The sequence below is a fragment of the Carassius carassius genome, chromosome 36 (genome assembly GCF_963082965.1).
Source record: "Carassius carassius chromosome 36, fCarCar2.1, whole genome shotgun sequence".
Classification (NCBI taxonomy): Eukaryota; Metazoa; Chordata; class Actinopteri; order Cypriniformes; family Cyprinidae; genus Carassius; species Carassius carassius.
Window position 1 is genome coordinate 11,071,144 of NC_081790.1, and position 121,896 is coordinate 11,193,039.

Genomic DNA, 121,896 nt, shown 5'->3' on the forward strand with positions numbered 1-121,896 from the left:
TTGCGAAAAGGCCCTCGGAGGAATCAGCTGTCAGGACTGTTCGGACAGCTCTGCGCTCCTCACCTACAGCGTTCCCCTTCCATTACTCGTTTCTCCCCTCCACCTTCTCAGAGTCCCATCACATATGCTCCCATCTCCCGTCCAGAGGTCGATGGGGTTCTTGTGTTCGTACCTTGCTTTTAAGCCATCAGACACCCCCATGGGGCGCATGAGGAAGATATATCTCTGTCACCGTCGATGAAAGAACGTGAGTGCACCCATCAGTTCGGCACAAACCATGTCCTTCCATCTCTTTTGGGGAACTATCGAGGTAGAGAAACCAATTAGAGAGTGTATTTGCCATTAAAGGACACATCTGTGACAAACCCGGCCATGGGGTCGCAGGTTTATTATGTCATCACCCTGTGCGGCGGCCATTATTATAAATAAGTGTCAGTGTCTGGAGGTCACGGATGGAAATGGGATCTAGTTTTTGTCCGATTATGCCAATGGCTCTCTAAGTGCTTCATTACGATCAATCCTCTCAGATTCATATTTAATTCCAACCTGGAGTTTATCCGTTTAATGGAAAGCATTAAATGTGACCTGCAAAGATCACCGAGAGAGGGAGAGAACATGAAAAGGTTACGGCCAACCCGACTCACGCTGCTCGGAAAGTCTTTACACATGTTTTCCTCGGTCCCGGAAGACGTCGACTGGAGTTTGATCTGACAGACAAACCCTTGCTCTCAATAGGCTCGTCATTGTTCCCTTTGAAAAAGCGGCTCCCCACATGCAACTGTCAAACGACTTTTTAAAAGGTAATTAAACAGCAGGTCTCCTCCACCGAGGGGCCGATGAGTTTCACTTCATTAGCATCACTGTCTAAATTAACTCTTTGTGCTGCACAATTATGGAATTATGGACTGCCATATATGAAGGTCTCTAGCTGCTCTGTGGAGGAAATGAAGATTTTAGGGGGAGAATGGTCATCTGTGAATCACCTCGATTATTTGTTATTCATAGCTTGATTAATGTTTTTTTTTAAATACAACAATAATGTCCTTGAGCCACTGAAAATAAATACATGTGTTTGATATGAAAATAACACCTTTGGAGCAGTACAGAGAAATTATTGTGAAAACAATTTTCAAATGATGCATGCCAGTCGTTGCAGTTGAGGGTGGTTTAATCTGAAAGGGTATACAGTGAACCCTAAAAAGTATTTTGGACACTAAAGCCACAGGTAAATATTTATACACGAGGGTTTAAAAGTTTGGAGTTGGTAAGATTGTTTGTTTTTATTTTTTAAGAAGCTTCTTATTCTGACCAAGGCTGCATTTATTTGATCAAAATACCTGAGAAAAATATTGTGAAGTTTTTTATTATTTAAAAAAATTAAATTTAAAATATTTGTTTAAATATGTTTTAAAATGTAATTTATGCCTGTGATGGCAAGGTTAAATTTTCAGCAGCCATTACTCCAGTCTTTAGTGTCTCATGATCCTTCAGAAATCATATGTTATTTTTTTTTTTACAAACATAATTTCTTATTGTTATCTATGCTGAAACCAATTGTGCTGCTGACTATTTTTCTTTTCGAAATTCTTAAATTAAAAGATATATAAAAACATAGCATTTATTATTAATAATATTATTAAATATTTGCTACTTTTTTGTATAAATTGGCAACACGCAAGTATAGGGTAACTATTTATTATAGCATATGGACCAATTCAAACTATTAACAAGTTGCTTATTAGCATGCCTATTATTAACATATTAGCTGTTTATTAGCACTTTTAAAGTACATTCTCTTTGACCATATTCTACATCCATAATCCTACCCAGTACCTAAACTTAACAACCAACTTACTATACTAACTTGCTAACTAATAAGCAGCAAATTAGGAGTTTATTAAGGCAAAAGTTAGTTAAGACTTTGTTAATAGTGATAATTGGACCTTTAAAATAAAGTGTGACTGATTCATTTAATGAGTCCTTGGTGACTAGATGTTCCTCAAAAACTGAACTGTAGTGTCTGTGTATGTATGTGTATATGTCTTTAAATAATTTACAAATTAAAAACTCTGTTAGAACATCTCAAGTTATGGCATTGCCCCTTAACAAATAGACATTATAGCAATTTAAAGTAGCTCCAAAGCATATTTGAAAGCTGATTTCTGTGCATGTCTTATATGTGTTTTATGCCATGCCCTGTATTAGTATGTACCATGTGTCCAGGAGAGTGTATAGGCTGGCTGACCCCAGTGCCGATCTACATACAGCTTAGAAAGCAAAGCAGCTCCCTCCATCAGCATGCAGTGACAGCCTCCACTGTTTAATGCACTCCCTCAGTTTATAAATGCCCAAAGTGTGATAAACATTTCTGCCGGGCTGATGCACAGGTCAGGTGCTCAAACGTATAGGTGGTGTAGCCTCTAGATATCTATTGGAAAGAAATGTGCAGCCATCTGGCTTTAGATAATTGTACAGTTGTACCACTTTAAGGAAGTACACTTTGCATTTTGCACGTAATGCATTGACATCCTATAGCTATTGTGCAACCGTTTCCCAGTGTTCCAGACCTACTGAAAAAAGAATATGCAGAAAAAGCCGAAATGGCTTGAGGAAATTGTAAGAAGAGTGATGCATTATGGGACATCTACATTGTAAAGATCTTGACAGTTGACAGATGAGCTTTCATTTGAGAAAAACCAACCATGGAGGCCAAGACGTCAGCTCCCTGGAAACTAAAGGATCGTCTACAGACGTCATCATAGCAACTATGATGGTTCACTTGTTGATTACTTTCAAATTCAGCTTGATTGATGTTTCTAATGAATCTTTATGGATTAAATATGTCCATGTCAAGCTCCCATGCTGTGTTCTAGTGGTTTTGGGGAAGGCTGTAGTGTAGAACATCTAGATGACTTAATTAATTTAAAAAAAATGTATGCCAGTTTAAAAAGATAAAACAAAGATGAATGGATACCAGTGATATTATACAACCTTGATGAGCATGAAGCGACTTCATTATTTTCTCATTGGAAGTTTTGCTTTATTCATCACACAGCTGAAGAATTAACTTATGGTCTTATTCTGACTTTGGTTTAATAATATGGTGAGATATAGACAGTTTAAATGTTCTGACTATTTGCTTTTAATATAAAGTAATTTTTTTATGACTGTATTTGCTCTAAGATTAATAGAGTTGTGGATGTCTGGCTTTCAAAGCCTGTAGTACTGAGGAGGGATCCTGGATCAGCCAAAGCAAAGAGACAATCTCATTAATATATGATTAATAGTAGCTGGCAAGGTGATTAATTAGTGTTTGTGACAGTAAACGTTTACCAGGCCTTTATGTTTTCCCCCAAAATGTCAATTTGTCTCTTCTTAACGTGTTTCCCCTCCCAGCAACTCTTGTGAAAGAGCACACAACTTTGCATATTCTAGTCTTGTTTCATTTCATTCTTCCCCTGCCCAGAACAGCAGCCCGGGAATTAAACACCTCAAACATGATTGATTACTTTTCTTTTTTATTTGCAAGCTGAAAATCCAAAGTAGTTGTTTTCTTTCCTTTTTTTTTGTTTCTTTTTTCTTCAGTCCACCTCTTGTTTTTCTTTCTCTCTCGTTGGTTGTACTTGTTTGTCCTGGTCTTTTTGGGGTCCCATGCAGGCTCATTGATACAGGAATGTCTACCGGCTCTTGCTTTTTTGCGGTAGGATTGATTTGAGCCACTGCAGGAAGAAGTTTGTGTGTTTTTCCCACAGGGGCCCTTGTCCTGACTTTGCCCTAGACTCTCAAATACATGTGTTTGTGTGTGTGAGGGTTTACTTAGCAAAAATTTGTAGCCATAAGTGAGTAAAAGAGGACAAAACCTTGCTTTGGGGACATTCAGGGACATCCTTGATTGGAACAGTTAGTCTGTTCATATCAAGAGAAAAGCTGACAAGAAAAATGAAACACATTTGACCCCATAAACATCTGAATGGTAGAAAAACAGTGAAGGGCTTTAATAATGTGTTCTAATTCAGTGCTGCCACTGATGGTGTTTGAGTCATTTAATGTTTTATAAGAATATTTTTTCCATTTTGGAAACATAAAGATTTGTTGAATGCTATTATAATGCGTCTATAATTACACTCTATTATATAGGCCTAGAAAAACAACTACTAAAATGTACTAATGTAAGTCACAAATCTAAAGTATATATTAATTTTAATTTTGAATTGCATGCAGTTTATGTGCTCTGTACCAAGATGATATCTGATGAAAATGAATATGGATGCACACAAAGGAATAATTCGGAATGGCATACATACAACTGCTGCACAGTTTTATTTATGTATTTATTTATTTTGACCATTCTGTTCCAATCTGGAGCACTAAGGTATTATAATTAGCTCATGGAATATAAATATATAAAACAAAAATTCCTTCACGAGTACAAAGTTTATTTCTGGACAAATGCTTAAAAATATTGCTTTAAAAGGCATGACAAATTAAGAAGATATTTTAAACCATTTAGGTTATCACTAATTTTATTATATGGCATCCCTCCACATGAATTGTAGAAAGAACCAGAACAGCAATGAGCAGGGGACCTACTAAACATTTCATTGCCCTAAAGAGGCCTCAAATCATTATAAAACACACATTTGATACCAGCACAGTAAACCATTTAATACATTCACTTCAGTGAGCCATTTACCAATGCCATTAAACAGCTCTGTCACTCTGAGATGGCATTCTCTGTTTGGACATATGGCCATGAATAGTTACGGTTTTGAATTGTGACCGGGCACACAGATGGGCTTTGTGGTTTCACGATGCTCGCCACTTTCTCTGATCCAGCATTCTTCATAAAATGACTCTGAACTGCAGTTTTCTGTTGAACATTAAAGACAACAGCATAAATTGGTTTTGTTTATTGCTGTACATTGCAAATTAAGGCTCGCCATTAATTGAGAAAGTGGCATCTGTTCGCTTTATTCTGACAAAGCTAGCAGGTTCCTAAATCTTATTTTGTATAGTGTTTCATCTTTTACTCTGCTCCTCGACTGACACTGATTTGAAGCATGGCTGTGCATGACTGTCATTTTGCAGGCCACTTCTCACTCTTTTTGATATTGTACCATCTTTTTATGTCTTGATGCACTCAGAGCCTTTATTCCAGCGTCGCAAGCTCACGTCAACTATAAGAAAAAGACAAATTCATCAGAATATATAGCTTTTAATGTAAAAGCCAATCATCCCTCCTATCGTTTTTATTGAGTTTGCAGATCGGATTGACGCGGACCGGGATCAGGGGGCTAAGAGGATGGCCACCAGAACAGGACGTTTGGCTCCTGCCCACTTATACAATAAAAAGCCTTTTCTGGGAAATTGTTCAAAAAAACAGCAAGACTTTTCATCGTGGCTGCAGCACAGAGTAACTTTTCCTAGATTATTTTCATTGTTGATAATCTCTTTAACTATAGGGGTGAGTCGCTACACCTGAACCTCTTTATCCGGGGCTGCGGCAATGGCGTGGATGTTAATCCCATAATTCTTTGGAAGGGCAGTGCTACTTTCCCCCTTCGCATGCCTATGTATGTGTCTGCAAATAGAAAGCATAAGAAAAGTAGATTGAGAGTGGCTCCATTTCATTTCAGTAACCTGCATCTCACCCTCTCTACAGGATACAATAACATTTTACTGCAGAAGAATGAAAAAGTACTAGCAATTTTCTGCATGCATAAATTATTACAGTTTGCAGACATTTCCATTTAATCCTAAAACACAATTTAATCTGTAAATGGGAAATTTTTAGAAAATGTAAACTTCATGTAGTATCATATTCTCAATATAATTCATATTCGTATTGTTAAATAGTCTCATAGTTAACAGTCAGCAACTTGGTGCTTTGGTTTATTGTGTTAGGCAACAATTTAATTGAAAAGAATTAAATGAGTAGTTTTAAAATAACATTATAACTAATAAATAAACAGTCTAAATGTTATGACAGGTCAAAGAAACACTTAATAGTTCACTTAGAATTGAAAACTTGCTGAAAATTCACTCACCCTCAGGCCATCCAAGATGTAGATGAGTTTCTTTTTTCATTAGAACAGATTTGGAGAAATCGATGGAAACCAATGGATCTACTGCAGTGAATGGGTGCCGTTAGAATGTGATTCCAAACAGCTGATCAAAACATCACAATAATCCAAGTAGGATCACCAGAGTAAAACACATGACAATCAGTCACTTAACCTCTTGTAAAGTAAAAAGCTGCATGTTTGTAAGTAATAAAAATCCATCAATGCATTTTAATTTTAAACAGTTGCTTTTGGACAATATATGAGTCCATAATCCATAGTAACACTACCTCCAGTAAAAAAAAGTCCATCCCTTGGTGTCCTCTCATATCAAAATCAATGAACATATTTGATTAGAACTGTTTTTGCTGATCTGTGATCTGTGCATATTTTTCTCCTGATTCAGATGAAATGACTTTTTTGTTATAGATTATGGATAGAGGACTTGCATTTTAGCTGAACAGTTTAAAATGTTTGATTTTTTAAAACATTTTTTATTATTAATTATTATAAAATTGCGTCTTTTTAAGAGTTTTCAATTACTTGTGGATTGTTGTGATGTTTTTATCAGCAGTTTAGACTCTTGTTCTGACGGCACCCATTCACTGCAGAGGGTCGATTGGTGAGGAAATGATATAATGCTAAATTTCTCAAAATCTGTTCAATGAAGAAACAGACTAATTTACATCTTGGATAGCATGAGGGTGAGTACATTTTCAGTAAATCTTTTTGGGTGAGCTGTTCTTTTAAGAAACTTAGCTTTTTTTCACACCAAAACACACACACTATTTTTTTGTGATAGATTTCTTTTAAAAATGAAAAGAGAAAAAAAAGTTGTGCTTTTAATAACATACTTGACATCAGAGCAACATAATTCCAGTGAAAATTAAAGCTCTTCTGCCACTTGCTCACTTTTATTGGGTATCCTAAGATTGCTTTGTTCTTCGGCTGACATCATATTTGAGGCTTGGTTTATTTTTGTGTGGAATAGGGTTGTTCGTAAGAGTCCATGCAAATCAAAGCCTTGATTTATGCACCTTTCTAGTGGCGGCTGCACATTAAATTTAATTTTGCTGTTGCAGCCAGGTTCCACCTTGCGCAGGCTTTGACACGGTGAACTGGGCCCGCCGGAGCACAGGAATTCATTACTTCTTTCACAATATGCGAAAGCCACATTTGAATGAAACATTTGTCTCTTGTCAGAACAGTGTAAGATCTACTCTCTCTATACAGATATATTAAAAATAGGAGGGGAGGAAGGCCTCGCACTTGACTGTAACAAAGCTAGAAGTCTCATGGCCTTGGCACATTAGAATAAGGCTTGTTGGATGTGGGCTGGGAAACAATCTGTTTCTTGTCGTGATATTCTATTACTGTTTTGGAAAAATAGCACCAAGCAAAGTAATGAGATTTGTTTTCCTCTCCTTGTATAGTTTTGCATTTTAGAGCCCTGAAGGCAGATGAAATATACAAATATCTTTAAATAAATGCAAGACTTTAAGATTCAGTAGCTCAGTGTCTTTTATCTAATGATATTTGTATTTTATTTAACCAAATTACATCAACTTGGCAAAGAAATTATAATTATTATTATTTTATTTTTTTGTTAAAACTGTTTGTTTAGACAAAATAATGCAATGTTACCAAATGTTAAAATAATGTCAGTAATTAAAGAAATTATAAATGCACTTTTACAATAATTGTTTGTGACATTTTCAGTCGTTTTTGTAGCGGCATAAATGCAGTCCAATATATTTCAATAGATATGTGTTAAATAACAATGTAAAAAAAGTAAAAATAATTTATATATAAAATATGTAATTGTTTTATAAAATAAATTTGGTTTAAAATTTGTATCTTTATTTATCTTTCAAAAGTTTCACTATAAGTTGTATGTTTTTGATTCACTAGAATGAGATTCAAAGAACTGAACTGAAAAGAATCAATCATTCAGGAGTTGAACTACACTGGTTGTGCTGTTAACTTCTGATTTGATAAAAAGAACTGGTACATAAATCATCTGTTCATCAAACAAAATATACTTATTTTGTTTTATGTATATGATTTATAAAAAGAATCTGCTCATTTGTTCAGGAATTGGATTACAATGGAGTCATTGGTTTAGAGAATCAAAATGCACAGGTCACATTGTCTTTTTCTCACTGTATATTTATTAGCAGTGTTGCAGCACTGTTGAATAGTAATCCAGAAAACTCTGTCAGAGTATATTAGCGTTCTGTCCATTTCGGTGGAAAAAAGCACATGTGAGAACCGTTAACAGAACCGAATGCTGTTCTGCAGGGCTCTAGATTACATCTGTATGCTGTTGACTGGAAAGCAGCAAGGTTGATTACATGACCAGTGTAGTATGGCAAGGTGCCACCCTTTGATAAAGTGAATCCTTCATGCATGCACAGTGATGGCTGTTGACTTCAAGGGCATGTTGAATATTCCAATTGACTACCCACCCTCCACTAACCCTGACGATTGTTCCATATGACCCCGAATGGCAACAAACACCCTAAAAGCCCAGGTAATTCGGATTTAGGCCAAACATATGACTGATGGTGTTCTTAAACAATTGAACTATGCTGTTGTGGCCACGGTAGGCTACTTAAACCCACTTTAAGAGAGTGTTTATACACTTTCCGGATGAATTAAAGATTAATTTACAATAAGAAAATCTGTTGTAGAAAAGCTGTTGTAGTTTTGAGGAACATGGAAATGTAGCATCATTTTCTTTTGAATGGTTTGCAGAGATAAGCATTGAAACTTCCAAAAGAGCAATATCATCTGCTTTTTGAAATGGATAATCCTGTTCTTTTAAGAGTCATTGGGAATCATTGCGGCTGGTCTATCTCCTCCACCTCACCTGCTGTAGCTTTCCGATGACTCTGGATCCCCTGGGCCCTTTCAGAGCCAAAGTGTGCAGCCGATGTAAGGATGCAAATGACTTTCCAAGGTCCTTGTGATTGCTCATTAACTTTCAGCAGGCATAAGTCCTTACTTTATTATTGACTGCACAGAATACACAATACTCTGACCTCTGCCACACGCAACTAAATCTCTTCCTGCCAATCCATTGCACTGATTTCTGCAACCGACCAGAAAACTGCAGCCAGCAGTTTATTCACCTTTAGTGTTGACGTGGCTACCTCCCAGGCCCTTCTACACAATCTCGGCACACTTCTATTTTCTTATCAATTTTATTCAAATTTACAAGGTTTTGCAAGACATAAATTACTTAAAAAAAAAAAAAAAAAAAAAAAAAAAGATTTAATCTTTCTGCCAGATGAATGGAAATGTTCATGGAAAGATTTTTCCAGATATCATAATGAATGAAAATGAACAAATAAACCACATTTCTCCACTAATCCTCAATGTTCTTCCACTAGACCAAGAGAAAAAATGCTTTCAATTCTTCTGCTGCTTGGCCAACTCTACCTACTACCTCAAATATTTACCCGAAAGCTAGGGGAATTTCAGCAAAGCATATAAATCTCCCGGCTCTGCAGTGTTCTGGGTCCCCAGCCGCAAGCACTGCGCTGATGCAGATGAGAGGCGGTGAATCAACATATTAAAAGCACCTGACATTTGTCCTGATATATTGAATCGTTAGCGCGACAGAATCACTTAAGCTGGATCTACTAACATCAAGTTTCCTCTGGTTATTGACCTCTGCACAGCAGCCCTGACAAGTGGAGCTGCAGCAAAGTTCATTAATAATGTGAAATAAATCAATTGTGCAGGATATAGAGGAATCCCTATAGCGGGCTCATTTTGTCCCATCTTTCGACCATGTGTATTGGTGCGCTATGACATCTTACCGCTTGCGTTAAATATTTCGATATGCAAAGTATTCATAATGACATTTATGGGACATGAGTGTGCAGATTACGTTCAGGTCCCTTTCACTTCTGAACCATGTGCATGTCAGGTAAAATTCTCCCAGAGTGTCACAAAAGTAATATATTTCTTGGAATATGAATAAAAAGTGTGGGTTATTAACTCAAAAGCATTGCCGGGCTTAAAACAAGTTTGTCCAATCCATCACACAGGTCATTCCTGGGTTTTTAAACCTAATTCTGAAATGGCTTAAAGTGAGTAAGTTTTGCAGAGGTACATCAAGAACGTCTGTGAAATAGATAGATGCTGAGGGTAATATTCTGCATTCGCTTAGAGTTACTGGCATTCAACCGCAGAACTGGTTTTCTAAGGGACAGAATATGAACAAAAACTCCCGCAAGATGAAGATGAATATAGGTGCCCTGGTGAGAGGCCAGAAAACAACCAAAACCTCTGTTCATTCATCAGTCATTTTGCAACTGCATCACAGGATAATTGAAGTAATGATTGTCAGCATGGACTTTCAGAATGAACGGTCATGTTGTATGAATTGTAGCACCACTCAAATAATCCAGAAATCCAAACAGTGCAGTAAACATTAAAATGCCATATTTACTGCGCTAGTTGAGATGGATATGATCCTATTATCCTCCATTAAGCGAATGCAATATCTAATGACTAATGCCTCAATTGTGATGCTCAACAAAGTCTGTTGTGTTTGTGCTTATACAGTGGACAGAATAAGACCGTTTATCATGAGGAAAACTAAATTTTGAGTTCAAACGATTGTGCCAAAGCAGTCATATTAAAAAATTAGTGTCCCTTTCCATATATATTTATTATTTTCTACATTTAGAAGAAAAATATTACATTTGTTCTCTAAATCCTAAATGCATTTTTGACATTTATTCAGCATTTCAGTTCACTGCACAGTTGAATTTATCTTGTATGTCCTTATATTCGTTTGGATATTTTTATAGCGACTCTAAATAGAAAGCTCATTTTGAAATGTATGACTGTCTTCCTTTCTGCCTAATTAGTAGGTTTTGTCACTGCAAAAGTGCCACACTCATTTTTGCAGCTTGTCTGTCTCCCACTTTTATTTCTTCATCATTCTTCACTCCATCGATTCCTTTTCTTCATCAAGTGCCTGCATGGTAGTGTGAGCTCTCTTGGCAGCAGGCAGCCCAGGAGCAGATGGAACTGCAGTGTCAGCTAGTCGAGGCGTCCTTCAGCACTCCCTGTCACCGGAGGAATGAAGGACGAAGCCGCTGACAGAAAAAGTACATGGTGTGGGGGAAAGGAAAGGGAAAGGGAAAGGATCACTTAATTTGTCATTCCCACTTAAAAAAAAAAAAAAAAAAAAACAGAGCGGAAACATTAGCTAATACCTCTGTGGTCAGTGACTGAGATTATGATTCAGATTCAATTGTTTTTTATAGTGATGTTTTTTTATATATATATCAACATCAACAGAAACTGAGACATTGTGTTTTGTTTTAACATGATGAATGATTTTGGGGCATCTTAGGGTGAGCTATAGAGCTATATTGTTGGAACTGAATATATTGTTTCTGGTCAAACAGAAATATTACATTTTCATGAATGGCATTTGAATATGAGAAACTGGAAAACTGAAAATGAATAAAAAATGAATAAAAACTAGACAGACATATTAACAACAACAACAAACAAAAAAGAATAAAAACGATTTTTTTATATTAAATGAAAATGAAAACAGAACATATAAAAACCAAAACTAATTCAAATATGAATAAAAACAATAATGGTATCTTGATACTAAAATAACTATCATATAAAATAAGAAATCATAAAAAATGTAAATATAGAATTTAAGTTTTGTAGATATATATATATGTATGTGTGTGTGTATTTTATGACAACTATGTATTATATAATAGTAAATTATTATTTGCTATGCTAGGGTATTCTAGGATAGGGCTGTAAGATAATAATAATTGTATTTATTTACATATTTATTTATATATTATTCTTAATGCTTAATGCCTTACATGTTTTTTCAAGGCATTTTTACAATGATTTTTGTGATGATGATTATTAGTGATTTGATTGTTCCAGAGGAGGAGGGCATGGATAATGGCTATATATCTTTGTGAATTGCTGACTCTGCCTTTTCTCGATTCTCGGTCCATTTTGTTTTGATTGACCATGGCTAAGCAACATATTTTGCTCCATTTAGATGATTTATTTAATGGCAGAAAACTTACTAACATTGTTTTCATGAGTTTGATCCCCCATTTTCTGTGCTGCAATTTTAAAAGTGCAATCCATTGTAGTACAATGGAAAATAATGGACTGTAATATATATATATATATATATATATATATATATATATATATATATATATATATATATATATATATATATATATAAAAGATACAACAGAGACAGTAGATGGCTTTACACTGCTACTTCCAGATCAGTGACTATAACCTTTTACCTAGGAATTCAACTAACATATCAGCACTCATTTGCTGTTATCTAGTAAACCTGAAATATCCAGTGTCAGTTGTTTAAGAAGAAGAACAATAACAAGCAACCATCCAGAACAGTGCTGAATTAAAGCCGCCAGGCTGAATAGTTTATTTTAGGGCTAAGATGGCGGTGTCAATCTGGCAGCACTGCCAGGTAGGCATCAGTGCAGTGTCCTAACAATTCATAGAGACAAACACCATGATAGCTCTGAAAGAGAGGCTCGGCCTGTTCCCTCCAGAGAGATTCCACACCATCTCACCTGACTGTCCTCGGATGGCGCGTGAGAGCTTGACTTGATTAGGAAAAAGGGATCTTAATCCCCCAAAAATAGTGGAGCCACAAGTATTCTTGGTGCCTATGTACTCAAAGCAGATTGTGAGGTGAGCATTAAAGGGAAAAGACAGAAGCATTCAGACAGACCCCAATATTCTACTAGCATGCTTTGAGCAGCGAGCTGAATTACAAGACAAAGAGCTGAGGAAAATATGTTGATTATATGTTCAGACAACTAAATTCATTAGAGTGGAAATCCAGAGAAGTCTTTGTAATTAATACTTCACAGTTTTCTGTTGCTATAGATGTTTACCCACTACATCTGTGCACAATACAGCAGCATTAATTAATCCTGATTATTGCTGCAGAGGTGGTCATTGTGTCTGATTGAATAGTAGCATTTACGGTCAATTTAGCAGCATCCATATCAGTGAGTATTGGCCTCATTTGTAAAGGCCTAATTAGCTGTGAAATACATGACAAGTCAATTGTGGTAAAGAAAGACACAGAATAAAGCAGTGATCAGGCAGATGTCTGCATGCAGGAGATACACTATTGTTGCCAGATGTACCATCAAAAACAACACTAATGTAGAGAGATAAGGTCATGTATTGCTTACCTCACCTATATATGTTATACAGTGACCCCAAAAATTTATTTGGATGACATTTGTTAAGAAATAAATCTAACATTATTCGCAAATGTCGTTTTTAGTATCGAAATACTTTTTTGCAGTACAAGTACTTTTTATTTCACAGTAAAATGAGTTAAAAGTAACCTACAAATAAAATAATTTTGTCTTGTAGTTTTGAGCAATATTTATTTTATTTTTTTTGTTCGTAATTTTGCTTAAAACATGTTTCTTTCTAAATAAAGTTCACTGTTTTGCTATTTAATCCACTATATATATAATTTTATGAAATCCTTTTAACAACTGACCAACAAACTACCGGTCAAAAGTTTTAAATTATTAAGATCATTATAACTGTTTCCTATTTGAATATATTTTAAAATATAATTTATTCCTGTGATGGCAAAGCTGAGTTTCCAGCAGTTATTATTTCTGTCAATTGACTGAAAATAGAATTACTTCATATATCATTCTAATATGCTGATTTGATTCTCAATTATTATTGGTGCTTAGTTAAAACAGTTTTTGCTACTTAATGTTTTTGTGGAAACCGCAATACATTTTTTATCAAGAGTCATTGATGAATGGAAAGGTCAAAAGAACAGCCTTTAAAAAAAAAACTTTTAAAAGACAATAGAATCAATCAAAATCAACAAAAGAGCAATGATACGCAATAAATAAAAAAAGAAAACAGAAGAGAACTTTTTTTTTTTGCTTTTGTTAATTGTATAATAGATCAAAAGAAAAGAAATAGATAGAATACTAAATGAATAGAGAAGTTAGTGTTTTTTTTAAAGAATAGAATAAGAATAGAGAGTGCTGGAATTAGAGGGTCAAATACAGATAGAAGAGATGTGTTTTTAGCTGATTCTTGAAGATGGCTAAGGAGTAAGCTACTCGGATTGAGTAGGGCAGGTAATTTAACCAGGAGGGAACATTTAATTTAAAAGTCTGTGAAACTGATTTTGTGCCCTTTTTGGATGGCACAATAAAGCGTTGTTCACTTGCAGAACGCAATCGTCTATAGGGCACATAAGTCTGAAGTAATGAATTTAGGTGAAGGGGTGCAGAGTTTTGTAGGCAAACATCAATCTCTTGATTTTTATGTGATCAGCTATTGGTAGCCAGTGCAAATTGATAAACAGAGGTGAGACATGTATTCTTTTCAGCTCATTAAAAATTAACCTTGCTGTCACATTCTGGATTCATTGTAAAGGTTTGATAGAACTGGTTGGAAGACCTGCCAAGAGGGCATTGCTATAGTCCAGCCTGGACAGAACAAGAGCTTGAACAAGGAGTTGTGAAGCATGTTCTGAAAGAAAGGGCCTGATCTTCTTGATGTTGAATAAAGCAAATCTGCAGGACCAGACAGTTTTAGCAATGTGGTCTGAGAAAGTCAGCTGATCATCAATCACAACTCTAAGGCTTCTGGCTGTATTTGAATGAGGTATTGTTGATGTGCCTAATTGGATTGTGAAATTGTGATGAAACAATGGGTTTGCTGGAACCACAAGCAGTCCTGTCTTAGCAAGATTGAGTTGAAGGTGATGGTTAGAGCTGAGTGTCATCAGCATAGCAGTGATATGAAAAGCCATGTTTCTGAATGACAGAGTCTAGTGATGCCGACAGAGAAGAGAAGTGGTCCAAGAACTGAGCCCTGAGTCACCCCAGTAGTTAGATGTTGCGACTTGGACACCTCACCTCTCCAAGATACCTTGAAGGACCTATCTGAGAGGTAAGACTCAAACCACTGGAGTGCATATATTCACATAATAAATATTTTCACATGATAAAAGCCTTTACTATCATTTTTGAATCACTTTTTTCACTTTATTGCATCTGTGTTGAATAAAAGTATTCAACTTTTTAAAAAACATTTAAAAAAAATCATAATTATTCCAAACTTTTGACCGGTCTGTCACTGCTTGGATGCAGTGAGGTGTCTATGGAATGAAAACAGGCGAGCCCTAGGCTTCAGCTGGCCTCTGTTTACTCAAGCAGGTGCTACGAAATGCTCTGTGCTCGGCCTGACATCTGTTTGCCATATAAAACTCCAGGACTCAATCAACCATTTATGTACATAAATGACATCGGAATACAAACATTCAAATTTCACCTTGAACTGCAGCTATTTTAAGCATTACGACTTAATTGCTGTTTATAGCAGCTAGGGAAAAGAATGTGGTTTTGGGAGCAGTAGAATAGAGTGGAAATATGGGAATCCAGTGAAAACAATATTTAGTGAACATAAAAAGCAGTGTTATGCTGAAGGATCCACTGTCATAAACAGTTTTATTTTAGGTATAGAAAATGGCACTCATGGAAAAGATAGGGTATGAATTAGTTACACTCACTGTGCTGAAACGGGCATAATTTGGATAGACGGTTTAAACTGTTGCTTTTGGCGGGCCCACTCTGTGCCCCTGGCAATAAAGCATGGATAGCTGTAATTCTCCTCAGATTTGGTGGTAAACAGAAATTTATGAGGCATCTGATCCATCTTTCTGACTCACCCATCTGCCCAGTACAATCTATTGGCAACTATTCCAGAATGGCACAGCTTGCAAATATGCCACAGAACAAGACATTTTAACAAGAGTTCAGCATTTTTTTTTTCAGCAGCAGAATGGAGTTTTCCATGAAATCAAGTTTGATTTGTTTTTGACATAGGCCTACATCTTACTAGGAAGTTAATTAAAGATAAAAAAACTTGTATTGAAAATAACATGATCAAATTATTAAGACTGGAAATGGGCATAATTTTTCTACTTAATTTTTTTTTTTTTTTTTTTTTTTACTATACAAGAATAATGCACCAATATTAAAATTCTGGATAGTAAACAATTGTTTTTTTTCACATTTTGGCTTATATATATATATATATATATATATATATATATATATATATATATATATATATATATATATATATATATATAAAGTGGGAAAAATATGTATTTGATCCCCTGCTGATTTTGCCCACTTACAAAGAAATAAAGGGTCTTTTATGGTAGGTTTATTTTAATGTATAGAGACAGAATATCAACCAAATAAATCCAGGAAAAACACATTATATATAAGTTAGAAATTGATTTGCATTTCAGTGAGTGAAGTAAGTATTTAATCCTCTACCAACCAGCAAGAATTCTGGCTTCCACAGACTGGTTATGTGCCCATGTGGAACACAGATTACTCCTGCACCTCTAAGAAGTTACTCCTAATGTCAGCTCGCCAGGTGTAAGACACCTGTCCACACAATCTGTATCTTCCATTCCAACCTCTCCCACCACCATTGGCAAGACCAAAGAGAACTCAAAGGATGTCAGAGACAAGATTGTAGATCTGCACTAGGGTTGAATGGGCTTCAAGACAAACAGCAAGAAGCTTGGTGAAAAGGAGACAAAAAAAAAAAACAGCCATCAATTGGCCTTGGTCTAGAGCTCTCTGCAGGATCTTGCCTCATGGGCAAAGATGACCATGAGAAATGTGAGGGATCAGCCCGGAACTACATAGGAGGAGGTTGTTAATGATCTTAAGGCAGTGGGGACCACAGTCACCAAGCAAACCATTGGTAACACACTACGCCCCAATAGACTGAAATCCTGCAGCGCCCGCAAGGCCCCCCTGCTCAAGAAGGCACATCTACAGGCTTGTTTAAAGTCTGCCATTGAATGTCTAAATGATTCACATAAGGCTTGGGAGAAAGTGCTGTGGTCAGATGAGACCAAAATTGAGCTCTTTGGCATTAACTCGACTCGCCGTGTTTGGAGGGAGAGAAATGCTGACTATGACCACAAGAACACCATCCCTACAATCAAGCACAGCGGTGGAAACGTTATGCTTTGGGGCTGTTTTTCTGCTAAGTGTACAGGATGACTTTACAATATTGAAGGGCAAATGGACAGGGCCATGTGCTGTAAAATCTTGGATAATAAACTCATTTCCTTCAGCCAGAATACTGAAGATGGGTCGTGGATGGGTCTTCCAGCATGATAGTGACCCAAAACACAGGCAATAGATTCAAAACATAGACATTCACAAACCAGTGTTCACTGTTATTTTTAACAGAAAAGAAGGCAACATGCTCATAATCACAACATCACAGTGCAGTGCATCGTTTTGTTAACTTTGTGGTTTATTACTTTGAGTCAGTTGGGACACGGTAACACATGGCCCTCTCTCACAATATATTGCTTTACAGATCTATCACTCTTGCTGCAGAAATATTCATGCAATCATGCTGCACATATCATAAATTATGTGCTCCGGCGCTGCAAGCTCATATTCACTGATCCATATGTAACTGAACGGTGCTCTGGCCTACCTCTTCCAGCCGAGCCAGGGTTCTGACACAGTCTGTAAGTATGTTTTCATATTAAAAAATTTGCCACTTATGATTTTTGAGCAATGTACAGTAGTTGTTGTTTATCATTTCTCCAATCCCAAGTGCAGACATGGTTTTATTTTTACACTGCATTATTTAATGTGTTACATGTCCGTCTCACGCTTGAGGTATTTGGCCAAATTCATTACACCAAATACACCAAATAATGTTCTTTTTTTCTGTCATACGACCCCTTTAATGTTATAAGAAATATTTTAACTGCTACTATGTAAAAGGAATACTATTGTAAAAAAATGTAAATGTATTATTGAATTGTGTGCATAATTCAATTAATCACAATTAATCGAAGACAATCAGACAATTAATTGTGATTAAAAATTGTAATCATTGCCCAGCACTAATATATATATATATATTTATACACACACCCACCCACACAAAGACATACAATTATATACAATGTATGTGTGTGTGTGTAGTCTAAGTAAAAATAAAATGAATGCTGAAATATTTTTTTACTTTAATTTACATTTATTTAGACACCAAATCATTAGAATGTACAGTGCGAACATTTGATATTCATTTAAAGATTTGCAAAAGATTACAATTTAACAGATTAACTTTACATTAGTTTTAGATGATAGCAAAAATTTTATAAAAGGGAAAAAGTGTACACTGTACATTTAAAAAAATTTTTTGAATATAAACCAATGACTGATTTGGTACTATATATTTGACATGTTATAGACACATTCTACATTCTTTAGGACTGAAAATCATTGGTGATTTGCTGCTTTTTGACAGAATCAAAATGTCGAAGAGCAAATTAAATTTACTCTCATCAAAGAACAGCAAGGCAAACATGACTAATGCTTTGGACACTTTGAAGGAAAGAGAAACAGGGAGTGGGCTTGAATATCTGGCTGGCTTGGCCCTGCGTGGGACGTCCTGCTGGGTACCCTGTTTTCTTTCTATACAAATGGCACTGCAGTGCATCCCTCAGCAGAGGCAGCCTGACCCCGGCTCACTATGCTGGGTTTATTTGAGCTGCATCGTGTGCGGCATGCAGGAATCTAACATGGCCACCCCTGCCCCTGCTCACGGTCGGCCCCGAGATGCTCTGTTTAAGCTCTGCCGTGGGATCTTTTCATTCTGAGCATGCCTACTGAGTGTTTGTTTGACGTTTGTCATGTGTTTGTGCATTTATGTACATAGAGGACGTTAGGGGATTGGATTACGGTGGCCCTGAAAAGATTGTGTGTGATAAGGATAACACCCCAGAAATTAACATTACAAGTAAAATACACTATACTGTTCAAAAGTTGGGATTTTTTTTTATAAATTAATTTTATTCAGCAAGGATACATTAAATTTATAAAAAAAAAAAAAAAGTGACAGTAAATTGCAACAAAAAAAGTTTAAACTTTCACGTTTTTTTTTCATGCTGTTGTTTTGAACCTTTTGAGAATCTTGAAAAAATGTATCATGGTTTTCACAAAAATATTAACTGTTTTCAACATTGATAATATACTTAACGATAAATAATGCTTAATTGCATGCAAGTAACTCTAACCCAAACCCTAATCCTAACCCTAACCATATAGTAAGTACATGTAGTTAATTAATATAACTCAGTACTTAAATGTATAATTACTCTGTAACAAAGACACCTTAAAATAAATTGTAACCCAAATATTTCTTGAGCACTAAATCAGAATCTAGAATGATTTCTGCAGGATCATGTGACACTGAAGACTGACGTAATGGCTGCTACAAAATTCAGCTTTGCCATCACAGGAATAAATTCAATTTTAAAATATTTTAAAATAGAACTCAGTTTATTACATTTGTTATAATATTTCACAATATATACTGCATTTTTAACAAATAAATAAAGCTGTAAAGTCTGCATAAGAGACTTCAAGCAAAAAAGCATCATTTCTATCTGCAAAAAAAAAGAAAATAATGTTTAGCAGAAAAGCTGTGGGATGTTGTTGTTTATCTGTCCAGGATGCATACAATTTCTGCTGCGATAACTGTAAAAACCAAAGCATTTGAGTTTTATGTTATCTAGAAGTATCATACAGTAAATCCCATCCAAGTACGTAGCTACTTTGCCAGAGTTTGGAGTTCAGAGATCATAGGGCCATTATCATGGTCTACTTTGTTTAATTAAGCAAAAATGAAAAGTAAGGCCCGTGGCAGCATCCTGAATCATCTCAGCCAACTGCCCTGGCAAATGTTCAAAGTTCTGCTATGGAAATGCTCAATATTTAATACATCGATTAGCATTAACAGCTCGAGCAGAACTGTCTCAATAGTTCCATTATTATTTGATATCTCTCCGCAGAGCAATGAGAAGTGGCATAATGAAAGGTGGATCTCTATTTCAACCTTGAAGGGGTTGGGCGCCCTGCCAGTAATGAAGACGTATTAAACCTTAATGTAACTTAATGTAGCAGGTGTCTTATTTATAATGTACAGTAGCTCTTTCTAAAGCATTATATTCATCCCTACTACCTTAAAAGCCACTAAATCTTGTGGGCTAAGTTCGTCTGGCTATGATTTCCCTTCATTAATCGATAGAAAAATTGTTAACACACCTTAACTGGGATCCATTAGTCGGTCCCCAGACAATAAATGTGCCAATGTAGCCCAGCGGGGAGTGCAAACTGCCTGGTGCACTCAGGTTAATGGCGAAAGTTGACCACTTAATCTGCAAGGACGTCATATTCAGCAGCCGTTCTGCTCTCTGTGGGATGTCCAGGATTGAGAAGCGTCAAGAGAGGACGCTGATACTGTCATACTTGCACTTCCGTGCCTCACCAGGGTCTAAAACAAGCATCAGCTTATTTTCAAGAAATATATTAGCGGTGAAATGTAAATTATCTTAATAAATATATTGATGTGTGGCTTGTGTCCAAATGGCCTGCACATATGTAAATGAAATAATGAATGAAATAAAATGAAACTGAATACTGAAACTTTTCTATAACCCCTTCACATCAAAATCAGAATATCTTAAATTTATGATCTGTGCCATATTTTTTTTTTCTCCAGATGCAAAAAAGAAACCCACTGACCTGAATACTGCCACAAGCCTTTCTTTTATGTTCACTTACATCAGACGTTAAGTAACAGTTTTATCTTGCTGAAATGTTTTCAAACAGTCTTAACATTTAATGCTGAGTGTGAATGTACACAGCACTCTTCACCGTCTGTGGCCTGACAGAGGCGAGCTGCTATGATGCATGATTTCAATACTCTTTCTCATCTAAAGGTGACCACTGGAGGACAAATGACACCTGTTTGTAACAACATCAGTCTCCCATTTACAAAACTTTGAATTTGCTCTCGCAGATATTTTATTTATGCAGTCTTTATCTCTGAAATATTTTAAATGCTTATCTTTCGCTGTAAAAAAAGACAAAAATACAAATATGTAAATATAGATAAAATTATACACCACCATTGAAAAATCTGTGCTCAGTGAGATTTAAAAAAAAATATATATATAAATTAGTACTTTTATTCAGCAAGGATGCATTATATTGATTAAAAGTGACAGTAAAGACTTTATAAACAATATCTTATAGATTATTTTGAAAAAAGTTTCCCCTAAATTCTTTTGAATGTCTATTTATATACTTAAAGAATGTTTTTAACATTGAGAATAATAATGATAAAAAAAAACTTATTTGAGCTGTAAATCAGAATATTATAATTATTTCTAAAGGATCATGTGAGAATAAAGACTGGAATAATGATGCTTATAATTCCGCTTTCACATTTGAACTTCACCTTATCTCTTTCAGCTATGTCTCCTCTATCTGTAACTTTAGAAGTGTTGTGATGGTGTGTCTGTAACACTGAGGGAACACAGAACAGCTGCTGTATGTCTGATCAGCCCGGCCTGTGTGAGTGAGAGTATCCACATAATTGAATTTGGTCAACCAGTTTAGCTCCCCCTCTCTCACTGCTGAAGCCACTTAGCGGGCTAATTATTATTGGGATGAGTCAGCTCCAATATATTGCATCCCCAAAAAATCCATGGAGAATATCAGTGGATATCCAGAGCAGTGGCTGTGTGAAAATTAGATCAATGAGAGAATATATGTGACAAAGGGGTAATTAAGTGGTGTCATGCTGCCAAACCTGACAGGGACGAGAGAAATGTGTGAGGTAATTCCATTTACTTCATCTTGGATTGTGCCCCATCATAACTGCTAATTCAATTGTACATTCATTCTGCCAACTCCTCGCCATTAAGCGTGCATTTAATTGCTTTTATAAAGCTTTCAATATGCAGTGCACAAAACAGAGACATGACATCCGCGCTGCAGAGCACAGCTGCCCTGCCATCATTACGATAACATTGGATAGATGTGAGAGGAGGGGTCTGGAGTCAAATATATCTATGTTACACAAACATCTGAGGCCATTTCACGTCCATAATTCATCTTGGGCATGTATATATATTGTCCGCGCACAGAAACAGTTGTAACGGCCCATGCTTTTGTTGTCTCCTGCCAGCAAAAAGTGCCTTATCTTGTTGCTAGACAAGAGCTTAGGGCCGCCACAGCGCACCGGCCTTCTGATAAAGGGAAGGGAGGAAACATCAGACACAGAGGGAGGAGGAGAAGAGATAAAAATTCATGTTCAGGCATCGGTCTCCGCCTGACAAACAGGCCACACATTAAAGCCGAACAAAGGCGACAGACCATCAATTCAACGATATGTACACAATCATTACAGCGAGAAAACAAAGGCTGGTGTCAATTGCGCTGGCGTTATGCACAGTCTCTCAAATTAAAACCTTGTAGCGAAGCGCATCTGATGGCAGGAGCTATTTAGCGGCAATATTTTACAGGGCAGCCAATGAAAAGCAATAACTGTTTTATTTAATGTATCTGCTCCTGGCAGCTGCTCAGGGAAGGACGCTTAATAGAAGCTGTCGATCAATGTCAGTGCCGGTGCAATAAGAGCCCCTCACTGCAATAAACATGAAGAGAAGATAACACTGGTCCTAGCTGATCAGTGCCTTGTTAACTTCCAGTCTAGCAGGCCCCGTTTGTCATTTTATTTTGTAACACTCATAACGTCATGCTAGATGGCCATCGAAGAGCTCACACTTTTTTTTTTGGCTTTCTTCTAATTTCTTCTGAAGAGAGGAGAGGTGAAAAATAGCACAGGAGGAGAACAGCCACTTGTAAATAATGTACATCATCCTGACATCTATGGCTGGATCAATGTGTGTATACTGTGAGGGGATTTGCGTATGAGCGATCGGAGGATGCCTGGGACAGATAGAGACATCTGTTGATTCTGGAGATACAGGATGTTTACACCTAGGACAGAGAAATCGCTTGTTTCTTCAGTTAATATTGGGAAGAACATATTGGCCATTGCTCAAAACAGATAAGTGAGTGTTTGTCCTGACATGGGGTCACTTTGGTCTTCAAACTTTACTTTGTGTCGGTGTGTTTTGATTGGTTTTCTTTCTTTGGTTACAGAAGAAAAAAAAAAGATAGGTGGGAGTTATGGCCAGGTGATGCCAAAATAAAAGTCATCCGTAAGTAACTTCAATATGGACCTTTGTAAGATTTATAATGAATATCGGTCTCAATTAACGTCTTAACTAAACACTTTTATATATTCTTATTTATTTGTACAGTTTAAGTTTTTATATAAAATTATTACTTTGTTTTTATAGATGTTATTGAATGTTTTTTTTAATTATTGTTTTTCCATAACATTTTATAACATATATTTTTTTAAATATGTAAAACTATCTTTCTCAATATTTCAACTTCCTGTTTAATTGTTTTATCTATTTTTAATGTTGTGTTTTTTTACTTGCTGTGATAAAAATGATTTAATTTATATAAATTTTTATAAAATTATTATTTGTTAAATATTTATTAAAATGTAAATCAACATCTTACTATGAAAGATAGCCATGAAAGATAGAAAGATGGTTAGTAGATTTGTCTTTTTTCAGATTTTGTCAGGAGCTCTTAATATTTTGGCACACTTTCTAATTATTATTTTTTTATTATTATTAATGCTTTTGCTATTATTTATTATTTGAATAATATATAATATTTTAAATAATATTAAAATATCATTATTTAAATAATATTTTGTTCTATGAATTTTTTATAACAATGTAAATATATGAATGATTAATAATAATAAAATTTAAATGATTGATTTAAAATGATTTATTTTAACATTTAACATTACAGTTTTATACAATATTATATAATATATCTATATATTATATAATATAAAGGTATATTACATTATATGATCTATCTCAAGAACATCCTGGTTCTTTTTCTGGATTTAGTCATAGTATGTCTTAACATATTTACACACTTCTGTCATGTTCCCAGCACATCCAGTGTGGTGTTTACACAGGTAGCCTAAACTAAAGTAACCATAGACTAGGAGACACTGCTTTAATCTTTATAAAAACCTTCACCCAAAGTCCTCCATCCCAACGGAACGGAGATTAAATGCTTCTTCACATTAGTAATGTCAGCACAAAATGATTATCTTCTCTGAATAATTTATCCCCTTGCACAGAGTAATTTCCTTATCTTTCCTTTTTTTGCCTCTTTTACTGCAGAGGAAACAGTAAATGGCTGTTAGTCTTCAGAAAACCAATAGATCGTCTTTTCCATCAATCAATTAAAAAACACTTACCTCACACTCAACATGATTTATATCTTGTTAATAGAATTTTCTCACTATATCCCTGTATTATTATACCTCTAAATTCCCTTAGCTATTTGCTTAATGCTCAATTTAAGGCTGACCTCTAAGGGGAGAGAGATAGCCACATTAGTCTAATAATAGTCATTGTACACTGAACCTCTTTCTGGGAATGCTGTAGGTCAGGGCAGTGAGAGGTCTCTGGATACGCTGAATAAAGCGTCCATCGCAGTGACCTCTCTATCAGAGTACACAAACTCCCTGTGCTTTAAAAGAGCATCAGTGCACCGCCATCACACCGAGAGATTGATTTCTCACCTTATGGAATCGGAATTGGAATGCAGCACAGCAAACACGGAGGCACAGCCGAACATGATGTGATATTCTTGAGAACCCACGTTGGGAAATTGTTTAATTTCTGAGACTTATCATTTATTTTCTCTCACTAAAGAAACATGGATATATTAACAATTTAATGTATTTCCATGACGTTTTTGTGAAGATGCATGTGAATTGCCATAACATTGTAGATCTAAATACAACACCGTGTATCTATTCTTATAATTTTGAATTAGATTTGCTTGTTATTTAGCATGCAAACAAAGGCTTTCTCACAGAGTGACTCGAACAGAGAGTGATTGTGCTGTATTCACCTCTAATGGTTCCATGAGTGGCTCTAAAACTGTATTCCACTGAGTGCCCTTGACACAGTTGCATGTAAGATAGATTTTAATAATTAATTACAGCAGGCCATAAAGACCCATCTTCATCCTGTTACCCCAGGGACGAGGCAGCACTGCTGCACAGGGAGAAGTTAAAAAACTACTGGAGAGCCTCATCCAATAAACAATCACGGAACTAGTCCATGATTGCAACATTTTTTTTTTTTTTTTACGTTACATAATCTTTCAATACATTAAGCCAGAATTAACTAAGGATAACACATCAAAGCATCTTGCTTCATAAAGGTTTGAATCTTAACTGAAAACATCATTCATTCATTCGTTCGTTCATTTATTCATAATTTAAGGTAAATTTGAAAAAAAAAAAAGGATTAAAAAAACTTTGTTTGTTGACTTCTTAAAAGGTTTTAATTGCACATACATTTAGTTATAAAATATTTTGTGATTTTATGGAAGTATATTTCCGCCACATGGTAAAAAATAAAAAAAGGTAATTGCAACATTTTATCTCACAATTCTTATTTTTATTCTCTGGTGGGGGAAAAAAACTGAATTGTCATTGTAAACTTGCAATTGTGAGAAAAAAGTCTGAATTTTAAGTTTATGTATCACAAATCTGATTTTTTTTGTCATACTTGTAACATTAACATTCTGCATAAGAGCATGCAGAATTCATTTATAGATGTAGGTGGGTATTATTTGTGAATGATTACAATTATTTACATTCTAGTAATTATCTAACATTTTATCCTTGAATGTGCATATATACAGGAAAAGACTTGGCACCAAAAGATTCTTTTGGTGCTGCACACCTACTGAATAACAATTTCCTTTATTTTAGTTCACATTTTGTCTTGAATCTCCGCCAAGAGAAACACTCTAATGTATATTTCTATAGGGAAAGCACTGTCAGAATCTCACCGAGCCTTCTTTTGCATTCCATCTGCCCCCAAACAAGGTATTTGTTTAATTTCTGAGACTTATCATTTATTTTCTCTCACTAAAGAAACACGCATATATTCAAGTAAGGTAAACTACAAAAATATGTATGACGCACACACACACACACACACACACACACACACACACACACTCTTCCAGCCCCATTCAGTGGATCCTGCTTTTCCCAGCACTGCCTAATGGAACATACTGATAGCAAATAAATATTCCACTGAGGCCGTTTCATGTAGAGAGGGGTTTTGAATATCAAATCTGGGTTTTGATCTAGTCAGATGATCCGTACAGTAATAACAGGGCAGAGACAACAGCTCCCCATGGATAAAACACAGAGCTTGTAGACTTTAGCCAAACGCTGACCACAGTTATTAGATTAGTGTAAATCTTCATGGCATGATCAATAGCAACGTGTTTATTTTTATGCACCAAGTTATTTATTAGAAATTCAAACAGCCTTAAAGAGGCTCATTAGGATCTGATTTGCTGGGGCTCACAGAGACTTATTGGCCCATTGTGGAGAAAGAGAAAATGCCACCGGAGACAGCGAGGGGTAGATCCTCACAATGGACAATTGGTTCACATGGCTCAGCTATAAAAATAGGAGGAATGAAACTTAACTTGTCTGTGTGTGCGCAAACAAATATAGTATGGTATGTAACTTTCTGTGACGTAATCCTCAGGTCTTTTATTTTTAAATACATTTTTAGGGGTGGGAATTGTAAAGCATTCCTAATGAATTTCAGATCCCTAATGGATCCATTAAGGATTCTTTTAGTACTTCTGAGGAATAACTTCAATTTTATGACATCACTTCAAATTATAAGTATTTTAAAACTTAATTTTAGTTGTAAATGTAAGGTGTAAGGTGAATGTGTTTTTGATTTAAAGTCATTCGTTAGGGAATCAGACTATACTGGTTGAGCTTTTTATATGTTTCATTAAAATGAACTGACTCGTTAGAGTCATTTGCTCAGGATTTAGACTCCACTGGCTGTCCTGAATGTTGTTGTTATGCTAGAAAGAAAAATTTTAATCATTAGAATTGTTTGTTTGGGATTCAGACCAACATTATTGTGCTGTATGCGTTTGATTCGTTAAAAACAACTGTATGTACCTATTCTCTATTCCAAATCCTAATATCCAGTACCATCCTGTATTTTTTATTCATGCAACCAGCTCTGAACGATTAAACCTGATTATCAGAGAGAATAAGTTAATATTTATGAGATTTATTTAAAAAACAACAGGGCTTTAGCAATGCATGCTTTTGTAATTACTGATAAATGCGGCTCGTTTTGAAAGGCAGGTCTTAAAAGCTATTTTGTCATTATCACATTATTGCATTACCATTACTCTGTGTACAGTAGCCAGTTCAGATAATTCAATTGAATTGCATTAGGGAGCTCAGATCCCATTTGACTGGGGAAATGGAACATTAATTGGCATTTGTTCAAGCCAAACAAAGGACACCAAGGGAATATTACCAAATTAAAAGACTTTCAAACGGAGAGAATAAATCTTCAAGGACTAGCACAGCCTCGAAAAATGACCAAACACACTAGAAAATGTTTTTAAAATAAGTGGTTCGTGAAAGTGCACGCAGCGAGGATTACATTTCAAATTTGCAGGGCCCGACCCTCACTAAACTCATGCGCAACAGCATTTAATGGTGTGTTTTTGCTCAAAAACTGACAATTAAACAACAGTTAGTGGTTTTTCTTCATGTTTTCCGAACACTGTCTTTTATAGCAGACTGTGCGACTTGTGGGAGGGGAAGGGGGATTTTTTTCCCCACCCCTTTTTTCCCCTTCCATCTCGGTCCTCCTCAGTGAATTGATGGAATGACCTGGACTTGATCTTTGAGGTCAACATGCCTGATGGTTCCTGCAGATTGATAAATTGATTCAAAACTATTACCATGGTAAAAAAGCAATAAGGTCATAAAACTTGCATTGGTCCAGCTGAGTAAATCCAGGACATTTTGCCGAAGGAGTGGCACAGGAGGATGGGAGCATGCGTTGGAATGAGCAAGCGAGAAATGACTTTGAAGAGCTCATCATCTCCAATCTATTTTCCTGCCTGTGCTTCATGCCGCCGCATAGAGGCACTTCATTACAGGGGAATAACTGTACACAGCCCAGGCCGCCCGCCTGCTTCCTGCTCCTCGCGGCTCCCCTGAGGGGCTTCAGGTGCTTAATACCTCATCACTGGCTTCATTGAACGCTTTAATCTGCACTCCTGTGATCAATAGAATCCCGCTGTAAATTAAAAGGGCCATTCCGTGTAATCAAACCTGTTAATGCTCATTCTGAAAACCATTATTTGTGGAAGGCATTTAGGGGGAATTGCCACACTGACAAGCCCCCTTGCTCACAGAGATTATCGGAGGACAAGGATTTGGACAAAGACAGAGAAAAGGATGAGAGAAGGGGGATCCAGTCTGTCCCTCGCAGGCATAACGTGCCCTGCAGACAGAGAGAGGGATTGAGGGAGGGCGAACGCGAGAAAAACACAGGCGGTGCAACTCAGTCTAGCGCAGAAAATAATGGGAGGATGGGCGAGAGGGGGGATAAGTTTAGAGAGAGAGGCCGCCTGTCTGCTCGGGCCTCTCCGACACTCATACGCGCAGAAAATGAAATTTTCGAGCCTGCCATTTCTGCAGCAAATTCAATTACGCCAGCTGCTTGTACAAAGAGCTGTAGCTTCCTTGGGCCTGAAATTGAAAAAAGACGAGTGCTGATGAGATGGTGAATAACTGGCTTGGCTTTGATAGCAGACAGGTGAGAGAGTCTCCGACGAGTCCCAAAACTTAAAGTATCATACTGAATATCGCCGCAGTCTTTGGAAATACTAAATGTTGACAAACCCACTCACTTATACGAACACGATACGGTATGTGCTGCAAAAATATAATTTTGAGGTAAATAATGTGCTGTCGTAGCATCTCCTTTTTGATTTTCCACATGAGCACGTCTTACACCGCTCTACCATACCAGATCTGCGCGGCAAGCCGGTGTAAAATTAGAGGCCTTTTTTGTAATCCTAATTGCCTTCCGTGTTTGTACGATTCGTCGTTTTTCTCACAGTGCACTGACATTCAAAGGCTGAAAATAAAGCATTTCTGATTCTAGTTTGAGAGAAAATCCTGCAGGGACTTCATAAGAAAACTGCCATTTAAGGCCGACAAGGCGAGAGGAGAGGAAAGCTATTACGGCTGTATCTTAAAAGGTCAATTACATTCTGTATAATGACTTTGACTGTTTAATCCAAATGTATGGGTCTCTTGCTAAGCCTTCTTCTGACATTGATAGACTTGAGTGGCAGAGAAGGATCTTCTCCTGTCAAGGCGTCAGCGACTTGGAGATAATGAGAAATGGCACTTGAAAATTTTCCTTGCTTGACGGTAAATTCTGTTCTCTTTCTTTCCTGAACAGCTTAAATGTTTGACTTGGTGTGATCAAGTGCCGGTTTTGTTTGCTGCAGGGCTAAAATGGTCTGTGGCGTGACCCTAACAACACTTCTGCCAGATATCATCTCTACCCATCCTGTATTTTTAATACGATGTTTGCTCTTGCAACGACCCCCGATTGAAGCTCCACCATCTCATCTGCAATGTAAGACAATTTCCGCACCTAAAAAGAAACTGTCTCAAGTCAATAGACAATAAATTGCTCTTGGAAATTGTGTGATCTTAAATAAAGGCTATTTGTTCAAAGGTCTGACGCGAACCCCCGCCTTTTTTAATCATTTTTATGTTTAGCTGTTTGGTCAATTTACTTTGCCTCTGTGATGTTTCATGGTTAAAGGCCATCAATCACATTCATGGTGAGAAAAATCTCCCGCCACAATATTACAGGTTATTAAAAGGATGATGGGAATGCAGCCACACGAGCAGGCAAATGCCCTTTTTCTCATCTTCTGAGAACGTGGCCCTGAGATAATCTAGTGATTCATCTTCGCCCTGCCTATCAACAAGTGGCAGTGGGCTCAAGTCCCCAATAATGAGCTACTCTGTCCATTTCACCTTCTAAACACAAACATTAACCACATCACATTCTCAGTCTACTTACTACACAGGGATACTGTAACCGCTCCAGCAACTGCTTACGCATTTAAATTGAGCCGCTTCATGAAGGTTATAACTAGACGTGATGAAATTCAATCTGTGACAAGCTATATAGCAAATATTCTCTCTGCACACAAATAATAAGACTTTTGAAAGCACGCTCTATCTTGTAAGGTCTCTCCTCTTGTCAGATGGTTCTTGTCTCAAGATGATTTAGACCTTGGCTCGATCAAAGCTTTGATCTGAGTGTCAGTTTACAAGCTGTCCTTTTCTGCTAAAGTGACTCTTATCAGGACATATCCAGATGAGAAGGATTTTTACAAGGCATTGCACAAGAAATGGGGAGAAAAAGTGAGATTTCACGAGTGACTGTTTAACACTGGGAGGAGACACAAAACATGCATTTAACTGAACTGAATTTCTACTTTGATATGCCACAATGCAATTAAATCTTCCTGGTTGGTGGTGAATAATTACCATCTAAATATGGGTCATAATCCAAAAGGGAATGAATTAAAATGTTAAATCACCTTATAAAGATTTTTTTTTCTTTTTTTTAGAAGATTGATGACATTTTTCCTAGTTTTGATTAAGGTTTTACAAAATTGCTGTGATTATTTAACACTTAGAAAAGTCTAGAAAATTAATCATTTTATGAAGTGATATCATTTGAAATTTAAATAAGACAAATGATAAAAGTCATCTCACTGTCTTTAAATAGGACTTACAAGCTAATATTACAAGCTTTTATCACTATACAGGATATTAATAGAATTATGAATTCTCATACAGTCAATCATTTGAAAGCCGAATACATTCAAAGCAGTCAAGCACATTTGATGAGCTGAATGTGTAGTGACAATATCATATAATTGTGGTTAATTCTGTTCACTTTACTAATTTTACTTCTATTTATTTACTCTGTGTGGCTTACTCTGTGTAATGACATAATGTCTTATGGAAAATCAGCCAGTTCGGAGCCGAGTGGTGGTGCATCACTACTGCTCTTCTCTTCGAGTGATTGCAGAAAGTGAGTATGGGCATTACGGCCAACAGCAGTGGTGGTCATGGTCTCACTGGAATCATCCGGCATGCAGACAGCCACACCGGGAGTGTGAGGTGGCCAGCTCCCCTGCGTGCTTCAGCACTAAAAGAGCAATCCCTAAAAGAGCAACACGGGTGATCGCGTCTTTATAAAGATGTCTTATCATCCGTGTGGTTCTGGATGTGGTCGTTACCTGGCGCCTCAGGATGGTGATGATCATTGCCTCACATGTCTGGGCATTAAACATGCTGAGGAAGCGTTCGTTGATAGTGCATGCTCTCTTTGTGGGGACATGACCATCTTGGAGTTGCATAAAAGACTCCGCTATGTCAAACGTGATCCCTCTGCCTCTTCCACGATCCAGCATTAGATCCGGCAACCAAGGTGTCGCTGCTTCCGGTGGAGTTAGAGGTGATTTGAGGATTAGGTGACGACTTCTCCAAAGGAAGTTCCTCACCCCTCAAGCGCTCAAACTTCAGAAAAAGAGAAGTTTCCTCAGTCTCTGGGTCCAAAGAGGAGGAGAGTGTTGGACTGTGCATCACAGGATCACTTCCAGCGGTCAGCAGTGGGTTGCCCAAGAGCACTCTGTCTGCCCATTCGTGGAACCAGGTAGGTGCTGTGACACTCAAGACCCCACTTCATGCCGTCACATGCCAGACTTTTACAAGCCTCAAGCTTGTTACACTTCACACCCAGACCCCACCCTCTGCCTTCAAAGACGTGGCCATCACAGGCCCCGGGCCAGGTCCCTGTGCTCCACTGCACCGCCCCATCATGGGTAAGTCGGTGGCTCTGTTGGTTCCACTGACACAGACTCTCAGAGGCTGGTTGGCTACGCAATTAAATTCACCCGACGTCCCCCAAGTTCAGGGGCATCCAGTTCACATCAGTAAAGGCTGTCGATGCCACTATCTTGCATGTGGAAATCACAGTCCTGTTGGTGAAGGACGCAATAAAGCTGATATGAGTATAGGGGTTTTACAGGCATTACTTCATTATGCCTTAGAAGAGCAGTGGGTTATGACCAATCCCGGACCTGCTAGTTTCGACTAGCTAGTTTCCTGAAGGACACGAACTTTCATGTCTCGATCCTCCCCCGTTCCTTTGTTTTGCCTTCGAGGGTCGGGCATATCAATACAAGATCCTGCCCTTCGGGCTGTCCCTTTTGCCCACTGTCTTCACCAAAGTCGTGGAGGCAGCCCTGGTTCCCTTGAAAGAACAGGGTGTTCACATCCTCAATAACTCAATGTCTAGCGATCAGTTGTGCGCACATGGAGTTGGCACCTCAGCGAAAACATAAATGCGGTCCACCTGCTGCCTCTTATGCAAGATGCAAATTCGGCATGCCAATGTCCATTGACTCGTTTAGTTACACTCGAAGTAGATTGATCTCTCTGGTGAGATTCATAATTCATCGGTCACCAATGTGATGTCTCCATTCCCTCCTTCAGGGAACGAGGGTTACACATGTAACCAAGATGTTCATTTTGTTATGGACATCACTGAAAATAATGACATCTTGCAGTTAAGTAAGTGAACCACATGTTGATTCAGTAACCGCATTGATGGATTCAGTTTAGTGAGGGATTCATAAAATCAAAAAGCATATAATATATATATAGATATATAATTTTTTTTTTTTTACATGCACATTGCGAAGACAGCTCAATAAAAAATATTTTTTACCATTATTTAGTGATGCACAGCCTTTTTATCACATTGCATTCAATGCATTCTGCAGACTCACAATCACAGCAAGGTAAAATCTGATTTTGTTTGCTGTGGCACTGAAGATTCAGCAGCAGGGGATCGTATGCAGGAAAATATCCACTGTCAAACAGATGACACACTTTCATATATAAATACATATTTTATTTTATTTTTAGCTATTCCTTTTAATAGCACGTTACAGTAAATGACTCATTCCTTTTAAATTACTATATTCAGCAGGTCTATTCTATCTGTACATGAAAGGAGTAGAAATAGATAATCTAATTTTCTGCTGAGCGATTTGTCTCCAGAAGGAATGTTTGTAACACAATTTGTTATAAAAATCCTTGGGCTTTGATAAATTTATAACAAAAGAGCAAAAAGGACGGTGCCACTATCGCTCCCCTGACCCCATAAATCACATCTTTAGTGACCACATATTAAGTGCTTTTCTCATTTCCCGCCCATTAAAAGTAAATAATCTGCAGAGAATGAGGCATTTGCTAAGGAGGCATCCTATTTTTCAGTTATCTGAGTGAAGGTGTGCAGGTGGGACAGGAGGTGGAGCGGAATGATGATGTCAGATTAGGGACGGCGGACGCAGCCCACGTGTATTTATTGAGGAAGGAGAATTTATTGGTGGCTGGTTGCTGGTGATACAGTCTGGCAGATCTTGGATCATCATTTAACACTGATGATGCGTAGAATGGTTCGGTGTTCCCCTGTACAGATGTACATCGCAAATATCTTGCTAAATGTGTTCTGGCTTCCTGTTCATACATCTTGGGTCACCATAAAATTGTAGTAAGTCACGTACATCTGGATTTAATAATTCCATAAATTTATAAAATGAAGTTTCGCCCCAGCAAGTGAAATGAGATGCAAACTGCATTGGTGGAGACGAGTAATTAAGTTCATTAAGTTAATAATTTTTTCCTCCTGAGCAAAAAGGAGAAGGAAATAGCAACCAATCGCTAATTAAGTCAATCCCCCCACCCCATCATATTGGGAAAAAAATTAACATTATGCGGCTACATCGGTTTCATGTTGTTGCATATTCATAGCGTTAAATTAATTTAATACCTCTCATATAAATCATGTAAATTTATGAAGTGAAGGTTTCATTTTATTGCAACATATTAAGTCATGTTCGATGCACAAGGTGGCTGTGAAGTGAGACATTACTCAAGGTTAGTCCGTGTTATTTATGACATATCTGTCAGTTAATACTCAACTGGCTTTTATTGCACTTTAATGTGCAAGGAAGTAATATGAAGCACAGTTATAAGAGTGATGATGGCACAGATGTGGTGGACAGCAGGGCAGGGCCAATGATATCTGAGACTGATCAGTGTTAGTGATGTGCATTACATAGCATAAGACACACTTTTTTTAACCTTCAAGGTTTGTTGGGAGTCTCAAAGAATTAAACCATTTTCTTTTGTGGGATTTATTTTATTTTTTATTATTACTATAATGATAGAGAGTGATCATTTTATTTGATTTTAACAGTATTATTTTAAATGTGATGATACCACTTGCAGTCGAATTTAGCACTGAGCAGTACTGTTGTTTTAGTGTCATCGAGATAATAATTAGTTTTTATTAATATTTTAAGAAACTTTTTGGGGGGTTTTAGTTATCTATAATCTGCTGTGTGTAACATGTACAATACATAATGTCCTGTTACACGTCATAAATATATTTCCCATTAAATGAATAATTTCACCCTTATTTGAAAATTTTTTGTGGCAGTCTTATATAGAGTCCAGTTTCACTTTCTAGTGGTTTGTTTTGGCTTGCATTTTGTTTGAAGACAGACAGAAAATGTCATTATTATGAAATATTTGAGTTAGTTTTTCCAGCCTTTATTATGCAAGGTGAAATAAAATCCCTGCAATCCTCAGGGGATCTGCCATCTTTCCAGGTTAAACATTTGCCAGATCACATCCTCTCACCGCTGTTCTTTTGACTCAGGAACCTCAAAAGCCTCGTTTGAATAACTGGCTCCATAAGTGGAACATTTGGCACATGACCAGGCCGAGCGCGCCGATTGTCCGTACTTGGAAAAATGAAAAGCTACTTCATAAGACCCCTGGTTTGGGTCATAACACCATGATTGTTCCTAACTAGTGCGAGTGAGAGAATCCAGCTGGGTCATATCTCCCTCATTAATGAGTCATTGGGGGACCCTGTACCATTACTATGATCCGGATTGTGCACTTGCTGCAATTTGCCACGATTAATGGAGGAGGGTCAACCTGGGTCATTTTCAATTTCCACCCAGAGGGGCGAGAAATGGAAACAACTCATTTGCACAGATTTGAATAATTTGCCCCCTCAAAAAAAGGAAATATGGGGCGAGGAGAAAGAAAGAGGCGATAAAGGAATCGGGTAGAGGGCTCGAGCGCTGTTGCACTTTGCACAATAATAAGCTGCGCTGTCGTCGGCGGCTGGCACAAAGGCAATAATGAATTTGATGGAGGATATGAATCCAGATGTGGGAATAAAGCTCGCTTTTCTCGTGCAGTCTCACTTGGGAGCGCCTGCTGCGTCTAGTGAGCTTTTAAACTTATCATAAATGTATTAAGATTGCACCGGGCCATGAAACAGCTGTACACAATTAATCTTCTGCAAATCTTATCTGAAGAATTGCTTTCAGCAAAGTAACATCTGCTGTGAGAGGCGCTTATTCATGGGCGACGCGCGCCTGCCACACTTTTATGCGTAGGGCACGATCATTGCCAATGAAGTAAAAATTCATCGTTTTCCCTGTTCGGTAAAAATAACATTCAGCAGCATTAAAACATCATCCATCAACATTGTCTTGGGGGCTCCAAACCCGTCGCAGCCCGACAAATTAAAGAGAATATTCATTTCTGTGTGAACTTGCAGTGTGCGGCTTCACTGAGCTGATATTTTCTGCCTCTGTTTTCAATTTTTTTTCTCTCTTTGGAGAAGATGAAATTGAAGCAGTGCATTTCAATATCAGCAGCGCTCTGGCAGTTGGGCCTGGTGCAGGAAGTATATAGTGTGACTGCCATCATTGTCTCTCTGTGACCCTACAAGAGCCTTTGGGTTTGCCTGTGATGTGGGGGAAAAACACATTATTGCAGTGTTAATACATTTCAAAATGAAATGTTTATCCTAGTTACCTCTAAATATAAATACAATTATTTTTATAAGCTTCTGGGTTCAGAAGTGTGGGGTCAGTAAGATTTTTCTTTATTTCTTTATTAAGTAAGAAATTTTAATCTAAAATCTATTCAGCAGAGACACATTAAACTGATGAAAAGTCCCAGTAAAGACATTTACAATGTTACAAAAGATTTCTATTTCCAAAAATGCAGTTCTTTTTAAATTTCTGTTGATTTAAAGAATCCTGAAAAAAATAAATTATGGTTTCCATTTCAACATTGATAATACGAAGTCATAAGTACCACGTGTTTATTTGTAGCAATAGCCAACAATACATTGTAAGGGGTCAAAATTATCGATTTTTCTTTTATGCCAAAAATCATTAGTATATTAAGTAAGGATCATGTTCCATGAAGATATTTAGTAAATTTCCTACCATAAATTTATCAAAACTTTATTTTTGATTAGTAATATACATTGCTAAGACTTCATTTGGACAAATTTAAAGGCGATTTTCTCAATATTTAGATTTTTTTGCACCCTCAGATTCCAGATATTCACATCTTGGCCAAATATTGTCCTATCATAACAAACCATACACCAACGGAAAGCTTTAAGACTGATGAGTTTGCACTTTTTAATGCCAAGTATATATTTCCCTATTGAAGAGTTGTTTAAAGTTTGAGAATCTCTCTTGATTGGTCACATGGCGGGTGGGTAATCACCCAGACAAGAAGAGGAACTTTTACGCACGCTTTACATCTTTTATCTTCTCAACATTAATTACAATCATGTAATTTCTTAATCCCCAACTGTCGGCACCTCACAGATGGCAATATTATTTACAATACACAATGTTGTTTGGAGCCCAGCCAGATGCTGTCTTAATATGGATTTGATCATCTGTAACTTTGGCAATTTGTCAATTAGTCAATTTTTTGCAATGTGAAGAAAAAAAAATCCCCAGTCTTTTCGTTTTCTATTTTCTTTTGCCTGTCCCAACTTTCCCAGTCAGATTTAGTGAATGAGACAAAGGGTAATCAAAACAGATAAGCATAATCTAAAAAGTTTGAAATAGAGGTTATTCATATCATAACGGTCAGAATCAAAAAGTTATAGTTGAAGAAAACGTTTTTCTTTTCACTTTTACACGTATACTGTAATCTAATCACGAAACTAATTATGGCCATTTCAGTTGATCATCAACCACCCACAACTTCTTCCAACATCGATTTCCATTGACATTTAGATTTTTTTATACAGAGTAAATAATATTTTCTACCCCCAACCGTAAATGTAACCTTTAAACACCACTTTTGCATTTTTAGATAAGTTATTATTAATAATAATAAGTTATTATTTATGATTATTAAGTTGTTTTCTTTGTGTGGACTGATGGCTGCTCACATTGTAAGTGATTTCAGGATTTGTATTTGGCCCCCACAGTATTTTCAGAAAGATAATCACTTGATAATCTGTAGAAGTTGTATATATATATTAATATATCATTCATATTAAAATGCTCAACATCAGTCTTACCCTGTTGACTTCAAATTGGAAATTAAAGAGAATAACATCAATAACCAGAAAAAAAAATCATTAATTCTGTATGCTCTCCAGTAGAACTGTGATTCAGGATCCGTACCTGCTGCGGCCGTGTCTGCTTTCAAACCGGGTTTATGTTTAAAGCTCAATGTGTATTGTTCAATGTGACATGGTGAATTCATCATTAGTCTTGAGCGGAGAACGGATGAGTACACTTTCAATTTAGTTCACAGCCTTTCTTCATTCATCATGCCTCCTCATCATCCATCATTTCCTCTCTTTGATTTGTACAAAAAAACACACTTTCATAAGTTTAATGCAATTAATCATGAGGCAGGATAATTTTCTATTAATGGACCACAACCATTATTTCATTATTCATTTGATGAACTTGCACAGTGTGTTTCACGGAGGTGTGATTATAAGCACTGCTCACCAAGCATGAATGTGTGCCATTCCACATCTTTGTTGCTGTTTCTTAAATGCCTGCACTGCCGCCTGACTGTAGCTTTTGTCTTCATATAACAAGTCCTGATAAATTGGAAAAGTTGCAGGCATAGATGAGAGCTGACCCGAAAAACAAAAGCAATCACAGTAAAGGGTAAAACGCCTGGAACGGTGAACCGCGACAGCTCTCGCATTCAAGGTGAAATTCTGCCTCTCTCTCCATAAAAAGAGAAACATGCATACGCACAGAAAGCAACAATTTATGATCTTGTTACTTGAGCTGAATCATTTCAAACCGTCTGGATCGTTTGAAAGCCATAAAAGTAATTTTGCATTACTGACGCAGCCTGTAAATCTAAAATCTAAACAAAAATAAAAATATAGCTAATTTGACCCCTTCCTTTATGTGCAATTAATTTACATCAAAATCTTAAATCATGCTATTTAGTCTTTTTGCATATTTTGGCATGCATCTAGTTTTGACTCATTTAAGCCAGGTTTAATCAGTTTTAATTTAAGTAGCATTTAAGTACTATTATACTTTTTTACTGATATTTTGAATCTGATTTTATATTTGCCATTTTAATCTGATTTCAGTTCAAGTTTTAGTAATTTTGCTTTGTTTTAGAGTTTATTTCAGTATTTTTGATTGAAAACTTTTTTATGGCTTTTGTTTTAGTTGAAGTAGATAACTATAATAACCCCCATTTCTATGCCTTAGTTAGCAAACTTAATCACCTGAATTAAAAGATTCATCTCAAGCAATGATGCTGTATCAAACTTCCAGCTGATTATAAGAACATAATTATTTTTCAAACTGAATAGTCTTGAATCTCGCCACAGATCAATCAGCCCTCAGACTCAGAGAAGTTTAGACTCTATTTTAGCTCAATCAAAAAGGGGGGAAAAAATCTGTGGTCCAATTATAGCCTGTTTCATTAAGGTATGTTAATCAGAATTGCAAATGAGTTGGGCTTATAATTTCTCTTCTTGTATCCTGCCGATATACAGTACAGTGTTGATGAAACATTACGAGCATATTGACATCTGGTGGACTGATCAACAGCATAATTAACCCACCAGAAGAAAGTGTTACCTAAGTTAATGAAATCTATACATTACTATATTTTTTCCTTATATATATTGCATGAAATGTGTATAGATGCTGCTCTTTGCTGCATTTAAACACTTCTGTTCAGTTTGAGTATGAGACATGGCTGGATATACAGTGTACCATGTTAAAGCATCACCCACATCCTTTGGTTCCAGCTATGGTCCAGGAGAGGACATGTCTAAGGCCACGACAAAAGCCGAGCACACTTCTTTCATTGTATTATTTTTCCTCTCCTCAGACACCCCGCCAGCTCTTTGATTTGGACCGTAGGCTATATGTTTTCAGTAATCCAATTTTTTTTTTTTTTCAGTCAGGTCTTGCTGGAAACATGCAAAGAAGCATCAATTGTGCAATGCAAGGCTCACATAAAATATGACATGTAAACAACATCATTAAACCCATAATTTAAAGTAATTAGATTGTCTGAGGTAAATGGTTTAATTCAAATGCAAAGAATGAGCAGATGCTTTCCAATCATGTGTAATGCTTTATCCAGGTTGTATTTGAGCATATTCTAAAACACTAAACTCCTCGTGAGGTGCCGGGCTTCTCGAGAGTCTGCAGAACACTTCTTCCAGTATTCCTCTATTGATTTTTCCCTCAAAGACGTATTGTACCTCAAGATCTCATGCATTAGTGTAGAAGGGCCACTCGAGTCCCAGAAAAGATGGTAGAAGAATGTATTTAAAAAACATTCGGCTCTAACTAATGGCAGGTCCTCGGCAGAAGCGAGGTCATTTACCCTTCTGATTAGGTAAACCAGTCAGTTCCAGGCAAACTGTGATTTAAAATGATGTCCAGCTTGAACTACATTCTCCAGGAAAATGATCTAATTTAGTGATTTATTCATATTTACTGAGTGTACTGGCATTACATTTGTATAGATCACATCTGGGTAAAAACAGAAATCGGGAAAATCGAATCAAAATACAGAGACGTGGTCGCCTGTCGCTCGGAGTCTACATCCAAGGCTCTGCCGGGGTCACTTCCATGCTTTTTATGATGTCGCTTTGAAATCTATCCGAATCACATTAAATTGGATATAAAGATGTGCAGACACATACATCACAGTAAATGGTGTGCCAGAGCACTGCTCGTGGAGAATCCCACCTCAACAATCAGGTTATAAAATCGGCTTCAGATCCGATTAATAATTTACAATCCTGTTAGGGGAGAACAAACATTTCTGTTCAAGCAATTTAAGTTGCAGGACTGTTATTAAAGCCCGCTGCTGCCTTTCACGCGGGCTGGAGGATCGTCTGGGGATGAGGCGGAGAGAAAGAGAGGAAGCTAAGCCTGCTCCAGCCCTCTGTGCCAGAGAATAACTATGTTCTATTTCACACTCTATGCTTTCTTTATTAAACTTCCATCGCAGCAAGCACATACTGCTCACCGTCTCCTCTTTGAATTTACCGTGACTTCGCCCTCACCTTTTCTCCGTGCTGCGAAACTTTCTGTCCACTTTCCGAAGCGAAATCTTTGCGCCTAATAATGGCTGACGTTTCAGTGGAACTCTTTAAGTAAAATGCTCCTGCAATCAAGAGCTCAGTGGTGCTTTGTGCATCACCCATCACTAATTGACACCAGGGAGACAGATTTGCCTTTTCGCGGAGGGCTGAAAAGATTTAGATGTAATTGTTGTGTATTTACATTATACGCTGCTTTTGCCCACGTTGTGTACTTTGAGAACAGGTGCGGCTCTATTATAGGACTGATAAATATCATGTGAAATTAAACGATTGATGCTTGGGGAGATGAATATTTAATTTCAATATTTTATTAGGAAAGGCAATCGCGCTAGTGAGCTGTCTGTTGTCTTTCGTTTGGTAACAGTGACCTCTAGTGTCCACACAGGAACAGCCCACTGGACCTGAGAAATACAACATGAACATGCACAAAGTGGATATTTTAACATGCAGATCTATAAAGTGTATTGTGAAGGAATCTAGACAACGACTGAGGACAAAGTGAAAGTTTCAGCATGTCTTGTAACTTTATTTCATCACAAGTGTAAGATTTCTGTACATATTTGAAAACAAAGGACAAGTTCAGATCAAAAAAGAAAAAAAAAACATTTTCCAGTTTAAAAAAATATGGCTGAATCGTAAGGAGCATCACCGATGGATGCTGAATGACACTTTAAGGATGACACTTAAATGGATGTTTCACACTTTAAGATCAAGTTCATAAATAGTGTGAGATTAAATTTATCCGGGACCAACAGAGGCTTCAAAAAAGTCAGAGCCTACGATCATATTGCTGTACATCTTCTGCTGCTCCTCCTTTAATGACTCTTTTACCTTTTCCCTCTTCAGTCCTCCATCCCTGCCAAACAATGATACTTTATTAATATTATAAAAAAAAATTGATATACTCATATTAGCCAGGCCAATATTTGGTCATGTCGAGATTATATTGGCCATCATATTTGCCATCCACTAGTAAATAGACATTCTATAGGCATTCTACAGACATTTAAAAAAAAAAATAATAATAATGCATGTCTGCAGTCTACATTTAATCGTAATGTTTTCTTAAGAGTTGAAAATATTATAAAAAAATTCATTTTATATATATATGTTGTGCGGGGTTGTTTGTATTCTATTCTTACCAGGACAAATCCACCAGTCCTCCCTGATGTGCTATGGCTGATTTTACTCTGTTAGCAAACTGAACTGCATCCTCTCCATCCTAAAACACGTTCAGATACACAGATGCAATAAAAAGATAGGAAGCATGGCTCTCCCAGTCAAAAGTTTAGACATGTAAAATCCTCAACAAAACTAAGTTATAATGACAGAAATGGAAGTGGGGAAAAGTGTTAAACAAATCACACCTTTGTTACAATTAAGCTTCTTTAAAGAAGTTAGTAGTAACTCTATGCTTATACTAGAGCTCTGCAAGCTCTGGTGCATTCTGGGATGATTTTAAACAGGTTTGATTATGGTACCAATGTTTAAATAAACTAATAAGTTTATGTTCATGTTCCAGCTTAGGCTCCAGCCTCCCTATGACCTTACAAAGGACAAGCAGTTTGGAGAAAGGACAGATGGATGTTTCTGCTTACCTGTGGAGTCATAGGTGGGAGGTACCACACGTTGCACACAATGGCCCAGCTTGTCATCATCCTGAGGAGGTAGCTCACCATGTTGTACTTGGCACTGTTCCAGAAGGCATCTCCAAACTGAGGGTCATACTGAAAGAGAGAAGTACATTAGGTGTGTCCCTTTTAGAAGGTACCCGTAATACTGCTGTAGGAAAACACTGGGTCATTGGTACTCGATACCTTGATTGCTACTGGGTATATAGTTCCACCGATTTCAAAGCTTCCCTTCTTGAACATCATGACCGATGTATTATTAATGCAAGTTCCTACAACAGACACAAAGACGGACGGAAACAGGATAACAAATGACAATGAATATATTTAATATTTTAACCACAGAAAAAAAAATACATACCGTAATTTCCGGACTATAAGTTGCATTTTTTTTTCATAGTTTGGCTGGTCCTGCGACTTAATAGTCAGGTGCGACTTATTTATCAAAATTAATTTGACATGAACCAAGAGAAACGAACCAAGATAAAACATTACCGTCTACAGCCGCCAGAAGGCGCTCTATGCTGCTCAGTGCTCCTGTAGTCTACCACTGAGCAGCATAGAGCGCCCTCTCGCGGCTGTAGACGGTAATGTTTTCTCTTGGTTCTAAATGAATGCGACTTATAGGCCAGTGCGATTTATAGTCCGAAAAATACGGTATATATATTTTTCTCAAATTACAAGTTTAAAGCTTGCAATTCTGACTTCTTTGAAAACTTATGAGTTTAAATCTTGCAACATTAAATCTTTTTTTTTCTCCCATGGAATAAAGAATTAAAAAAGTAATTATGACTTAATTTTCATTTATAATTTTTTCTCATAACTACTAAGTTTAAATTGTTTTATTTTTTAATTCTATAGTAGAAACAGGCTTCCATATTTATACTTTTTTGTAGGAGACTGATACAGTATAATTACTGCATTTTGCATAATTACTGCATCTTGAATAAGGAAAAAATCACATGGCTATAACTTTTACCCTCTGGGAAGATCAGGATTGGCAGCTTATTTTTATCAGCAATATGGTCTTTTAACCTGCGGAAACAGCAAAATTTAGGTTTTATGTCCTAAGCGAGGGCATGTTTTACTCCACAAAACTGATCAACACACACTTTGTCACCTTTTGGCAACCGCATGGCGATCTTTCATCTCGGACCTCTCAAACCACACATGGGGACAGGACCGCACTATTGACCTCTGGATGACCCCCATGAGACCTCCATGAACTTGACCTACCTGAAGACAATGAAATTGCGTTTAAGACACCTGAGACCCTCTAAAGACACACAATGTCACTCTGCTGATGTAATCAGCGTGACTCACCATAGCATAACATCCATCATTCGCCAGAATGACAATGTCAATTGGGGAAGTGTGGTTGGCAACACAGATACCTCCTTTTTTAGGCCGATTCTCTCTGTTATGCATCCCATGAGACATATAAGAAACAATGGTCATTTGACTATATTAGGGAGTGTTAAAAAGAAAGAGGTGTGCGTGCATGGGCCGAGAATGACAATGAAACATAATTATTCTCCTTTCCCCATCTCAGTTTTACCAGATATATACAGTATATATAGACCCCGTTGCAGTAAACACAGAGAAGCAGAGGGAACCGTAAGACATTAAGATCAAAGTGGGAAGACTGGGATCAAAAAAGAAGCAGTGACTCACTTATTATGATAGTGGATGGTAGCAGACAGGCCTCTGGCACATATTCTGTAGCATGTAATATGAACCAAATCACTGAGCCAGTTCTTCACACTGTAAGAGACACAGACCCTTCCCATTAGGAAACGCTTCTTCAAACTTTAATATGAAATTAAATACCAGCATTCCATCCATATATAACAAACTTTGTTGATTTGGTTTAAAATATTTCTTATTCAATCAGTCCATAAATGAAATTCAAGAGGGGATGATATAATTAATTATTTCGTGCAGTATTAATTACTTGCTGCTAGGAAGCAATCCAATAAGAGTAGTTCCTATCACCAACCAACTCAATCCGATAACAGCCAGTGTGATCCTATGACAGAGCGATAACTTGATTAAATATATGGGTGAATCACATAAAAGACATCCAGGTCACATTTATGAGAAATGGGATGGGGAAATGTGCTTTAATGTAATAAATGCTGAAATACTATTATAATTTAAAATAAAGTTTTCTATCTTAATATATTTCAAAATGTAATTTATTCCTGTAATGACAAAGTTGATTTTCAGCATCATTACTCCAGTCTTCAGTGTCACATGACCCTTTAGACGTTCTAGAAATTCTAATATGGTGCTTTAGTGTTCAATCATTTTTTATTATTATTATGCTGAAAATAGTTTCTCTGCTTAATATTTTGTGGAAACCGTGATGCATTATTTTCCGTTTTCTATGATGATTAGTTTAAACGAATAACATTTGTAAAAAAATAAATGTAAAAAATGTCACTGTTGATCAATTTAATGCATCCTCGATAAATGAATGTCATCTGATGAATGAAATATCACTCCTGTCTCACCTCAGAGGCAACAAGATACAGTAACGTATAAAAACTCCCAGGCCCCATATGATGGTGAGCCGCAGACTGATGTAACAAAAGTTGTTGTTGGTTCGCGTGAGGAGGTTCCAAGAAGCCAGCTCCTCTGACGTGAAGCGCTGAGTCACCTGATCCTCAACAATGTTCTCAATGCCTTTCTTACAGAAATAGAAGGCATCACACAGTGTAAAGTCTCCCCCCGCCAGATTTTTAGGATGGGATCGTCGCAGCTCTCCGATCTCCTCCTCCATAGAGCCATCATCTTTCTCAATGATCCCTGAGAGCACATTTTTAATTTGAAATGAGAACAGACGGAGAAGAAGAAAACTGCACAATGTCTTTCCATTTACATTAATTAAATTATTTATTTATGTCTGGATATAATAATGTAAGCTTGATTTCATGTGTGTCCTGAGCTCCGGATCCAAGCAAAAAATACCTTGTCTGAAGCCGGGTAAAGTTCATAAATAAGATCAACTGAAATGATGAAATCTGCAACTTGCTGCAATACCAGTTACAGTAGACTGACCATGACTGACAGGCATCAGGCCAATAATAAAAGCATTTCCAACATTATTTTCTTACTGTATATAAAGAGTTGTGTCAACTAAAACAAAAAGCTTGTGATATCGGTTATCATATAAACTGACTGCATAAATGCTAGAAAGGAATACATTAATAAAACAACAAAGGCAGCAAACTAAAGCAAACCTTTTAATTATTGTCTAATAAGCAGTGTCAATAATTCCAAAGAGGAAACTGTGGCTTCACATGACATTATCTTGAGATCGAACACTTGTGTTTCGTGCACATGATGTTTTGCACAGACATCCTCGTTTCACTCACCGTTGGCTGTCTGCGATGGCAATGTTGGCTGTTCCTTCTGTCCTCTTTGGATCCTGAGAGTCGCCCACTGCCACAGATCACAAGTTTATTTTCAAGTAAACTTTAACACAGTGCTTCCTATAATTAGGGATCGCTTAAACTGTACTGTGCAAATCAAAGCTCAGTATGTCCTGTTCTTAAAACAAAACTCTTGATGATGAAATGTATTTTAGTTTTATGCCTTTTGACCCTCTTTTGCAAGTTTGTCTTGGCTTTTTCAACTTTTGTCAGGTCTAGGCACAGGAAAAAAAAGTTTGCATCAACAATTCACTTATATGTGATCAGATATGGAAAGCAGTTAATAGTCATACATCTTTTAAAATGAGATATGATTTTGTGCCTTTACCTCCAGTATCTTAACCAGCACCTTGATGTAGATATCTGTGAAGCCCAGGGACACACCAAACATGGCAGGTAACATGATAAGCCCCACTATTACGGACAGCCACACCTGGAAGAACACGAATGCAATTTCCCAAGCACCTTCCATCTCTCTGCTCTCCTTCCTGTCAGTCTATGGGACGGGGCTCTGGGCTCGGGCCATCTGCTCAAGCGGGTGAAGGTAAAAGCCAAAACAGAGGTGGTGTGTGTTTAAAATGTCGTAATCAGTGTGTAAGTACTGCCTCTGGGGAAATTTATTTATGTGGTTGGTGGCCTGTTTCTGTATTACTGTACAGCATCTGACCTGTTTATTGCTGAGTTCACCTTAAACAAATAAAGGCTGTAAACAATTTTATAACACTAAAATAAAAAACCTCAGGTGAATTGTTGGCTTATATTATGATTTGACTTAACAAACATATTATGTCAAATCAAACCGCTTCTAAGAACCTTTATGAATATCTTTGTCATTTGTGACTTTATACCACAAAACATAAGGGTCCATTTTTTTAATTGATACTTATACATCATCTGAAAGCTGACTAATTAAGATTTCCATTGGTGTGTGGGAAAGGACAATATTTGCCTGAGATCCAGTTATTTGAAAATCTGGAATCTGATTTTATAATCTCAATATTATATTGAGAAAATCGCCTTTAAAGTTGTCCAAATGAAGTTCTTAGCAATGTTTATTACTAATCAGAAATTAAGTTGTGATATATTTATGGTAGGAACTCTACAAGATATTGAAATGGAACATGATGTTTACTTAATATCGATAATTTTGACTCATAGGGTATATTGTTGGCTATTGCTCCTAATACACCCATGCTACTAATGACTGGTTTTGTGGTCCAGAGTCATATTTTATTTCATATAATTTTTTATAGTGAGAGCTAATAGATATATAAGTTTATTATTCTGTTGATAGCTGTAGTTATGCTAACTTTTTCTTTATTTTTTTTTAACGACGTTTGTACATAGTTGAAGTAAGTTAACTAATTTATAGTAAGCCTATTTTAGTTATTTGTGTCTAATATTTGTAGGAACTATGGCATTTTTTATGATATTTGTGGAAAGTAGAAGCATATAGACTTTGGGTTTTATATTTTATTTATTTTATATAACATTTGTGGATAGTTGTAGTAATTATTATGGTATGGTTGGATATTATATGATATGATATTTTTGGCTAATAGCTGTAACGTTAGTAAGTTAACGTTAGTTTATTTCGGCGGAAACTGTAAGGGTCTCCGTAATAATGCATTAACGTTAACCTCCCTAACTAGAAGACACGTCCTAAAAGCTTATCATAAATGCATATTATCTAAATACAAGTCTACAAAAAGGTATTAAGAAAACTATAATGGCACCTATAAAATAATTCTCGCAAACTTTTCTTTGTCTCGAGTTGTCCGTCTGCTTTCCGTTATCAGAAACCGCTGTGCCATAGGAGCTTAACACCAGGATCACATGAGCGGGAAAACAACAGCGAGACAGAACAAGGAATACAATTCAATACAGCACCTTCACAACTCCTCGATTACATTCATTTCTTCATTCCAGATGTCTGAAGACGATGCTATTATACTGTATTTCCCAAATCCCGAAACTATGTCCGAAGTTTTCGTGCAACTGGTTACAAAGTTCGGAAACATATGGTTAGAAATGATGCACTAGCGCCACCTTGCGTCACGTTAGGAAATGTGTTAACATACTCGTGTTTGTTTACAAACCTAAAAAACACGCTACATCTGATATATATATATATATATATATATATATATATATATACATATATATATATATATATATATATATACATATATATATATATATATATATATATATATATATATATATATATATATATATATATATATATATATATATATATATATATATACTTATATACATATATATATATATATATACTTATATATATATATATATATATACTTATATACATATATATATATATATATATATATATACTTATATACATATATATATATATATATATATATATACATATACATATATATATATATATATATATATATATATATATATATATATATATATATATATATATATATACATATACATATACATATACATATATATATATATATATATATATATATATATATATTTTTTTTTTTTTTTTTTTTTTTTTTTATATTCATTAAAATTATCATTGGCCCAGTGTTTATCCAAATCATACTTCTTGCTTACTGGGAAGTAGCCTATGACAGTGAAAATAAAATTCAAGCATAAAATCCCAGCCAAAATTCCCCTCAAAACAAAAATATATGCTTTAAAACCCCAAGTAGTTTCACGAAAACTTGATGTGATGTCAATGCTGGTTTCTAATGAAACTCACTCCGCTCCACATGGTGGCAGAATAAGACAGTGTTTAGCTGCAAACTGCTGTCTCTTATGCAGAGAATAACTAAACGAAACCTACGAGCGCAGAAAGTTTATACATGTATCGTGGTATCGTATAACTATGAGATTGCGGTAGTTAACACACGATTTAGTCTGAAAGCATGGAGGAATTTAACACAACTGTTCGTATATCGGGTTTCGTGTTGAGTTCACTGATGTTTCATCATTTGAACAATGATGCGGATGTGGTAAGATCTACAGTGTGATCCATGGTTCTGAATTAAATTGCAAAGTAAGGAGTCAAAGATGTCTGCTAAGCATTTTTTCAGACCCATAACTTCTGTTTATGTTTGTACTATGTTTAAAGGAAGGTCTTATTCTTGGAGAGAGTGTGGGAGAGGAGAACTGCAGGATCACCGATTCTCAAATTGATCACATACAGTTTGAGCACACTATAAGTAAATCGACTCGAATTATTTAATGTTGGCATAGAATAGTTACAACACGAAACCCAAAAACACTAGTGTCATGATGTTTTCTCTTTTTCAGATGTTCAGAAACACATCCCGTGTCATAAACTCCACAGGTAAGTCAATTGCTCAGTATTTTTCTCCATGAACCTTATTATATGAAGCAGTGGTTCTCAACTGGTTTTGCTTTATGGCCTGGATTTTATATTTGGACATCAAGTGGTGACCCAATATGGTACAAAATTGTTTATCGTACAAAAATGATCAAATGTGTACTAAAAAATCCAATGTTGCACGCAAAAACAAACAAATTATACAGTGTTGTACTATTCACATTTAGCACTTATGTATTCTTTTTTTAGCCACAACTCACCAATTGAAAACCACTGATATAGAGTTTTTAAAAACATTGACATTTAATTTACCATTGCCTTAATTCTCTTGAAAGCTTCTACAGTAATGTTGGTGATGTCAGTGAAGAGAAAATAAGACACATTTTGTCTGATTACCAAGAGGTATTTTCTAACTGATAAAACATTTGCTCATTTTCTAACAAAATGTGATTTGCATTGCAAAACCGTGTTGTTATTATTCCACATTTACTTGTGTCAAGGAGAATGTGATTGGTTGGTACAGACAACGAAGAAACACCAGGCAGCAAATGACTTTCATGGAACAAGTAGTTCATCAGAATATGAGAAAGATTTTGTCCGATCAGGAACTTGTTTTCATGCTGCTCACACCGTCTCAGGGAACAGCATCAGGTTCCACTCATCGACTTGAGTTCTCAGCTTTCATATGGCACAGCAGGTGAGATCTGAGGATTGGACACTCATCTCTGGCACACAAACATTCGGTAGACTTCTGAAGCTTAGAGAACTATTTATTTCCTCCGTGCAGCCAGTACATCAACATCCCCATCTTTGTGAGCAACCTGGGAAACCTTGAACAACAGGACTACTGGAGAGTGTCAGGCACATGTCCGTCTTTAGGACGGAGTGAAGCTGTTAATCAACACAGGTACATTCAGAAGGTTATTTCCAGTTAAAAGAATAGTTCAATCAAAACTGAATATTTGCTGGAAATGTAAATGCATTAGCAACTATCCTCTAAAACACATTTAGGAAACAACTGCATATTATTTCCCCCTCCACAAAATATACAAATCCAGACTTTTCCTTAGAAGTGATCGCTTTTTCTTGTCTCTCAGGACAAAATTCTTCTGCCCAGGGGATGATTTAAAAGAGGTCAGAAATATCAGCAGCATGAATGATGGCTTATTAGGAGAAATGCAGGTTAGTGACTACATTTCTTATTAGTTGCAAAATTGTATTCAGTGTGATTTGTGTATATTTTAATCATATGAACAATTCATATGCATCTTTTGTTATACAGAAAGTGTGTAAGGAAGTGGAGAAGAGTGAAAGAGCAGTAGAGAAGCTTCAAGAAGACATCAAACAGCTCAAGGAGGCAATCAAGGAACAGAAGAAACACTCGGAGGAAAAGGAAAGTAAGATCTCTATTGCACTTTATATGGGTCAATTACAAACTACAAACATTTTCATTACTGTTCATTCATTACTATTCATTTTTGAGTGTGCTTCCTTACATATCTTGTTGTAATGTAGCAGTTTTAACTCTACAAATAACTTTCTATTTCAGCCCAAAAACATGCCTCTCCAGATGAACTCAAAGAGAATGTACTTCTGTGCTCCGCTCTCAGAACGCTGTTCCCCGATGCGCCTTCATTACGGACACAAACCCTCACTGTTCAGGGTCTCCCTGTAATAGAACTGTGCTGTAATACTGACCATAACATTGATATTCCCACCAAGCTGCCTCTGATTCTGGAGAATCAGCGCCCCAGAAAGGAGGACACGGCCCCCCGACTCAGGAAAAAATGCCTTGCCTCTGGTTATCCTCAAAGACTTAAAAGGAAGAGGAAAACTAAAAACACCAGCGAGTCTGCATCTGACAGCGGGTCAGATACAGAGATTGAGATGAACGGACAGAGCAAAAGTATCTCTCCTACCTTTTAAAGAAGGAAACCGAGCCTGGTTTTATTGGTACTACAATCTAGCCACGACTGGAAAGCATTACAAATTTTAAACCTAGAGGTTGCCTTTAATCGTAATATGCGTTCTATTTTGTTAATTGTTTAGTATCATTTTCTTTTTTAAATTGAATTGTAAATGTTTATGAATTCCTTAAATTAAACACTGAATTCACACATGTGGTGTTTTTATTTAAATGAATTTTATTCATTTTCTGGCTCATCGGGTTATTGTAATCATGTCCCATTGTTTATTTTTCACCATTTTAGATATTTTACACAAGTCACAGATTTACAGAAACAAAAGGATGGTCTGCATTGTCTGTCTTTATACAGAACCTATTCAAAATGTTTGATACCACAAATATCAGGGTCTTTAATAAACTGTGGATCCTTCAGAGTGACTGACATGAAACCTGTGGACAGTACAAAGACCTTTGTTAGTCGAATATTTCATTCAGAAAAAAATATCAACTAATTAAAGCTATAAATTCTTTACCCATTGAACGAGCTTTCTTTATTGCCTTCGATACCTCTTTCTGCTTCCGACCACACAAGCCTGTGAGCAAGAGTTACGGTCTCAAATTATTAAATCACATTTATAAAAATATGAATGTGAACATTTGAACCCAGTCCTCTTACCTGTTATGTGTCTGCCGTATATTCTGCCTGTGTGTGGGGAAATAAACTGGGACAACAGCTATAGGAAAAAGAGCTTTTTGAATATTCTGCCAATACAAATATTTATAACTAATATACATTTTACCAACCTGAACGTTTTTGAAGTCTACAGTTATATTGCACAGGATGCAAGTTTTCGGAGGGGACTTGTACGGGTTTTCCATATTTGTAGGCTGGATAAGACACGATGTTTTAATATTAGTGCAAATATGTATTCAAACTGTTTTCAGAGAATTTCAACAATTAAAGTGTCAAGCTGAAACGTAAAAAAAGCTTACCGTATCATCTTTCTTTAGAGATTCTTGCTGAGATGTTGTCAGACTTCTGATGCATTGTGCTAGAATAGATTAAATATTCTTAAAACATATAATGTGTAACAAGCTATCAAACAATTACGTAGAACAGATTATATAAATTACATTTCTATTACTGATAAAAGCTGTGTGCTTCTCATAAGAGTGCTTACGAAAATGTACTGGTTACTGGGTAAGAGAATAACTAAACGTCCTGAAAAACAATTTGCATACTAAAAGATCGGGAAAATACTGTGGCGGAGATACCTGCAGCCCTAGGTGTGGCCGGTTTCTTGGGAAGAGCCTGTAATAACAGGCGACTAAGAGAAAGGGCAAACATTCCTCGGTGTGTTCAGGAGGCCACCATGACTCTGGCTGCTTCTTCTGCAGAGTCGTTCAGCGCGTTTGTAGCAGTCTACCGCCACCTACAAGATCGGAGCAAGCGGACTTCAAAATGGATATCCTGAAAAAAATTGGCCTTTACATACAAAAAGAAATGATAAATGTGCAAAGGTAAATTAAATTAAATTAAATTAAATTAAATTAAATTAAATTAAATTAAATTAAATTAAATTAAATTAAATTAAGAAAGTTCGTGTAAAAGGCTATAACGTTAGTAATTTTTTAATATAGATTTTGCTTTGCAAGACTCACAATCACCGAAATATTGGAAAGAGAACATTTGAAAAAACTTTTTTAGTTATTGATATATTTAAAGTTTTAGCTATTGGTATATAATAATTGACAATTGTTATAATATTTCACAGTTGAAGAATCATTAATCAAATAGAATAATAAAACTGTGTAAAAATTTGTATTAAAAGCTTTCGTGATTTTGTAGATTTTTGTGTATGGATCATTTTGGATTCTTGAAAGACTTTTAATCAGTTTTCGCACTCTTTTTTGGAAGGAGAATGTGTAAATACAAAACTATGAACGTTTTAGATAGTGACATTATATTGGCCTAATTAACAGAAACATTCACTGATGAAGAATCAATGGTATATAACTAAAATATAATAAAATACTAGAACAATTGAATAAAAAGCTTTTGTAGTTTTGCAAGTGTATGGACCATTTTGCATGTCTTTTGAACGTCGTTTCAATAATAAAAAACAATGATAAATAAAATAAAATATGACATTTATATAAAAGGATTTTGAAGTTGTATGGTTTTTAAGTAATATTTTTGCATTTACTGAAGGATTGAAGGGACTTTTGTTCTGCATTTTCCCGTTTTTATCAGTCACGTGGTCCAAATGCGAACTCCCATTGGTTAACTCCATCGATCATCTTTTCGAAAGTAATCCTGGATTTTGGTAAATATTGGCTTTTGTGTCGCCGCTCACTATTTAAGTGTTATTCTCTGGAATAATAAATAATTGGTTGTTTTGTTATGGTTTTGATGTAGTTACTAATGTCAGTTACTTAACTGTCATACAGACTTGGATGAATAAATAGCTTCGGCTCTTTGTTGTGGTTGTTGTCAGTTACTGAGCCTACAGAACGGCAGTGTAATCACGCAATGCTGTAATATCAGTTTCCAGTAGCTTTACACTAGTAGTGATGTATACTGACAACCACATGCATGAGATTGTGGTAAAGCGCAACACTTCGTCTTCAAGAAAGAGATCAAGGGATGGCATGAGAAGTCACATCACTCCAGCCAAGAAGCGGTCAGGTTTCACATCAGAAACATGCTCTACTGTTGAAGGACACACTCATACTCCAGACATGAGTGAGAATAAAGGCAAAGAGCTGGTAAGCAGACCCTTCTTACTTTCATTGAAAGATGTACGTTGATTTCAAGCATGCCAATAGTGTTTCTTTTCTTATCCAGTGCTGCAGTGACAATGAGGACTTATTTGAGGGTTATGACAGCATTGTGGGTGACAGCTCCTTTCTAGCTAAGCTTGAAGATGTGGAGCTCCAGATGAGGCAGTGTCAAGACCAGCAGACTCCAAATGCCTGTGGAGATGATCTTTCAGACTCAATCTTAGCCGAGGATTTCAGAGATTCACCACCTAGAGCTTTGCCGAGCTCTCAGCTTGAATTTCAAAAAGCTGTCACGACTCCACACAAAAGCCCTTGCAGGGGTGCACATAACACCTCTACCCCTGATCTGATGAATCCCAGGCCAGCTGTCAATCATGCAGATCTCACTGCCAACAAGCCACCCCCAAAGGCCAGAAGAAGCATGAAAGATCATCTTAAGAAAATACTGATAGACAATGCAGCAACATCCAGTACTGTCTCCAAGACGGTACAACAAAAGGAAGCAGTGATGACTGAAGAAATGAGTTTTGCCGTGCAGGCCATGGGGTCCTTATCAGCTGAGCAGGACCTAGGCCCTTTCTTTGGTCTCCCATCCAAAGTTAAAGACCTTATTTTGAAATTAAAGAGAATCCAGGACTTGTATGGTAAGTATTTCACATCCTTCCCATTCCAGTTTTGTCCTTATTGGCATCTGGTAAATAAGTGTTTTAATCCTCTTGGGTTTTTTTTCTTTTTCTATTCTCTTTTAATTTCAGAGTGGCAGAAGACGTGCTTGAGCCTGGATTCAGTGCAACAAAGGAGAAATCTCATTTATTCTTTACCAACAAGTGGAGGAAAGACTCTAGTGGCAGAGATTCTCATATTTAAAGAGCTCTTGTGTAGAAAGAAAGATGCACTGCTTATTTTGCCGTACATATCCTTGGTTCAGGAAAAGGTATAAATTTGCAAATTCTTGCATGATTTATGTATCATCTAAACAGTGGGGCAATTGTTAATCAAGCCGATTTAGATTATTACTGCATTGTTGATACACTTATATGCATTGATTTGCCTTTATGGGATGTCGTGGCCTAATGTTCAGAGAGTCAGACTCGTAATCCAAAGGTTGCGAGTTCGAGTCTCGGTCCGGCAGGAATTGTAGGTGGGGGGAGTGAATGTACAGCGCTCTCTCCACCCTCAATACCACGACTGAGGTGCCCTTGAGCAAGGCATCGAACCCCCAACTGCTCCCCGGGTGTGTGTTCACAGTGTGTGTGTGTGTGTGTTCACAGCTGAGTGTGTGCACTTTGGATGGGTTAAATGCAGAGCACGAATTCTGAGTTTGGGTCACCATACTTGGCTGAATGTCACGTCACTTTCTTTTCCTTTAGGTTAGAGGGTTATCTAGCTTTGGAATTGAGTTGGACTTCATGGTCGAGGAGTATGCTGGCAGTAAAGGGAGGTTTCCTCCAGTCAAGAGAAGAAATAAAAACTCTCTGTACATCACAACTATTGAGAAGGGTCACAGTCTTGTCAATTCACTGATTGAAAATGACCGTCTAGACAATACTGGTCTGGTTGTTGTGGATGAGGTATGCAACACAAACTACTATTATTATTAAAGTATATTTTTTGTTGTGTTTTTATTTTGATACACTACGTGAGAAGTCTGGGGTCAGTAAGATTTATTTGCATTTATTTACAAATTTTGTAAAATATTGTTTCAAATTAAAATAATTGTTTTAATACATTTTAAATAAAAAAATGAAAAGATTCTGTGATAGCAAAGCAGAATTTTCTGCAGCCATTACTCCAGTCTTCAGTATCACATGATCCTTCAGAAATCATTCTAATATGCTGATTTGGTGCTCAAAAAACAGCAGCTTAACATTTTTTTTCAGGATTTAGCACCATTAATTAGAAATACATTTTTTGTAACAATGTAAAAGTCTTTACTACCCATTGTGATCAATTAAATGCACCCTTGCTGAATCGAAACATTAATATCTTTAAAAAAAAGACCCCCAAAACTTTTGAACAGTAGTGTGTATAAGCTTTTCACATTAATTTTTTTTCAGCTTCATATGCTTGGTGATGGAAGCAGGGGGGCAATTCTTGAAATGACTTTGTCAAAGATTCTGTACATGAGCAGTGAGTATCATAAAACTCACACACGCTGTCCTCTGTCTGTGTGATGGTCACTCATTACAGATTCTGATAACTCCATTGTCATTTCTATCCAGAATCCACCCAAATTATTGGTATGAGTGCTACGCTAGGCAACGTCGGAGATCTTCAGACTTTCCTGAATGCTGAAAACTACACCAACGACTTCAGACCTGTGAGACTGTTACTTATTGTGATTTATTAAGGCTTTAAATTTGATCACCTCAATTCAAATAAATAACTGCTGATTCTGTAGGTTGAGCTGAAAGAGTATGTAAAAATAAAGGACAGCATATATGAAGTCGACCCAAGGGAAGAGACCTGCTTCAGTTTCTCACGACTCCTGGATTTTAAGGTATTGATGATCATTTGTGGCCAAAGCTCCACACATTTAAGCTTTTTTTTAACTCAATAAGATATTGATCTTGTAAACTCATTGAACCTTTGTGCAATGGACTTTCTCAGTATTCCAGTGGAATGCAGAAAATGGACCCTGACCACATCATAGCTCTGGCTACTGAAGTCATCCCTCAGCAGTCCTGCCTCATTTTCTGTGCCACCAAGAAGAACTGCGAGAATCTAGCTGGAATGATCTGCAAGTATTTAAATAAGTGCGTAGACCTTTAGAGTCCTTAAAAGGATAATCCACCCAAAAGTGAAAACTCTCCCTAGTGTCATTCCAAACCTGTGTGCATTTCTTTCTTCTGTAGAACACAAAAGAAGAAATTTTCAAGAATGTTGGTAACCAAACAATTTTGGGTCCCATTGACTTCCATTTTATGGCATGTTTGGTTGCCAACATTCTTTAAAATTATTTTTCAGAGTTTACATTTTTGGTGGACTATCCCTTTAAAAGTCACTGTCATTTTTACAGGGAGTTTTTGAAACATAAGAAGGCAGAGAAAGCCACTCTTCTTGGTGAACTGAAGAGCAGTGGGAATGGATCCTTGTGTCCTGTGCTGCAGAAGACTGTGCCCTTTGGCCTGGCCTACCACCACAGCGGCCTGACCAGTGATGAGAGGAAACTGGTGGAAGAGGCCTATTCCTCAGGGGTGCTTTGCCTTCTCACCTGCACCTCTACTCTCGCTGCTGGCATCAACCTTCCTGCACGCAGGTTCGTGTAGGCCTATGCATCAGAAAGCCTCAAATCTGTATTGAGGATATGCACTGACATAATTTTCCCGCCGGAACACGCCCCTTCAGCCGGACTGAGTGGCCAAAGAGCCTGCTGCATGACTGGATTTAATAGGGAAGCTGTGAAAATGGTTGTTTCTTTAAATTGCAGGGATCAATGTTTCTCTTTAATTTAGCTTTTGGAAGTCTGTAAAAATATTGCTTGGATATCTTGTCAAATCTCTTTGTACAGTCAAAAGCCCTTTCCTGTTTTAGATGTGTTTTGTGTATTCTGTCGCAGCATTCATGCTGGAAACCGATGCTACCATTCAGTCTTTTTGTCTCTCCAGCTGACGGTGATGCCATGTGCATGCTCTCTGTTGATGTGTGTTTCTTAATAATATGCATCTGCTACTTCTCAGGGTCATTCTGCGCTCCCCATTTGTAGCTACAGAGTTTTTAAAGAGAAGTCAGTACAAACAGATGGTAGGCAGAGCAGGAAGAGCAGGAATTGATGTCATGGGTGAGAGTATCCTGATCCTGCAGGACAAAGATATAGACATGGTAAAGAATCAGATTTGTTTTTAAATGCATGTATTATTATATTATATTAAATGCATGGATATGTTTACTGCAGGCCAAAAAACTGCTGTCTGCACCAATGGAGAAGTGTTACAGTAACCTTCTATATGATGGAGGGAGGGGCCTCAACAGTCTCGTCCTGTCACTCATTGGGCTGAAGGTTTGTGAAATGTTTTGATGTAGTGATAATTAAGAAATAATGTCTACTAGTTAAGAAATGCTAACACTAATGTGTTTCGTTTAATTTCAGATAACTACAACTGTAGAACAAGTGAGGGATTTCATGAAGGGCACACTGCTTAGTGTGCAGGAGGCTCAGGTCAGTCCAGAGAGGAGTTTGTGGGACCTTACAGTGGAGTCTATAGATACTCTGAAGCAGAAGAGCCTCATCGAAGTCTCTGCTGATGTAAATAATCATACCATTCTCCAGATCACCAGGCTTGGGAGAGCAACATTCAAAGGTAATACTAAACATGGCATGAGGATTGGAATAATTTCATGTTTTGATGAGTAAAGAATTATTCTAGATATTTACTCATTTACCACCTGATGGCGATACGATCCAGTTTAAAAATGATACATTAGCAGAGCCTCCTTTTTTTGTGTTTTCCATTTAAAACTTTACTTATTGTTTCAGGTTCAATAGACCTAAGCTACTGTGATCTGCTCTACCAAGACTTATCGAAAGGGCTGGAGGGTTTACTCCTCAATAGTTTTCTTCACTTAGTGTATCTGGTTACTCCATATGACATGGTAAATCAATGCAAACCAGATTGGATGATCTACTTCAGGCAGGTGGGATGATTTTGTGATTTTTATTTTGTCACATTACAAGTTTTTTATGTTTTTGAAAGAATCCTTTTATTTACATCAAGGCTGAATTTTTTTATTATCAAAAATATAGTAAAACAACCACAAACCTGGGACAGTACAGAATATCACCACCTCCATCTTTGTATTATTGTCATTAATGTACTTATCTTTAGTTTCAGTTGTGTATTCATACTTAATACAAATGTTTCATTGTACCAGTTTACGAATTTGTCAGCTGCTGAGCAGAAGATGGCCACTGCGGTCGGAGTGCCTGAAAGTTTTGTGGCTAGAAAGGCAGCGGGACAGAGCGTGAGGAAGGTTGGCAAAACAGCATTCTTCTCATACTTCAGAATCCCATACTAGCGAATCACAACCGTTTTTGTTGTGGGTTAAACAGCCTAGGTATAATAAGCCTGAAAATGCTGTAAACAGATATCATTAGCTGATGATATTTTAAAAAATTAAACATATCTGGAGTCTTACTTCAATCCTAATCCTTTTAAAGGATTTACAGAGTGTTAATGCTAAATTTACATTTAACCCTTCTTAAGTTTCTGAGGTGGAAAGTAATGATTTACTGTGACTTAAAGTGAAACATCATCAGACCTGGATTTCACAATGAATGTTTTTGTTCCTGTTTTCTCTTACCTGCATCTCAGTCTGTGGATGTTGTGGTAGTGAATAGGTTGTATCTGGCTTTGGTGCTGTACTCCCTTCTGAAGGAGACAAACCTTTGGGATGTGTCTGATCGATTTCAGCTGACCAGAGGCTTTGTACAGACTCTTCTCAGCTCAGCTTCCGCATTTGGCTCTTCCGTGCTGCACTTCACTGAGGTTAGGGCACATCCAGGCATCGTTTAATACATATCAGCTGAGTTGACAAATCTACATCTGTTCCTATCTTTAATGGATTAATGAGATTTGTCTGTCCATTTCAGGAGCTGGAGGAGTTTTGGGCCTACAAGGCTCTTCTCTCAGAGCTGACCCGTAGATTGACTTACTGTGTGCAGGCCGAGCTCATTCCACTCATGGAGGTGGCTGGAGTCATGGAGGTGTGTGTTGTTGCTGCTTATCTTGTCTCTCTGATATAACTATGACAAGAACATTTGCTTGAGAGCTGTGATTTAATTTTTTTCTTCTTTCATTCTCTTTTACTTCAGCATCGTGCTAAGCAGCTGTATAACGCTGGTTACAAGACACTGGCACATCTTGCCAATGCAGATCCACAAATTTTGGTCCAAACTATTGAGAACCTCTTCAAAAGACAAGCCAATCAAATTATTGCATCAGCAAAAGTAAGTACTATAGAGCAACATTATATTTTCAGCTTAGTCTTTTTCTTTAAAAGTTAATCCAAAATAAAAATTCTCATCATTTTTTCACCCTCAATTCAAACCTGCATGACTTCCTTACTTTAGAAATTATTTCAAATGTTGACATTTGGCCTCAAATCATTATAAAAGCATCATAAAGGTATTTTCTCAAATGATGATTGCTCACGAAGGCTTCTTTTATTATAGAAAGGAATCCAGTGCTCTTCTTTCATCCAAAAATTTGTTAAAAGCCTTTATTTACTTTATGGCCATTACAATAGAAACATTTAAAATGACCAAAACACTGCACACAGATGCGCCCTTCAGCCTTCCTCAGAGTGTGTCAAAGCTACTTTTATGATGATTTTGGTGACTCTGTATACTTTTTGTTACTATATATTGTCAATGCATGCAAAAAGACTGACCAGGACAATCAGGAAATCCTTCATTCCACATCAGAAAGAAAGTCATACATGAGGGTGTGAAAGATTTTTTGTTTATGGATGAACTATACTTTTACGATGTACATAAGAAAATCTTTAACTTTTTCATTTTCAGATGTTAATAAAAGAGAAAGCAGAAGCCTTGCAGGAGGAGGTGGATGACCTGCTTATGCTGCCATCTGACATCCCATTGTTGTAAATTTGTGTTTATTTTTTATTTATATGATGTAAATAGCATGTATATTATTTAATCTACCCGACATTATGTAAACTATTTTGTAACTACATGTCTGGCCGAAATAAAAATGGAAGTAACCTCGTTTTTAGTAGCATCTCTGTTACTCATTACCATGGTCATGTGTTATTTTGTGTCATAAAGACTTTATGACGTCTGCCACAAAGGGGAAACAACCACAAACAGCGTAATAAAGTTCCAGCGCTGCTCTTGTTGTGAGTACCAGCCAATCAAATAAGGCATGCAAATAAATGAATTAGCCTGAAGCCACGCCCAGAAAGCCACCAGTGTAAGATATTTTTTTTTAATTGTCATGAACTGGTCTAACAAGAAAGAAGGAAGTAGCTTTGACGGTGCCAAAAAATAAATAAATAGAATAATAATATTTCGCCTCTGTGTTTTGGATGATGCCCGCAAAGCCCGACATCGGTGGATTGAACAGATGAAGCCTGCGGACACAGTAGTTTCCACGATTGTAGCCCTTGCTTTGTTTGGCTCGTTGTGTGTCGGTGCCAAAACGGTGATATATGTTGATGATGTTCAGTCAATACACGTCGACCTGGATCTGTCCCGTGTGGTCCGACGGGTGGACGAAATGTTTCTCTCAGTGGCAATAGATGCGAGTTTAATCGCCCAGGAGAAGTTCATGAACCTACTGAAGTAAGTTACTTCTCTTAAACCTTAAATGAATAAAGTTGGGATGTAACTTTAAAAGAAGTGATATGATGTTTACGTAGTTCTCCGAAGTTAAGAGCCCTCGCCAAAGCCTTGATCCCAGCGTTTCTGCGATTTGGAGGTACCAAACAAGATTTCATGAAATTCAACCCACGCGGAAGATATTTTCAAGCGAGAGACAACAGCAGCAGCGCTGTTCGAGGTAACCTCTTCCACTTAGCATCAATACATGACTTAAAACTTGTTAAGTAAACCACATCCTCTACAGTAGCTGAGAAAGCTGACTGTGGTGTGTTATCATCTGACTTTAACAGCATGACTTTAATGAACAGTGAACTGATTCACACGAACAAACTGAACATACAATGCACCTACACAGCTTGTTGTTGTATCTTAAGATTGTAGTTGCCCCCAAATTTATCTTGACAGTAGTTTTTTTTTTTTTTTTGCAATGACATTTAACCACCTGGGTTCAAGGTTTCTTACTGGAAGCAATATTACATCACATAACAATGTTCCACATTTTACAAAACTGAAACTGATAAAAATACTTTGAATTTGGTGTCTCTCTCTCTGTCTCACTCCCTCTCAAAAACACAATGTATATGTGTGTGTGTGTGTGTGTATATATATATATATATATATATATATATATATATAGATATATAGATATATATAGAGAGAGAGAGAGAGAGAGAGAGATGAAGTCAGTTTTTTTTTATATTATTATTATTATTGGATTTATTTAATCGGCCACATCTGCTTTTATTCCTACAGGAAAATTATGTGAGAGACTTGAATTGCCTCCATTTCTGGAAAACCGGTTAAAGCAAGAATGGATCCTACAGTCAAAGACTTTACTTCAGGAGGAACTAGAGGGAAAATACAAAAAGACAAAATTCTCTGGTAAGTTTAATTTCACTTCTTATAAATATTTCATTCCCTAATGGAGTCAGTTCCACAAAACGTTGTTCTCTAGCAACAAGGTAAATTCCACTGTCCCACACTTTTAAGTGTCAGAAAATGTAAAGTTTAATTTTTAATGAAAAGTCTTCTTTACAAAATGACTGCATGGCAGCGAAAAACTATAGCAATTGTATGGTAGCTATATGTATATAAACTCTGGGAAATCATTATTACTGAACCCAGTATTCAGATTTTCACAGATCATAAAACGTCAAAGTCAAGTGTCTTTGTTTCAGAATATGCTGTCGATCTACTATACGCCTTTGCGAACTGCTCTGGTTTGGACCTCATCTTCGGTTTGAATGCTTTGCTCCGAACCAGCGAAAACACATGGAACAGCACAAATGCAGAACTGCTGTTGAAGTACTGTGAGTCCAGGCAGTATGTGATGTCCTGGGAGCTGGGGAATGGTAGGATTTGGGATCTTTGCTTATGCGTATGCACATGTTCCTGTTTTGAATGACCTAATCATTTTTATATGATTATCTGTTGTTGTTGTTGTTATCTCAGTTGATGCCTCCACATTAAATCTTTTGTTTTAGAACCCAACAGCTATGAGAAAAAAGCAGGGGTTAGAGTGGATGGTCACCAGCTCGGTCAGGATTTTGTCCATTTGCATCAAATCCTTCAGGAATCTGCGGTCTACCACTCAGCAGGACTATATGGACCAGATGTTAGTCAGCCACGAGATCACCGCAAAGATTTGTTAACTGGGTAAGCGTTCAGAGGAAATAGTTCTTAATTTAATGGATTTTCAGAGATGCATCTTGTCTGCACCATCAATAATACTAATGCATTTGGGTGTCTAAGAAGCATGACATGGTTGAACATTGACTTTTATAGGTTTTTGGAGACTGGAGCAAAGGCCATTACTGCATGCACCTGGCATCAGTAAGTTATGATTTCCTTCCTTTCACTAAAATCAGCAATAAATTAGATTTGCTTGTTATGAGTCTTTGTATTGAACTTGTTCTCCTTTTTTCTTCTTAACAGCTATTATGTGAATGGCCGAGACACGTCTTTAGAGGATTTCCTTGACCCTGAAGTGCTCGATAGTCTCGCAACAAAAATTAACGAGGTCCTCGAGGTACCAGAGTAATCCTGCACAATATATTAAAACAGGATGTTTTTAGTAGCATTCAGATTTCTCACATTCAGAAGTGAGAAATGTCAGATAATGTCTGAAATTAACTGATAAACATACTGCTTTCAGATTGTTGAATCTGCTTCTCCGGGGAAGAAGGTTTGGCTAGGAGAGACGAGCTCGGCATACGGTGGAGGTGCTGTTGGACTCTCTGACACGTTTGTAGCTGGTTTCATGTAAGTCAAAGAAATTACAGATAAGAGATTGTAAGTCAATTGAAACGTACTGTGCTTAATGTGCAATCAAATACAAATAGCAACATAAATGAAACAAATGGCAGTTACTGATACACAAGTTTCCATAATTATTCTAATTGTTCTAATAAAAAAATTAAATGGTTTTACATTTAAGTAACCTAACCTTATATATATATATATATATATATAAGTTAGTCTTTTTTTTTATCTATTTGAAAGAAGTCTCTTAGGCATTTATTTAATACAATTAAATAAGTAATATTGAAATATTATTACAATTTAAAATGAATGTTATCTATGTTAATATATTTTTAATCGTAATTTATTCTTGTGATGGAAAAGCTGAATTTTCAGCAGCCATTACTCCAGTCTGCAGTATCACATGATCCTTCGGAAATCTTTCTAATAACACAGTTGTGCTGCTTTATATTTTTGTAGAAAATCTGTTCCAGATTCTTTGAATTTATATGAACTATAAATCTTTTATAAAGATATAAATGTGTTGACATTCACCTTTGATCAATCTAATGCATCCTTTCTGAATAAAAGTATGAATTTCTTGTAAAATGTATTATATGTAATATATAATATTATAAATAAAAAGATATACATTGTTTATTATAGATATTCTATCTGTCTTGTTTATTGAAGGTGGCTGGATAAACTGGGGCTTGCTGCCAAGCTTGGTTTAGATGTCGTCATCAGACAAGTGTTAATTGGTTCTGGCACGTACCACTTAGTGGATGATAACCTAGATCCTCTTCCAGTAAGTGTTTTTTATGTGTTTGATCTTTGTTGCATAACTTCTGTATCAGACCAGTCAATTATCCTAGTTTTTCTTTATTTACAATAAATTTTGTATTATGGCAGGATTACTGGCTATCATTGCTATACAAAAGGCTTGTTGGCCAAGAGGTCTTAAAAGCACAAGTTCTTATGAATTCAGGACCAAAGAAACCAATCCGGCTTTACCTTCACTGCACAAACAGAAAAAGGTACTTGTATACTCATTCAAAGTGATTTATTTTCTAAGGAAGTTAACTTACCTTTTGAAAGGTTACGATTGTTTACATATGATGTCTTTTTCTTTTTCAGCACACATTATAGACCAGGTGCTGTGACCTTATTTGCCTTGAACCTAAACAAAAATGAAGTCATGATCAGTCTGCCTGCACACACAGCCAACAGCACCATTGTAGCATTTGTGCTACAGTCAGCTGAGACTGGCCAACAGAGTCTTTATTCCAGGTAATGTCTCATGACATGTACAATGCCGTCATGTTACACTACACTTTATATTTATTACCTCATATTATTAGAAAGACACAGAATAGTCAGCTTTTTTATACATTTTAACCTAAAATTGAAGCCATTCGACTAATTATGCATCATCTATTGTAGTAACAAGACTGTTAAATCCAACTTTTTGTCCATTTTGTAGGTCAGTCAAATTGAATGGACAAGTGCTGAGGATGGTGGATGACCGAACACTTCCTCCGCTGAAGGGAAGTGTGCTGCCGCCTGGAGAACGCATCAAGCTGCCTGGCTTCTCATTTGCATTCTATGTTCTGATTGAAGCAGAAGCTCCGGTATGCAAATGAGCTCTCATAAAGACTGCTTTCACTGGAGAATCAGTGACACAAAATGTGTGATGACAAGAGACACAATTTTATGTGAGGGAACTTTACACTTGAAAGAAATTAATCGGTGTCGTATTATATTATCACTGTTTTATTATTTATGAAAATTCATATTTATTGCAAATATCAAGCTGTAGCCAAAAAGAACTTGTTTTATACTTAATGAACAACATGCACTGGGTTTAATCTATTTTACATCTGTTGAAATAAACAGATTTTAATCAAAGTGCTCATTTGTCAGGACATTTAGTTTGACAAGTTGAAGTGATCCATTATTTTCCATGCAGACATGTAGCACTCTGTGCTTATAGCAGTCAAACCTTTTGATTCTTAGTCATTTTCTGTCTTTGTGATTCACATCTGTGTGTGTGTGGTCAGCTAAATTTAGAGATGTATCTTAAAATGATCGAGACATTTAAGAATCCTCTCAAAGAGTAGACAAAAGAGGTCTCATTGCACTTCTTTCTCTCAGCGTGTGATTGTAGCAGAAAGTCTGTATTAGACGACAAATGAAACATCTGGGATATCTTAAGTGAGAACACAGCTGGTATAAATACAGATCAATATTCCTTGACTGGCTGCATGTGTAATCTGTGAAAAAAATTGATTTATTTTCATGTAGAGGAGGATTTAAATTGTATATAATCATTTAACTAACATTTCAACTGATTGAAAAAGCATGGAAAAAGCATCAAAACCTCATCTAAAATAAACCACCAGCATATAGATTGTTCTCAGAAGGAAAGCTGTTTTTGTAAAGTAATGACTGCAGTTTTGTTTAACCAGCCACCTGTTAATAGCACATTATTGAACATTTCATTTGCTCAATGCCTAATTGGGGTCTTTAGGGGACAAAACCCTGCAGTGGGGTATTTTTTCCACCTGGTGGCGATGTTTACTGCTGTTGAGAGGCTGAATCGGAATATAATCCACATTACATAACGTTATGAATGTAGACCACAGAGCTCTAAGACCACAAGCTTTATTCATTGTTGGTGATTTTCAGTATTGTGAGGTTCTAGTTTGGGATAAATACTTATATACACTGTAAATAAGGAAGCTTATGATTTTTTTTTGGTATATCACAATTATTACATAAAATGTTGAAATTAAGAGATTGAGAAATTTTGTATATCATAATTTTGATTTATAATTGGGATTCATAATTTCAATAAGTCGTTCAATTTAATATAATTGTCTATTTATGTCATAATTATGACTGTCTCATAATATTTTATCTCTGAATTTTTGCTCATGTCATACTTATATTCACTCCTAATTTTAGGTTATGACTTTCTATCTCATAATTTTCACACAATTACTAATATCATTATTTGTTTTTTGTTATTTTTTACGCTTTTTATTTCATAATTATGATGGTTTATCTCCTAAGTTTGACTTTTTATGTCATAATTATGACTTGGTGTCTAATAATGTCATAATTTTTGCAGTAGTTGATAATTATTTTACTTACTGTACATAATTGGCTGGTGAAAATTAATTTTCCTATATTTGTTTCATAAGTACTTTTTCTATTACTGGTTCAATTCTTAAATAATATGCAATCCATCTGTACCGATTTCTAAGCTCATTTTACTGAAAATCCTGGTTTGCATGGTTCTCTCATGAACGAGCGCAGTAAGCCCTGCGGTGTCTGTGCTAAGTTGAGCATGGCAGATGCTGAAGGGGTCGTTGTTTGCAGTGGCCCTTGATAATACGCGGCTTGTGTGCAACGAGGAGAGCAGACTCTGGCAACCTCTGCCAGTCACACATCTTCTCCATCTCCCATGAGAAATCCCATGGCCAATGACCACAAGCCCTCACTCCAGCAGTGTGCTGTGTCCACAGAGCCCTCTCAGCTTCATTAAGAGGCGCCGTCTGGAAACATGAGGGGATTTAGGCAGCGTCAGAGATTTAGGCAACCCCTTTGGGCAACCCTGACTGAAGTATTTCTATACTAATGACTCCGTGAACCGGGGAGTTTCGAACTTTTTGATGCCAAGGGCACACATATAGGCTATGACATGTTCATTTTCTCCTTAATATAACGACACATGAATTTTGGCCGCTGTGAATTATTTTCTCTTAAAAAGGTTTTATTTATTTTTTTATAACAAGGTGTAAAGTTGGTGCTCCTCTACTTCAAGATATTATTGTGTGATGCTGGTTCATTGATTTTTCAGCACTCAATAAAAATCTTTATTTTACTGAACACATTTTAGCCTCTCTCTAAAACCTGCTAGCCATTCTTTGCCTACGGCTATACGTTTTGGAGTCCAGGCGTTTTCAGTAGGTGGTCTAAATAAGGATTTCCAGTTATTAGCTGTCAGTAAATCTCAAGCAATTTATCGTGTGTGTGTGTGTGTGTGTGTGTGTGTATATATATATATATATATATATGTATATATTGTTTGTGTGTGTGTGTTTAACAAAAATGTAATATGTTTATAATTTGCCTAAATGTTTCACTGAGGTAAAGATAAAATGTAATGTACAAATTAATCTGTACATCTGTGATTGAAAAAAAAAATGTTTTTGCAATGTAGGCCTGCATCATAAAATATTTAAATACTGTTGGCTATGTATTAATTAATATGCCATTATATATGCTCTATACAATATGAATCCTTTACCTGCTAAAAGTTAAACATCTTTGCTGGTCTAAATTAAAGCAAAAGCCCATGGTAAATGTTCATACACACATAAAGGCGGAGAAAACTCACTAGCGCCTCCCACACACGGCTCAATAATCACCAGCCGAGCTGTCACTCCCCTCTTAACTTGAGAAAACCCCAAGGTAAACTTTAGGAAGACAGCGGAAAAGTTTTTAGCAACTGAATGTAGTCGTTTAATAAAATAATCGCTGCAAAATGAACGACATGACATCTGAAGTAACACGAGGAATGAAGTCTTCGCTTTGACGCGCAACGCAACGTAAAAATGGACGGGACACGCAGGTTCATTTTGGGAATACTAGGTACTACTATCCACCATTGTTGGTTTATTCAGCGTCTTTCGCCTTTCGTTTGCTAGCTATAGCACATTTTACGACACTGCAGATTGTAGTAGTACCTGTTTGCCAACTTTTCCTTGTTTGAATACTTCTTTATTCATTTGTATTTATGAATGTGCTCGTGACATCAACAGCGGGTGCGTCTTTGCTTTAGTTTAGTGTCTGTCTTCTTTTATAGTACTGTGAACGTTTCTATTTTTAGCACTGGAAGTTAGTTTAGCACATTAGAAGACATTCTATTGGTTCAAAGTGTAACCACAATCAAAAGGCCTGTCTAATCCAGTATAACATTTGCCTGGACTGCTGCAAAGCACTTTAATGCCAGAGTTGTGGGACATGCTTGGTGCCACCTGTGATTTGTTTGTTGTGTGCCCTCAGCTGTTGTCCTATGCAAATACTCCCAAGCTGAATGGAATACCACGAAGACACCAGCGAATAGGACTGTGTCCTGTGATCAACATGACAACTGCACAGGTAAAAACCATGAGCACCCCTTATAAAAAATGACCAAACCAAGCCTTCAATATTTTCCATACGATTCGCCCACACTTCATGCAGAAAGCATATTTTGCAGCTGCGCTAAGGTTCGACTACCACTAACTTTGTAGACATGAGATTTAACACTGTGTTTGCCCCCGTTGTGTTATAAAAAACAGGCTTCCCCTTGGCATGACATGAAAGTCTTGATAGCCTGACCACCTGCTGAAGAGATCAATAGGATATTAAATGAAAATATATTTTTCATGGCATGAAAAAGTTTCACTGGTGTTACTTGAGCACCGCAAAATTCTGCCAAATGCATTTGCTTAACATGAGGCATATTCTAATCTGTTCACTGAGGAAAATTGGGCTGTTATGAAAATAACCCTGCTTCTTAGACCCTTTTAAGCCTTGTAATTTTATTAAAGAAGCGATCATGCTCCCAAGCTCAAGTTTAGCATCTCTGTATAGCAGGTAATCCTCTCTGACTGAACTCGGATCATGTTACATGTGGCCAGAGGTTGTAATAAGATCCTTTTCCATTCAACTTTTAGTTCATTCTGAAGTCAAAGCTCAAATTTCAGTGTTTGTAGACCGGTCTCTTTTCTTCCTCAGTCCTTTGAACTGAGTTTGGCCTTTACACTTGGCTCGTATAAGGACATTGATAATAGTGTCAATGAGTAAATGGACCACCATGGCTACGTTATGTATTTTATGGATATAATGTTAATTATTTTAGTTATATTAGTTAGTTATATCATATATATATATATATATATATATATATATATTTTTTTTTTAAAGCATTATATTGATAGACATTGGATATTTGTGTATGCTAATTTTACCCATATTCTTTTTACATTTAGATCACATTTGCCATTAGCTAACGTTAATATAAAGAACTATATTAAATGTAATCTTTTACAAATCTGAATATTGCTGTATAATTTTCATTTTGTACATTATAGTATTGTGATGCTTAAATTCACATAAAGCATATATATATACATATATATGGTGTTTTAAATTTTTTTATGACTAAATACACTAATTTTCAACATTAAGTTGATTCAAATTGACAGTTAATGTCTTTCTGTTCATCAAAAAGTTCTACAGAAAATTTAATATATTAGAATTATTTCTGAAGGATGATGTAAATTCATCAATCAGAATAAATGACATTTACATTTACATTTACTGTTTGTGTTTAATGTTGATATGTAGCCCTGCTTTAAATCTCTGCAGGTTCAAATGATGACCACACATGGAGTGGACACTTCTCTAAATGTCCAAAAGAATACAAGCATTACTGTGTCCATGGTGTTTGCCGTTTTGTAAAGGCGCAAAACACCCCTTCATGCAGGTGAGACTTTGACCTGTCCATCACTCAACCAATCAAGGCTCAAGAAAATGTTGAATAACTTGTTTGTTTTCATACAGATGTGAAACGGGATACATTGGCAGTCGGTGTGAATATCGTGATCTTGATCTCCGTGTTGAAGAACGAATGAAAATAGTCATCGCATGTGTGGTGGCAGGATTGGTCTTTCTCATTCTGCTTATTGTATTCATATGCGTCTGTACACAGTGAGTAATGTGATAAAGTATTTCATATTTTTATAGTCAAGCTTAGAAAAGTAAGTCTTCAGTGTTTTTTAACCTTCAGTGTCTGTCTTATGCCCGTCTTCCTATCTTGTTTCACAGCAAACGATATAAACCATGTAGAAAAAAGAAGAGAAAAAAGGAAACGAGTGATGAAGATGAGAAGCTCAGTTCACTGAACACACATGAAGCTTTAACTGCTCCAGTCGACACATCCGACACAAATTCTGTATGAAGTGAGTGTGTTTTTCTTCTCTTGCATTATTCAGTTAAATTAACCATGTGGTGTAAACCAACAGCTCTCAAATGGTTCAGGACTTGGATTTTATTTTACATTGGATATCAAAAACAAATTCACTACCATATTGTTTATCATATATGTATATATATTTATTTATTGATTATGAATGAAAATGTCTATTTCTATAATTTCATGCATTTTGCAAATAGTAATTTACTGCATAAAATGCACTGTGGTCAGTAAAGACCATGTTTATGTTTGTAACATGTGAACTCGTATTGAATTAGGTATGAGTCATACTTTCTGTTATCTTGCCTTGTTTTGAGCATGGTTTTTGAGAATGTCTACGAATATTGGCATCTGACCAAATTGGCCAGCTTCTATTAAAGGGATAGTACATCCAAGAATAAAAATACTGCTATCCCTCAGGTTGTTCCAGATCTTTCTTCTGTGGAACACAAAAGATGATAGTCTGAGAATTTTTTTTGTTGGTCTATATAAGTCAATGGTCACCACAATGGTTCAGTTTCCAGGCTTTTTAGTGACTGCTCAAAATATAAAATTTGATTGGGTGTGTAAAATCAGAACAAGGGATTTTTCCCCTCTTTTTTTATTATTTATTTTTATTTTTTTACTGCTGACCCATCACCACATTATTTTTACTTATCCAACAACATATCCATCTTAAATATTATCAAATTAAATGTATGCTCCAATCCAATTAGAAAGTGATCTGCTCTCAAGCTCTATAAAACTGAATGGCAGTCTTTCCACACCATACAAGGACATTGACCTGTCAGCATTTTTGAAGTACACAGACAGCAGACTCTATAAGGGAAAGTATGGAAACAATAAGCAAACTGTCTGTTTGATATGTGTGGCTATTGTGACGCTGTACAGACTTTGGTTGCCAGGCAGTCAGATCAACTTTTAATCTGCTCAAATAGATGGGTCTAATGATCTTTTTCTTTCAGTGAAACCGTGAAGTGATCCTGCCAGGGTTGGTAATGGCGTGATTGTGGTGTGGGAATGAGGACTCGTCCTGTCGTGTGATGAAAGCAGTGCTTTACAGTAGAGTCGACTTTAAATGAACTTTGAAGATATGGTGTGAAAGGCAACCTTTTCCATTTTCTGTGCTACCGTTTACCCTCATTCTTCATGCCACAACTCATTTTCACACTTTTCAGTAGAAAAGTCAGAGATGAACTGAACGTATATGCCTTCAGAATGGCTGTAATGAGAATGTGTTTCATAATTCGAATAATTGAATAGGTGGCGTGCAATATGCTGAATGCAAACAAAGCCGATTTAGATTGGTTTAATTATAAGTCTGTTTATATTGCATATGATGCACAGAAAATTAAAAAAAGGTTACCATATATTAGGTTTGATAGATGCTAAGGTTTTAAGTTAAATTGTTATATTGACAGTTTCGATGGTTTCTGGAAGCAGTTCTCCCGATATTAACGGACCAAAACTTTCTCTTAACTTTGATTTATTTATTAACGTGTATAGAAAATGCTTTAGTTTGTTTGGTGTTAAAAGAGTATATTTTAAATTATGAAATTACCATTAATGTGTATTTTTGTCTTTTATTTAGTTTTTAGTTTTTTTTTTTTTTTTTGAGAGAGAGAGCTAAGTATTAGCCATAATAAATAAAATGTTTGTAAATCATGTTTGGTTAAAAAAAAATATTTGTAAGTGAACAACAAATTTTTTTTGTTATTTTTTAGATGAAAAAGATAAAACTTTTATGTGTTTTTGTGAAGTACAGTTTGGAGATATTTGATAAGGACAAACTTTATTGATAAAGTTAGAAGTAAGTTGCACATTTTTCAGATTTCCCCCCGCCCCTTTTGATAGTAAGCACTAAAATACTTGAGATTTTCTTTAAATGCAAAGCTGTATTTACTTCTTAGCATAAAATGCCTTTTTGAACTTGCTCATGTCAGTATTTTTTATTACTGCAATGATACACAAGAACATGTAATTTTAGTGGGTCTACCAGTGGTTTTAAAAATAGATTTTTGTGGGACAGTTAATGTGTGCATTGTGTTCTGTAAACAAGTTGAATGTGGCACATGATCATTTCTTCACACCAAAGTGGAAAATGTCCATGGAATGTGCAAAGGTGCTTAGCTAGAATAAACTGTCTACCAATCCTGTTTCCAAGAAATGTTCCTGCTTTACAGTTTGTTTTTTGCCCTAGTTACAGCTGCCCTCAAAAACCCAGTCTGTGGGATTATTTAACCTTTATCATTATAGATAAAGCTTTGAAGAGCCGTCTTGTCTTAAGAACTTTTATTACTCATAAATGTTTGAATCCTAAGTGTGGGCTGAAGCCAGAAGAAACTGGCTGGTGTGACCATCACGAACGAACCTCGTGTTTCAAGAACGGCCATAAATAGCTTGCCTTTGCCTGATGTCATGGTTTGGAGAACGACAGGAATCCAACACCTCAGTTGGTGGGTTCTCGTGAGGCAGATGTTTTTCCATGATGTTTATCAAAGCTGCGTCAAATGTTGCATCAGAATATCACTTAACCAGTCGACTGTATACAAGCCTGCTTCTAAACCTATAGAAATTTAAAATTGTTTCTGTTGCAAGATGTAAAGGCTGTGATAGATTATATGAAGATCTGAGAGCCTTTTTAGGCTCTGTTCCACTTAGTATAGCAAAGACTTGGGACAAATGTGTCCTTCAGCTGAATTTTCTTTGAACTAAAGCAGCCGGAAACGAAAGTGTATAGGTGTGTTTCAAAGAAAATAAAATGGGTAACCGATACAACACTCTTTCAGCAGCAGATAAGGGTGTCACTCTGATCTCACCATTTTCTCCAGGTCTTCTGAAGCCATATGATATCTTCATCAGTGAGATTAACTCGAGAACTGGTCCGATTTGTGAGCTGTCCGATGTGAAATCATTTAGTTTTTGTGAACTGTTCATTGTCAAACAGACTCAAAAGTCTTGTGAATAGCTTTAAGGAGGGCTAGATTTTCAGTGAATAATTACTTAAATTAAACGGTTGATATACTTTGGAAGACTTAAAATGCTGCTCATGAGTCATATGGACAGCTTTTACTACATTCTTATGGTGTTTTTTGTCATTGTGGAGCTTGACAGCCCATATCCAGATCAAACCTGGAAACAAGTCAGCATTTTAACATTTAGGGTTCAATTGTTCCAAAGTCAGTGGGATTTTGTTTAAGTGTCTAAAATGATGTCTGTATTTAACACAAACTCAGGATATTTTCATGTTTTATTCTATGACATAATAGTCCATGTGACTTAAGTGGATCAACCAGAATTTTATGAAGCTACAAGAATACTTTTTGTGCGCAAAGAAGACAAAAATAATGACTTTACGCAACAGTTCCTTCTCTCCTGTGTCAGTTGACATGCATTCAGGAGAGTACCACAATGCAAAACAAAAAGTAAAATTACAGTTGAACCACTGATATGGATTTTAATGATGTCCTTGCTACATTTCTGGGTCGTGAACATTTCAGTTGTGTTGCTGTCTATGCAGGGTCAGAAAGCTCTGGAATTTCAGCAGAAATATCTTAATTTATGTTCTGAAGATGAATGAAGGTCTTATGGGTTTGGGACAATATAAGGGTGAGTAATAAATCACAGAATTGTCATTTTTGGGTGAACTATCCCTTTAACCAACTGGGGTGTAGTTTATAGCTAAATTCTAACTTTTTAACTGCTTGCTGGTAGAAAAATCCGGTAACACTTTAGAATAGGGAACACTTATTCACTATTAACTATGACTTTTTCTTAATTTGCTGCTTATAGGTAGTAAGGTAGTTGTTAATTGTTGTAGGATGAAGGATGTAGAATAAGGCATAAATGTGCTAATAAATGGCAAACATTGTAATATGCATGCTAATAAACAACTAGGTTAGAGTAGTATCCAATAGGTTTTTTTGTTGCAGAAACCAGGGTGATGCTAACTTCCAAAATATGTCATCCTTCAGCATTCTATTGAAAAGGATGCAGGAAATTCACCTTGTGTTCCAAGGAAGACATTAAATCATACAGGTCTGGAAGAGCATTCATTTTGGGTGAACACACTGCCATCTACAGGACAACACAAGAAGTTCTTGTGCATCAAAGTGAACAGCATTTTGGTCATTTTAAAAAAGCTGACTCTTTCCCTTGTCCCCAGTCAATCCCACAATAGAATTGATGTTTCACTGAGGGTGACAAACTGCAGTCAACTGTCTCTTCTCTCTTGCACTTGTCTTTCTTTAAGGAGGTTACAATGCTATCATTTTGCACATCACATTAACACACCCGGAATCATGGAACAGCTGGATGTCCATCTGCTTTTTGTCAGAGAGCTGTGGAGAGCTTGAGCAGGACCCAGCATCACACTTGTAGCAGGTGGCTTTGAGTAATTGACCATGCTTTGACCCAGCAGATTGGGATCCGGTCCATTTGGCAGACTCTAAATTGTGTGGTTTAAACCTGGGTCTTTATATCATTCTCAAGGTCTTTTGAACTGGTCTTGACATGGTCTTAAAGGTGAATGATGTTTCATTCGTTCTTATGCTTCTAGTGTGTAACAGCACGTCTCACTACACAGTATATAAGGACAAAGAAGAGACCTGCAGGAACAATTCACTACAATAACAAATAATCAATATGGAAATGGAGGTTTAAATTAAAAAGTCAAGGAGATTTGAAACTGCTGTGTTATTTTTATCCAATGATGTGAAACGGTTTTAAATGGAGTGTGTTTATGTTTTAATATTAATCTCAACAAAAATGGCACAATGGGGGTGGTGCTGTCTTGACTGAAAATACCAAATATTAAAAAAGGGGTATGTGTAAACATAAACATTTGAAATATAATTTGAAGCGTTTCTTGTTGGATAAATATTGTGAGCTTGTATACTTGTACAGTTATGAGCTCTACAGCACAATGCAAATGCTGTTTATCTTTAGAGATAAATGATTCTGTTCTTTCACAATCACTAATAACTTGAAAATATGCCATTCATTATATAATTTTAGTCAGAAACAGAAAAGGAAAATATCTAAATCTATGGTTCTCAACCAGGTGCCCTTCATGAACTTCCAAAATGGGCTGCAAGGTGACTTAATTATTGAATTATTTAAATATCAAAATAATTGAATGTAATTAAAATAGCTAAACATCAAAGTGTGCTTGTATATTACTTAAATTAAAATGTGTTGAAACGTCTGGTTACGGCATTTTAATCAAAGTTGATTACTTTAACGGGGTGTCTATTTACACTAATTTTAATTTATTAACATTTTTAGTTACTATTATAAATGTTTGTAATAGAAAATCAACTTTGGACATTTAATATTAACCAGTGCTTTGAAAATATCTTTGCTGAATAAAAAATTACTGAGGTATATGTGGGTTGTTGCAAACGATTAAAAAAAAATAACAACAGTCCATAATTTAAACAATGGCATTCATGATAAATCATATACCAATTGTTATATATATATATATATATATATATATATATATATATATATATATGATATAAATCATGTTATTTTGTCAGAGTCTGTTTTTGTTTGACTCATCAAAGAACAATAATCACTTGCACTATAATCATTTATTCTGAAAATTGCTAAGCACATAGAACAAGGGGAATATGTTTTGTGATGTGAACCATCAGAGAGCATTTTTAAACACATCCGTCATGCTATCACTCAATTACGAGGATGTCAGCTGCAGAGTTGACTTTGTGTCTGAGCAGCTGGGGCCGTTTTTAGTTTGCTTCTCATAAAAGCCTTTATAGCCAGTATCATATTCAAACAGGAACTGGCCATGTAAGTTTGTAGAGCCATACGCATTCACAATTCACATCAAGCTATGCTTATTTCAGTCAAGGTAAAATTCATTGTCTGTTTGTTGAGGTGCTTTTGAGATGACTTCATTTTGCTGAAAGCACAGACTGACAATGCATTGCTCTCTTTTGTCTGCTTTCTGTTGTCTGAAATTCACCCAGAAATTTTATAGCTTACATGAATGTACCCTGTGGTATATAGTAATGTCAAAATCTGATTCACCTTTGTGTTTGTGAATGGTACAATGGAAGGTGAACAGAACATGTGAAGCAACAGGGGACAAGTGGAAAACCACAATTTCAGATTATGACGTTGGACAATGTCTCAAAAACAAGACAATCTTCTGTGCCAAAACACTGCTATTTTTTTATAGGAAACATTATTTCTATGTAATTGTTTGTGTTGATAATGTTAACAGGCATCATGTGGTGATATAATGAGATAGCTGTTGCTTATTATTCCTAATTGGCTCAGAAATCATGCTGGCAAGCAACTGATTTGACATCCATGTGGGATTTCTTACATGACTCGTGTTGACCTGTATGAAGACATACAAATCTATTGCCATCCTTTAGTTTAAATATCATAAGGCATCCATGTACGCCGTCACATATTAAACTTGAGGCATAAACCCATGGAGTGACTGCTGGAGTTTAAATTAGTTTTACCTTTCAACCATCATTCACCAGTACCATTTATACAAGAACATAATATTACTGTTATTAATTATTTGTGGACTGGATTGTGAACTTTGGAATCAGTGATTAATAAGAATCAATTTTTGATCAGTTGTATCAATGATTCAGTGTTTTACTTGTTTTGTTCCAGAATGACTCATTAATTAATAAAACATTAATAAAACATTCATTTGTTTTGTTCTCAAAACAAAACAAAACAAAAACATATTTTACGCATCTACCCCACAACACTAATCCTACCCATTGGTTATCATAATGAGTGACTTACTCATAAAGACCAAAAACTTGCTAACAATCCTGCAAAAACCAGTGATGCAAACAGAAAAAGCTGTTAGAATGCTATATTGAATTGTTTCGCAGTGCTGTTAATTAACGTACATAAATAAATGTTCCTTTTATTTTGTAAACAAAATCATTTGGAAACGCAATTTACAAGTCTTTAGCAATTTCTTCAGTATTTTCTTTAAGATCATGAGAAACTCTTAGACTCATATTGTTTGTGTTTACAAATCAGAAACAGCTGGTTGGCTGTTTAATATAATACTAGATCAATAAAAAATAAAATAGATAGATAGATAGATAGATAGATAGATAGATAGATAGATAGATAGATAGATAGATAGATAGATAGATAGATAGATAGATAGATAGATAGATAGATAGATAGATAGATACCATAGATACCATAGATACCATAGATACCATAGATAGATACCATAGATACCATAGATACCATAGATAGATACCATAGACAGATATGACCCACAGCTTTCACACATATGTTATATTACCGTCTGAACATCCTCTCCTGCATCTCCACATCTGCTTTGATCTCAGCTCTGTCGGTGCAAAGATACTAATTGAAGGAAGATCTTTTAGCAGAACCAGACGTTCTAACATCTCTCTTTCCATCATAGACGTGTGGGAGTGTTGCATTGTGCGTCACTAGGTTGGTGAATTTTGTCTCTTTCCTTACAGAAACAATTTCACACACAATTTTTTTGTCTCTGTTCCTTACAGAAAGGATGATGCAATCTTCCCTGAGGATCAAAAGCAGTGTGTTATCCAGCATCCTGACTCCTGCTGAAACTGGATGTAAAGATAAGTAGGAAAGAGGATCCCTTGTTTAACAAGACAGACCTGCTTTGAAATAGTTTTTAAGACTCTTAATAGTTATTCTTATTGCTGTTTTTCATTTTAACAAGCTTTGACTAATTTCTTGTCTCCTCCAACCACAGCCATCATCACAAAATTGAAGCCAGCCCAGGGAAATTACAGCTGCATGGAAATTATTGTTCACTGCGTCCTCTGTTGCTTTCATGTGATTATGTGGTTTAATGTTGCTTTTATGTGATTCACATACCGCTGCTCAACCCTATCGATGCACAGATGGAAACACAAAGAACATTATTTGACGTAATCACTAAAGGCAAAAGGTGTTCAGTGAGACAGAGGCAGTGTGAGCTGAAATTTAAACATACAGGTGCATGTGAAATTATCATATTGCATATTTTTAGTAACGTGACAAACATTTCAAGTAGTCAGGTATTTTATTTTTATTTAAATATCCACCGCATCATTGTAAGATCCTAACAGTGGAAAAAGACATTGCAAAATTTCATGAAATGAAAAGAGCTGGATTTTTGTTTTTATTTGATTTGATTTGATTTTAATACCCAGAGCATCTTTATAACACTTTTTATTATAAAGTAATAAAAAGAGCAGGACTGTCAATTGGCACAATCTTTGATCCCTGCACAATGATTAATTAACTGTGCACAGAGGAGAATATTAAACACCACTGCATGATGTCTGAACATATAATGCACATCAATAAACTCAGCTGAGTGTAAATGTCACAAGTCAGCCATCCTAATGTAGCATCTTTTACATTCTCCTATTAGTTAAAGATAATTACTGCCAGTTTAAATAATTTATCATGTTTAGTAATAAATTAACATAGAAAAATAATAAATTATATATTTTCCCCATATCTGTGTATTACATTAGATGCATCTGTTCCCATTCAATTAGCATTTTATTTAGGCATTAAATTTGTTCATTTAAATAAACCAGGTGGATTTTGTTGTTGAGCTAGTTATGAATTGACTCAGTTTCCACTTTATACAGTACAGATAGTAGCCTGCTTACAATCAATTTCAAATATTAAATGTAATACACCAGTGAATGACTTAATCAAAGCCTAAATGTCATATTCAGTGACATTTTCTCTTAAGCCTCGTATGTAAGTGTCTCTCCTGCAGTTGAGATCCACGAAAGGTTCTTCATAAAAACACAAGATCTCTACTGAGACATTTATCTCATTCGAAGGAGCTGTGCAGTTTTTCGATGGAAAATAAATATGAATGAGAATAGCTGAGGACATTTATAGTATATAGTATATAGTATATACTTGATATATTTTCATTAGTCATACTTTGACTGATTTCTTGTTCTCTGCTTGACATTTGAAATGAGAGAATGACAGGAAGAAAGACAGGCTTCTTATTTTTATACTATTTACAATGTGAATAACTGAAAAAATACATGTCACACAACAGTCAGGCAAGATATCAGTCATGATGTATAAAATTGAAGTGTGTTAAGTGGTCTGTATATAATCTCTGTGAATGCCAACTATACTGTGTGTCCTTGCAATGTTTCTTCTTGGTAATCATAGCCTTTGATTTATTTTTGACAGCTTCAGAACAGACACACCTACATATTTAAATATCATACTTCATAATCAGCAGATGACAATGCAGTATTTTGGGACTCTTTGGGGATTATGTCTAAAATGTCAATCCTTATTGTGGAAACGAACAACCTTTGTTCCTTTTCCTCTTCTTCTTCCTTTTTTTTTTTTTTGCTGTGCTACTTAACCACAAACATTGTTTCTAAGCAACCATGACAAGCAATATGTTCAAATGTTTTTATTTATTTTTTTAAAGCATTTTAGGGCATCATAGGTGATGTGAAGCTTATTCCAAAAAGTAAACAACTTTGTTGCCTTAGCATTTTAGCCAAATTTGAAGACTTTAACACATGTCCTTGAAAATCTATGATAAAAAAAAGCAATTAAAGGAACTTCTAGTTGATAAACTAGCAAATATATATGTATTATATATAAAAAAAAAAAAAAAAAAAAAAAAAATTATATATATATATATATATATATATATATATATATATATATATATATATATATATATATATATAAAATTATTCTACTCACTGACAACAAAATACTTGGTTGCACTGATTATATTACTGAGTTTCTAAACTCAAAGAAAGTGAAAATTAAGAGAGCTTGTCTTTTTTTTCCGGTGTCTGATTTCATTATGAGAGATGTGATCAAAATGACATGCTGCAAATGAATGAGATTCTTGTAAAGCAATTCATTCTGTGTGTGAAACGTCAGAAATGTCTAACACAAATAGGTGCTTTTGTGCCGAGCTGCATTCATTGAATTTACCAACTCAAATAAGACTTACATTAGTTAAATGACTGCTGAAGTCTCTTCTGTCCTCAAAGAGAGGGCACTTCTCACTTTCATCGGTTCATTAGGCAGTGACAAGTCATGTCAGCTCCTTTTCATCTGAAGTGCAATCAAATTTCTTTCATAAACCGACAAGAAATTATAGGCAAAACTAGGCCTTCTCAGTGAGAATAAGGTTGATTTTAATTGCCTCGACACTGTTGGAAGTCTGACAATGAATTCAAAATGACTCCGCAAAGTTGCTGTCATGTTACTTTGGCTGTGTTGATGTGAAACTTTATGTTTATAAGATGATAGTTGTTAATTGTGACAGTTTCTGAATCTTTTTGATATAATTAACTGAATCACTTCAGACAGAAAGTGGTGAGTCAAATAACAACTCCATCTCCAACATTCTCTGCAGTGAATGGGTGCCGTCAGAATGAGAGTTTAAACAGATGATAAAAACATCACAATAATCCATAATTGTTATAAGGAAATACTTACAGATACAAAGAAAATAGAATGTTAGGGCCAACAACATTCCCCCAGATTTCTCAATTGGCCTGAACAAGGTATTGCACACTGTAGAATGTAGCCGATTTGTGAGCTCCCAGCATCCACTGCAATATGAATAAATCATACAGGTAGTGCTTTAGGCTTATTGTTTAAGTAAATATAAAACAAATATAGGCTTATAAAAAAACACTAATGCTTCAAAGTAAAAAAAAAATATATATAATAATAAATTCTCATGGATCTGGAGGTCCAGTAATACATGAAGATGAAAAACATGGTATAACTGAGACTCTCAAATGGCTCTGCTGCAAAGACTCTTTAATTTATGCAACTGGGGAATATAAAACAAATGCAGTTCTAAGTCATTGGGATTTGTATATAACCCAAGGTAATGTAAATGAGTGTTGAAAATGTGCCACTGAAAGTGTTTTTCCTTGAGTCAAGGTCGGTGAGACTGACCTTGCTGCTGAGTGTTTACCCACACAACACATAAACCAATGAAAACATCTTAATAATTGTAATTCCTGCAACTCTGTATATTCAGTATTACGAGCTGTGTGGCTTTTCCACTACTGATTTGATTAATGAATTGATATATTGTGCAAGACTGCCATTGTGAGAAGCCCATGGTGTCAACTCATGCATGAATGTAGCACAGTGTTGGGAAATGAATTTACAGAAAAGTTAACATTTTCCTGTCAGTTCAAATCTGGCTTACAAGTGTCATTTATTTATGGAATGGTTTTAAATCTGATCATGTTCGTCACTTATTTAACGCCTTTTGAATCATTCATTTCTGACTGACTAGAATATTTGGGTACTGTATTAAGGCATGACATATTTTTGAAGGATCAGAATTCATTTTCAGAGCCGAATATACAAAGTGAAATAGAAAGATTAAAGAAAATAAATAAAAAATTAATAAAAAGCCATATCATTCATTGCACCATGTCATGTGCACATACTGAATATCTAAATGCATTACCCACTGAGACAGACTATAGTTGTGGTGAGAAATGTAGTGCTCATAAATCATTATTACATGTAGAGCAGCAGACCCATTCTTAACATTGAAAAGGAAACAGTCCTGAATTGGTCTCCTTTTCTCTTGTCTTTTATTTTCTAACCACATTTTGAAATAGTTTTATTTAAATCCAGAACCAAACAAATGAAAATGGATGAAAGTGCATTCATAATGTCCCTCTAGGTGAGTAGAATAGCCAATCACTCAATGGAAAAGTCACAAAAAAGTTTTTTTATTAATTTACTCTATCCTTTATGCTTATTTGTCAGTTAGACAATTAATAATTTTTAAATGTATATTATTTTAAATGTATATAATATTTATTAAAAGAGAGAGAGGGTGAACGATAAATCATAAAAACTACCCAATCCTGTGCGCCTACGTCATAAACACGCGCCGAGCCGTTTGGTTCGAAGTGCAAAATTTAAAAGGTATGTAGTGTGTGTTTTGTTGCAAAGTCATGACTCCTATTGTGTTATCAGGTGTTGTTTGCTCAGAGGTGTTCTGGACAGAAAACATAATGGATTGTTGTTATTTAGAGATACTGATCGTTTACTGGTTTAATAAGAAGTTTGGAATGGACAGCTGGAGTGAACTGTGACCTAAATAACAACTGTCATATATTTGTGATTGTGGCTTTATTAATATCTTTTTTTCTTTTATTTTTTTTTCACGAGCATCATACATTGTGTAATATAATGTGTTTCCACCACTCCTACACTACTTAATAATTTGAAATAACTTTTTTCACGTGTAATATTTTAGGTTTATGTGTGAACAGGTTCCATTATGGCTCTGGCAGGAGTGCGTGTAATAGAGCTCGCGGGGCTGGCCCCTGCGCCCTTCTGCGGGATGATATTGGCCGACTTCGGTGCAAGAGTGATCCGAGTAGATCGGACAAAGGTGCCAATGACTGTAGATACTCAAGCAAGAGGCAAACAATCAGTGGCCTTGAATCTAAAGAACCCCAGAGGTGTCGCTGTTTTGAAAAGACTGTGTGTCCAGTCAGATGTGGTTCTGGAGCCCTATCGTAAAGGTCAGTGTCTTCATTAAAAGAAGTAAACATGACTCCACATTCGCATGCTTAAATCTCATAATATTCTATTAGCTAGCTAGCAGGGTGTATTTTATTGCTTGAATGTAGTATCTTTGTGTTACAATATTAACTTTTTTTTCTTTTCTTTTTATCCCTCAGTCGACCCTTTTTGTTTTTGGTCCTTATATATTTGGTCTCAACTATACAAAATGCTGAGTTTTTGTGGAAAAAAATAATTAAAAAAAATAATATGTATATATATATATATATATATATATATATATATATATGTGTATATAAAACTATATTAGGGGTGTAACGGTACGGAAAAATCACGATTCAGTACATACCTCAGTTTTAAAGTTACGGTTCGGTTCATTTTCGGTACAGTAAGGGAAAGAAATGCAAACATTAAACTGCAGGTTGTTTATTACTATATTACTATTACTATATATATATAGAAGGGAGTCACTTGCGCTTCAGCCTGGTTGGTGCTCACGGAACAGGACACAATGTTCAAGAGAGGAAACCCAAGGTCTAGCTAGGACCAAGGATATATATGGGTCAAAGACGTTAATATGTCCGCATCAAATGTACAAAAGTGATTTTGTGTCCATAGAAAGCACATTAAATGTAAGTAAAATGTCTACTTTTAAGTTTTTGGAGAATAAAATGTAAAAATTTGGTGAAATTATGTTACATTGTCATTCAGTGTAACACAATATTTATGCAAAAATTCAAACAACATGCTTATTCTGACGTGTACATATTAAAATATCTAAAAGAATAATGGAGCATACTAAATTTTATTGTGTTTTAAATTAGTAAAAAATTCTTACTGACAAATGGGCAAAACCTAGGATAGTGGCAAATGTTAAAAATGTCAAATTACAACTCATTAGTATTTTAATATGTCATAAATTGATTTTTGTTGTAAATATGCCTGACAAGCTTGTTACACTTAATGACATTTTACTGGGTGTCTTCTGTAAATCAGGGGAAAATGTATGATATTTATTTTTTGCTCAGAAAAAGAAAAACAAAATTGCAATTAAATAAAATGGAAAACTTTTTGCATTTTTTGGGGGGGGGGGGGGGGGGGGACTACAACAGTTTAAAACAGTATACACGTTTTTTATGCTTAAACACTTTTTCGTCTTTGACCCATATATATAGATATATATATATATAAAATAAAAAAATATTCTAAGATATTATTACCAAAATTTATTATTGTATTTGTCTAGTTCTAATAGTGAATAATGTTGCCTCTGCTAATCTTAATTATTATAGCAATTCTGATAAACCGTAATCATGCGAGATGCCACAGTGTGAATCTGACAGAATTATTATTATTATTTTTTATTGAAAACATTGTTAATTAATGGGGGGGAAAATGTTCTTTACTTCAATGAGTGATTGCTATTGCTTTCTTGATTTTAAATCCAAACAAGAATAATTTTGCTACAGTGTAACCTTTGGTCCTCTAAATTTAAATGTATTTTCCTTCAGGGCTTTTTTTCCTTTCATGCTGCATTACTTTATTTCTCTGGTATAATTAAGGTGTTATGGAAAAGATGGGATTAGGTCCTGAAGATTTACTAAAAGAGAACCCTCACCTGATTTACGCAAGGCTCACCGGCTATGGTCAGAGCGGATCCTACGCCAAGGCTGCTGGGCATGATATCAACTACCTGGCCATGTCAGGTAAAGACCAATATTTAACAGCTGCAGAGTTGCTGGCTAATAAGTTTTCCCAGAATGTCTTTAGGCACGGTGTATGTTAAGCAGAGTAGATTGCAGAGATCGAGCTATGTGAAGTTCAAAATATCTTTGGTGGAAAAATTTTCTTAGACTTTTTGTACAAGCAGAGTCCTTCTCACAGAGGCATGACTGCAAACCAGCACTTGTCACGTTGCAGACTGAAAACCTATGAAGCCGTCTGGATCTGTTGTGCCATTAATTGGAAATTATTATGTGTTGCTCTTTAAGTGCAGAAATTTCCTTTTTAAGGTCTTACGATTTACACAGCTCCAGAGACATCATATCCATTCAAATTTTCAGATTTTTGGGCCAAATGGATTTTGAATGCAGCATCCAAAAAATTGCATTTGATAAGTTATTTTCACAATTATTAAAACTACAAAATGAATAGTGTTCCAAAGTTGTTGTCTTTTAGTGAAGTTTTTAAGCTAAAATATATCACTTATACTTGGTGCAGTTTTTGCATATGTGTGGATGCGTGACTCAGTCCAAAATGTTACTAAATATATTTTTTAAGCATTTTGTGAAAACGACACATGCTATTCGACCAAAAAGACTAGACTTCTTTTAATTCAGGTGCGGTCAAGTCCGAGTTGAGAAGGTCGGGACTGGCCCAACAAAATGGGAACCTTTTTTTAAGTTTGATAAAAAATTTTCAGCCCTTTTTTGTTGATTTGCTTTGAACTTTTATGTGCTAACAGAGCAATATACAGTTGTAACCTAATTATTTTTTATGACTTTGGCCTTCGCTACAGTAAGTCTGTGTGTGTTAAATCCAAATGTAATGCATCTAGGGCTGGGCGATATACAAAAAAAAATGATATCTCGATATTGTCAAATTTTTTACGATATTCGATATATATCTCGATATGTTTGCATTTAAATAATAAAAAATAAAACATGATTTTCTTTTGCCCATAAAAAAAAAACATTTAGATTAAACAGCTAATTTAAGCAGTTAAAAAATCTAGACCAAGAGATCACTTACTGCTTTTTATTAATGAATACATGTAGGCCTATATGTAACTGAAGCAGTGCAAATTAAGTAACAGTTACAGAAAGTGCATTCTGTCAACTTTTTAGTGCATGCAATTCACAATTTAAACTATGCAACTGGGATAAGTATTTTATTTTAATTTTTTAACAAGTTTTTAAGCTAAGAACACACGTCTGTCAACTGTCTGTGGTTTTAAGAGAAGCTCTGTGGCATGAAACTATGTTCTTACTGACACTAAAAACCCTCTTAGATGGGGAGCTAGTTGCTGAAGCACATAGCTATTTCTTATATATAAATATATATAAATGAATACCAAAGACTTTTGCATTCTCTCTGTCTATATTATGGAAACTGGTAAACATATCAGTGAAATTCCCCAATAGTAATTCCAAATGGCCATAGCCTATGTTTCTCTATTCAAACATCAGCGGTCGAGTAAGTGCATTTATTTTGCGATCACAAATGCAAACAATACAGTTGAGATCTCACGACAGAACACAGACCGACTGAACGACGCTTTCATTAGATCGCTCAATTCCAGCTTGTTAGTGTTTTCAGATTATCGTCAGCGGCTCTTCCGCAATGAGGAGTGAGCACGTGCGCATGGTTGCCAGATTGCTTAAAATAAGCAAACACCGGGAAGAAAATGTATCCTTGTAACAGTGGAGCTCTGATTGGGAGATTTAAACTCTTGTTATCTGGCAACCGCTATCATTACAGCTCTCGTAGTAGAGGGGCGTAGAGCTGTCAGCAGTTACAGGTTCCTTTTTTGGACATTCGGCGAGTTCTTTTGGGAAAGTATGCTTGAATTTGAAATATTCGATATTCCCGATATATTCAAATTGTACATCGTCGTCAAAATTATTCCGATAGTATCGCTAATATTCGATATATCGCCCAGCCCTAAATGCATCAAAACTTCCTAATCATCGGGAAGAAGGAAGCGGGAACCGGCGGACAATCGAAATGAAGCTTTAATAACAAAATAAACACAAAACAGCGCACCAGCCCCTCACTGACGACACGTGCACACAAATAAAAACCAAAACACAACTAAAAGCCCAAGCCTGGTCCTCTCTCGTCCTTCACGGTCGTCGCTCCAGTTTTATATCCTTCCATCTCCTCCGTGGGCCTCGAGACCGGTGGGTCGAACAGGTGTAGTTCATCTCCAATCACTCCACCGGCCTCGCTCCCACGTCCCTCGGCCCCGCCCCACTAGTCACACCAAATTATTTAATGGCTTCACATGTAATAATGCCCATTGTTCTTTTGGTTTTGTTCATTCGCTACACTTCTCTTAACACCACTTAACAGGCAATACTATTTAAACCAGTTTAAAAGCCAAGAAGATAGAAACATTTGTATGGATTAATTGCTGATATTTTTAGCTGACCTTTAAACTGTGCTTTAAAAATAACTATTACAGTAAATATTTAGCTATTCTTCAGTTCTCAGGATGTCCCTGTTTTTAATAGGGTTGCTGTCTATGCTGGGCCGCAGCTCCGAGAAACCCTACGCTCCATTGAATTTGGTGGCAGATTTTGCTGGAGGTGGTCTCATGTGTGCATTTGGGATTGTGTTGGCTCTCCTGGAAAGAAGCAGGTCCGGACAAGGCCAGATCATTGATGCCAGCATGGTGAGATACAGCACCTCATCTTAAAATAGGTTCCGACTGACAAATTCTTATTAACTTCACTTTGAATTAACAGTAGAACAAATTTCTGTACAGAATCTTTGTACAGACTTTTGAATGTGATTGTTTCCTGGGCTTGTTAGCTGAAGCTAATAAGTGACTGGAAAAAGAAGCATTTGTGCTGGCTTGCTTTCAATCCAAACCATCAAATTTATATCACACTGAGTGTCATGAATTGTTTCTCCTCCCACCGTGCTAAAAATCCTTTTCCTCTTGTTGTTTTGACCAGCCACTGCATGGAATGGGGAAAATTACAAGCCTGGTTTATCTCGATACAATTTCTGCAATCTGGATTTTACAATAATTACTTGGTTTTTCCTTTCAAGTTGCTTATATTGGCACTATCTGTTTTCAATAACACCGCTACATGTGAGTACTGTTAGAGTGGTTATTTTCCAAGTAAGGATGACCCATTTAGTTGCAAATATTGTGTTCAAGCCCATTCTCCATTGGGTCCTTGAGAGCCTAAATGTTCCTCCATATCAACCTACTGTAATTCACTTTGAACCTACTTTGAATTTGGACCTGTGGTTGAAACTATGAAATATTTAGTTGCAAAGCTCATCATTAATGCTTGCTAATTAATAAAGTATAAAAACTTTAGGGGAGTAGATCTCTCAAGCATTAGAAATTGAAATATTGATGCCATTTTACAGCAAGCTGAGATTCTCATGCTTCATTGGTCTCCTTCTATAGTTTTAATCATTATTAAAATGTTTTAATTATATAAAAAAAAATTGTTACATTGGTTGATTATAAACCCTCACATATTTCCTACTGGTATTGATATTTGTAAAAATGGCATGCTTATATTATAAGCGTCTGACATTTTCTAAAGGAAAGTGTTTGCTCAAGAGTTTGTATTGTGTTCTTGGAGCACTTCCATGTTGAGAGAGTCTCTAAAGTCTACATCTACTGGAGGTCAGCAAGAGAATCTAATGATGTAACTTCAATATAAAGTTAACATAAAATGAGAAAGGGAAAATAAATAAAAAGTAAAACTTAATTCAAGTTAATTCACATAACACTCAGCTTTCCAGAAAATCATCAAAGTAATGTCCTTATGGTACTAATATACAGCTATAATATAACGCATACATGTTATGTGGTTAAAGTCATATATTCAGTTAAGCAGATGCAACAAACATGCTAGGCAGCAATCACAGCTTGTGCTTCTAATGATTACAGTATAAGGATAATTTTATTAGTTTTATACATTGATTTATAGTTGCCATCACTCTGAAGACTTTGCAGAGTGACTTAACAAGCTAAGTAATAATAAGAGTATTGTCATTTATTACACACAGTGCCTTGTGAAAGTATTCATACCCCTTCATTTTTTTTTCTTCACATTTTATGTTGCTGCTTTATGTTAAATCAGTCTACACACCATAATGAGAAAGCACAAAACAGATCTGTGCAAATTTATTAAAAATAAAACACTAAAATAAATACATTGCTTAAGTATTCATACCCTTAACTCAGTACATAGTTGAAGCATCTTTAAAGCTTCAAGTTTTTTGGGGTATGATGCGACAAGTTTTGCACATTTGCTTTTGGCAAATATCTGCCACTCTTCTCCTCACCTCTTCACCTCTCAAGCTCTGTCAGTTTGAATGGGGGCTGGCAGACATTTTCAGGTTTCTCCAGAAATGTTTGATTGGGTTCAACTTCAAGCTCAGGCTCTGGCTGGGCCACTCAAGGACATTGACAGAGTTGTCTATAAGTCACTCTTGCTGTGTGCTTAGGGTCATTGTCCAGGTTGGAAAGTCTGAAGTTCTGAATGCACTGAACAAGATTTTCATTAAGGATATCTCTATATTTTGCTGTGTTAAGCTGTCCTTCTACTCTGACGAGTTCCTCAGTCCCTGCTGCTGAAAAACAGCCCCACACCGTGAGGCTGCTACCTTTACTTTTGGGATGCAGCATGAGGCAGCACACTTTACTTTTGGGATGCTAATGTGCCGGTGATAATCTGTGCCTGGTTTCCTCCATACATGATGCTTGGAATTGAGGTTCATCAGATCAGAGAATGTTGTTTCTCACAATCTGGGAGTTCTTAAGGTGTCTCCAGTCTAATTAAGGCCCTTCTCAATCTGTTGCTCAGTTTGGCCAGGAGGCCAGCTCTAGGAAGAGTCCTGGTTGTTCCATATTTCTTCTGTTATGGATAATGTAGGCTACATGCTTCTGTGAACCTTCAATGCAGCAGAATTTTTTTTTTCCCATTCAATTGAATTTGTCACAGGTTAACTCAATTTGAAGTGTAATAACATCTACAAGCGATATGAATGCTCCTGAGATAAATTTCAAGCGTCCAAGAAATTATTTAAAGGAATTATTTCTGTTTTTTTTTAGTTCTAATAAATTTGTTACATACCCGTTTTGTGCTTTGTCATAATGGTGTATGGAGTGTAGATTGATGTGGGGGGAAAAAAGTAATTTAAAGCTGTTTAGCAGAAGACTGCAAAATAATAAAATGTGAAGAAAAAAAATGAAGGGGTATGAATACTTTTGCAAGGCACTGTTTATGTCATTTGATGTGTATAATTACATTTGACAATTGCAATATTTTCTTTCCATACTAATAATTGCTCTAGTGATCCTTTTGTGTTGAGTCATCCAGCACACATAAAGTCTAGTTCACACTTGCTGTGTTAAATCTGTGTGTTAACCCTGTTGGTCTTTGTGGAAGCAGTTTAAGGTTTGCTGACACATTGGTCAGTTCTTTAAATGGCCTGTTTTGTTCATGATGCACTCTGCTGAAAGAAAAAAAAAGATGATTAGCAATTGCTATTCTGTTTGTTAACCCTCTGGAGTCTAAGGGTATTTTTGGGGCCTGGAGAAGTTTTGTCATGCCGACATTTGTGCTTTTTTCAGTTTCTTATAAATATCTAAATGGTTAAAGTTTAATCTCACTGTAATCAGCACAAACTGGGCTATAATAATATGTGAGCAGCATGTATGTACATGATTGTGTTTTTGAGAAAAAAAATGTTATGCGTGGTTAGTGAAAAACTAAAAATGTTAAAACACTTGAATAAGGCAAAAAACACATAAAGAACAATGGTTCCCGGGATTTTTGGGAAATGGAGCTTGTAGCCTAGAATTCTTCTTTATAAATTATGTGAAAATCATCTTGTTTACTCACTTACAGAAAACAATATATTGATTTAAATTTTCTAAGACACTTTTTGTTGGTAAAAGTCATATGTGAGTAGGTGTCAACTATCATGAATACCATTGTGATTTACACCTGAGAAGACATTAGACCCACATAATGAGCTGCATAATGAGCCTCTCAGTCATCTGTGCCACTGTGAGTGAGGAGTTACAAGAAAGAATGTGAGGACAAAATAAATCTATATAATTTTATGTTTGTAGTTTATTAAGTAGGGATGTGCACGGATAGTCGAACATTCGAATATTCGTTCTGCTCTAATTATTCGATAAATAAAAATGATTTTCGAATTTCGCAAAAAAAAAAAAAAAAAAAAAGGTTCACAATAAAACCTAATTTGGTCACTTTCTGTGATTCTCCACGGCATATTTGAAGGTGTATGCAAGCAAAAAATAATTAATGAATGATTAAGGGGCCATTCACATATCGCGCCTAATAAGGCGTGGAAAAGGCTATGCGCGCCGCTTTCTCCTTCTTTCCAAATCGCTCGGGCAGAAGCGCTCCTGAGGCTAAGCAACAATGACGCGCTCTCTCCATGAAGACGCGGAAATTTCAGCAAAGGATAAATGGATTTGCAGCACAAAAAAATCGCTTTCAGTAGCTCTGCTACTAAATTTATTTCAAAATGGCAATCCATATACAGCTATGATCAGCTGTTCCTTCATCTTGGATGAGCTTTCAATGTTGTTACAGGAAAGGATGAAGCTGAATGTTTAGTTCTTGTCACATGACCTGCGGTGCGCTTGCGGCATTCTGAAAGTTGAGATGTTTTTAACTCGATGCTGTGCGGACGCGCCTGGAAAAAACGGGACCGCGTGCGCATCGCGACCGCGTCGCTTCCATTATGAGCGCGCATACCGCGCGCCTACATTGGAAATAACGAACTTGAGCGCGCAAAAGACGCGATATGTGAACGCCCCCTAAAAGAACTGCGGTCTTCTACAGTACTTCAAATATGCCGTGGAGAATCACAGAAAGTGATCCAAGAACATTGTTGCAGCATCTCTCAAGCAACGAATAAACACTGCTAACTTGGAGAATACAGTGAAAACTCCTCTTCTCGCGTCTGCCCTAGACCCTCGGCACAAACATCTCAGGTTTCTCGATGAAAACATGAGAGAAGTAAGAAAAAAAAACTTTTTTGAACATTATCAGAACATTTTCCTTGATGCGAGTGGTGCGTCACCAACGATAAAGAAGATGCAATGCCCACTCGTCCGAAAAGGCTGAGCCAGTTCTCCAGCGATGATTACAGCCGAGACGAGTGGGAACAGTTCTTGCTGGAGCCAAGGGCGTAGATTTGGTTTGAACATTGGGGGGGTTGAACGTTGTATGCTGCCTGTTATTTAAAAAAAAAAAACATTTATGTGTATTGTTATTGGATAATTTATTTCTTCCTATCTATCTATCTATCTATCTATCTATCTATCTATCTATCTGGCTACATGCTTTAACTGATTACAAATTCAACATATACAAATATGAAAGAGACAACATTTAGATATTTATTTTAAGATTTTTACATTCCACCTTAATGCATTTTAATTTTTTTTAAAGGGAAACACATCTTTAAAACATTAAAAGCATTAATGTATAGCCTAACTTTACAAAGCTGCTGTTTTTCTATACTGTTTCCTATTTTATTTTATTGATTGAATGGCATCTTCTTTACCTGATCACCTGCTCCTCCTCTCCCTCTGCTGACTTTTCTAACCTGCAGCTATATTTACCTCGAATCTGTTATAAAAACATGTTAAGAGATTATACACCTCATAACGTTATGAAATTTGTGTATAATCATCATTCATAAAATTCTAACATAGTAGAGATTATCAAAAGAAAGAAATTAAGTATTGAAACCGTGTTTCAGTGTTTCACTGTTTTAATGAGTTAGCCACTTAAATCGTTAATTCATCCAATTCGTTCAAAAGTCAGATTGATTTAGTAAGAAAACAAACACCGATGGGAATACTTTTGTCGTTGATAATGACAGACACTATTGAAAAATATACTAGCAAAACAGACAGCTGCTTTGGTAACTTGTTATACTGATAGTTATAGCTAAATACATTGCAAAGGATTAGCTAGATAAAAATATATGTGGTGTGTACTAACTATTACACAATATTCTCATACCTCATTCTCAGTACATGCTTTATTTTTTTTGCATCCCTCTCTGACCAGCAGTTAAATATAGTCCGCTGTGCAGGCTTCTCTTCATTTTTGGCGTTAACATTAACCGTGTGCTCTCCCATTCAAACACCACTCGCTTGTTTTGGTGAAAGTGCGACTCATTAGTTGGGCGTTACCAATCGGTTCAATAGAGGGGGAGCATTTTTTGTCTGATTTATTATGACATACTCATATTTGATTAGGAACAAAATTATTTTTACAAAATAAATGAATTCTATTTTTTCATATTATATTTTTCATTTGATCTACTGTGATTTTTCATTTTGAAATATTGGGGGGGGTTGTAACTGATGGATTTGAATATTGGGGGGGTTACCTCCCCCCCATCCCCCCATAAACTACGCCCCTGGCTGGAGCCATGTATTCCACCAGATGAGGATCCCATTCAGTGGTGAAACGAAAACACGAAGCGCTTCACAAAACGTATTCGCTTAGCACACCGTTATTTGTGAGTCCCGACAACGTCTGTGTTGTCAGAGCGCGTTTTCTCCGCGGCCAGCCTTATTGTTAACAGACTAAGGAGCCGACTTTCCCCAATCATGTTTACATGCCCGTGTTTCTTAACAAGAACATTTGAGACAATAGAAAAAAAGCAAAAAAGATTTGCTGACAGTTTAAAAGTTAAGTGTAAGCTACATTCTGTACAATAGCCTAATTGCTGCAGGCTGCTTTACGTTTTTTCTTTGTTCACTTTTTTTTTTTTTGCTTTTAATCTGTACTTTTGTTTGTTTGCACGCATTGTTAAAGGTTTTCAGCTACAAAACACGATGTGTAATGTTCAAGCTTATTGTAAGCTTGTTCAAAATGACGAAAACAAATGTTGCTGAAAAATAAAGTCTGACTCATTAAACTTAATTTAAATAAACGAATATTCGAATATTCGTTTTTTGTGAGCTCAACAATTCGAATGTGATATTTGTGGAAAACGCCCAACCCTATTATTAAGAATACATTTAATTATCCCACAACATAATTTAATAACCACTTGGGGGAGCAGTTAAACAGTTTATTAGGAACAATCAAAGCTGACTTTCAAACTAATTTTTTGCACCATTACTCAAGTCACACAATCCTTCAGAAATCCTTTTAACAATCTTATTTTCTACAAAAAAAAAACTTTATTGTTGTTATTATTATTATAACCATTATTATTATTATTAATGTTGAAAAGAGCTGAGAATATTTTTCAGGTTTTTTAGGGGGGATAAATTAAAAGAACACAATTTTTTGTTACATTTGTTACAGTTACATTTATTTGTTACATTTATATTATTTACATCAAGCTTTTGAATGGTATAGTATTGTATATTGTTATTGAAACTTCATACTATTTCACTTGATTATACATTTAGTCAGGAATTATAGTTTGGAAAAAGTCTAACTAGTAAAATGTTTACACGTTATGTGAAAACTAGTACAAGTATATAAATAAATAAAAAGAGACTTACTCATGTTTATGATCTCTGCTGAATAAAGTGCTTCATTCTTTTTTTTTTCTGAGGAAATCCATTTCTCAAATCCTCAACCACATCACATCTTTTTTGGGGCGAATTATGTCTTATTCCTCTCATCGTGAAGCAAACAGTAAAATAAAAACTTGAAGAACAGTCTCGCTGCTTTTTCTTCTGTTATGGGCGTATTCAAGCCGCGCGCTTCAGTTTGAATCTGAATAAAGCGTTCAGCGCGGGGGCGTGGTCACATTAGATATAATGAAGGGAGACATGAAAAACAGACATCGCGTTGTTTTCATATGGATAACTTTATCACAGAATGTCTGGCGTTTTCGGCGGCACTTGTTTAGTTTAAAAGTAGACATGTCAAGCTTTCTATAGATATCTCTCTCACGTCTCTTCGTTGAGTATTCACTGAGTTACAGTTCATTTTAATGACGTGTTTGTAAATAAAGATCAGCGCAGACAAAGGCTGCAGACAGCACACCTTGTTTGTTATCTTTATTTTATAAGTGCACAAAGTTTTGTTGTTGTTATGTCTGTATCCAAAAAAAAGTACACCCCTTTACAGATTCGATTGATGTATTGCTCTTATCTGTACGATTAAAACTGAAAGTGTAATCTAAGTTCTTTTCGGGGTTATCAGGAGAAAATGACTCATAACGCGTATCCGCGTTAATCGACTCCAGAGGGTTTTAATTAAATATGACATTTCACTCAGCCCTAAGTGGGTTTTTATGTGTTCGAAAACCTCAACCAGACAATGGAGCTTCAATTCGACTGAGGTTATGTAATACTCTAACACCGTTTGATCTCTGCCACTTTAAGCTCTTAAGGAAATAAACAGTGGTACATATAAAGTGTAATGTGTGAAAATCCAATATTGAAGCACCTCTCACATTAACCGTTCAGACCTGGAGCAGAACTGTAGTGCTAGAGGAGAGTTTAGCTGAATTAGAGTGGCGCCGATACAGGATGGCTGCCTCCGTGACGTGCTCTGCAGTTGTTTTTGTGTTTTTGTTAGTTTGTCCTGTCTTTAGTTATATTCCTGCAATCAGTTTCACCAGGGACGAATTGCTGGATATTCGGCTACACACATCTCCCGATATTTCACCGGTTTTCGACTATTCTGATGTTTTGCTAGACATTCTTGTCGGCGGAGCGGCTGCGCTGATCACACGCTTCAAGAGGACGCGCAGGCGTGGAAAGCGAGCGGGAGCGCTCGTGAGACTCAGAAAACGCGGATTTCGAACGCCGTTGCCTAGCATCCATCTGGCAAATCTCCGCTCTCTTCCCAACAAAACGGACGAACTGCTTCTGCTCTCTCGGACAAATAAAGATTTCTCTCACTCTGCTGCTCTGTGTTTCACGGAAACTTGGCTGAATGACACCATACCGGACAGCGCGCTCCATCTGCCGGACTTTCAGCTGTTTAGAGCGGATCGCGATGCAGAATCAACGGGGAAATCGCGCGGCGGCGGGACATGCTTTTACATCAATTAACGGTGGTGTACAGATGTAACTGTGTTAAAGAAGACGTGCTGCTCAAATCTCGAAACGCTCTTCATTAACTGCAAGCCGTTCTATTCGCCGCGGGAGTTTCACTCGCTCATTCTGGTGAGTGTTTACATCCCTCCTCAAGCGCACGTGAGCTCAGCTTTACAGGAACTCGCTGAGCACATCACAGAGATAGAACAACAACACCCAGACTCTGTTTTAATCATTCTTGGGGACTTTAATAAAGCCAATCTCTCCCGTGAACTGCCAAAATACAGACAGCATGTTACTTGTCCCACAAGAGACAGTAATATATTGGATCACTGTTACACAACAATAAAGGATGCATTTCACTCTGTTCCACGAGCAGCTTTGGGACGTTCTGATCACCTTCTGGTTCATCTTATACCGACCTACAGGCAGAAACTAAAATCAGCTAAACCTGTATTAAGGACTGTAAAAAGATGGACTAATGAAGCAGAGCAGGATTTACAATCTTGTTTTGACCTCACTGATTGGAGTGTTTTTGAAGCTGCTGCCACCGATCTGGACGAACTCACAGAGACCTTAACATAATATCATATATCAGTTTCTGTGAGGATATGTGTATTCCTACCAAGACTCAACTAAATTACAACAATGACAAACCGTGGTTCACTGCAAAACTCAGACAGCTCCGTCAGGCCAAAGAAGATGCTTACAGGAAGGGGGACAATGTCTTGTATAAACAGGCTAAATACACACTGGAAAAGGAGATCAGAGTGGCAAAGAGGAATTATTCTGGAAAAATAAGGACTCAGTTCACTTCGAACGACTCAGCATCAGTGTGGAAAAGTCTAAAGAAGATCACCAATTACAAGACACCACCCCCCAGCACTGTGGAGAATCAACGACTGGCAGACGATCTGAACGAGTTTTACTGCAGGTTTGAAAGAACACCCATCACCTGCTCTGAACACCTCTCCACACAACCATTCACACCAATAACAACTCCTGCAACCAACCCTGAATGCCTCTCCAAACAACCGTTCACACCATTAACAGCTCCTGCAACCCATCCTGAACACCTCTCCAATCAAGCACTCTCACCATTCACACCTCCTGCATCCCCCCTCTCCCCCACACCTGCAATACAGATCAGCGAGGATGCGGTGCGCCAGGTCTTCCGGAAGCAGAAAAGGAAAAAAGCACCAGGCCCAGATTGTGTTACACCAGCCTGTCTGAAATCCTGTGCTGACCAGCTGGCCCCCATCTTCACAAAGATCTTCAACAGATCGCTGGAGCTGTGCGAAGTCCCTTCATGCTTCAAACGCTCCACCATCATCCCCATCCCCAAGAAACCCAAAATTACAGGACTAAATGACTACAGGCCTGTGGCTCTAACGTCTGTAGTCATGAAGTCATTTGAAAAACTGGTGCTGGCTCACCTGAAGGACATCACTGGACCCTTGCTGGATCCTCTTCAGTTTGCCTATAGAGCAAACAGGTCTGTGGACGATGCAGTAAACATTGGACTGCATTATGTTCTGCAACACCTAGACAGACCGGGGACCTATGTGAGGATCCTGTTTGTGGACTTCAGCTCGGCTTTTAACACAATCATGCCAAACCTCCTCATGCCCAAACTAACTCAGCTCTCCGTGCCCACCTCCGTCTGTCAGTGGATCAACAGCTTCCTGACAGACAGGCAGCAGCTAGTGAGGCTGGGAAAATACACATCCAGCACCCGTACAATGAGCACCGGAGCTCCCCAGGGCTGTGTTCTCTCCCCACTGCTCTTCTCCCTGTACACTAATGACTGCACATCTAAGGACCCCTCTGTCAAGCTCCTGAAGTTTGCAGATGACACCACACTCATCGGCCTCATTCAGGACGGTGACTAGTCTGCTTACAGACAGGAGGTTAAAGAGCTGGCTGTCTGGTGCACTCTCAACAACCTGGAGCTTAACACGCTCAAAACAGTGGAGATGATCGTGGACTTCAGGAGAAACCCCCCTGCACTCCCCCCACTCACCATCATGAACAGCACTGTGACTGCAGTGGAGTCATTCAGGTTCCTGGGCACCACTATCTCTCAGGACCTGAAGTGGGACATTCACATTGACTCCATTGTGAAAAAGGCCCAGCAGAGGTTGTACTTCCTTCGCCAGCTGAGGAAGTTTAACCTGCCACAGGATCTGCTGAAACAGTTCTACTCCACCATCATCGAATCCATCCTCTGCACTTCAGTAACTGTCTGGTTCAGCTCAGCTTCTAAATCTGACCTCAGAAGACTACAGAGGGTAGTCCGGACTGCTGAGCGAATCATCGGTTCAACTCTCCCATCTATTCAAGAACTGTACTTATCCAGAGTGAGCAAAAGGGCTGTTAAAATCACTCTGGACTCCTCACATCCAGCACACTCCCTCTTTGAACTGTTGCCATCTGGTCGACGCTACAGAGCACTGAGCACCAGAACGACCAGACACAGGAACAGTTTCTTCCCTCAGGCAATCCATCTTATGAACAGCTGATACACACTGAACACACTACACTTTATATTTATATACACATACACTTAATTTAACTAACACACATACTTAGTATACACTTACATTTTGCACATAATATACATGTACATACATAACTGCATTTTTGTAATATACCTGCCTACAATTGTAAATTTGTATATTGTCATTCCTTATCTACTTATTTGTATTTTTTGTATTTTTATATTCTTTTATTATGTGTTTTATGTTCTGTCGCTGTCATTCTGTTGTACTGCGGAGCTTCTGTCACGAAAACAAATTCCTCGTATGTGTAAACATACCTGGCAATAAAGCTCATTCTGATTCTGATTCTGTGTGTGTTCCAAGCTAATGTCAGTGTGGGCAGGAGCTGTGGTAATGATGATTAGATGTTTGCCTGTTAGGCAGTAAAGATTTTTGAAGCACATTCCCGTGAGAGTCACCTTGCCACTTTCTGATAAAACCTGTCTTCTGATATTGACAGCCGCTTTTAGCGACGTCAGTGTTATTAACCCACAAGGCAGGCAAATAGTGTTTCCCTTGCATGCCCATTCGGATGTATTACACCCTGTAATCTTTATGCTGTTTTTAATTTAAATACTTATTAGAAAATTGAAGAGATGACCTGGGTGTTTTATTAGCATTTCATAATTGTTATGCAACATTTGTTTTGGGGCAATGTTGGTTTAAATCCCAAATATTGTTTGACCACTGTCGTCTTCACATTTACTTCCAGACAAATTAACCGTAATAAACATTATGCATGTCCTCATTATATTTATAGAACTAAAGTTAAATATTCCACTTTGATACATGGATCTTTTTCTGATCGATATGAAAGGTGGAAGTATTAAGAAATAGCTTTTTGAGGCATATCATGCATATTCAGTAATTGGGCCAAGCAACAGGTGTCTTCTGGGAGAGTGGCTTCTTGGTGGTCAGGCCAATCACATGCACAAATAGAAACCCAGATTGTCAATGTCTTTTTGAAGGCTGCTTTAACTGGGAAATGCATTAAAGTTAATTTTGAAAGGTCTTAGTCTTTGAAATGCATGTATATTTATTTTTATGCATCAATCTGGAGGATTTGACCTACAAACATTTTTCATCCGTGAAAATGTTTCTGGAACACTTGCTTCTGACCCTTTAACCTCAGCCTTGATGCCAAATTTGTCATCAGCTGATTCAGTTCAAGATCTAAGTGCCATGATTCTTTAAAGGGGTCATGTCATACATATTTAACATAAGTCTACTTATGCTAGTGAGTTCATTTGATCAAGATCAAATTTTTCACCCTTTCTCTGAAGTAAACAGCCTTTATTTTTATAACTGCTGCCCCTTTGAGAAATGTCCCCATTGCATGTTATTAACTGCATGCATTGCTTCCCCTGCCGCTGCTCACACAACCTTTATTTGTTTATTATTGTGTAAAACATAGTTTTTGCTTTCCCCATCCTTAAATAACAGCCTTTGTGAAGACTGTACCGTATTACATTGTGCCTGGTTCATAAAGTCAGTGCTGAAATACGCCACACAAACTCTGGAAATCAGACTGAAAGATCAGGGACCTTGTTAAAAATTAATGTAATCAATTTTTTATAACTATGGACTGATATTTATTTGATGTATTCAGTACAGTATTAACTTTGTTTTTGATTAGTTTAGATAAATGCTCTTTTTATCTGAAGGTTACATTGTTTTCATAGGACATCAAGCTTTATTATGCATAAAAGATCAAAGACACTGATTACTCATGATATGGCTACTTTTGAGTCATGCTGTGCCATGATGTGGAAATCAAACTACTGCAAACCTCTACAGAACTGCAGGCTGTTTCACTGTGGTGTGCTTGTATTACTAAGTTGCTTAAATCTCCCCCTGCCATACCACATTTCTGTCTTATTCAGTGCATCTGTGTATGTAAATGGATGTGATTATGAATGCAACTCCAGCTGCCCCTAATGAGGATGTTACCCTGCTTATTGGCAAGCACCTTGTTGCTCTATACTTAAAATTCAGTATGATAGAATTGAGGCAAATAATGGGTTAAATGAGTGATGCTTGTATTTATGTGTAGGTTGAAGGTGCAGCATATGTCGGCTCCTTCATGTGGAAGTCCCGTAGCCTCGGCCTATGGAATCGTCCACGTGGGGAAAACTTGCTGGATAGTGGTGCTCCATTCTATGATACGTACCGTACGTCTGATGGAAAGTACATGGCAGTGGGAGCGATTGAGCCTCAGTTCTATCAACAGCTTATTCAAGGTCAGTGTATTATATTTCTTCTTAATATGGTCCTGTAGTGTCATCTTCAGAATATACTGGACGTTCTCATGGTGTGAATAGCTATGAATGTTTGCTGTCTCAGTCATAATAGCTGTCTGAGGACATTTAGGTTTTTGTTAATGGAAAAATCAGAAGTGTTTACTGGCAGCGACTCAAACACCTGATGTTCCACTCTTTTTTCATTCGTAAAGATATTATTAGTCACCATAGATGTTTTAAAAAAAATCCATTATGGTTACTCTTTATTTGAAATATGGTTACTAAAGTTGATCATGATGTGGAAAATACATTTTAAAAAAACATGCAGTTTTTTGATAGGAAAAAAATTGTGCAAATTAAAAAAAATCTTAGAAACTTTTGTTTTTAGTTTAGAATTTTGTTCTTTTAACATTTTTTTAATTTTATTTCTTATTCTTTTTAATTATATATATATTCTCTTATTTTTGCATTATTTTGCATCTTTTTATTTCTGATCTCATTTTGTTCATTTCATTTTCTTATTGTTTTATATATATACAGGTCCTTCTCAAAAAAGTAGCATATTGTGATAAAGTTCATTATTTTCCATAATGTAATGATAAAAATTAAACTTTCATATATTTTAGATTCATTGCACACCAACTGAAATATTTCAGGTCTTTTATTGTTTTAATACTCATGATTTTGGCATACAGCTCATGAAAACCCAAAATTCCTATCTCAAAAAATTAGCATATCATGAAAAGGTTCTCTAAACAAGCTATTAACCTAATCATCTGAATCAACTAATTAACTCTAAACACCTGCAAAAGATTCCTGAGGCTTTTAAAAACTCCCAGCCTGGTTCATTACTCAAAACCGCAATCATGTGTAAGACTGCTGACCTGACTGCTGTCCAGAAGGCCATCATTGACATCCTCAAGCGAGAGGGTAAGACACAGAAAGAAATTTCTGAACGAATAGGCTGTTCCCAGAGTGCTGTATCAAGGCACCTCAGTGGGAAGTCTGTGGGAAGGAAAAAGTGTGGCAAAAAACGCTGCACAACGAGAAGAGGTTACCGGACCCTGAGGAAGATTGTGGAGAAGGACCGATTCCAGACCTTGGGGGACCTGCGGAAGCAGTGGACTGAGTCTGGAGTAGAAACATCCAGAGCCACCGTGCACAGGCGTGTGCAGGAAATGGGATACAGGTGCCGCATTCCCCAGGTCAAGCCACTTTTGAACCAGAAAACAGCGGCAGAAGCGCCTGACCTGGGCTACAGAGAAGCAGCACTGGACTTTTGGACACATTTTGCATGTCATTCGGAAATCAAGGTGCCAGAGTCTGGAGGAAGACTGGGGAGAAGGAAATGCCAAAATGCCTGAAGTCCAGTGTCAAGTACCCACAGTCAGTGATGGTCTGGGGTGCCATGTCAGCTGCTGGTGTTGGTCCACTGTGTTTTATCAAGGGCAGGGTCAATGCAGCTAGCTATCAGGAGATTTTGGAGCACTTCATGCTTCCATCTGCTGAAAAGCTTTATGGAGATGAAGATTTCATTTTTCAGCACGACCTGGCACCTGCTCACAGTGCCAAAACCACTGGTAAATGGTTTACTGACCATGGTATTACTGTGCTCAATTGGCCTGCCAACTCTCCTGACCTGAACCCCATAGAGAATCTGAGGGATATTGTGAAGAGAAAGTTGAGAGACGCAAGACCCAACACTCTGGATGAGCTTAAGGCCGCTATCGAAGCATCCTGGGCCTCCATAACACCTCAGCAGTGCCACAGGCTGATTGCCTCCATGCCACGCAGCATTGAAGCAGTCATTTCTGCAAAAAGAATCCCGACCAAGTATTGAGTGCATAACTGAACATAATTATTTGAAGGTTGACTTTCTTTGTATTAAAAACACTTTTCTTTTATTGGTCGGATGAAATATGCTAATTTTTTGAGACCGGCATTTTGGGTTTTCATGAGCTGTATGCCAAAATCATGAGTATTAAAACAATAAAAGACCTGAAATATTTCAGTTGGTGTGCAACGAATCTAAAATATATGAAAGTTAAATTTTTATCATTACATTATGGAAAATAATAAACTTTATCACAATATGCTAATTTTTTGAGAAGGACATATATATATAAACAATATTGTGTGTGTTCTAATTTTTGCATTTTAAGATTTTTTTTTATTTTTTTCTATTCACATCTTGCCTTTTTATTTTCTTGTTCATTTTAATTCTATTTATTCTCCTATTTTTGCACTTTATGGGGTTAATACTTATATTGCTGTTCTCATATTTTTGCATTGTTTGCATATGTTCTTATTATTTTCATCCCTTTTCTCTTTTTGCATTTTTTTTCTTTATCTATTAAATATTTATTCTTTTATTTATACGTTTTATTTTCTTAGTTTATATAGTTATTTAATTACCCAATGTTATTTTCTTATTCTTTTATTTCTCTGAACACTGTACGCACTGCACATCTGTACATCTAGCTGCTTTTAATTCACCTGTAATAAACCTGAATGACATTGAAGTACAATTAACCACAAAGTTCTCAGGGTCACATTGTTCTGTCTATATGGTTGTCGATTTTGCACAGGCATGCAAAGATTAGGAAGAAGCCACAGGATGCTTCATTTGTATGTGCATAGGGATTCACCCTACATCCTGATGATTCATCCTGATTTGAAACCATAATAAAAGAATGTCTCATAAGTCACCTGCTGTGGCCAGTGTAATGCACTAATGGCTTCTGGATTCATAGTCCTTCATGATCTCTTTGATCTTTGTCCTCTATACTCCTTTATTGATTTTTTTTTCCTCTTTTAATTTTTTTTTTTTTAATCTCCCTCATATAATTCTCTCTCACACCTATAGGTTTGGGCTTATACGAGGCTGACCTGCCCGCACAAATGAGTGTATCAGATTGGCCGCAGCTAAGGCAAACATTCACCCGGGTGTTTGCCAGCAAGACGCAGGAGGAGTGGAGTCGAGTCTTTGATGGGACAGATGCCTGTGTCACCCCTGTGCTGTCTTTGGATGAGGTACTCTCTCACCCCCACAACCAGGCACGGGGGTCATTCTTCAAGGACTCTCAGGGGGAAATTAGCCCTCGACCTGCACCCATTCTGTCCCGCTCCCCTGCGGAGCCCTGTCACTCCCGGGACCCCTTCATCGGAGAGCACACTCGCTCTGTGCTGAAGGAGTACGGGTTCGACCAAGCACAAATAGAACAGCTCTTTTCTGCCGGTATTGCAGAGTGTAACGAAGCTAAAGCGCGTCTGTAAATCAAAGACTGGAGAATCATTAAACTCTGTGGCCAATGATGCAGCGCAGAAATCTGAGCACTTGAACTCCTCCGTCTTGTTGAGTGAGTGTGAGGGGGCATTTCAGAACAAAATTACTGTCCCTTGTGAATCACTGGGTGCTGCAGTGGACTAAATGATCCTGGGCTTTTAAGTAAAAATGTCCCAAAAAAAATTAAATTAATTTGTAATTGCAGCAGGGAAAGTCAAGCAGGATTTAATTAAAGCCTATTGCAAACATTCTTAACATCCTTATATTTGTATTTGAATAAATAGTATGGTTGAAGGCATTTTATTTACAGTTGATTAAAGTGTACCACTTTTGGTTGTGAATTGAAATACTTGACTAATAAGTGTCTTCAGCAAGAAGAGCTGAGTGTTAGTCAATTAATATAGTGAAATATTTGCCTTTGCCTAATTATTAGGGAGTGCTGATGACCTAAGATAATGGTATTAGGATAAAACCAATTAATGATTCAGCTTAAGATGAAGATTTCTGCCATAATTATATAACTTGTATTAAAGTGTAACACTTGGTGAACAACGTAGTGGTCTTTATTATGATACAGGTGGCCGTTTTTGTGTGGTCTGTATTTGTTATAAGAAATGGGGACAGTAAGGTTGTCTCTTAAGGCCATTTCACAGAAATGTTTTGTAACATTATAAATGTCTTTACTGTGACTTAAATTGAATGCATCTTTTCTCAATGAAAGCATTAATTTCTTAATAAAATTCTTACCGAGCCCAAACTTTTAAACAGTAGTGTATTTTCAAATTTAATGAAAGAGAACATAGAGATCAAGACACATTTTCTTATCCTTGAAGATTGTGATCAAAATAATGAAAATTAGACTTTAAAGACTGTATCTGGCTTCAAACAATACTTCTTTTGATAACATACTGAATCCTCTTTTCTCAATTCAAATACTATTAGTAAACCCCAAGAATGAGTTGCATAAAGATATTTCATAACTACTCTAGCCTGAAATCAGTTCTCATTCACGTAGAAGATATGTGTGGAATGTGGCTTTTTAATCCATGTGACAACATCTGACCGGCTCCCTGTGATCCACAGCTCGACCTCTAAAGATTAAGTCCGAGGGAGAGAGTGGATGATGTTTCCGTAAGAAGCTCACATGATTTTTTTGAAGAGCCTCAGTGAAAGTCTCATGACAGATTTGAGTAAACCAAAGCAGCAGGAGATCGTCGTGTGAATGGAGAGGCAGCAATGCGTGGGGTTGTGTGCTTTGACTCTGCTTTAAATGCATTGCCTTTTCTTTCCAACCCCCTTGAGGCCGTCTGCCGAGGAATCACATGGTGCACGTCACTTGATTTACCCCTAATGGGCCACCCTGCCATGCAAGACCACAAAAGGATACTTGTTAGGACTACATTAACCTTTTTCTAACATTTCCATTTCCCCAAACACACTCTACTGTTCTCTTTATCTGATAGATATGTGCTATTACATTAACCACGAATTGTTAGTTCCTGAACTTCTAACCTGTTGTAACCCAGCAGGAGCAAGAGAAGAACATCCACAGCTCATAATCTTTGTCACGTGCTTACAACCGACTCCACCAGCGGCCTTTGGCAACAAAAACAAGAAGAAGAAAAAAAGCGAGGCTTACTTTCTTGATCTCAACCAGACGACCTCCTCCTTTTCTTCTCAGCTCAGCTGACATTGTAAATACTAGTTTAGAGCTTTATCGCTCAACTATGCAGTAGGAATTAAGAGTTTCAAGACCGACAACCATGACTCTTCTAACTGAGGACCAGCCTTGCAGGTTCTCCGCACTGGACAGCCCGATCGCATCCATGGAGCAATACCCGGTGGAGTCGGGGCGGAAAGAGGACTATTTGGACTGCATGGAACCAGCTGTGTTTGGAGCGGTGGAGCCTCCGAAGCGCTCCAGAGGAAGGCTTATCATGCACGGCATGGCCATGTTTGGAAGGGAATTCTGCTATGCTGTAGAGGCAGCGTTTGTCACGCCTGTGTTGCTGAGCGTTGGACTCCCCAAGCACTTGTACAGCCTGGTGTGGTTCATCAGCCCTGTTTTGGGTTTTATCCTGCAGCCTGTCATCGGCTCGGCAAGCGACTACTGTAGGTCCCCATGGGGCCGAAGGCGACCATACATACTCTTGCTCGGGATTATGATGTTAGTTGGCCTGACTTTATTTTTAAATGGAGATGCGGTCACATCAGGTAGGTGCAGCCTAAAAAAAATGATGGATCGGTCAAGGTCATGAAACCAGGAGTTACTTGTGTCTAGGCTGGTAGTTAAAGAATCTACAGCTTGCAATGCGTTTTTAAAAATGGTTAGCAAATTATATTTGCTCTCCCTTGACCATTAAAAATATTGTTAGGTTGAAGAATTTATTTTTTCTCTCCTACTGTATTTTTCACATTATATCAAATAGCTTTTTTTTAATGAGCAAGGAGATGTGAGTCAAAAATAGTAGCTGGACATTGCATGTTTTTTGGTTTTGTTTGGTTTTTTTTAACAGCATTATGGGAATCTTTATCTATTTCCTACCATAGTTCCTATTAAATACTACAAATCTAGAATTGTCATTATTTGCAATAAAGAGTACTTTTTAATTTACCAAGCACACACATTTTAAATATTGAAGAAAAATCCTGTTTTCATTACTACAATTAAGTGTTGGGCAAAAAATATTAACAGTCACCCTTTAATTAATTAGTAGTTTATTTATTTATATATTTATGCATTACAAAAGACTACAAACTAATCTACATAACTGGAAGAAAACTTAAACCTTATGTTTTATTTATGCACTTTTGCACCTTTTTTTTGTCTCCTGAGCAATGGACCTTAAGTTTCGACATTTCTAAAAAGTTATATTCAATAGTATAGCATTTATAGCATAGCATTTGATGCATAATGTGGTTTTGATTAAACTAAGCATGATGTTGTTTCTCTCCTCCAGCTGTACTAGAGGACAGAAATGTTAAAAGGACATGGGCGATCGTAGTGGTCATGTTTGGAGTGGTGATGTTTGACTTTGCGGCGGACTTCATTGACGGACCCATTAAAGCCTATTTGTTTGACGTGTGTTCTCATCGTGATAAGGAGAGAGGGCTTCATTATCATGCCTTACTCACAGGTAAGAAGCAACATTTGCCTTGCTTCATATGATGAAAAAAGATGCCTTTATTGATGTTTTTAAATGCACTGAATGAATGTGAATTTCTTTGCAAAACAAGCTGAATGTAGCAAAGAAATAATAGCTTTTAAAACTTGAGAAATTTCTTAAAAGCTAAATAGTTACCTTGACAATGCCATAATCAACACCTCTTTGTGTCTTACTCTTCTGTTGCTGTGGAGATGCTGTGCATTATGACATAAAGCCAGACTGATGTGCCTAAATGTTGCAATGTTAACCATTTTTGTGCTGGTGTGAAAGCAATATGAAGCTGACTGACAGCATTTGTTTTGAACAAATGGTGTGTTTTTTTTTTTTTTTTTTGGTAGAAGCACTTTTGAAAGCTTCCAAGTGTACTTTTGTGAAATTGGTTGTTTCCTCACCCATTTATAGTAAAAAAATGTGTGATTTTGTGTATGTCTGCTCCTGTAGCTCAGACACTGAAGGGGTCGGTGTGCACTCATAGTATCCTAATCCAAACAGGCCCAGTCATGTGCTGAGATCATGGGTTGGAGCTGAGAGTTTCAGAGCCACATGACTGGATCACTCCTGGGGCTCAGGGGTGGGTGGGTGTTTGTGTGTAATTGTGCGTAACCTTCCATACAGAGTTGTTTTTTGTTGTTTTTGGTATACTTTTACTGACAAAATATACCCTGCAATGTAACATATTAACAATAGCAAATGTCCACCTTATAATTAATCACTTGAATTTTTTTTTTTTAAAGAAGAATTTTATTTGTTTTTCTGTATATTAACCACCTGTCTTCAAATTGCAACTTGATACTTCTTAAGTTTACAATATCTATTATAATATCTATTTAGATTCTTTAATGTATATTAGTGTATATATTGATTATACTGTGTTATAAAAACATACATGATTAATTTACTGTAAATGCTTTTGGAGGTTTTATTCATCAAACAATCAAATATATTAAACCGTGCAACCATTTTTAACCTTGATGATAATATGAAATGTTTCTTGAGCAGCAAATCAGAATATTAGAATGATTTCTGAAGGATCATGTGACCCTGAAGACCAGAGTAATGATGTTGAAAATAAATGGAATAAATGGCATTTTAAAATATTAAAATTGAACTTTAAATTGTAATTTTTTTTACTTTGCTCTTATTCATATAAATGCAGCCTTTGTCAGCATAACAGACCCCAAACCTATGAACATTGTTGTATCTTTTAAAAAGAAAATTGTTGCTATGTCCTTACAATAAGAAGAGGTAAATGTTAAAAATAGATCTCTTTTAAACTTTCCACAGTTCTGTAATATTTGACCATGCCTTTACCAGCATTGTCATATATGATAACATTACTTAAATAAGGTAATTATAATGTCTTTATTGTGAGGCGTTTCCTTTTGTTTCACATGCTAAGACCTAAACAACATCTTGTAGGCTGAAGCGAGGTTTAGGTAAAACAAAACAAATGGCACAGCCATGTTATGACAAACCGTGTCACGCCATAATTGCTGTTAGCAGCTCCAGCAGAAAAACACAATGGCTTCTGTATTTAACACGTGTGTGATGTCTGAAAGATTTCCTGCTGATTCAATAGATGAAGAATGAAAATCATTCGGTGGTCTCAATTCGGTCGCTGAAGTGAATAATAGATAAATCAACATTCCTAACATATTTAATGTGACAGAAATATTGTTTTTATATATAATGGCAGGAAAGAGGTTTCAAGAATCTGTAAAACTACTAAAGAAACTTTTAACATCATTCAAAATATTTTTTTGGTAAATAATTGCCTCGTGCACATTATTCCATTATAAAGGTCCCTGTTGTAATTGGTGTTCCTTATACAATTGAATTCATTCCTAAAACGAGAACAACCCTTGTTAAAAGTACTTTTAGTGCTTCATCTTACAGTTGGGGAAAGTTTTTGGTTTTACAAACAGAGCACAACTCATCGAAACTTTTGATTGTGTTTGATTTTCCGAGTGTGATATTTCAAAGCAATCTGCTGTGCTTCCTTGCAGGACTAGGTGGAGCATGTGGATACCTGATTGGAGCCATGGACTGGGGTCACTCTGCACTTGGTTTCGTACTGGGTTCAGAATACCAAGTTATCTATTTTTTCTCATCATTGACCTGGGGCATTTTTCTCACCATGCACCTTTTCAGCATCCCAGAGAAACCACTGCTGACAGATCACAGTTCAGCCGCCTCGCTGCTCCTGGAAGAACCACATCATAACGGCTACGGCACGGTACATAAAGAACCACCCCCCCTGCCTGAAATGAGGCAGCGCTCGTTCTCTGCCCTGAGTGAAGCCAATGCAGTCACGCCCAGTGCCAAGCAGCCTAGCAGCGAGGTTGGTCATTTGTGTTACCTTGAATCCCTTTCATGTGGCTTTTATTCTTGGCTTCAGTCTGCACTCAATTTTCCCTCACATTTTAATGACCTGTTTCAGACCTTAGTGCATCAGCCTTTTTGAGTTGTAATTAGGCGGCCGCTGGATACTCATGCCTTTCACAGAAACAATTCCTCTTTTGGTCGATACTGAAAATCAGCACAAGCTTTTTTTCTGGTTTTTCGAATTGCAACAAATGATGGCATATTAACAGTACTTTGTAGTAACGTTATAATTACTTATGGCCATTGTGTGTAACTTAATTATGAAGTGTGAAACATATACACGGCTCTCGAAGTTCTCACTATATTTTAATAGGCCATTAAGTAATAAATCCATTAAACCATTTAACATAATATAGCAGCATATGAGTCTAAAAAACTACTATAAAAATGCTGCTGATTTGTATTTGTATTAGTAAAAAATATACATGTCACATATATATATATATATATATATTTATTTAGCAGGATAACTTAAAAATTGAATAATAATAATAATTGATAAAATGAATAAATATTATTGTATTGTTATTGTATATGTATTGTTAATAAATTTAACTGGGTAATGACCTAAAAAAATATTTATATTGCCTTTTTTCAGCTTTATATACAAATATATTGTGAAGCACATATTTTAGTTTGGTCTTCATTTTCACTTTTTTCCAGATAATTTTTTAAATGCTTCTTTTGAAAAATATAAAAATGAGGCATGCTCTTTGTGAGACCTCCGCTGTGGTCCTTAACCCAGACTGCAGTTTGTCATGCCAGTGCAATGCTAAAGTCACACCAATTAAGATTTAATGCAGCAAATTTTTAAATCTGTAAAATGCTTTCCCAGATATAGCTGTGTTCGATGTTGCATGTGTTGTGGTCTGCATTGTGCTTTCTTTTACCAGTTTTATCATACCATTTATTAATGCTGAAAATGTCAATTTAACAGCAGTTATTAAGCACAGCGTTTACCTTAATAAGAATATGTCAGAATTAATTGGAAATATACAGTCACACAAAAATGAATTAACCCAGGTGAGCTGATATTATGGTTACTAATATAAAATATTATTCTGTATAAAATCAGAATATACGGTAGGTTTAAAAATTTGTCGTTTTATACGCATAACAGCAAAGTAACTTTGACCAAACTTTGACCAAACTTTACTTTTATTTAATGTTCATATCAAATTTTTAGTGCCACTAATGTATAAGGGAACTGTAAATCTCACTAATCCTGTGTGACAAACCTCACAAAATCTGCCATCTGTCCCTGAGGAGGAGTCCTATTCCACCAAACTCTGCTCTTGGACAAAAGGTTCAGAATATTTAGTTCTTGTTAATACAGTGATGGCAGGAGGCTTGTTTCACAGGCTGATGGATAGAACACTGGCTTAATTAGGCTGATAAAGGTCTCAAATGAAACACAAAGAGAAGTAAGTAAATACCTGAGGGAAATTGTATTCAAATTACAGGAGACATCAGTTACTTTTCATGCATGAGTGTGTTTAAACACTAAATCAGTACAACAGGCTAAACGAAGATGCGAAGCGAGAAATGTGAGGTTGACAGGTTTAATTTTGGCTCTAGAGAAGCATTTTTTATGTGCATCCGTAAAAAATGTCCAGTAAATTTAAAATTAAAATGCATGTATAATGTATATGTACATATAAATACATGGTAAAACAGTAAATTCATAATGATAATAGTAATAATAATGTGCTTCATTGATATCCTTCCTCGGGAGGGTGAGTTTTAGTGATAAACTTGGATTTTATCTCCATATTCATTACAAGACCTTATTTCACTCACATCATTACCCAACCATATATATATATATTAGTGCTGTCAAATGATTAATTGCGATTAATCACATTCAAAATAAGTTTTTGGTCGCAACATCCATATTCGGTTTCATCAGCACATATAGGGAAATAGTTAGACTAACCTTCAAATTGCATCAGTTTATTTCTGTTTTAAAGTATGTTCTCTTATCCCAGTATAATGTGCAGAGACAACTGTGGGATCTCTATGTTTTATATATCTATCATAGCTCACCCAAATAAGCTTGGTTTGTTAAATGCACCATCTTTTGCTGTATTCTTAAATATTTATTGGTAATAGCATTAAGGTTTTGAACCTTTCAGTAGATAGTATTAGCCTGTGTGCATAACTTTGTTTCAGGTACAGAAGAGAATGACCCTGAAATCTCTACTGTCAGCTATGATTAGCATGCCCAGCCATTACCGTTGTCTGTGTGTGAGTCATCTGTTAGGCTGGACGGCCTTCCTGTGCAACATGCTCTTCTTCACTGACTTCATGGGGCAGGTGGGTGAAGGAGGATTTTTTTTCCAGTTGTGCTTCGTTTGCACATCCCTATCTTTAAAGAGAGGGCTCAAAACAGCCATTTAATACACATGCTGAAACTTATGTTAGAGCACCACACTAATGCCTTCAGTAGAAGTCCCTAAACTAACGACTGACTGGAAAGCTGCTAGGCAAACTTTTGATATATTTTTGTGTGTAAAATCATGTTAGTTTAGTAATCGCTGCATGATCTTTGTTTTCAAATATTTGTAAAAAATTCTGTTCAAAAGGTTCGGGGCCAGTAAGATGTCGTAATGTTTTTTTTTTTTTTTTTTATATAAAGCACTCTCCTATGCTCACCAATGCTGATTAAAAACACCAGTAATATTGTAAAATATAATTACAATTTTAAAGAACAGTTTTCTATTGGGATATATTTCAAAATGTAATTTTCTTCAAGTAATGGCAAAACTGAATTTTCAGCATTTTTTTACTATTCCAGTCGTCAGTCACATAATATTGACCTTCAGATCACTTTCAGAAATCATTCTAATATGCTGATTTGGTGCATAAATACCAGCAATGTGTCCTTGTGAAATAAAACTATTAAAAAAAAAAAAAAGTTATGTAGCCAACAATAGTGTAACAAAAACTAATGATGCTGCTAACTTAAACACATTTTTGTTACCATTGTGATTGTGAAAGAAACCAGACTGCCAAAAGTATAGCTTAACAAAAGAAAGAAAAAAACATTTTCTTACATTCTGAAAAGCTATCATATCTCTAAAAACTTATTCATCTTTATTAATTTAACAAGCCATTAGATTTCAGTTTAGTACTGAAGAGTAGCGTCTGAAAGGATCAATAGATTCTTTGAATTGTGGTTAGAAGATAGCAGTTTCTTTATCTTTTTTTCCCCTCTCACAGCTAGTTTGTTCAGTGCTGAAGTGAGATAAATGAGTAAGTCTCCTTGTAGGCGCGGTCAGTGTGTACAGAAATGTGTTCTGCTGACCTAAACAGTGTGGAACAAATGTTCAGGGCAGTGATTGGCCATTTCACAATTGATGCAGTGAACAGACATACTTGACAGATTGTATTAGATGATCAGATTTTCAATGTGATAGCAGTAACAAAAGGCTTGATGAAATCAAGAAGATGTCTCCAAAGCCAAGGGTTATTAAAGGAACTGTAAGAACCTTATGACCTGAGCTTTTGAATGAAAAGGACCACTTAAGCATGCATGTTAACCTTATTGAAAGCTAATTTGAGTTAAGACTTCTAAAACCTTCTAAGACTTCAGTAGCCTTAAAACCAACCTATAAGATCACAGCAGAGCAGAAGATGTAGTGTCTGAAAGGAAAAAGCCTTGTGATGTTTTTTTACTTCACTTGAGTAGCATAATGGAAGCAGACACACCTGTGGGGAGATTCACTGGCTCTGTACTTATAGTGTTTTTACCCCGTTTGACTAATGGATCACCTTGTCATATGCTTTATCTTATATAACATCCCTGGGATGTGTGTATTCATCGCTAGATTGTGTACAAGGGGAATCCCTATGCTGAACACAATTCCACCTCATATGCGACGTATGAGAGAGGGGTTGAAGTGGGCTGCTGGGGCCTGTGCATCAACGCCGTCTCCTCTGCGCTCTATTCATGTGAGTAATATTGAACCATGACTATCAATTATAGTTTGATAATACATCGCCCTACCAAGTCAGTTTCGGTTTGAAATTGGATAATACACCTTTTCATAGTTATTCGCTTTGATGGGAGAATCACAATCCTATTCAACATCCTGTCATTCTAATTAGGGTCTCAAGTCATGTGTCATTGAAAAGGCCATTTCAGAGGGAAGACGTTTTATCACTGATATGAATACGTCTGATCTGTTAATCTTTTAGCTATTCATCCGATTCACCATTTGTTCTGTTGAAGGCTATTGTTGCAGTCTGCTTTAATGATTTCCATATGTGTCCATCCAGATGTGCAGAGGCTTCTCCTTCCATATATTGGCCTGAAGGGACTGTACTTCCTAGGCTACTTCATGTTTGGCTTGGGAACCGGTCTGATCGGCCTATTTCCAAACATTGTGGCCACGCTGACATTGTGCAGTGTGTTTGGAGTGATGTCCAGCACTCTCTACACTATCCCATTCAACCTAATCTCGGAGTACCACAAGGCTGAAGAGGTCAGTTATACTAGAGCACAAAAGTCATTTTAAAGGGGACATGAACATCCTTAGTTTGAGTTCCACTTATAATGTTATCAAGATTTATACATTGAAAAACATAATTTAGAAGTAATAAGCTACCCCCCCCCCCCCATCAAAAACACTGTTTGAATAGGCTTGATGGGTTTTAGACTCAGAAGAAAACACCCACTGCTATGTCATGTGTTTTAGGTAAAAAATACATAAATACTAAATATATATCAAATGATCTGTAACAACAGACAAAGCAATAGTGATCACATTTGATTTCAGTGTAGAAGTACGTTGGCCGTTCTTCGGTGGGCGGGGCTAAACAGGCAGTGATGTAGAAGCAGGCACTGACCTTTGAATTGAATTGAAATTTATTTGACAAGTTTATAAAACTGTACAAAATACAAGTATCCCATACACTTTAGAAAAATGTTGAGGATAAAAACACAATAAAGCCTTTGGCTTATTTCCATTGCGGCCTTCGATGTTAATATAAAAGTTATGGCTATGTGCAGAAAAGACAAAGCAACAATATAGGGATGGGACGGTATGAAAATTTAATATCACGATTATAGTGACTAAAATTATCACGATTATCAATATTATCACGGTTTTGTTGAAACGAGATGAAAGTGTTCAAAAATAGTTGATGCTCACACTGAAAACATTTCAGCAAGTTTTATATTTAATAATCAACAAACAACTAATAAAACAAGCAACTCTATGCACTTAATTTAAAGAAAGATTAAATTCTGTGGCATTTCCTTCCTTACAATGAAAAGTGTAGAAGCATAGAAAAGCATAGAAAAGTCACTGACTTTCGCCATTCCTTCTCGAAAAAAAACAAAAAAAACATTGTGCGCTGCGCTTGCGTCAGACTGTTGCTGGCTGGACATGATTTAATAGTGAGTTATTAAAACCGCGATAATCAAACACGGTTTTAATGATAATTCATTTTTAAACGATATTACTAACCTTCAGCACATTTTATCACGGTTATCAATAAAACCGGTTATCGTCCCATCCCTACAACAATATCTCCTAACCACATTATCATATTATAAAATCAAATTATTATCAACATAGTAGAGAGAATTCAACAATTAAACAAATACAAATCACAATTAACAATAAAAACACCACTAATTGACACAATTGACCATAAAATCACCACAAAACACGTTAACTACCATCACCAAACAGCCATCTTTTTACCAATCTTTCAAAACTCAAAATCTTTTATTCCCTTTATTGAAACTTTTCATTTTTTTCCATACTATAGCACTAGTATATAAAAAACATATTTTTACCAACCAAACTCTTAAATTTAGATGGACTAATATTAAAATCACTACCCCTAGTTTTATAGGAATGCTGTTGACTCACCATATAAAAGTAATTATCTAAATAGCTTGGAACCACGTTATTTTTTCCCCACAGTCAATAAACCCAACTTCTTAAAACTTCCGCTATGCAAATGTGATCGAGAATGCACTTTTAAAATGATCCGAACTAATTTGTTTTGAGCCTTTTGCAATTTATTTTTCATAACTTGGGAACAACTACTATACCAAAAGGAGGGAACATAATCGAAATGGTGTTGAAAAGGAATGAACATCTAATAAATCAGCTTGCCTCCCTAAAAACCTAATTTTACCACATATTTTTATAAATACCTTTCTAACCATAAAATCACCCGTTCATTTATTATCTATTAAACAGCCCAAATAATCTACTGCATTATTTAACCTCTATTTCCATATCATTAATCTTAATCAAAAAGGTATCATCATTATTTAATTTCATTTTAGATGCAAAGAGAATGGCCTCAGTTTGTCCTGCATATAAAGAGAGTTTATCTAAAAACCATTTAGACATCACTTGTAGCTGCAATGTCATAGTTTACTGTAGGAACCCTTTATCCTGATGAAACACTAAAACTGCTGCTGCAGTCATATATAATATACAAGTCTCAGTTGAATGTAACCGCCTAAACCCATACAGTAAATCATATAATATATTGTTTTTACTAATATTTTTCAATTTGGTCATAGATAACTCTTCCAAAACAGGCCTGTAATTAGCCATATTTAACTTCTTATATAATGGTATAAATCTAGCACTTTTAAACTCCCTTGGTATTGTTCCTTGTTCAACTGATAAATTTAAGATATATGATACGTAAGGAAAAATCACTCTAGCAGAGCCCCTAAAATATTTAGCAGGAATATTATCTATCCCAGAAGCTTTATTTATTTTTATTCCATTTAAAATTTAAGATCCACCTCGCTTTTGGTAACTGGTCTCAACTTAAAAAGAATCTTGAATAATTCCACGTTGCCCATAAAAGGATTTCACTTGCGTCTTGTTATAGAAATCAGGCCGCTCTGGAAGTTGGTTATATAATTTATTAGCTAATGATATGAAAAATTGATTAAAAGTTTCAGCAACCTTCTTTGGATTAGAAATTAAATTCTCCTCCACCTTTAGGTTAATATTTGAAGACTTCACCTTTGCAGTATTTGAATAACCTAAATTCTTTAGCACACCCTAAAGTTTTTTTTTGGCTCCTTTTCGTTTACCTAATTTCTTTTTGCTTCTCTTATCATATCCCTAACCTCATTTCTTCTTACTTTATAAAGTTCAAACCATTCTTAAACTTTTTAAAACAATCATTCCTTAATTTAATCCATTGTAATATATCATCATTAATCTAAGGTTCTGATCGCTGTTTAATTCTTAAATTCTTATACAGAGCTACCCTATCTAGTACCTCACTAAATAATTCCATAAAACACACCCAAGCTTTATCAGCATCTTTACAATCCAGTACAATTGACAAATCAACTTTTCCCAATACGTCACAAAATAACTCTATAGAACTCTAATAATTTTTCATGGATCTCACCGATATACAACCCGAATTCCGGAACAGTAGGGACGTTTTTTAAATTTTAATAAAATGAAAACTAAAGGAATTTCAAATCACATGAGCCAATATTTTATTCATAGTAGAACATAGATAACGTAGCAAATGTTTAAACTGAGAAATTTTACACTTTTATCCACTTAATTAGCTCATTTAAAATTTAATGCCTGCTACAGGTCTCAAAAAAGTTGGCACGGGGGCAACAAATGGCTAAAAAAGCAAGCAGTTTTGAAAAGATTCAGCTGGGAGAACATCTAGTGATTAATTAAGTTAATTGATATCAGGTCTGTAACATGATTAGCTATAAAAGCTTTGTCTTAGAGAAGCAGAGTCTCTCAGAAGTAAAGATGGGCAGAGGCTCTCCAATCTGTGAAAGACTGCGTAAATAAATTGTGGAAAACTTTAAAAACAATGTTCCTCAACGTCAAATTGCAAAGGCTTTGCAAATCTCATCATCTACAGTGCATAACATCATCAAAAGATTCAGAGAAACTGGAGAAATCTCTGTGCGTAAGGGACAAGGCCGGAGACCTTTATTGGATGCCCGTGGTCTTCGGGCTCTCAGACGACACTGCATCACTCATCGGCATGATTGTGTCAATGACATTACTAAATGGGCCCAGGAATACTTTCAGAAACCACTGTCGGTAAACACAATCCGCCGTGCCATCAGCAGATGCCAACTAAAGCTCTATCATGCAAAAAGGAAGCCATATGTGAACATGGTCCAGAAGCGCCGTCGTGTCCTGTGGGCCAAGGCTCATTTAAAATGGACTATTTCAAAGTGGAATAGTGTTTTATGGTCAGACGACTTCAAATTTGACATTCTTGTTGAAAATCACGGACGCCGTGTCCTCCGGGCTAAAGAGGAGGGAGACCTTCCAGCATGTTATCAGCGTTCAGTTCAAAAGCCAGCATCTCTGATGGTATGGGGGTGCATAAGCGCATACGGTATGGGCAGCTTGCATGTTTTGGAAGGCTCTGTGAATGCTAAAAGGTATATAAAGGTTTTAGAGCAACATATGCTTCCCTCCAAACAACGTCTATTTCAGGGAAGGCCTTGTTTATTTCAGCAGGACAATGCAAAACCACATACTGCAGCTATAACAACAGCATGGCTTCGTCGTAGAAGAGTCCGGGTGCTAACCTGGCCTGCCTGCAGTCCAGATCTTTCACCTATAGAGAACATTTGGCGCATCATTAAACGAAAAATACGTCAAAGACGACCACGAACTCTTCAGCAGCTGGAAATCTATATAAGGCAAAGAATGGGACCAAATTCCAACAGCAAAACTCCAGCAACTCATAGCCTCAATGCCCAGACGTCTTCAAACTGTTTTGAAAAGAAAAGGAGATGCTACACCATGGTAAACATGCCCCGTCCCAACTATTTTGAGACCTGTAGCAGAAATCAAAATTGAAATAAGCTCATTTTGTGCATAAAATTGTAAACTTTCTCAGTTTAAACATTTGCTATGTTATCTATGTTCTATTGTGAATAAAATATTGGCTCATGTGATTTGAAAGTCTTTTAGTTTTCATTTTATTCAAATTTAAAAAACGTCCCAACTTTTCCGGAACTCGGGTTGTAGTATTATGTCCATTAAATTAAACATTATATAACAAAAGATCAAGGGAATTTTTATTTATTACTTAATCACCCCTTTAAACAGTATATTGAAAGTTTTGTACATTTTTAATCAAGAAAATATACTTTTTTTAAAGATTTTGTGAAATTGAGTGTTTAAACCAAGCTTGTTTGCGGTTCTGTCTTTGAAAAAGTAAATTGATTATATTTTTTTATAAATGCCAAGAGTTATAAAAGCCTGTCAGTAAGGGCTACTGTACATTCAGCAGGTCAGTATCACAAAATAAACCCTTATGTGAAGATGGTAGGTCTTCCATCATCCTGAAGGCATTTATTAAGTGATTTAAAAACATTCTTACTGAACATTATTCCACTTATTTCTATGATATTAACTGAATATGTAAATACATAAAACTATGATACTGATAAATATTGATTCGAAATGAAATCATTTTAATAGCTTGCTTTGTAGAATCTGATGTTTAATAGATCTGCCTTTGGCATTCACCAAACACACCAACGTTTTTCCCTAAAAAAAAAAAAAAAAACTCAACCTAAGAAGTATTTACCAAGAACCTTTCTTAATTCTAGATGCTTCACTTGTTTTAAACATTGATTTTTCACTTTATTTGGCTTCAATCTAAAATCCCTGAGATGTCTGAAGCACTAATACACTTGCAAGGAAACAGAAAAGGCAATTACAAATCTAAATCCCTCCCTAAAACTCTGATCGAATTCTAATCAAAATGTTGATTAGATCCTGGAAATGCATCTTGGCATGTTACTTGCATTTGAATTGTTCTCACTGTTATGTGTTAGTTCAAAATTGAAATTTGCTTGGAAGTTTATGAACATGCCGTTTTATAACTAAGAGCAAGCAATGCTCTAGTCTTTACAAGGTTTCCTGGAATCCACAGATATTCACAGAAATTATATTTCAGATCTTCAGATGATAGAAACCGCTCTTGTGATTTTCTTTTTGCAATGCTGTATAGACGTTTCTGAAAATTATTTTCAAGGATTATAGCTTTTTTTTCTAATGCAAAACTTTTCTTTTCATAGGAGCAAAGGAAATTGGGTGGTGATGAACCAGCTCTGGAGAGCCGTGGCACTGGCATGGACTGCGCAGCTCTTACCTGCATGGTGCAGCTGGCTCAGGTCATAGTGGGAGCTGGTCTTGGAGCCCTGGTCAATCTAGCAGGCAGTGTGATTGTCGTGGTTCTCTCTGCCTCAGCGGTATCCCTAATTGGCTGCCTCTTTATTGCTGTCTTTATGTGATTTACAGATTAAGCCTCAAATAAATACACTTTCTCTATCTCCTCTGTTCGTTGAGAAAGAGCAGGAAAAAGAAAGGAATAGACACATTTTATGGGTATTGATCTGGTTGACTGTTCGCTGATGGTTCGCTGATGCCATCAAGTCTTTATCTGTGCACTCCAATTCAGATGTCACATTCTAAAATAATAACCTTCATCATCAGTGAAGGTTGAAAGAAAGATTATATGTAGACAAAGATCAGTTGACAAAATTGCAGGGTTTGGATGTTTTGTTTATGCATGTTCATTGTTCTTTTAAGATGAATTGTCTTAGAGGGAATGCATATTATCATGTCTTCCAAATCCATTTACAAAACAATGCCTGGATTTAGACATATCAGATTTACTTAATTTCAGTGTTAATCAATAAACTGTTGGCATAGAGCTGTGCCTTAGATCTGAAGTGTTTCGTCTTGTAATTATATATAAATATATATATATATATATATATATATATATATATATATATATAAGTTTGGACACCCTATTGAATTACAAGCTTTTCTGTATCAGGACATAATAAAAAAATGATCTGGTCCTTGCAAGGTCTTAAAATAAAAAAAAATAAAAAACCTGAGATGAACAGCAACACTTGACATTTCACACCGTGTCATTACTTATTTACCAAAAAAACAAATGTAAAACCATGGGTGACAAGTAATAAATTTCTGTATGACTTTATCAGTCTCTCAAATTATTCTGGAGGAATTTTGGCCCAGTCTTCTTTACAACAAGTTTCTGCACAGCTCTTGCCTCCTCATTTAAGTCAGGATGAGGTCTAGATTTTGACTGGGATATTGAAACACCTTGATTCTTTTCTTTTCAGCCCTTTTGTTAGAGATTTGCTGTTGTGCTTGGGATCATTGTCCTGTTGCATGATGCAATACTTTAGCTTTTAGATGGATGTCCTCATATTTGACTCAAGAATACTTTGGTACAACAGAGGAGTTCATGGTTGATTCAATGACTGTGAGGTGCCCAGGTCCTGTGGCTACAAAATAAGCCCCAAATCATCAGCCCTTGACCAGCATGTGTGACTTTTGGTATGAGGTGTTTGTTCTGATGTGCTGTTTAGGTTTTTACTAAATGTGCTGCTGTGCCTTATGGCCAAACATCCCCACTCTGGTCTCATCTGTTCAAAGGATATTGTTCTAGAAGTATTATGGATTATTCAGGTGCAACTTTGCAAACCTAAATTATGCTGCCGTGCTTTTTTCAGATAGAAAAGGCTTTCCTCTGGCAAGCCTTCCAAACATGCCATACTTGTCGAATAGTTTTCTCTTTTGTACTGTCATGAACTTTATAATTTAACATGTTAACTCAGGCCTGTCCAGTCTGCAGTGAAGTTCATGGGTGTCTGCCATTCTTCTGAGCATGGTCTGAAGCTGGGGTGACTTTGCTGGGACATCCACTCCTGGGAGAATTATTTGGAATGTCTTCCGCTTTAGAAAGATGGACTTTTTATTAGCAGAGTCTGTAACTTAACCTCTGAATTCATGTTAACAGTAAGGGTGTCCTAACTTTGTCACACATGGCTTTTCCACATTGGCTTTATTTTTATTAAATAACATTGTGTGATATAATGTCATGTGTTGTTCTTCCACTAAGGTTTTATTTTCCAAATTTTTAGACCTGCTAAGGACCAGATATTTTTATGTACAGATACAGAAATCCATGGAATTCAATAGGCTGTCCTATTTTTTTCCCCGCAGAACTGTGTGTGTGTGTGTGTGTGTATGCGTGTATATATATATATATATATATATATATATATATATATATATATATATATATATATATATATACAGACTAAAAGTTTGGACACACCTTTTCATTCAAAGAGTTTTCTTTATTTTCATGACTATGAAAATTGTAGATTCACACTGAAGGCATCAAAACTATGAATTAACACATGTGGAATTATATACATAACAAAAAAGTGTGAAACAACTGAAAATATGTCATATTGTAGGTTCTTCAAAGTAGCCACTTTTTGCTTTGATTACTGCTTTGCACACTCTTGGCATTCTCTTGATGAGCTTCAAGAGGTAGTCACCTGAAATGGTCTTCCAACAGTCTTGAAGGAGTTCCCCGAGAGATGCTTAGCACTTGTTGGCCCTTTTGCCTTCTGTCTGCGGTCCAGCTTACCCCTAAACCATCTCGATTGGGTTCAGGTCCGGTGACTGTGGAGGCCAGGTCATCTGGCGCAGCACCCCATCACTCTCCTTCTTAGTCAAATAGCCCTTGATGCCTTCAGTGTGACTCTACAATTTTCATAGTCATGAAAATAAAGAAAACTCTTTGAATGAGAAGGTGTG

General features: G+C 36.4%; 8 protein-coding genes across 9 annotated transcripts; 6 read left to right on the forward strand and 2 right to left on the reverse strand.

Moving 5' to 3' along the window:
- Window positions 1-40,861: 40,861 nt before the first annotated feature.
- Window positions 40,862-47,668, reverse strand: LOC132117131 (glycerol-3-phosphate acyltransferase 3). Its single transcript, XM_059526214.1, has 13 exons — window positions 47,528-47,668; window positions 45,966-46,163; window positions 45,581-45,647; window positions 44,717-45,011; window positions 44,155-44,229; window positions 43,875-43,964; window positions 43,524-43,617; window positions 43,321-43,436; window positions 43,180-43,235; window positions 42,387-42,472; window positions 42,168-42,296; window positions 41,712-41,791; window positions 40,862-41,425 (listed from the first exon to the last, which is right to left on the reverse strand). Exons 2-13 carry the CDS (start codon window positions 46,107-46,109, stop codon window positions 41,308-41,310), a joined length of 1,350 nt encoding a protein of 449 aa, XP_059382197.1. The 5' UTR covers window positions 46,110-46,163; window positions 47,528-47,668; the 3' UTR covers window positions 40,862-41,307.
- Window positions 47,669-48,424: 756 nt separating this feature from the next.
- Window positions 48,425-51,091, forward strand: abraxas1 (abraxas 1, BRCA1 A complex subunit). Its single transcript, XM_059526215.1, has 9 exons — window positions 48,425-48,639; window positions 48,759-48,849; window positions 48,941-48,977; window positions 49,310-49,376; window positions 49,475-49,671; window positions 49,762-49,881; window positions 50,072-50,156; window positions 50,257-50,371; window positions 50,524-51,091. Exons 1-9 carry the CDS (start codon window positions 48,553-48,555, stop codon window positions 50,898-50,900), a joined length of 1,176 nt encoding a protein of 391 aa, XP_059382198.1. The 5' UTR covers window positions 48,425-48,552; the 3' UTR covers window positions 50,901-51,091.
- Window positions 51,092-51,136: 45 nt separating this feature from the next.
- Window positions 51,137-52,314, reverse strand: LOC132117133 (small ribosomal subunit protein bS18m-like). Its single transcript, XM_059526216.1, has 6 exons — window positions 52,156-52,314; window positions 51,874-51,932; window positions 51,685-51,768; window positions 51,557-51,614; window positions 51,414-51,473; window positions 51,137-51,330 (listed from the first exon to the last, which is right to left on the reverse strand). Exons 1-6 carry the CDS (start codon window positions 52,226-52,228, stop codon window positions 51,254-51,256), a joined length of 411 nt encoding a protein of 136 aa, XP_059382199.1. The 5' UTR covers window positions 52,229-52,314; the 3' UTR covers window positions 51,137-51,253.
- An 835-nt stretch (window positions 52,315-53,149) lies between these two features.
- LOC132117134 (helicase POLQ-like) lies at window positions 53,150-60,392 on the forward strand. The gene is made up of 19 exons (XM_059526217.1): window positions 53,150-53,207; window positions 53,332-53,649; window positions 53,729-54,308; window positions 54,420-54,598; window positions 55,035-55,235; window positions 55,722-55,794; window positions 55,887-55,984; window positions 56,066-56,164; window positions 56,275-56,420; window positions 56,684-56,923; window positions 57,345-57,486; window positions 57,560-57,664; window positions 57,755-57,965; window positions 58,142-58,299; window positions 58,537-58,635; window positions 58,977-59,150; window positions 59,255-59,368; window positions 59,477-59,611; window positions 60,188-60,392. The coding sequence occupies exons 2-19, from the start codon at window positions 53,455-53,457 to the stop codon at window positions 60,269-60,271; spliced, it is 3,033 nt and encodes a 1,010-aa protein (XP_059382200.1). The 5' UTR covers window positions 53,150-53,207; window positions 53,332-53,454; the 3' UTR covers window positions 60,272-60,392.
- A 210-nt stretch (window positions 60,393-60,602) lies between these two features.
- LOC132117135 (heparanase-like) lies at window positions 60,603-65,155 on the forward strand. Its single transcript, XM_059526218.1, has 12 exons — window positions 60,603-60,967; window positions 61,045-61,184; window positions 61,760-61,888; window positions 62,185-62,358; window positions 62,491-62,662; window positions 62,792-62,839; window positions 62,942-63,035; window positions 63,162-63,268; window positions 63,941-64,055; window positions 64,160-64,284; window positions 64,385-64,537; window positions 64,731-65,155. The coding sequence occupies exons 1-12, from the start codon at window positions 60,750-60,752 to the stop codon at window positions 64,888-64,890; spliced, it is 1,635 nt and encodes a 544-aa protein (XP_059382201.1). The 5' UTR covers window positions 60,603-60,749; the 3' UTR covers window positions 64,891-65,155.
- Window positions 65,156-67,659: 2,504 nt separating this feature from the next.
- LOC132117136 (probetacellulin-like) lies at window positions 67,660-72,433 on the forward strand. The gene is made up of 6 exons (XM_059526219.1): window positions 67,660-67,906; window positions 68,321-68,416; window positions 69,671-69,788; window positions 69,866-70,012; window positions 70,130-70,263; window positions 71,243-72,433. The coding sequence occupies exons 1-5, from the start codon at window positions 67,870-67,872 to the stop codon at window positions 70,260-70,262; spliced, it is 531 nt and encodes a 176-aa protein (XP_059382202.1). The 5' UTR covers window positions 67,660-67,869; the 3' UTR covers window position 70,263; window positions 71,243-72,433.
- A 9,766-nt stretch (window positions 72,434-82,199) lies between these two features.
- Window positions 82,200-103,896, forward strand: LOC132116688 (alpha-methylacyl-CoA racemase-like). 2 transcript variants are annotated; one of them, XM_059525554.1, is made up of 6 exons: window positions 82,200-82,259; window positions 82,610-82,864; window positions 84,428-84,571; window positions 87,101-87,261; window positions 100,222-100,408; window positions 103,275-103,896. In XM_059525554.1, the coding sequence occupies exons 2-6, from the start codon at window positions 82,618-82,620 to the stop codon at window positions 103,682-103,684; spliced, it is 1,149 nt and encodes a 382-aa protein (XP_059381537.1). In that variant the 5' UTR covers window positions 82,200-82,259; window positions 82,610-82,617; the 3' UTR covers window positions 103,685-103,896. The 2 variants fall into 2 exon arrangements, with proteins under 2 accessions (XP_059381537.1, XP_059381536.1); XM_059525553.1 differs by having other exon boundaries at window positions 82,209-82,259; window positions 82,594-82,864.
- Window positions 103,897-105,304: 1,408 nt separating this feature from the next.
- Window positions 105,305-119,577, forward strand: slc45a2 (solute carrier family 45 member 2). The gene is made up of 7 exons (XM_059526221.1): window positions 105,305-105,908; window positions 106,655-106,831; window positions 108,868-109,202; window positions 111,419-111,562; window positions 113,077-113,200; window positions 113,528-113,733; window positions 119,325-119,577. Exons 1-7 carry the CDS (start codon window positions 105,458-105,460, stop codon window positions 119,538-119,540), a joined length of 1,653 nt encoding a protein of 550 aa, XP_059382204.1. The 5' UTR covers window positions 105,305-105,457; the 3' UTR covers window positions 119,541-119,577.
- Window positions 119,578-121,896: the final 2,319 nt, after the last annotated feature.

What these genes read in the sequence shown, in the direction of transcription:
- abraxas1 (XM_059526215.1), top strand. Translation starts at nt 48,553, where the DNA reads ATGGAGGAATTTAACACAACTGTTCGTATATCGGGTTTCGTGTTGAGT. An exon ending in CCGTGTCATAAACTCCACAG is followed by an intron (nt 48,978 to 49,309) that starts GTAAGTCAATTG and finishes TTCTCTTGAAAG; the next exon opens with CTTCTACAGTAATGTTGGTG. An exon ending in GCTTATTAGGAGAAATGCAG is followed by an intron (nt 50,157 to 50,256) that starts GTTAGTGACTAC and finishes TTTGTTATACAG; the next exon opens with AAAGTGTGTAAGGAAGTGGA.
- LOC132117135 (XM_059526218.1), top strand. Translation starts at nt 60,750, where the DNA reads ATGAAGCCTGCGGACACAGTAGTTTCCACGATTGTAGCCCTTGCTTTG. An exon ending in CGCAAAGATTTGTTAACTGG is followed by an intron (nt 62,663 to 62,791) that starts GTAAGCGTTCAG and finishes TGACTTTTATAG; the next exon opens with GTTTTTGGAGACTGGAGCAA. An exon ending in AAATTAACGAGGTCCTCGAG is followed by an intron (nt 63,036 to 63,161) that starts GTACCAGAGTAA and finishes TACTGCTTTCAG; the next exon opens with ATTGTTGAATCTGCTTCTCC.
- LOC132117131 (XM_059526214.1), bottom strand. Translation starts at nt 46,109, where the DNA reads ATGGAAGGTGCTTGGGAAATTGCATTCGTGTTCTTCCAGGTGTGGCTG. An exon ending in GCCATCGCAGACAGCCAACG is followed by an intron (nt 45,012 to 45,580) that starts GTGAGTGAAACG and finishes ATGTGCTCTCAG; the next exon opens with GGATCATTGAGAAAGATGAT. An exon ending in ATGATGGATGTTATGCTATG is followed by an intron (nt 43,437 to 43,523) that starts GTGAGTCACGCT and finishes CATTGTCTTCAG; the next exon opens with GTAGGTCAAGTTCATGGAGG.
- slc45a2 (XM_059526221.1), top strand. Translation starts at nt 105,458, where the DNA reads ATGACTCTTCTAACTGAGGACCAGCCTTGCAGGTTCTCCGCACTGGAC. An exon ending in TTATCATGCCTTACTCACAG is followed by an intron (nt 106,832 to 108,867) that starts GTAAGAAGCAAC and finishes GCTTCCTTGCAG; the next exon opens with GACTAGGTGGAGCATGTGGA. An exon ending in CCAAGCAGCCTAGCAGCGAG is followed by an intron (nt 109,203 to 111,418) that starts GTTGGTCATTTG and finishes ACTTTGTTTCAG; the next exon opens with GTACAGAAGAGAATGACCCT.
- LOC132117133 (XM_059526216.1), bottom strand. Translation starts at nt 52,228, where the DNA reads ATGTTTGCCCTTTCTCTTAGTCGCCTGTTATTACAGGCTCTTCCCAAG. An exon ending in TAGACTTCAAAAACGTTCAG is followed by an intron (nt 51,615 to 51,684) that starts GTTGGTAAAATG and finishes TTTTTCCTATAG; the next exon opens with CTGTTGTCCCAGTTTATTTC. An exon ending in AAAGAAAGCTCGTTCAATGG is followed by an intron (nt 51,331 to 51,413) that starts GTAAAGAATTTA and finishes TACTGTCCACAG; the next exon opens with GTTTCATGTCAGTCACTCTG.
- LOC132117134 (XM_059526217.1), top strand. Translation starts at nt 53,455, where the DNA reads ATGTATACTGACAACCACATGCATGAGATTGTGGTAAAGCGCAACACT. An exon ending in AAAGATTCTGTACATGAGCA is followed by an intron (nt 55,795 to 55,886) that starts GTGAGTATCATA and finishes ATTTCTATCCAG; the next exon opens with AATCCACCCAAATTATTGGT. An exon ending in CCGTGCTGCACTTCACTGAG is followed by an intron (nt 59,151 to 59,254) that starts GTTAGGGCACAT and finishes TGTCCATTTCAG; the next exon opens with GAGCTGGAGGAGTTTTGGGC.
- LOC132116688 (XM_059525554.1), top strand. Translation starts at nt 82,618, where the DNA reads ATGGCTCTGGCAGGAGTGCGTGTAATAGAGCTCGCGGGGCTGGCCCCT. An exon ending in AGATCATTGATGCCAGCATG is followed by an intron (nt 87,262 to 100,221) that starts GTGAGATACAGC and finishes ATTTATGTGTAG; the next exon opens with GTTGAAGGTGCAGCATATGT. An exon ending in CTATCAACAGCTTATTCAAG is followed by an intron (nt 100,409 to 103,274) that starts GTCAGTGTATTA and finishes TCACACCTATAG; the next exon opens with GTTTGGGCTTATACGAGGCT.
- LOC132117136 (XM_059526219.1), top strand. Translation starts at nt 67,870, where the DNA reads ATGGACGGGACACGCAGGTTCATTTTGGGAATACTAG. An exon ending in TCAACATGACAACTGCACAG is followed by an intron (nt 68,417 to 69,670) that starts GTAAAAACCATG and finishes AAATCTCTGCAG; the next exon opens with GTTCAAATGATGACCACACA. An exon ending in TTCATATGCGTCTGTACACA is followed by an intron (nt 70,013 to 70,129) that starts GTGAGTAATGTG and finishes CTTGTTTCACAG; the next exon opens with CAAACGATATAAACCATGTA.